At 43.6% G+C, this 144,179-nt stretch overlaps 4 protein-coding genes across 13 annotated transcripts in view; 3 read left to right on the forward strand and 1 right to left on the reverse strand.

The window, feature by feature from the left end:
• The window catches only part of LOC109882321 (sorting nexin-17), an 84,680-nt gene extending 61,253 nt beyond the window's left edge, over positions 1-23,427 (forward strand). For all 3 annotated transcript variants that reach the window (XM_031800451.1, XM_031800450.1, XM_031800452.1), the window contains 5 exons: positions 18,669-18,809; positions 18,923-19,000; positions 19,089-19,163; positions 19,310-19,351; positions 19,584-23,427. In XM_031800451.1, the coding sequence (XP_031656311.1) occupies positions 18,669-18,809; positions 18,923-19,000; positions 19,089-19,163; positions 19,310-19,351; positions 19,584-19,703 (456 nt within the window). In that variant the 3' untranslated portion in view covers positions 19,704-23,427. The remainder of the gene's footprint in view (positions 1-18,668; positions 18,810-18,922; positions 19,001-19,088; positions 19,164-19,309; positions 19,352-19,583) is intronic.
• An 8,547-nt stretch (positions 23,428-31,974) lies between these two features.
• On the reverse strand, positions 31,975-50,844 carry znf513a (zinc finger protein 513a). 3 transcript variants are annotated; one of them, XM_020473542.2, is made up of 6 exons: positions 50,715-50,830; positions 50,275-50,399; positions 49,563-49,699; positions 42,482-42,619; positions 33,281-33,949; positions 32,092-33,121 (listed from the first exon to the last, which is right to left on the reverse strand). In XM_020473542.2, exons 2-6 carry the CDS (start codon positions 50,283-50,285, stop codon positions 32,262-32,264), a joined length of 1,815 nt encoding a protein of 604 aa, XP_020329131.1. In that variant the 5' UTR covers positions 50,286-50,399; positions 50,715-50,830; the 3' UTR covers positions 32,092-32,261. The 3 variants fall into 3 exon arrangements, with proteins under 3 accessions (XP_031656321.1, XP_031656320.1, XP_020329131.1); XM_031800461.1 differs by lacking the exon at positions 50,275-50,399 and having other exon boundaries at positions 31,975-33,121; positions 50,715-50,844; XM_031800460.1 differs by lacking the exon at positions 50,715-50,830 and having other exon boundaries at positions 31,975-33,121; positions 33,281-33,946; positions 50,275-50,494.
• si:ch211-278j3.3 (E3 ubiquitin-protein ligase RNF19A) lies at positions 50,744-107,138 on the forward strand. Of its 6 annotated transcripts, none has more exons than XM_031800456.1 (11): positions 50,744-50,851; positions 56,956-58,165; positions 75,465-76,041; positions 83,147-83,628; positions 84,817-85,022; positions 92,734-92,881; positions 97,072-97,234; positions 98,042-98,156; positions 103,548-103,679; positions 105,022-105,322; positions 105,465-107,138. In XM_031800456.1, exons 3-11 carry the CDS (start codon positions 75,889-75,891, stop codon positions 105,748-105,750), a joined length of 1,986 nt encoding a protein of 661 aa, XP_031656316.1. In that variant the 5' UTR covers positions 50,744-50,851; positions 56,956-58,165; positions 75,465-75,888; the 3' UTR covers positions 105,751-107,138. The 6 variants fall into 6 exon arrangements, with proteins under 6 accessions (XP_031656316.1, XP_031656317.1, XP_031656319.1 ...); XM_031800459.1 differs by lacking the exon at positions 50,744-50,851 and adding an exon at positions 52,757-53,059 and having other exon boundaries at positions 105,043-105,322; XM_031800453.1 differs by lacking the exon at positions 50,744-50,851 and adding an exon at positions 52,759-53,059.
• A 7,882-nt stretch (positions 107,139-115,020) lies between these two features.
• The window catches only part of LOC109880967 (low density lipoprotein receptor adapter protein 1-like), a 113,574-nt gene continuing 84,415 nt past the window's right edge, over positions 115,021-144,179 (forward strand). The window contains exon 1 of the mRNA XM_031800918.1: positions 115,021-115,347. Within this exon, the coding sequence (XP_031656778.1) occupies positions 115,263-115,347 (85 nt within the window). The 5' untranslated portion in view covers positions 115,021-115,262. The remainder of the gene's footprint in view (positions 115,348-144,179) is intronic.

The following is a 144,179-nucleotide window of genomic DNA, read 5'->3' on the forward strand; positions in this document are numbered from 1 at the left end:
CTATAACGACCTCTATAATCTCTGTAACCTGTATAAAGACCTCTGTAACCTCTATAAAGACCTCTATAATCTCTCTAACCTCTATAAAGACCTCTATAATCTCTCTAACCTCTATAAAGACCTCTGTAATCTCTCTAACCTCTATAAAGACCTCTATAATCTCTCTAACCTCTATAAAGACCTCTGTAACCTCTATAACGACCTCTCTAACCTCTATAACGACCTCTATAACCTCTATAAAGACCTCTGTAACCTCTATAAAGACCTCTCTAACCTCTATAAAGACCTCTATAATCTCTATAAAGACCTCTGTAACCTCTATAACGACCTCTGTAACCTCTATAAAGACCTCTGTAACCTCTATAAAGACCTCTGTAACCTCTATAAAGACCTCTGTAACCTCTATAACGACCTCTATAATCTCCATAACCTCTTTAAAGACCTCTATAATCTCTCTAACCTCTATAAAGACCTCTGTAACCTCTATAAAGACCTCTCTAACCTCTATAAAGACCTCTATAATCTCTGTAACCTCTATAAAGACCTCTATAACCTCTATAAAGACCTCTGTAACCTCTATAAAGACCTCTGTAACCTCTATAAAGACCTCTCTAACCTCTATAAAGACCTCTCTAACCTCTATAAAGACCTCTATAATCTCTCTAACCTCTATAAAGACCTCTATAATCTCTCTAACCTCTATAAAGACCTCTATAACCTCTATAAAGACCTATATAACCTCTATAAAGACCTCTGTAATCTCTCTAACCTCTATAAAGACCTATATAATCTCTCTAACCTCTATAAAGACCTCTGTAACCTCTATAAAGACCTCTGTAACCTCTATAAAGACCTCTCTAACCTCTATAAAGACCTCTATAATCTCTATAAAGACCTCTATAATCTCTGTAACCTCTATAAAGACCTCTATAATCTCTATAAAGACCTCTTACATCTCTATAATGACCTCTCTAACCTCTATAAAGACCTCTCTAACCTCTATAAAGACCTCTATAACCTCTATAAAGACCTCTATAATCTCTCTAACCTCTATAAAGACCTCTGTAACCTCTATAAAGACCTCTGTAACCTCTATAAAGACCTCTCTAACCTCTATAAAGACCTCTATAATCTCTATAAAGACCTCTGTAACCTCTATAACGACCTCTGTAACCTCTATAAAGACCTCTGTAACCTCTATAACGACCTCTGTAACCTCTATAACGACCTCTATAATCTCTATAACCTCTTTAAAGACCTCTATAATCTCTCTAACCTCTATAAAGACCTCTATAATCTCTATATACTCAATAAAGACCTCTATAACCTCTATAAAGACCTCTATAATCTCTGTAACCTCTATAAAGACCTCTATAATCTCTCTAACCTCTATAAAGACCTCTGTAACCTCTATAAAGACCCCTGTAACCTCTATAAAGACCTCTGTAATCTCTATAAAGACCTCTGTAACCTCTATAAAGACCTCTGTAACCTCTATAAAGACCTCTCTAACCTCTATAAAGACCTCTATAATCTCTCTAACCTCTATAAAGACCTCTATAATCTCTCTTACCTCTATAAACACCTCTATAAAGACCTCTATAATCTCTCTAACCTCTATAAATACCTCTATAATCTCTGTAACCTCTATAAAGACCTCTATAATCTCTGTAACCTCTATAAAGACCTCTATAATCTCTGTAACCTCTATAAAGACCTCTATAATCTCTGTAACCTCTATAAAGACCTCTACAATCTCTGTAACCTCTATAAAGACCTCTATAATCTCTGTAACCTCTATAAAGACCTCTTTAATCTCTATAAGACCTCTTAAATCTCTATAATGACCTCTCTAACCTCTATAAAGACCTCTATAACCTCTATAAAGACCTCTATAATCTCTGTAACCTCTATAAAGACCTCTATAATCTCTGTAACCTCTATAAAGACCTCTATAATCTCTGTAACCTCTATAAAGACCTCTACAATCTATGTAACCTCTATAAAGACCTCTATAATCTCTGTAACCTCTATAAAGACCTCTATAATCTCTATAAAGACCTCTTAAATCTCTATAATGACCTCTCTAACCTCTATAAAGACCTCTCTAACCTCTATAAAGACCTCTCTAACCTCTATAAAGACCTCTATAACCTCTATAAAGACCTCTATAATCTCTCTAACCTCTATAAAGACCTCTAACCTCTATAAAGACCTCTCTAACCTCTATAACGACCTCTATAATCTCTGTAACTTCTATAAAGACCTCTGTAATCTCTATAAAGACCTCTATAATCTCTCTAACCTCTATAAAGACCTCTATAATCTCTCTAACCTCTATAAAGACCTCTGTAATCTCTCTAACCTCTATAAAGACCTCTGTAATCTCTCTAACCTCTATAAAGACCTCTATAATCTCTATAATCTCTATAAAGACCTCTATAATCTCTATAAGACCTCTTAAATCTCTATAAAGACCTCTCTAACCTCTATAAAGACCTCTCTAACCTCTATAATCTCTCTAACCTCTATAAAAGACCTCTCTAACCTCTATAAAGACCTTTCTAACCTCTATAAAGACCTCTATAAATACCTCTATAATCTCTCAAACCTCTATAAAGACCACTAACCACTATAAAAACCTCTCTAACCTCTATAACGACCTCTATAATCTCTGTAACCTCTATAAAGACCTCTGTAATCTCTATAAAGACCTCTATAATCTCTCTAAACCTCTATAAAGACCTCTATAATCTCTCTAACCTCTATAAAGACCTCTGTAATCTCTAACCTCTATAAAGACCACTATAATCTCTCTAACCTCTATAAAGACCTCTGTAACCTCTATAAAGACCTCTGTAACCTCTATAAAGACCTCTGTAACCTCTATAAAGACCTCTGTAACCTCTATAAAGACCTCTGTAATCTCTATAAAGACCTCTGTAACCTCTATAAAGACCTCTGTAACCTCTATAAAGACCTCTCTAACATCTATAAGACCTCTATAACCTCTATAAAGACCTCTATAATCTCTCTAACCGCTATAAAGACCTCTATAATCTCTCTAACCTCTATAAAGACCTCTATAACCTCTATAAAGACCTCTATAACCTCTATAAAGACCTCTATAATCTCTGTAACCTCTATAAATACCTCTATAATCTCTATAAAGACCTCTCTAACCTCTATAAAAGCCTCTATAATCTCTGTAACCTCTATAAAGACCTCTATAATCTCTGTAACCTCTATAAAGACCTCTATAATCTCTGTAACCTTCTATAAAGACCAATCTATAATCTCTCTAACCTCTATAAAGACCTCTATATCTCTCTAACCTCTATAAAGACCTCTATAATCTCTGTAACCTCTATAAGACCTCTATAACCTCGATAACCTCTATAAGACCTCTAATCCTTAAATAAAGACCTCTGTAACCTCTATAAAGACCTCTGTAACCTCTATAAAGACCTCTGTAATCTCTATAAAGACCTCTGTAACCTCTATAAAGACCTCTGTAACCTCTATAAAGACCTCTCTAACATCTATAAAGACCTCTATAACCTCTATAAAGACCTCTATAATCTCTCTAACCGCTATAAAGACCTCTATAATCTCTCTAACCTCTATAAAGAACCTCTATAACCTCTATAAAGACCTCTATAACCTCTATAAAGACATCTATAATCTCTGTAACCTCTATAAATACCTCTATAATCTCTATAAAGACCTCTCTAACCTCTATAAAGACCTCTATAATCTCTGTAACCTCTATAAAGACCTCTATAATCTCTGTAACCTCTATAAAGACCTCTATAATCTCTGTAACCTCTATAAAGACCTCTATAATCTCTCTAACCTCTATAAAGACCTCTATAATCTCTCTAACCTCTATAAAGACCTCTATAATCTCTGTAACCTCTATAACGACCTCTATAATCTCTCTAACCTCTATAAAGACCTCTATAATCTCTATAATCTCTATAAAGACCTCTATAATCTCTATAAAGACCTCTTAAATCTCTATAAAGACCTCTCTAACCTCTATAAAGACCTCTCTAACCTCTATAATCTCTCTAACCTCTATAAAGACCTCTCTAACCTCTATAAAGACCTTTCTAACCTCTATAAAGACCTCTATAAATACCTCTATAATCTCTCAAACCTCTATAAAGACCACTAACCACTATAAAAACCTCTCTAACCTCTATAACGACCTCTATAATCTCTGTAACCTCTATAAAGACCTCTGTAATCTCTATAAAGACCTCTATAATCTCTCTAACCTCTATAAAGACCTCTATAATCTCTCTAACCTCTATAAAGACCTCTGTAATCTCTAACCTCTATAAAGACCACTATAATCTCTCTAACCTCTATAAAGACCTCTGTAACCTCTATAAAGACCTCTGTAACATCTGTAAAGACCTCTGTAACCTCTATAAAGACCTCTGTAACCTCTATAACGACCTCTATAATCTCTCTAACCTATATAAATACCTCTATAATCTCTCTAACCTCTATAAAGACCTCTGTAACCTCTATAAAGACCTCTGTAATCTCTCTAACCTCTATAAAGACCTCTATAATCTCTCTAACCTCTATAAAGACCTCTGTAACCTCTATAAAGACCTCTCTAACCTCTATAAAGACCTCTATAATCTCTATAAAGACCTCTGTAACCTCTACAACGACCTCTGTAACCTCTATAAAGACCTCTGTAACCTCTATAAAGCCCTCTGTAACCTCTATAAAGACCTCTGTAACCTCTATAAAGACCTCTGTAACCTCTATAAAGACCTCTATAATCTCTCTAACCTCTATAAAGACCTCTGTAACCTCTATAAAGACCTCTCTAACCTCTATAAAGACCTCTATAATCTATGTAACCTCTATAAAGACCTCTATAACCTCTATAAAGACCTCTGTAACCTCTATAAAGACCTCTGTAACCTCTATAAAGACCTCTGTAATCTCTATAAAGACTTCTGTAACCTCTATAAAGACCTCTCTAACCTCTATAAAGACCTCTATAATCTCTCTAACCTCTATAAAGACCTCTATAATCTCTCTAACCTCTATAAAGACCTCTATAATCTCTATAAAGACCTCTATAATCTCTGTAACCTCTATAAAGACCTCTATAATCTCTCTAACCTCTATAAAGACCTCTCTAACCTCTATAACGACCTCTATAATCTCTGTAACCTCTATAAAGACCTCTGTAATCTCTATAAAGACCTCTATAATCTCTCTAACCTCTATAAAGACCTCTATAATCTCTCGAACCTCTATAAAGAACTCTGTAATCTCTCTAACCTCTATAAAGACCTCTATAATCTCTCTAACCTCTATAAAGACCTCTGTAACCTCTATAAAGACCTCTCTAACCTCTATAAAGACCTCTATAATCTCTCTAACCTCTATAAAGACCTCTATAATCTCTCTAACCTCTATAAAGACCTATATAACCTCTATAAAGACCTCTATAACTTCTATAAAGACCTCATGTCTCTGTAACCTCTATAAATACCTCTATAATCTCTATAAAGACCTCTGTAACCTCTATAAAGACCTCTATAATCTCTCTAACCTCTATAAATACCTCTATAATCTCTATAAAGACCTCTGTAACCTCTATAAAGACCTCTCTAACCTCTATAAAGACCTCTATAATCCCTCTAACCTCTATAAAGACCTCTATAATCTCTCTAACCTCTATAAAGACCTCTATAATCTCTCTAACCTCTATAAAGACCTCTGTAACCTCTATAAAGACCTCTCTAACCTCTATAAAGACCTCTATAATCTTTGTAACATCTATAAAGACCTCTATAACCTCTATAAAGACCTCTGTAACCTCTATAAAGACCTCTGTAATCTCTATAAAGACCTCTGTAACCTCTATAAAGACCTCTCTAACCTCTATAAAGACCTCTCTAACCTCTATAAAGACCTCTATAATCTCTCTAACCGCTATAAAGACCTCTATAATCTCTCTAACCTCTATAAAGACCTCTATAACCTCTATAAAGACCTCTATAATCTCTGTAACCTCTATAAATACCTCTATAAAGAACTCTATAATCTCTCTAACCTCTATAAATACCTCTATAATCTCTATAAAGACCTCTATAATCTCTGTAACCTCTATAAAGACCTCTATAATCTCTGTAACCTCTATAAAGACCTCTATAATCTCTGTAACCTCTATAAAGACCTCTATAATCTCTCTAACCTCTATAAAGACCTCTATATGCCAGATTGGAGATGATCTGTCTCATTACACTTTGTTATGCCAGATTGGAGATGATCTCATTATGAAGAAATGCCAGATTGGAGAGATGATCTGTCTCATTTGAAGAAATGCCAGGTTGGAGATGATCTGTCTCATTATGAAGAAATGCCAGATTGGAGATGATCTGTCTCATTATGAAGAATGCCAGATTGGAGATGATCTGTCTCATTATGAAGAAATGCCAGGTTGGAGATGATCTGTCTCATTTATGAAGAAATGCCAGATTGGAGAGGATCTGTCTCATTATGAAGAATGCCAGATTGGAGATGATCTGTCTCATTATGAAGAAATGCAGATTGGAGATGATCTGTCTCATTATGAAGAAATGCCAGATTGGAGATGATCTGTCTCATTATGAAGAAATGCCAGGTGGAGATGATCTGCCTCATTTTATTGAAGAAGCCAGATTGAGATGATGCTGTTCTCATTATGAAGAAATGCCAGGTTGGAGATGATCTGTTCTCTATGAAGAAATGCCAGATGGAGATGATCTGTCTCATTATGAAGAAATGCCAGATTGGAGATGATCTGTCTCATTAGAAGAAATGCCAGGTTGGAGATGATCTGTCTCATTATGAAGAAATGCCAGGTGGAGATGATCTGTCTCATTATGAAGAATGCCAGATTGGAGATGATCTGTCTCATTATGAAGAAATGCCAGATTGGAGATGATCTGTCTCATTATGAAGAATGCCAGGTTTGGAGATGATCTGTCTCATTATGAAGAAATGCCAGATTGGAGATGATCTGTTCTCATTATGAAGAAATGCCAGATTGGAGATGATCTGTCTCTATGAAGAAATGCCAGGTTGGAGATGATCTGTCTCATTATGAAGAATGCAGATTGGAGATGATCTGTCTCATTATGAAGAAATGCCAGATTGGAGATGATTGTCTCATTATGAAGAAATGCCAGATTGGAGATGATCTGTCTCATTATGAAGAAATGCCAGATTGGAGATGATCTGTCTCATTATGAAGAAATGCCAGGTTTGGAGATGATCTGTCTCATTATGAAGAAATGCCAGGTTGGAGATGATCTGTTCTCATTATGAGAAATGCCAGATGGAGATGATCTGTCTCATTATGAAGAAATGCCAGATTGGAGATGATCTGTCTCATTATGAAGAAATGCCAGATTGGAGATGATCTGTCTCATTATGAAGAATGCCAGATTGGAGATGATCTGTCTCATTATGAAGAAATGCCAGGTTGGAGATGATCTGTCTCTTATGAAGAATGCCAGATGGAGATGATCTGTCTCATATGAAGAAATGCCAGATTTGGAGATGATCTCATTATGAAGAAATGCCAGATTGGAGATGATCTCATTATGAAGAATGCCAGTTGGAGATGATCTGTCTCATTATGAAGAAATGCCAGATTGGAGATGATCTGTCTCATTATGAGAAATGCCAGTTGATTGGAGATGATCTGTCTCATTATGAAGAAATGCCAGGTTGGAGATGATCTGTCTCATTATGAAGAAATGCCAGATTGGAGATGATCTGCTCATTATGAAGAAATGCCAGATTGGAGATGATCTGTCTCATTATGAAGAAATGCCAGATTGGAGATGATCTGTCTCATTATGAAGAAATGCCAGGTTGGAGATGATCTGTCTCATTATGAAGAAACCAGGTTGGAGATGATCTGTCTCATTATGAAGAAAATGCCAGTTGGAGATGATCTGTCTCATATGAAGAAATGCCAGTTGGAGATGATCTGTCTCATTATGAAGAAATGCCAGATTGGAGATGATTTGTCTCATTATGAAGAAATGCCAGATTGGGAGATGATCTGTCTCATTATGAAGAAATGCCAGATTGGAGATGATCTGTCTCATTATTGAGAAATGCAGGTTGGAGATGATCTGTCTCATTATGAAGAAATGCCAGGATTGGAGATGATCTGTTCATTATGAAGAAATGCCAGATTGGAGATGATCTGTCTCATTATGAGAAATGCCAGGTTGGAGATGATCTGTCTCATTATGAAGAAATGCCAGGTTGGAGATGATCTGTCTCATTATGAAGAAATGCCAGATGGAGATGATCTGTCTCATTATGAAGAAATGCAGATTGGAGATGATCTGTCTCATTATGAAGAAATGCCAGATTGGAGATGATCTGTCTCATTATGAGAAATGCCAGATGGAGATGATCTGTCTCTTATGAAGAAATGCCAGGTTGAGATGATCTGTCTCATTATGAAGAAATGCCAGATTGGAGATGATCTGTCTCATTATGAAGAAATGCCAGATTGGAGATGATCTGTCTCATTATGAAGAATGCCAGATTGGAGATGATCTGTCTCATTATGAAGAAATGCCAGGTTGGAGATGATCTGTCTCATTATGAAGAATGCCAGTTGGAGATGATCTGTCTCATTATGAAGAAATGCCAGGTTGGAGATGATCTGTCTCATTATGAAGAAATGACAGATTGGAGATGATCTGTCTCATTATGAAGAAATGCCAGTTGGAGATGATCTGTCTCATTATGAAGAAATGCCAGATTGGAGATGATCTGTCTATTATGAAGAAATGCCAGATTGGAGATGATCTGTCTCATTATGAAGAAATGCCAGGTTGGAGATGATCTGTCTCATTATGAAGAAATGCCAGATTGGAGATGATCTGTCTCATTATGAAGAAATGCCAGATTGGAGATGATCTGTCTCATTATGAAGAAATGCCAGTTGGAGATGATCTGTCTCATTATGAAGAAATGCCAGGTTGGAGATGATCTGTCTCATTATGAAGAAATGCCAGATTGGAGATGATCAGTCTCATTATGAAGAAATGCCAGATTGGAGATGATCTGTCTCATTATGAAGAAATGCCAGATTGGAGATGATCTGTCTCATTATGAAGAATGCCAGATGGAGAGATCTGTCTCATTATGAAGAAATGCCAGATTGGAGATGATCTGTCTCATTATGAAGAAATGCCAGGTTGGAGATGGTCTCATTATGAAGAAATGCCAGTTGGAGATGATCAGTCTCATTATGAAGAAATGCCAGGTTGGAGATGATCTGTCTCATTATGAAGAAATGCCAGGTTGGAGATGAATCTGTCTCATTATGAAGAAATGCCAATTGGAGATGATCTGTCTCATTATGAAGAAATGCCAGATTGGAGATGATCTGTCTCATTATGAAGAAATGCCAGGTTGGAGATGATCTGTCTCATTATGAAAATGCCAGATTGGAGATGATCTGTCTCATTATGAAGAAATGCCAGATTGGAGATGATCTGTCTCATTATGAAGAAATGCCAGATTGGAGATGATCTGTCTCATTATGAAGATGCCAGATTGGAGATGATCTGTCTCATTATGAAGAAATGCCAGGTTGGAGATGATCTGTCTCATTATGAAGAAATGCCAGATTGGAGATGATCTGTCTCATTATGAAGAAATGCCAGGTTGATGATCAGTCTCATTATGAAGAAATGCCAGATTGGAGATGATCTGTCTCATTATGAAGAAATGCCAGATTGGAGATGATCTGTCTCATTATGAAGAAATGCCAGATTGGAGATGATCTGTCTCATTATGAAGAAGAAATGCCAGATTGGAGATGATCTGTCTCATTATGAAGAAAATGCCAGATTGGAGATGATCTGTCTCATTATGAAGAAATGCCAGATTGGAGATGATCTGTCTCATTATGAAGAAATGCCAGATTGGAGATGATCTGTCTCATTATGAAGAAATGCAGGTTGGAGATGATCTGTCTCATTATGAAGAAATGCCAGATTGGAGATGATCTGTCTCATTATGAAGAAATGCCAGATTGGAGATGATCTGTCTCATTATGAAGAAATGCCAGGTTGGAGATGATCTGTCATTATGAAGAAATGCCAGATTGGAGATGATCTGTCTCATTATGAAGAAATGCCGTTGGAGATGATCTGTCTCATTATGAAGAAATGCCAGGTTGGAGATTCTCTGTCTCATTATGAAGAAATGCCAGATTGGAGATGATCTGTCTCATTATGAAGAAATGCCAGATTGGAGATGATCTGTCTCATTATGAAGAAATGCCAGATTGGAGATGATCTGTCTCATTATGAAGAAATGCCAGATTGGAGATGATCTGTCTCATTATGAAGAAATGCCAGATTGGAGATGATCTGTCTCATTATGAAGAAATGCCAGATTGGAGATGATCTGTCTCATTATGAAGAAATGCCAGATTGGAGATGATCTGTCTCATTATGAAGAAATGCCAGATTGGATGATCTGTCTCATTATGAAGAAATGCCAGATTGGAGATGATCTGTCTCATTATGAAGAAATGCCAGTTGGAGATGATCTGTCTCATTATGAAGAAATGCCAGATTGGAGATGATCTGTCTCATTATGAAGAAATGCCAGGTTGGAGATGATCTGTCTCATTATGAAGAAATGCCAGATTGGAGATGATCTGTCTCATTATGAAGAAATGCCAGATTGGAGATGATCTGTCTCATTATGAAGAAATGCCAGATTGGAGATGATCTGTCTCATTATGAAGAAATGCCAGGTTGGAGATGATCTGTCTCATTATGAAGAAATGCCAGGTTGGAGATGATCTGTCTCATTATGAAGAAATGCCAGATTGGAGATGATCTGTCTCATTATGAAGAAATGCCAGGTTGGAGATGATCTGTCTCATTATGAAGAAATGCCAGATTGGAGATGATCTGTCTCATTATGAAGAAATGCCAGGTTGGAGGATCAGTCTCATTATGAAGAAATGCCCGTTGGAGAATCAGTCTCATTATGAAGAAATGCCAGGTTGGAGAGATCAGTCTCATTATGAAGAAATGCCAGATTGGAGAGAATCAGCCTTTGAAGAAATGCCAGGTTGGAGATGATCAGTCTCATTATGAAGAAATGCCAGTTGGAGATGATCAGCCTCATTATGAAGAAATGCCAGGTTGGAGATGATCTGTCTCGTTATGAAGAAATGCCAGATTGGAGAGATCAGTCTCATTATGAAGAAATGCCAGGTTGGAGATGATCTGTCTCATTATGAAGAATGCAGTTGGAGAGAATCAGTCTCATTATGAAGAAATGCCAGGTTGGAGATGAATCAGTCTCATATGAAGAAATGCCAGGTTGGAGAGAATCAGTCTCATTATGAAGAAATGCAGGTTGGAGAGAATCAGTCTCATTATGAAGAAATGCCAGGTTGGAGATGATCTCTCTAACCTCAATAAAGACCTCTATAAAGACCTCTATAATCTCTCTAACCTCTATAAAGACCTCTATAACCTCTAATCTCTATAAAGACCTCTATAATCTCTCTAACCTCTATAAAGACCTCTGTAATCTCTCTAACCTCTATAAAGACCTCTATAATCTCTGTAACCTCTATAAAGTCCTCTGTAACCTCTATAAAGACCTCTGTAACCTCTATAAAGACCTCTCTAACCTCTATAAAGACCTCTATAATCTCTCTAACCTCTATAAAAGAACCTCTATATAATCTCTCTAACCTCTATAAAGACCTCTATAACCTCTATAAAGACCTCTATAATCTCTGTAACCTCTATAAATACCTCTATAATCTCTATAAAGACCTCTGTAACCTCTATAAAGACCTCTATAATCTCTCTAACCTCTATAAATACCTCTATAATCTCTATAAAGACCTCTGTAACCTCTATGAAGACCTCTCTAACCTCTATAAAGACCTCTATAATCTCTGTAACCTCTATAAAGACCTCTATAATCTCTGTAACCTCTATAAAGACCTCTATAATCTCTGTAACCTCTATAAAGACCTCTATAATCTCTCTATCCTCTATAAAGACCTCTATAACCTCTATAAAGACCTCTATAATCTCTAACCTCTATAAAGACCTCTATAATCTCTCTAACCTCTATAAAGACCTCTATAATCTCTATAATCTCTATAAAGACCTCTATAATCTCTATAAGACCTCTATAATCTCTATAAAGACCTCTATAACCTCTATAAAGACCTCTCTAACCTCTATAAAGACCTCTCTAACCTCTATAAAGACCTCTCTAACCTCTATAAAGACCTCTATAATCTCTCTAACCTCTATAAAGACCTCTCTAACCTCTATAAAGACCTCTCTAACCTCTATAAAGACCTCTATAACCTCTATAAAGACCTATATAATCTCTCTAACCTCTATAAAGACCTCTAACCTCTATAAAGACCTCTATAATCTCTGTAACCTCTATGAAGACCTCTATAAAGACCTCTATAATCTCTCTAACCTATATAAAGACCTCTATAATCTCTATAACCTCTATAAAGACCTCTATAATCTCTCTAACCTCTATAAAGACCTCTAACCTCTATAAAGACCTCTCTAACCTCTATAACGACCTCTATAAAGACCTCTGTAATCTCTATAAAGACCTATATAATCTCTCTAACCTCTATAAAGACCTCTATAATCTCTCTAACCTCTATAAAGACCTCTGTAATCTCTCTAACCTCTATAAAGACCACTATAATCTCTCTAACCTCTATAAAGACCTCTGTAACCTCTATAAAGACCTCTCTAACCTCTATAAAGACCTCTATAATCTCTCTAACCTCTATAAAGACCTCTATAATCTCTCTAACCTCTATAAAGACCTCTATAACCTCTATAAAGACCTCTATAATCTCTGTAACCTCTATAAATACCTCTATAATCTCTATAAAGACCTCTGTAACTTCTATAAAGACCTCTATAATCTCTCTAACCTCTATAAATACCTCTATAATCTCTATAAAGACCTCTGTAACCTCTATAAAGACCTCTCTAACCTCTATAAAGACCTCTATAATCCCTGTAACCTCTATAAAGACCTATATAATCTCTGTAACCTCTATAAAGACCTCTATAATCTCTGTAACCTCTATAAAGACCTATATAACCTCTCTAACCTCTATAAAGACCTATATAACCTCTATAAAGACCTCTATAATCTCTATAATCTCTATAAAGACCTCTATAATCTCTATAAAGACCTCTCTAACCTCTATAAAGACCTCTCTAACCTCTATAAAGACCTCTATAATCTCTCTAACCTCTATAAAGACCTCTCTAACCTCTATAACGACCTCTATAATCTCTCTAACCTCTATAAAGACCTCTCTAACCTCTATAAATACCTCTATAATCTCTCTAACCTCTATAAAGACCTCTATAATCTCTCTAACCTCTATAAAGACCTCTGTAATCTCTCTAACCTCTATAAAGACCTCTATAATCTCTCTAACCTCTATAAAGACCTCTGTAACCTCTATAAAGACCTCTCTAACCTCTATAAAGACCTCTGTAACCTCTATAAAGACCTCTGTAACCTCTATAAAGACCTCTGTAACCTCTATAAAGACCTCTGTAACCTCTATAAAGACCTCTGTAACCTCTATAAAGACCTCTGTAACCTCTATAAAGACCTCTCTAACCTCTATAAAGACCTCTATAATCTCTCGAACCTCTATAAAGACCTCTATAATCTCTCTAACCTCTATAAAGACCTCTGTAACCTCTATAAAGACCTCTGTAACCTCTATCAAGACCTCTGCAATCTCTATAAAGACCTCTGTAACCTCTATAAAGACCTCTGTAACCTCTATAAAGACCTCTGTAACCTCTATAAAGACCTCTCTAACCTCTATAAAGACCTCTATAATCTCTCGAACCTCTATAAAGACCTCTATAATCTCTCTAACCTCTATAAAGACCTATGTAACCTCTTTAAAGACCTCTCTAACCTCTATAAAGACCTCTATAACCTCTATAAAGACCACTCTACCTCTATAAAGACCTCTATAATCTCTCTAACCTCTATAAAGACCTCTATAAAGACCTCTATAATCTCTCTAACCTCTATAAATACCTCTATAATCTCTATAAAGACCTCTGTAACCTCTATAAAGACCTCTATAATCTCTGTAACCTCTATAAAGACCTCTATAATCTCTGTAACCTCTATAAAGACCTCTATAATCTCTGTAACCTCTATAAAGACCTCTACAATCTCTGTAACCTCTATAAAGACCTCTATAATCTCTGTAACCTCTATAAAGACCTCTATAATCTCTATAAAGACCTCTATAATCTCTCTAACCTCTATAAAGACATCTATAACCTCTATAAAGACCTCTATAATCTCTCTAACCTCTATAAAGACCTCTGTAATCTCTCTAACCTCAATAAAGACCTCTATAAAGACCTCTGTAATCTCTCTAACCTCTATAAAGACCTCTGTAATCTCTCTAACCTCAATAAAGACCTCTATAAAGACCTCTATAATCTCTCTAACCTCTATAATCTCTCTAACCTCTATAAAGACCTCTATAACCTCTAATCTCTATAAAGACCTCTATAATCTCTCTAACCTCTATAAAGACCTCTGTAATCTCTCTAACCTCTATAAAGACCTCTATAATCTCTGTAACCTCTATAAAGTCCTCTGTAACCTCTATAAAGACCTCTGTAACCTCTATAAAGACCTCTCTAACCTCTATAAAGACCTCTATAATCTCTCTAACCTCTATAAAGACCTCTATAATCTCTCTAACCTCTATAAAGACCTCTATAACCTCTATAAAGACCTCTATAATCTCTGTAACCTCTATAATCTCTATAAAGACCTCTGTAACCTCTATAAAGACCTCTATAATCTCTCTAACCTCTATAAATACCTCTATAATCTCTATAAAGACCTCTGTAACCTCTATAAAGACCTCTCTAACCTCTATAAAGACCTCTATAATCTCTGTAACCTCTATAAAGACCTCTATAATCTCTGTAACCTCTATAAAGACCTCTATAATCTCTGTAACCTCTATAAAGACCTCTATAATCTCTCTATCCTCTATAAAGACCTCTATAACCTCTATAAAGACCTCTATAATCTCTGTAACCTCTATAAAGACCTCTATAATCTCTCTAACCTCTATAAAGACCTCTATAATCTCTATAAAGACCTCTATAATCTCTATAAAGACCTCTATAATCTCTATAAAGACCTCTCTAACCTCTATAAAGACCTCTCTAAGCTCTATAAAGACCTCTCTAACCTCTATAAAGACCTCTCTAACCTCTATAAAGACCTCTATAATCTCTCTAACCTCTATAAAGACCTCTCTAACCTCTATAAAGACCTCTCTAACCTCTATAAAGACCTCTATAACCTCTATAAAGACCTATATAATCTCTCTAACCTCTATAAAGACCTCTAACCTCTATAAAGACCTCTATAATCTCTGTAACCTCTATGAAGACCTCTATAAAGACCTCTATAATCTCTCTAACCTATATAAAGACCTCTCTAATCTCTCTAACCTCTATAAAGACCTCTGTAATCTCTCTAACCTCTATAAAGACCTCTATAATCTCTCTAACCTCTATAAAGACCTCTTTAACCTCTATAAAGACCTCTCTAACCTCTATAAAGACCTCTATAATCTCTATAAAGACCTCTGTAACCTCTACAACGACCTCTGTAACCTCTATAAAGACCTCTGTAACCTCTATAAAGCCCTCTGTAACCTCTATAAAGACCTCTGTAACCTCTATAAAGACCTCTGTAACCTCTATAAAGACCTCTCTAACCTCTATAAAGACCTCTCTAACCTCTATAAAGACCTCTATAATCTCTCTAACCTCTATAAAGACCTCTCTAACCTCTATAAAGACCTCTCTAACCTCTATAAAGACCTCTATAACCTCTATAAAGACCTATATAATCTCTCTAACCTCTATAAAGACCTCTAACCTCTATAAAGACCTCTATAATCTCTGTAACCTCTATGAAGACCTCTATAAAGACCTCTATAATCTCTCTAACCTATATAAAGACCTCTCTAATCTCTCTAACCTCTATAAAGACCTCTGTAATCTCTCTAACCTCTATAAAGACCTCTATAATCTCTCTAACCTCTATAAAGACCTCTTTAACCTCTATAAAGACCTCTCTAACCTCTATAAAGACCTCTATAATCTCTATAAAGACCTCTGTAACCTCTACAACGACCTCTGTAACCTCTATAAAGACCTCTGTAACCTCTATAAAGCCCTCTGTAACCTCTATAAAGACCTCTGTAACCTCTATAAAGACCTCTGTAACCTCTATAAAGACCTCTCTAACCTCTATAAAGACCTCTATAATCTCTCTAACCTCTATAAAGACCTCTATAATCTCTCTAACCTCTATAAAGACCTCTGTAACCTCTATAAAGACCTCTCTAACCTCTATAAAGACCTCTATAATCTCTGTAACCTCTATAAAGACCTCTATAACCTCTATAAAGACCTCTGTAACCTCTATAAAGACCTCTGTAACCTCTATAAAGACCTCTGTAATCTCTATAAAGACCTCTGTAACCTCTATAAAGACCTCTCTAACCTATAAAGACCTCTATAATCTCTTTAACCTCTATAAAGACCTCTATAATCTCTCTAACCTCTATAAAGACCTCTATAACCTCTATAAAGACCTCTATAATCTCTGTAACCTCTATAAAGACCTCTATAATCTCTGTAACCTCTATAAAGACCTCTATAATCTCTCTAACCTCTATAAAGACCTCTATAATCTCTGTAACCTCTATAAAGACCTCTATAACCTCTATAATCTCTATAAAGACCTCTATAATCTCTCTAACCTCTATAAAGACCTCTGTAACCTCTATAAAGACTATAATCTCTCTAACCTCTATAAAGACCTCTGTAATCTCTCTAACCTCAATAAAGACCTCTATAATCTCTGTAATCTCTCTAACCTCTATAAAGACCTCTATAATCTCTGTAACCTCTATAAAGACCTCCTTAAGGTTCCAAACTGCTCATCGTTAGATCCATGGGTTTCCATGGCCGAACAGCCGCACACAAGCTTAACATCTTGAAGTGGTGTAAATAGTGATGGAGTGATGAATCACGCTTTTCACCATCTGGCAGCCCGACGGACAAATCTGGGTTTGGCGGATGCCAGGAGAACGCTACCTGGCCCAATGCATAGTGCCAACTGTAAAGTTTAGTGGAGGAGGAATAATGGTCTGGGGCTGTTTCATTGGTTTGGGCCCCTTAGTTCCAGTGAAGGGAAATCTTAATGCTACAGCATACAATGACATTCTAGATGATTCTGTGCTTCCAACTTTGTGGCAACAGTTCGGGGAAGGCCCTTTCCTGTTTCAGCATGACAATGCCCTCTGTGCACAAAGCGAGGTCCATACAGAAATAGTTTGTTGAGATCGGTGTGGAAGAACTTGACTGGCCTGCTCAGAGCCCTGACCTCAACCCCATCGAACACCTTTGGGATGAATTGGAACGCCTAATCATCCAACAACAGTGCCCGGCCTCACTAATGCTCTTGTGGCTGAATGGCATCCAGTTGGTAACAGGGAACTTAGTTCTGTCCCACCCCCCCACTACATGGACCAGTAGTTAACGGTTCTACTAAACTCGCCCTCAGGGATCCTAGTCATATTTAATGAGTGTTCCTCTCCAATCAAACTATTTCCAAACATCCTAATGCATCAGATGTACATTACTAGGAGAAGCATCTGAAAAACACATCTCAACTTAGAATAGAATCTCTTGTTCCATCTCATTACCCAGGGAGCTTGAGGATGAAGTGGAAACAGACTGTTTTTCCAGGAGGAGACTCCTATACACAGTAGGGCTAGTGAGCTAGCACAATGATGAAACGGTGTATATCTGTCCCAAATGACCCACTGCAGAGCCCTTAAGTAAAGACTGTACACTAATGGGAGACGAGTCCCGAGTCCTATGGGAGACGAGTCCCGAGTCCTATGGGAGACGAGTCCCGAGTCCTATGGGAGAAGAGTCCTATGGGAGAAGAGTCCTATGGGAGAAGAGTCCTATGGGAGACGAGTCCTATGGGAGACGAGTCCCGAGTCCTATGGGAGACGAGTCCCGAGTCCTGTGTAGTAGTGCACTACTTTTGACCCGAGTCCTGTGTAGTAGTGCACTACTTTTGACCCGAGTCCTATGTAGTAGTGCACTACTTTTGACCCGAGTCCTATGTAGTAGTGCACTACTTTTGACCCGAGTCCTGTGTAGTAGTGCACTACTTTTGACCCGAGTCCTGTATAGTAGTGCACTACTTTTGACCCGAGTCCTGTGTAGTAGTGCACTACTTTTGACCCGAGTCCTATGTAGTAGTGCACTACTTTTGACCCGAGTCCTATGCTCACAGCATCTGACTGTACCTTCAATCAGGGAAGCTTCACCCTCTGTCATTTAGCTAACATTACATTCTCTGTAGTGTAGGCATTCATTAGCTGCACAGACTGCTTGAGTTGGGATGATGATGATGATGATGATGACGACGATGGTGGTGGTGTCCAACCATAGTGACCCTGTCTCCTTTCCCAACCGCAGCAGGTCCCGGTAGTGAACGGCTCCTCCTCCCCAACCCCGGGCCCCTGCTCCTCAGCCAAGTGTGAGGTGAAGTTGGAGCTGGCCTTCGAGTATCTGATGAGCAAAGATCGTCTCCAGTGGGTCACCATCACCAGCCCACAGGTCAGAGGTTAGGGTTTAGAGGTCAGGTCAATATGGAGTCACCCAAGAGGTAGGAGTTTAACCTCTGCTGCTAATGAATGAAATATCTAGAGTTGGTGTGTGTGTGTTTTCAGGCAATCATGATGAGCATCTGTCTTCAGTCGATGGTTGATGAGCTGATGGTGAAGAAGTCAGGAGGAAGCATCAAGAAGGTGCGTGTTTGGTCTTTGGTGATTGGACAGATCCACCTTACCTTGTCTGCCGTGTTCTGACTTCCTGTATTCATTATGTCTTGTTCAGATGCTAAGGAAACGTCACAATGGCCCCTTGCATCGGTCTGAAAGTCAGCAAGCTGTGAAATCCCCCCCTCTACTGGTGAGAACGGGGACTGCACAGGTCTATGATATATGCCACTGATTACCGTACACCCCCGGAGAGAACACGTTTAGACATTTCTTTTTTTATGGAAAGATCTTCTACTTGATGTTTCACCTTATTTGTGACCTTCCTCTCCCCTGCAGGACTCTCCTGACCCAAACCGAGACCAGATTGTCAAACTCTCAGTGAGTAATGCTTCTGCTTTGATCTCCCAAATGTCAAGTCCACAGAATTACATAGAGAATCACAATTAACAGTAAATCATCTGATCTCTATGGTTGAGTCTCTGTTTTAGGTGGCTGGGGGTCGATATGAGTCTCTGTTTTAGGTGGCTGGGGGTCGATATGGAAATGTGTAAGTGACTGTTGCTCTAACACGATGTCTCTGTTTCTCTCTCTCTCTCTCTCTCTCTCTCAGACTAAGCTGAGCTCTGTGTCTCTCAGAGGGATCAGCGCCTCCAACTCAGCCAATGACATCAGCGGCAACGATTTCCATGGCAACTATGCCTTCGAGGGGATCGGGGATGATGACCTGTAATATTCACCCCTTCCCCACCTCCACCTGTCGAACGCAATCTGCAAAGATTTCCAAGCTGAGCCGAGCGGATTGTCTGATTCTGTAAGATTGTAGCCCTTCCTGGGAGTCTGCTGCCTGCCTTAAGATCAGTCTTGTCGTATCAGCTTCACAAAGACTGCCATCTGTCTTATGTGTTTCAGGTACAGAATGACTGACTACCCACTGCCCTCCTGTTTTACAATCCTATGTTTATTGAATTGTTTTATTTCTGCCTTTTCTATACCAGACATTCAACTTAATAAAATATCAAGAACAAATAGAACTAAAATTACAGTCTGAAGTCTAATCCACGGGGGTCATGCTGTGAAACACTCAATTGACGTTGAAATGACTAAAACCAAGTGGAAGCTGTGTATCAGTGATAATGGACCTACGTCTATAGTCTCTACACTCTGTCCAGCTTGATAAGTCATTTATAGTCTCTTCACTCTGTCCAGCTAGCTGACGGTCATCTATAGTCTCTTCACTCTGTCCAGCTAGCTGACGGTCATCTATAGTCTCTTCACTCTGTCCAGCTAGCTGACAGTCATCTATAGTCTCTTCACTCTGTCCAGCTAGCTGACGGTCATCTATAGTCTCTTCACTCTGTCCAGCTAGCTGACAGTCATCTATAGTCTCTTCACTCTGTCCAGCTAGCTGACAGTCATCTATAGTCTATTCACTCTGTCCAGCTAGCTGACAGTCATCTATAGTCTCTTCACTCTGTCCAGCTAGCTGACAGTCATCTATAGTCTCTTCACTCTGTCCAGCTAGCTGACAGTCATCTATAGTCTCTTCACTCTGTCCAGCTAGATAAGTAATCTATAGTCTCTTCACTCTGTCCAGCTAGCTGACAGTCATAGAAATGAATGCTGGACAGGGATCATAGTAAATTCCAGAAATCCATGCTTGTAACATCAGTAGCTACAGTAGACTATGCTTCAGAGGGAGGGGCAGGTAGCCTACAAACACACTGGCAAAGATGTTCAGCTGGCAGGCACAGACAGACACTGGAATGACTTCCTGAGTGATAAAGTGAGGGCTTTGCATTGGTGCTTTGTTGCGTTTTTTTTTTTTTTGTGGGAATGAAAAATACCCAGAATGTAAAAGAGCGTTATCAACCAGTTCCCATGCTTTTAGAAGAACGGTTCTGTTCTGGAACAGTATTGATCACTTCCATTCTCGGTTCTGGTTCTGTTCCTCCGAAAATGTAGTTATTTTTCTGTTCTGTTCCCTGAACCAGTTCCAACCCCTGGTCTTCATATATGACTTTCTACCATAGAGCGTCCTGACATTCCTTCATTCTACCATAGAGCGTCCTGACATTCCTTCATTCTACCATAGAGCGTCCTGACATTCCTTCATTCTACCATAGTCCTGACATTCCTTCATTCTACCATAGTCCTGACATTCCTTCATTCTACCATAGAGCGTCCTGACATTCCTTCATTCTACCATAGAGCGTCCTGACATTCCTTCATTCTATCCTTAGAGCGTCCTGACATTCCTTCATTCTATCCTTAGAGCGTCCTGACATTCCTTCATTCTACCATAGAGCGTCCTGACATTCCTTCATTCTACCATAGAGCGTCCTGACATTCCTTCATTCTACCATAGAGCATCCTGACATTCCTTCATTCTACCATAGAGCGTCCTGACATTCCTTCATTCTACCATAGAGCGTCCTGACATTCCTTCATTCTACCATAGAGCGTCCTGACATTCCTTCATTCTACCATAGAGCGTCCTGACATTCCTTCATTCTACCATAGAGCGTCCTGACATTCCTTCATTCTACCATAGAGCGTCCTGACATTCCTTCATTCTACCATAGAGCGTCCTGACATTCCTTCATTCTACCATAGAGCGTCCTGACATTCCTTCATTCTACCATAGAGCGTCCTGACATTCCTTCATTCTACCATAGAGCGTCTTGACATTCCTTCATTCTACCATAGAGCGTCCTGACATTCCTTCATTCTACCATAGAGCGTCCTGACATTCCTTCATTCTACCATAGAGCGTCCTGACATTTCTTCATTCTACCATAGAGCGTCCTGACATTCCTTCATTCTACCATAGAGCGTCCTGACATTCCTTCATTCTACCATAGAGCGTCCTGACATTCCTTCATTCTACCATAGAGCGTCCTGACATTCCTTCATTCTACCATAGAGCGTCCTGACATTCCTTCATTCTACCATAGAGCGTCCTGACATTCCTTCATTCTACCATAGAGCGTCCTGACATTCCTTCATTCTAAAAGGGGCCTTGTGTCTTTGTCTTCATCGGTGTCTTTTCTTTTAGCCTGTAATTCTGTCACATCAGAAATCCAAGGTACGTTGTCAATTCTAGCTCTTGAAATGGGTTACTTATCCGTGGAATGTAAGTGTTAATGTTGCCAATATGCCAAAATGTTTTCCCCAATAACTTCCTTTGTAGGGTGTTATTGATCTTCCCCATTTCATAACAGTGCTGTTTTAATGATGATTAGTATGAGTTTTAATGTGAATCTCCAAGTACAAGTTTCAGACTTGTTTAATATTGCCAGAAAGATGATTGGAACATTTCCACTTCTGGTCCACCAACCAAGTGTCAGCCTTAGCTAATGCGACCTCACCAGCTAGAATCTTGCAGGAGGAGATGTGGTTTGATTTGGTCAGCTGAACTGCTTGCACTTCCTGAACCCAGAATTTTGCACAGTATTACAGATGGAGATGGATATTTATTAAGTAATGTGGAGCATGAAAAACAATGGTCTGCTTCCTAAATGGCACCCTATTCCCTATTTAGTACACTACTTTAGACCAGGGCCTATAGGGGTAGTGCACTACTTTAGACCAGGGCCTATAGGGGTAGTGCATTACTTTAGACCAGGGCACATTATATAACCCTATTCCCTATATAGTGCACTACTTTAGACCAGGGTATTATATAACCCTATTCCCTATATAGTGCACTACTTTAGACCAGGGTATTATATAACCCTATTCCCTATATAGTGCACTACTTTAGACCAGGGTATTATATAACCCTATTCCCTATATAGTGCACTACTTTAGACCAGGGTATTATATAACCCTATTCCCTATATAGTGCACTACTTTAGACCAGGGTATTATATAACTCTATTCCCTATATAGTGCACTACTTTAGACCAGGGCACATTATATAACCCTATTCCCTATATAGTGCACTACTTTAGACCAGGGCACATTATATAACCCTATTCCCTATATAGTGCACTACATAGGGAATAGGGTACCATGGAATATTTCCAAAGGGTTCTGAAAATCCATCATTTCTTGTTCTCCCCCCCCCCTCACCAATTTGTTTTGTGGTTCTTCATAAATGCCAAAATTATAGTTTACTAAAGCATTTTGCACAACAAACGTTTATTTTATTGTTTTAAAGCCATGGTATAAAGTGACTGATAGATGTACATGTAAGTCAAATATTCTGAACGTTGTAGTAACATCTGAATAGTCAATAGTTTGTCATCAAAAACAGATCAAATGTAAATCAATTGTTTACAGAATGATTTTTTTTAAATAATTTTTTTAGTTGTAATGAAAAGTGTATTAAAATACCATGTCCGATTTTGATTATTGATTGTGTTAGTTTAGCAAACAAAGTTTTGGGGGTTTGTGTAACATTTTTCTTGAATAAACAATGAGGCAATCATCTCAAGAGTTGCTTAATTTGATAATGGACATGTTTAATCGGTGATCTCATGTTCCAAGGACACAGATGAAAGGCTGTATGGAAAAATTCATTTACACCATTTTGTTAAATTGGATTCCACAGGAGTTTATTCAAAAACATTCCCATTTTGTTAAATTGGATTCCACAGGAGTTTATTCAAAAACATTCCCATTTTGTTAAATTGGATTCCACAGGAGTTTATTCAAAAACATTCCCATTTTGTTAAATTGGATTCCACAGGAGTTTATTCAAAAACATTCCCATTTTGTTAAATTGGATTCCACAGGAGTTTATTCAAAAACATTCCCATTTTGTTAAATTGGATTCCACAGGAGTTTATTCAAAAACATTCCCATTTTGTTAAATTGGATTCCACAGGAGTTTATTCAAAAACATTCCCATTTTGTTAAATTGGATTCCACAGGAGTTTATTCAAAAACATTCCCATTTTGTTAAATTGGATTCCACAGGAGTTTATTCAAAAACATTCCCATTTTGTTAAATTGGATTCCACAGGAGTTTATTCAAAAACATTCCCATTTTGTTAAATTGGATTCCACAGGAGTTTATTCAAAAACATTCCCATTTTGTTAGCATCAATGTAACCTGGATTCCAGGCTTTTTCCTCGTTCATGAACAATACTTAGTCTCGTATTACCATATATTATATACTAATAAAAGTAGACACGGAGAAAGCTATAGGAGGATCGCCTTGGGGTCCAAGAGCCGCTTGTGTTGTCTTGCCTACGGTCATTGTAGTAGCCTGGGTACCAGTCTGTCTTAGTTATTAGCCTTCCACTCACAATCACACAGAATAAAATGAGTGGCATGCTAGCTAAACAGACTAGTACCCAGGCTATGGAAATTGAGCCAAACGGCACAAACAGATCTGGGACCAGGCTATGAGGAGGAAGCAGAATTTTATCTCAACCAGCTGTTCTGATCAAATGTAGCGCCATGGCAAGTCAAGGAAATGCAAACCCGTAGACTGTGCTCTTATGGAATGGATGGATGCTTTCTGTAGAGAATGTTGTTTGCATCGGCCAAAATGGCACCCTACAGTATTCCCTATGTAGTGCACTACTTTTTATTGGGACCCAATGGCACCCCTATGTAGTGCACTACTTTAGACCCCTATGGGAAATAGGGTATTATGATGATTCTGTTTTGGTTTTTCCCATCACCATATAATACTGTTAAATGGATTTAAATAAAATTTTAGGTGCCAAATTATACCAACAATCTTGAGTCTGTATTTGTATTAGCCTTAGATGAACAACAGACTGTAACATTCATTCTACTGGTATAAACTAGTGAAGGGCCTGTGTGTCAGATGAGGGAGAAGTCTCCTTACTTCAGATGGAAGGATTTCTGATGTGCTGCATATCAAACCTAAAGTGATCCGTGTCTCAATCTACCAGCTCTGTCCAGACATCCCCTCAATCTACCAGCTCTGTCCAGACATCACCTCAATCTACCAGCTCTGTCCAGACATCACCTCAATCTACCAGCTCTGTCCAGACATCCCCTCAATCTACCAGCTCTGTCCAGACATCAATTCAATCTACCAGCTCTGTCCAGACATCAATTCAATCTACCAGCTCTGTCCAGACATCAATTCAATCTACCAGCTCTGTCCAAACATCAATTCAATCTACCAGCTCTGTCCAGACATCAATTCAATCTACCAGCTCTGTCCAGACATCCCCTCAATCTACCAGCTCTGTCCAGACATCCCCTCAATCTACCAGCTCTGTCCAGACATCCCCTCAATCTACCAGCTCTGTCCAGACATCACCTCAATCTACCAGCTCTGTCCAGACATCACCTCAATCTACCAGCTCTGTCCAGACATCACTTCAGATGGAAGGATTTCTGATGTGCTGCATATCAAAGAAGGAATGGGATTCCCTTTTTAATGCACTTTTCATAACATGCTCTTCGCCTGCTATTCGTTCTGGGAGATCTAAGAAATGAAGGCGTGTCTACAGATATGTTAGTTCCCTTCAGTTGGTATAGCCTACATTATCATTCAATATACTGTCAGTTCCCTTCAGTTGGTATAGTCTACATTATCATTCCATTTACTGTTCTCTCTTCAGTTGGTATAGACTACATTATCATTCCATTTACTGTTAGTTCCCTTCAGTTGGTATAGTCTACATTATCATTCCATTTACTGTTAGTTCCCTTCAGTTGGTATAGGCTACATTATCACAACATTTATTTACTTCCTCTAAACACTGTCACAGCCATGTGGTTACTTATTATGATGATGAACCAGAATGCAGACCAAGACATAAACGATTGAACCGGACTCATGGCGCTATACTCGGCTGTGTCGTCACACCGTTCCATGGTTCGTGCAGACTATAGATGAGGGTTATATCCTATACTCGGCTGTGTCGTCACACGGTTCCATGGTTCGTGCAGGCTATAGACAAGGGTTATAACCTATACTCGGCTGTGTCGACACACAGTCCCATGGTTCGTGCAGGCAATAGACGAGGGTTATAACCTATACTCGGCTGTCTCGTCACACGGTTCCATGGTTCGTGCAGGCAATAGACGAGGGTTATAACCTATACTCGGCTGTGTCGTCACACAGTACCATGGTTCGTGCAGGCAATAGACGAGGGTATAACCTGCTATTCTCCTTATGATCCACTAACCTTTCAGCATATCATGGGTTGCAGAATTGAATGTGGCAATTTTATAGAAAGAATAAAACCACTTATTTAACGCATAAAGGCTCTTAAAATATGTTTTTAAAACACTTTCCTAACCCTAAATCAAATCTACAAGAGGAGTATTTTTTAAATCTACCAGTTGGTGAAACGGAGACTCATATTTTGACGGTTTTCTTTCATTGATCCCTAATATTCTGAACGGTTCTCTCCGTTATAGTCTGTCGAACAAATTGAAATGGAAGGCTTAAGATAAATGGACTGAAAACTGTATTGAATGACAACGCCACAAGAAAATGTTGGTCAGCAAGTGGTGGGGGGGGGGGTGTCAGTGGTTCAATTATATCTATTCAGCGTGCACAAGGGAACCGCGAACTACTGAGAAGTGCGTAGGAAATTACGCAATTTCCTAAATTGGAATCGTGCCCCCAAAAATCCAGAAACAAAAGAATACAGTCTGATCTCCCACTGAGTGAACACAAAGAGTTTATTTCAAAATACTTCATTAAGGCATTTATAAAACCATCAGAACAAGAGTTACACTTGGACCGTAGATAGGTAGGGCTGGACATAACCTTAAGCACCACACACACACACGTCTGTCTTAAAGCTCACACACACGAGACATCTCACCTTCTACACACAGTGAGAGGGGAAAAAGACATTCAGCCAGGGTTGGGATGAATTCCATTTCAAATTGAAAGAGAAATTCCAATTATCCTTTTGAATCAGTTTACTTCTGAATTGGCTGAAATGGACCCCCAAAACCCAATCACAAGAAATGTGGGGCACTCCAGGCTAGACTAATCAATGCATTTCAGATTATCCATCATTTCGTTACAACCTGATATTTGTTTTACTGTATATAGTAACAAATGGTTCAAGGTAATTTTGTATATTTCTCCCGTATAACACGCTTAATGGCACATCACACATTCAAGATTATGGGGGAAATCATTATAAAAAAATAAAGAAAAGAAAAGCACATCTAATGAGGATAGTCACGTAAACAAAATAAACTATACACACACACATACTTTAGACCAGAACCCTATGGCACCCTATTCCATTAATAGGGCACTACTTTAGACCAGAGCCCTATGGCACCATATTCCATTAATAGGGCACTACTTTAGACCAGAGCCCTATGGCACCCTATTCCATTAATAGGGCACTACTTTAGACCAGAACCCTATGGCACCCTATTCCATTAATAGGGCACTACTTTAGACCAGAACCCTATGGCACCCTATTCCATTAATAGGGCACTACTTTAGACCAGAGCCCTATGGCACCATATTCCATTAATAGGGCACTACTTTAGACCAGAGCCCTATGGCACCATATTCCATTAATAGGGCACTACTTTAGACCAGAGCCCTATGGCACCCTATTCCATTAATAGGGCACTACTTTAGACCAGAACCCTATGGCACCCTATTCCATTAATAGGGCACTACTTTAGACCAGAGCCCTATGGCACCATATTCCATTAATAGGGCACTACTTTAGACCAGAGCCCTATGGCACCATATTCCATTAATAGGGCACTACTTTAGACCAGAACCCTATGGCACCCTATTCCATTAATAGGGCACTACTTTAGACCAGAACCCTATGGCACCATATTCCATTAATAGGGCACTACTTTAGACCAGAGCCCTATGGCACCATATTCCATTAATAGGGCACTACTTTAGACCAGAGCCCTATGGCACCCTATTCCATTAATAGGGCACTACTTTAGACCAGAGCCCTATGGCACCATATTCCATTAATAGGGCACTACTTTAGACCAGAGCCCTATGGCACCCTATTCCATTAATAGGGCACTACTTTAGACCAGAGCCCTATGGCACCATATTCCATTAATAGGGCACTACTTTAGACCAGAGCCCTATGGCACCCTATTCCATTAATAGGGCACTACTTTAGACCAGAGCCCTATGGCACCATATTCCATTAATAGGGCACTACTTTAGACCAGAGCCCTATGGCACCATATTCCATTAATAGGGCACTACTTTAGACCAGAGCCCTATGGCACCATATTCCATTAATAGGGCACTACTTTAGACCAGAGCCCTATGGCACCATATTCCATTAATAGGGCACTACTTTAGACCAGAGCCCTATGGCACCCTATTCCATTAATAGGGCACTACTTTAGACCAGAGCCCTATGGCACCCTATTCCATTAATAGGGCACTACTTTAGACCAGAACCCTATGGCACCCTATTCCATTAATAGGGCACTACTTTAGACCAGAGCCCTATGGCACCATATTCCATTAATAGGGCACTACTTTAGACCAGAGCCCTATGGCACCCTATTCCATTAATAGGGCACTACTTTAGACCAAAGCCCTATGGCACCATATTCCATTAATAGGGCACTACTTTAGACCAGAGCCCTATGGCACCATATTCCATTAATAGGGCACTACTTTAGACCAGAGCCCTATGGCACCATATTCCATTAATAGGGCACTACTTTAGACCAGAGCCCTATGGCACCCTATTCCATTAATAGGGCACTACTTCTGACCATGGCCCTATGGCACCCTATTCCCCATGTAGTGCACTACTTCTGACCAGGGCCCATAGGAAATAGGGTGCATTTGGGGAAGCATACTTGCTTCTTCAAGTAGAAACAGAACAGGAGAACATAACAAATGGGCTTCACAGTTAATATGAACACAGTGAGCGTATCCATAGCAACACACTATACTACCACAACTTTCCTTAAATATTCTGACAATTGTTTTTGTATTTTTGGGGGGAAAGTTCAACTTGAAATGAGAATGGTCTACTCCAACTCAAACCCCAAAATAATTTATATATATATATATATATATACACACACACTGCTCAAAAAAATAAAGGGAACACTAAAATAACATCCTAGATCTGAATGAATGAAATATTCTTATTAAATACTTTTTTCTTTACATAGTTGAATGTGCTGACATCAAAATCACACAAAAATGATCAATGGAAATCAAATGTATCAACCCATGGAGGTCTGGATTTGGAGTCACACTCAAAATTAAAGTGGAAAACCACACTACAGGCTGATCCAACTTTGATGTAATGTCCTTAAAACAAGTCAAAATGAGGCTCAGTAGTGTGTGGCCTCCACGTGCCTGTATGACCTCCCTACAACGCCTGGGCATGCTCCTGATGAGGTGGCGGATGGTCTCCTGAGGGATCTCCTCCCAGACCTGGACTAAAGCATCCGCCAACTCCTGGACAGTCTGTGATGGAGCGAGACATGATGTCCCAGATGTGCTCAATTGGATTCAGGTCTGGGGAACGGGCGGGCCAGTCCATAGCATCAATGCCTTCCTCTTGCAGGAACTGCTGACACACTCCAGCCACATGAGGTCTAGCATGGTCTTGCATTAGGAGGAACCCAGGGCCAACCGCACCAGCATATGGTCTCACAAGGAGTCTGAGGATCTCATCTCGGTACCTAATGGCAGTCAGGCTACCTCTGGCGAGCACATGGAGGGCTGTGCGGCTCCCCAAAGAAATGCCACCCCACACCATGACTGACCCAGCGCCAAACCGGTCATGCTGGAGGATGTTGCAGGTAGCAGAACGTTCTCCACGGCGTCTCCAGACTCTGTCACGTGTGCTCAGTGTGAACCTGCTTTAATCTGTGAAGAGCACAGGGCGCCAGTGGCGAATTTGCCAATCTTGGTGTTCTCTGGCAAATGCCAAACGTCCTGCACAGTGTTGGGCTGTAAGCACAACCCCCACCTGTGGACGTTGGGCCCTCATGGAGTCTGTTTCTGACCATTTGAGCAGACACATGCACATTTGTGGCCTGCTGGAGGTCATTTTGCAGGGCTCTGGCAGTGCTCCTCCTTGCCCAAAGGCGGAGGTAGTGGTCCTGCTGCTGGGTTGTTGCCCTCCTACGGCCTCCTCCACATCTCCTGATGTACTGGCCTGTCTCCTGGTAGCGCCTCCATGCTCTGGACACTACGCTGACAGACACAGCAAACGTTCTTGCCACAACTCGCATTGATGTTCCATCCTGGATGAGCTGCACTACCTGAGCCACTTGTGTGGGTTGTAGACTCCGTCTCATGCTACCACTAGAGTGAAAGCACCGCCAGCATTTCAAAAGTGACCAAAACATCAGCCAGGAAGCATAGGAACTGAGAAGTGGTCTCTGGTCACTACCTGCAGAACCGCTCCTTTATTGGGGGTGTCTTGCTAATTGCCTAGAATTTCCACCTGTTGTCTATTCCATTTACACAACAGCATGTGCAATTTGTCAATCAGTGTTGCTTCCTAAGTGGACAGTTTGATTCCACAGAAGTGTGATTGACTTGGAGTTACATTGTGTTGTTTAAGTGTTCCCTTTATTTTTTTGAGCAGTGTATATATATATATATATATATATATACACACACACACACACACACACACACACAGTATGTGGACACTCCTTCAAATTAGTGGATTCGGCTTTGTCAGCCACAAAAAAATCAAGCACTCAGCCATGCAATCTCCATAGACAAACCGTGGCAGTAGAATGGCCTTACTGAAGAGCTCAGTGACTTTCCACATCGCACCGTCATAAGATGCCACCTTTCCAACAAGTCAGTTCATCAAATTGCTGCCCTGCTGGAGCTGCCCCGGTCAACTGTAAGTGCTGTTATTGTGAAGCGGAAACGTCTAGGAGCAACAACGGCTCAGCCGCAAAGTGGTAGGCCACACAAGCTCACAGAACAGGACCGCCGAGTGCTGAAGCTCTTTAAAAAAATTGTCTGTCCTCGGTTGCAACACTCACTACCAATGGAAGCAAGTCCCCGCAGTAATGTTCCAACATCTAGTGGAAAGCCTTCCCAGAAGAGTGGAGGCTGTTATAGCAGCAATATTCCAACATCTAGTGGAAAGCCTTCCCTGAAGAGTGGAGGCTGTAACAGCAGTAAAGGGGGAGGGGGACCAACTCCATATTAATGCCCATGATTTGGGAATGAGATGTTCGACGAGCAGGTGTCCACATACTTTTGGTCATGTAGTGTATCCAAGTGAATATTTCTGGCTGTTTATCAAAGTTCTCTGGCTAACTCGTTGATTCTACTTTATAGTATACCCCTCTGGTCCCAGATCGGTTTGTGCAGTCTTGCCAACGCCTATGGTCATTGACAGCAGTTGGTCAGCAAGAGATCAGGAACAGATCTGGTATCAGGTCCATACACTCTCCGTCCGAGAGCCTTTCTCAACGAGGCCAGCTTCAGGAGTCAGATGTTTTGGAACGTAGCAGATAGAAATACCCTGAATAGAGCAGACATTAAATTGTTCTACGTAGAAATATGCTATCTGAACATTCCAAAACGCTGTGTCCTGAACACACCCCCAGGTTGTAATGGAGATATAAGGGGTTGAGGAGGAGAGCAGGGAGGAGCTATGGAAGATGAAGTGGACAGTAGAGAGTTTGGAATTGTAGACTAGACTGGTACAGATGTAGGATCTTAATTTGATTACTTTTGTCGCTGACAATTTTCCAAGCAAACTTGTGTACGAGTTTTAAAAAAAAAAAGCTTCTAAAAAGTATAATTTCCACTTTGAAATTTCAGACTTGATTTTGCCCTGAAGAAAGAAAAAAAAAAACCTGCCTCTACAAAAAAATGTCCATGAATTATAATCCACATTTCCTGTTGCAAGCAGGAATATTTTCCTGGTGTTGCAAAACTGGTTCAAATGAAGGTCCTACATCTGTAAGAAGAGGTCAACTAGTGGTTGTAAGCCATAATGTGCAATGATGTTTGGAGGAGCTGTAGGGCACAGTTGGTGTGTGTAAGAAAACAGCATATGGAGGAGAATGCAGCGTTTTGGGATTTAGGGGGAATGTTAAAGTAGTTCATTTGTCTGGCAACAACAACAACAACAACAACAACAACAACAACCTAAATAGCTTCCTCCATCCAACTCTGTGTCCAAAGGCATAAAAAAAACATAAGAATAATCACAATCATTTTATATTTTGCATGATTCTACATAGCAGCCGCAGAAGATCTTTGACAAAATAACAAAAACAATCTAGGATTTATCTTTTATTTACATGTTAAATGTATGTCCCAGCTCTTCTTCTCCTTATCTGAGCAAATACTGCATCACCAACTCTCCTTCTTTACTCTGGCTGTCCCACCTCACTGTCTTCCTCCTCCTCCTCATGGGCACCTGGCCTCTGAACTTTGACCCATCCGTCGGTGGCGAGGCCATGTTTCTTCTGGTGTCGTTTGTAGTTGTCCCAGTGTCCTGTGGTGTAGCCACACTGCTGGCACTTATAAGGCTTCTCTCCCGTGTGTCTCAGCATGTGTCTCTTCAGATTCATACTCTGGTTACAGCTGTAGCTACACACTGCGCACTGGAACGGCTTGGCGCCCGAGTGGACCCGCTGGTGACGTTTTAAGTTAGCCAGGTTCCCACAGGCGTAGTCACACAGGTGGCACTTGTACGGCTTCTCGCCCGTGTGCACGCGGTGATGGCGTTTCAGGTTGTCGAAGTGGGCGGAGGCATAGTCGCACTGAGGGCACTTGTACGGCTTCTCTCCGCTGTGCGTCTTCATGTGTCGCGCCAGGTGGTTGGGGTAGTGGGTGAGGAAGGGACAGGCACTGCAGGTGTAGACCTTGTCCCCACGCTCTCCGGGGCTGTTGGGGCCAGACGAGTCCTTGTTCAGCATGTCCAGGGTGCACTTGGCACAGATCTGGGTGGTGGAGCCGTCCTCGTCCTCCATGGGGATACCACAGAGACGACAGGTGAAGAGGAAGGGGAGAGGAGGGAGCGAATCTCTGTCCTCGGACTTCACTCCCACCACAGCCCCAACCCTACCCCCGGACTCAGCCCCAGGTCCACAGCCAGGCACCTCCAGAAGTCTTGAGGGATGGTGCTCAGGGAGTTCTGGTGGTGGTACCCTCAGTCCATCAGAGCATGGCAGGTAGTCTCTGTTATGGCCCCCTACATGGAGGTTCAGGTCAGGCCTTAGGGCTTCTGGAAAGAGAGCAGACGTGGGAGAAACAAGCAAGTTCAAAAAAATAACAATATACTTGCCTAAAATATATAAAAAACACACATGAACACATCTTAAACTATTCCAGGCCTGAATCTTTAGTTCACGTTTTTTTTTATTAAATGGGAAGCCTTCATTACCTTCAGCTGGCACATTAGGCTCCTCCTCGCGCTGCCTCTTCAGACCAGAGGGACCAATAGGAGGTCCACTAGCAGGTCTGACTGCTTCCTGTCCCACCACATGCATCCTCTGATGCCTTTTCAGGTTGCCTAGGGAACTGCAGGCGAAGGCGCAGGAGTCACAGCTGTAGGGTTTCTCCCCAGTGTGAATCCTCAGGTGTCTCTGCAGGTTGACCAGCTGGGCCGAGGCGTAGGTACACATGGGACAACGGTACGGCTTCTCCCCGTTGTGAGTCTTCATGTGCCTCTTGACGTGATTGGCATAGCGTGAGGAGAACCCACACAACTGGCAGGAGTGGCGCTTGGAGGAAGGACCGTCGTCGCCCATTATGAAGTTATCGTCCGTTCCATCAGCGCCGTCCATCCCGCCTCCGTCCCCTTCCTCGCCATCGTCCGCTTGTGATCGCGAACCGGAGCGAAAGCCTCTGAATTCCCCCCTTTCACCCTTGCAGCAGCGGTGACAGTAGGGTCCCACTAGGTCCAGACCACAGCCCCGGCAGGACAGGTAGGGGGGCTCGTGGTCGGGCTGGGACTCAGGGCCCTGCTCCTGGTCACACTGCCCAGCCATACTGAGACTGCTGAAGGCACAACTCTCCTCATCACCCAGAGGGTACACAGAGATCTCAGCTGCTACAGGGGGAGAAAACAGCAGTATGAGGAACAGACCAAACAATAGGAACACCTTCCTCATATTAGAGTTGCATCCCCCCTCAATTTGTCAGGACATGGACTCTACAAGTTGTGGGAGAGGGAGGGCGGGGTGAAGGGCGGGATGGGGGAAGGATAGGTGGAGCTAGAGATGGGAATTTGGCATTTGACTGTTCGAGCACTCGCCTGAAAAACATTTCTCATTTATCTTAAATGCCAACAGATCGCATTTTATAACCTTTGGAAATAATTTCCCCATATACACACACACACACACACACACACACACACACAATAATATATATATATATATATATATATATAAAAATAGAAAAGCTAGTGCCATTTAACATTAATTTTTTCAGCCCTCCCGAGGTCTAAGGCACTGCAACGCAGCTTAAGGCATTACATGGCTCATCGAGACCGAGGGTGTACAGTCTGAACGCAGTTGAGTGAAAGAGACACGGAGTAGATGGGGAACTTTTGGGAGAAGAACGGTGTGATGTTTGGCTTGGTTGCTTTCTTTCTTTCTTTGTTGTTGTTGTTGTTGTGTCCCCACAAAAAGGAGAACACTAGAGTCAAAGTAAATTAACATCAATCTTCAAGATAATTTTACATGCCCATTCAGGCAACCCACAAAGCACATTCCACCAAATAGTTTTATAGTATTTGAAAAAAAGATTAAGCCTTTGAAATCTATTCCAGTACTCATACTCATGGCCACCCATGAAAGGAGAGAAGGCATCAGTCTAAAACCCAACTAGGTTAACATGAAGCTGATGCAGATAACTCAGGCATAGCCTCAAGCCCTTGACCCCAGTCAGTCTGTTTTGGTAGTCTCTGGCACACCCACAAATGGGTCTGAATTCAGCAGTAACTTTTGGACCTCAATGACATGATGCTATCATGGACCGTGGATCTTAATTTAAAAACAAAAAAAACTACTTTTTGGAAAAGAAAAAAACTGGAAAAGGAAATTCACAGTACCTATGGCTACTCTACCCAGCACACAGTACCTATGGCTACTCTACCCAGCACACAGTACCTATGGCTACTCTACCCAGCACACAGTACCTATGGCTACTCTACCCAGCACACAGTACCTATGGCTACTCTACCCAGCACACAGTACCTATGGCTACTCTACCCAGCACACAGTACCTATGGCTACTCTACCCAGCACACAGTACCTATGGCTACTCTACCCAGCACACAGTACCTATGGCTACTCTACCCAGCACACAGTACCTATGGCTACTCTACCCAGCACACAGTACCTATGGCTACTCTACCCAGCACACAGTACCTATGGCTACTCTACCCAGCACACAGTACCTATGGCTACTCTACCCAGCACACAGTACCTATGGCTACTCTACCCAGCACACAGTACCTATGGCTACTCTACCCAGCACACAGTACCTATGGCTACTCTACCCAGCACACAGTACCTATGGCTACTCTACCCAGCACACAGTACCTATGGCTACTCTACCCAGCACACAGTACCTATGGCTACTCTACCCAGCACACAGTACCTATGGCTACTCTACCCAGCACACAGTACCTATGGCTACTCTACCCAGCACACAGTACCTATGGCTACTCTACCCAGCACACAGTACCTATGGCTACTCTACCCAGCACACAGTACCTATGGCTACTCTACCCAGCACACAGTACCTATGGCTACTCTACCCAGCACACAGTACCTATGGCTACTCTACCCAGCACACAGTACCTATGGCTACTCTACCCAGCACACAGTACCTATGGCTACTCTACCCAGCACACAGTACCTATGGCTACTCTACCCAGCACACAGTACCTATGGCTATTCCACCCAGCACACAGTACCTATGGCTACTCCACCCAGCACACAGTACCTATGGCTACTCTACCCATGCTCTACCCAGCACACAGTACCTATGGCTACTCTACCCAGCACACAGTACCTATGGCTACTCCACCCAGCACACAGTACCTATGGCTATTCCACCCAGCACACAGTACCTATGGCTACTCCACCCAGCACACAGTACCTATGGCTACTCCACCCAGCACACAGTACCTATGGCTACTCTACCCAGCACACAGTACCTATGGCTACTCCACACAGTACCTATGGCTACTCCACCCAGCACACAGTACCTATGGCTACTCCACCCAGCACACAGTACCTATGGCTACTCCACCCAGCACACAGTACCTATGGCTACTCTACCCAGCACACAGTACCTATGGCTACTCTACCCATGCTCTACCCAGCACACAGTACCTATGGCTACTCCACCCAGCACACAGTACCTATGGCTATTCCACCCAGCACACAGTACCTATGGCTACTCCACCCAGCACACAGTACCTATGGCTACTCCACCCAGCACACAGTACCTATGGCTACTCCACCCAGCACACAGCACCTATGGCTACTCCACCCAGCACACAGTACCTATGGCTACTCTACCCAGCACACAGTACCTATGGCTACTCTACCCATGCTCTACCCAGCACAGTACCTATGGCTACTCCACCCAGCACACAGTACCTATGGCTACTCCACCCAGCACACAGTACCTATGGCTACTCCACCCAGCACACAGTACCTATGGCTACTCCACCCAGCACACAGTACCTATGGCTACTCCACCCAGCACACAGCACCTATGGCTACTCCACCCAGCACACAGCACCTATGGCTACTCCACCCAGCACACAGTACCTATGGCTACTCCACCCAGCACACAGTACCTATGGCTACTCCACCCAGCACCTATGGCTACTCCACCCAGCACCTATGGCTACTCCACCCAGCACCTATGGCTACTCCACCCAGCACAGTACCTATGGCTACTCCACCCATGTTCTACCCAGCACACAGTACCTATGGCTACTCCACCCATGCTCTACCCAGCACACAGTACCTATGGCTACTCTACCCAGCACACAGTACCTATGGCTACTCCACCCATGCTCTACCCAGCACACAGTACCTATGGCTACTCCACCCATGCTCTACCCAGCACACAGTACCTATGGCTACTCTACCCAGCACACAGTACCTATGGCTACTCTACCCATGCTCTACCCAGCACACAGTACCTATGGCTACTCTACCCAGCACACAGTACCTATGGCTACTCTACCCAGCACACAGTACCTATGGCTACTCCACCCAGCACACAGTACCTATGGCTACTCCACCCAGCACACAGTACCTATGGCTACTCCACCCAGCACACAGTACCTATGGCTACTCCACCCAGCACACAGTACCTATGGCTACTCCACCCAGCACACAGTACCTATGGCTACTCCACCCAGCACACAGTACCTATGGCTACTCCACCCAGCACACAGTACCTATGGCTACTCCACCCAGCACACAGTACCTATGGCTACTCCACCCAGCACACAGTACCTATGGCTACTCCACCCAGCACACAGTACCTATGGCTACTCCACCCAGCACACAGTACCTATGGCTACTCCACCCAGCACACAGTACCTATGGCTACTCCACCCAGCACACAGTACCTATGGCTACTCCACCCAGCACACAGTACCTATGGCTACTCCACCCAGCACACAGTACCTATGGCTACTCCACCCAGCACACAGTACCTATGGCTACTCCACCCAGCACACAGTACCTATGGCTACTCCACCCAGCACACAGTACCTATGGCTACTCCACCCAGCACACAGTACCTATGGCTACTCCACCCAGCACACAGTACCTATGGCTACTCCACCCAGCACACAGTACCTATGGCTACTCCACCCAGCACACAGTACCTATGGCTACTCCACCCAGCACACAGTACCTATGGCTACTCCACCCAGCACACAGTACCTATGGCTACTCCACCCAGCACACAGTACCTATGGCTACTCCACCCAGCACACAGTACCTATGGCTACTCCACCCAGCACACAGTACCTATGGCTACTCCACCCAGCACACAGTACCTATGGCTACTCCACCCAGCACACAGTACCTATGGCTACTCCACCCAGCACACAGTACCTATGGCTACTCCACCCAGCACACAGTAACTATGGCTACTCCACCCAGCACACAGTACCTATGGCTACTCCACCCAGCACACAGTACCTATGGCTACTCCACCCAGCACACAGTACCTATGGCTACTCCACCCAGCACACAGTACCTATGGCTACTCCACCCAGCACACAGTACCTATGGCTACTCCACCCAGCACACAGTACCTATGGCTACTCCACCCAGCACACAGTACCTATGGCTACTCCACCCAGCACACAGTACCTATGGCTACTCCACCCAGCACACAGTACCTATGGCTACTCCACCCAGCACACAGTACCTATGGCTACTCCACCCAGCACACAGTACCTATGGCTACTCCACCCAGCACACAGTACCTATGGCTACTCCACCCAGCACACAGTACCTATGGCTACTCCACCCAGCACACAGTACCTATGGCTACTCTACCCAGCACACAGTACCTATGGCTACTCCACCCAGCACACAGTACCTATGGTGGCTACTCTACCCAGCACACAGTACTATGGCTACTCCACCCATGCTCTACCCAGCACCTATGGCTACTCCACCCATGCTCTACCCAGCACCTATGGCTACTCCACCCATGCTCTACCCAGCACCTATGGCTACTCCACCCATGCTCTACCCAGCACCTATGGCTACTCCACCCATGCTCTACCCAGCACCTATGGCTACTCCACCCATGCTCTACCCAGCACCTATGGCTACTCCACCCATGCTCTACCCAGCACCTATGGCTACTCCACCCATGCTCTACCCAGCACCTATGGCTACTCCACCCATGCTCTACCCAGCACCTATGGCTACTCCACCCATGCTCTACCAGCACCTATGGCTACTCCACCCATGCTCTACCCAGCACTGCTCCCATGGCTCTACCCAGCACCTACTCACCCATGCTCTACCCAGCACCTATGGCTACTCCACCCATGCTCTACCCAGCACCTATGGCTACTCCACCCATGCTCTACCCAGCACCTATGGCTACTCCACCCATGCTCTACCCAGCACCTATGGCTACTCCACCCATGCTCTACCCAGCACCTATGGCTACTCCACCCATGCTCTACCCAGCACCTATGGCTACTCCACCCATGCTCTACCCAGCACCTATGGCTACTCCACCCATGCTCTACCCAGCACCTATGGCTACTCCACCCATGCTCTACCCAGCACCTATGGCTACTCCACCCATGCTCTACCCAGCACCTATGGCTACTCCACCCATGCTCTACCCAGCACCTATGGCTACTCCACCCATGCTCTACCCAGCACCTATGGCTACTCCACCCATGCTCTACCCAGCACCTATGGCTACTCCACCCATGCTCTACCCAGCACCTATGGCTACTCCACCCATGCTCTACCCAGCACCTATGGCTACTCCACCCATGCTCTACCCAGCACCTATGGCTACTCCACCCATGCTCTACCCAGCACCTATGGCTACTCCACCCATGCTCTACCCAGCACCTATGGCTACTCCACCCATGCTCTACCCAGCACCTATGGCTACTCCACCCATGCTCTACCCAGCAACCTATGGCTACTCCACCCATGCTCTACCCAGCACCTATGGCTACTCCACCCATGCTCTACCAGCACCTATGGCTACTCCACCCATGCTCTACCCAGCACCTATGGCTACTCCACCCATGCTCTACCCAGCACCTATGGCTACTCCACCCATGCTCTACCCAGCACCTATGGCTACTCCACCCATGCTCTACCCAGCACCTATGGCTACTCCACCATGCTCTACCCAGCACCTATGGCTACTCCACCCATGCTCTACCCAGCACCTATGGCTACTCCACCCATGCTCTACCCAGCACCTATGGCTACTCCACCCATGCTCTACCCAGCACCTATGGCTACTCCACCCATGCTCTACCCAGCACCTATGGCTACTCCACCCATGCTCTACCCAGCACCTATGGCTACTCCACCCATGCTCTACCCAGCACCTATGGACTCCACCCCATGCTCTACCCAGCCCTATGGCTACTCACCCAGCACCAGCACCTATGGCTACTCCACCCATGCTCTACCCAGCACCTATGGCTACTCCACCCATGCTCTACCCAGCACCTATGGCTACTCCACCCATGCTCTACCCAGCACCTATGGCTACTCCACCCATGCTCTACCCAGCACCTATGGCTACTCCACCCATGCTCTACCCAGCACCTATGGCCACTCCACCCATGCTCTACCAAGGTTTTCCCAGCACACAGTACCTATGGCTACTCCACCCATGCTCTACCAAGGTTTTCCCAGCACACAGTACCTATGGCTACTCCACCCATGCTCTACCAAGGTTTTCCCAGCACACAGTACCTATGGCTACTCCACCCATGCTCTACCAAGGTTTTCCCAGCACACAGTACCTATGGCTACTCCACCCATGCTCTACCAAGGTTTTCCCAGCACACAGTACCTATGGCTACTCCACCCATGCTCTACCAAGGTTTTCCCAGCACACAGTACCTATGGCTACTCCACCCATGCTCTACCAAGGTTTTCCCAGCACACAGTACCTATGGCTACTCCACCCATGCTCTACCAAGGTTTTCCCAGCACACAGTACCTATGGCTACTCCACCCATGCTCTACCAAGGTTTTCCCAGCACACAGTACCTATGGCTACTCGACCCATGCTCTACCAAGGTTTTCCCAGCACACAGTTTTGATGTACTGCAGTAGCTATGTTGGTCTATTGTACTCCCAACAATGTGTAGGCAGGTTGCTTAGGAGTCAAACCTTCTCACATAGCTGTTTGTCAGCTCCACGTGAGCCAGCTTGACAAATTTCTTAGCTTCTCAAAATGACAGAGTGGTGCCTGAAAGAGAAGTTGTAAACATTTATCGTTGTAAACATTTGTACCGTCTTCCTTGAGAGTTTGGGAGCTGGTCTCTCCACCGCTCTCTCCACTGACTAGTACGCGTTGTCCCAGTCCCTGTCCCTTGAGCTGGTCTCTCCACTGACTAGTACGCGGTGTCACAGTCCCTGTCCCTTGAGCTGGTCTCTCCACTGACTAGTACGCGTCGTCACAATCCCTGTCCCTTGAGCTGGTCTCTCCACTGACTAGTACGCATTGTCACACTCCCTGTCCCTTGAGCTGGTCTCTCCACTGACTAGTACGCGTCGTCACACTCCCTGTCCCTTGAGCTGGTCTCTCCACTGACTAGTACGCATTGTCACACTCCCTGTCCCTTGAGCTGGTCTCTCCACTGACTAGTACGCGTCGTCACACTCCCTGTCCCTTGAGCTGGTCTCTCCACTGACTAGTACGCGTTGTCACACTCCCTGTCCCTTGCAACTCAACGATGCCCAACGAACCCAAAAAGTTTCTTTAAAAAAGAGACACACCTAATTAATGAAAATAAGCACGCACACGAGCACCGTGCGTTTGCGTGCCGGTGTCGGGAAAGGGAGGGTGGTGTCAAATAGTATAAAGGAAAGAGAATGGTCAAAATATCCCCTCCGGTAGGCAAACCCAGGAACTTCAAATCCCAGGTGAGCTACGAACCCTGTTACGGAAAATGGATAATAATGACAATAAGAAAATGTAATTGAGAAGGGAGGGAGCGTACTGAATTGATACATAAGGGTTAGAGAATTTGCTCTCTGGATCTTTTAAAACAGCAACATTCTGGTGTGTGCATGTATTATAAATTAACAGCATGGCAGTATTCCCAGAGCTGGCTATAACAGCAGCCAAGGAGGTTAGCCAACTTTGTGTTTGTGCTCTAATTACACAGATGACTTCAGCCATATGAAAACCTTCCATCATTTTACTTCTCATCCAACTGGCGTTCGCTTGCTAGCTACAGCTGCTAGTGAGCAGTCCGCCAGCGAGCCGCCCGCTAGCGAGCCGGGTTCATATGGCTGGCCTCACAGCGAGCCACTACATTGCACCGGTTTTACAACTCAGATTCTTCTGAAATGCTACAAAGAAAATGTAGCACATTGTTGTTGTTTTTTTTAATTGGGCAGAAATGTGCTGTAAACTGTAAATGTAATCCTAACTGTTTACAAACGTACTCAGTCCAAATGGATTGGGGGGGGGGGGGGAAATAAATAACTGATGACTCTAATGTCAGGAAATCCGGTAGAGTAGTTCTCGGTGGGGTGGCAGGACGGGTCATGACGTGTGCAGTGTACCTCCATTGATTGGTCAATTGTCATCGACTTTGGTGTCAGATAACAGTATGGTGGGTAGGGATATTATTTTTTATTTAACATTGGGAGTTTCAACCAATGCATACCGGTTTGACAGGACTATAAAAGCACCACCATATAAGTGCTAAACTGATTCCAGAAACAGTAGCAAATCTCCTCAGAGACACTTTATAAATTCGGGCCCAGGTCTCCATCCCTCAGAGATTTGACCTAATTGTGACTAAGCTGGTCAAATAAAAACTTTAATAAATAAAATGTTTTAAAAAAGTACCAACCTGAGTACTTGTCGTCCAGGCCTAGGATCTTGTCATGGTCGGCGTCACAAAACTCAAGGTCGTGTCCCAGAACGAAATCTGCCTCCAAGGTGAGGATTCCTGGAGCTACAATGGTCACTACACCATCTTCAGAATCCACTGCAACACAGAGCAACAACTCCATCTAACATACGCTATCGATAAAAAATAAAAAACATTTGAAAAACATGGGAAAAAGTGTTGCTCCCATGTATCATGAGCAGAAATAAAAGAGCAGACATTTTCCACAAAATATATTTCTCATTGTGTGCATAAAATTTGTTTATGGGCATTTAATATTTTGCCAAGATAAATCGATCCACCTGACTGGTGTGGCATATCAAGAAGCTGATTAAAACGGCATGCTCATTACACAGGTGCACCTTGTGCTGGGGACAATAAAAGGCCACTCTAAAATGTGTAGTTGTGTCACAACACAATGTCACAGATGTCTCAAGTTTTAAAGGAGTGTGCAATTGGCATGCTGACTGCAGAAATGTCCACCAGATCTGTTGCCAGATAATTTAAATGTTAATTTCTCTACTATAAGCCACCTCCAACATCATTTTAGAGAATTTAGCAGTACATCCAACTGGCCTCAGAACCAGGTGTATGGTGGGTGAATGCAATAGTTCCTCCATGGTCTGCATCCTCACCAGACATGTCACTCATTGAGCATGTTTGGGATGCTCTGGAACGGAGTGTACGTTTGTGTGTTCCAGCTCCTGCCAATATCCAGCAACTTCACACAGCCTAGGAATAAGAGTGGGGACAACATTCCACAGGCCACAATCAACAGCCTGATCAACTCTATGTGAAGGAGATGTGTCGTGCTGCATGAAGCAAATGGTCACACCAGATACTGACTGGTTTCCTGATCCACACCTGTACCTTTAAGAAACACTATATACACACAAAAGTATGTGAACACCCCTTCAAATGAGTGGATTCAGCCAAATCCGTTACTGACAGGTTTTCCTTCCAGTTCTCTGCTGCCAATGACTAACGAATTGCAAAAGCACTGAAGCTGGAGTCTTCTATCTCCCTCTCTAACTTTAAGCATCAGCCGTCAGAGCAGCTTATTGATCACTGTACACAGCCCATCTGTAAACAGCCCATCTGTCCATGTGTACCTGCACATCTATCACTCCAGTGTTAATGCTAAATTGTAATCATTTTGCCACTAAGGGCTATTTATTGCCTTACATCCCTAATCTTACTACATTTGCACACACTGTATATAGACTTTTCTATTGTGTTATTGACTATGTTTTTGTAACTCTGTTTTTGTCGAACTGCTTTGCTTTATCTTGGCCAGAGGTCGCAGCTGTAAATGACAACTTGTTCTCAACTGGCCTACCTGGTTAAATAGAATAAATAAATAAAAACAGGTCAATAAAATCAAGCACACAAGCCATGCAATCTCAGACAAACACTGGCAGTAGAAATGCCCTTACTGAAGAGCTCGGACTTTCAACGTGGCACCGTCATAGGGTGCCACCTTTCCAACAAGTCAGTTTGTTACATTTCTGCCCTGATACAGCTGCCAGGGTTAACTGCAAGTGCTGTTATTGTGAAGTGGCAACGCCTAAGAGCAACAACGGCTCAAACGCAAAGTGGTAGACGACACAAGCGCCCAGAACGGGACCGGCGAGTGCTGAAGCACGTAAAAATCGTCTGTCCTCGATTGCAAACACTCACTGCCGAGGTCCAAACTGCCTCTGGAAGCAACGTCAGCAAAATAACTATTCGTCGGGAGCTTCATGAAATGGGTTTCCATGGCTGTCGGCTGGAGTGGTGTAAAGCTCGCCACCATTGGACTCTGGAATGGAAACGCGTTCTCTAGAGTGCCAACTAAGGTTTGGTGGAGGAGGAATAATGGTGTGGGGCTGGTTTTCATGGTTCAGGCTCCTTAGTTCCAGTGAAGGGAAATGTTAACGCTACAGCATACAATGACATTCTAGATGATTCTGTGCTTCCAACTTTGTGTCAACAGTTTTGGAAGGACCCTTTCCTGTTTCAGCATGACAATGCCACCGTGCACAAAACGAGGTCCATACAGAAATGGTTAGTCAAAAATCGGTGTGGAAGAACTTGACTGGCCTGCACAGAGCCCTGACCTCAACCCCATTGAACGCCTATGGGATGAATTGGAACGCCGACTGCGAGCCAGGCCTAAATCACCAAACATCAGTGCCGACCTCACTAATGCTCTTGTGCCTGAATGGAAGCAAGTCCCTGGAGCAATGTTCCAACATCTAGTGGAAAGCCTTCCCAGAAGAGTGGAGCAAAAGGGGGGACCAAATCCATACTAATGCCAATGATTTTGCAATAAGATAGTCAACATACTTTTGGTCTGTGACCAACACATGCATATCTGTATTCTCAGTCATATGAAGATATTTAAAATTGTCAAATTTCCTCACATGAACTGTAATGCAGTAAAATCTTTAAAATTGTTGCATGTTACGTTACTATTTTTTTGTCCAGTACAAAATAAATCACAAATAAAGTAAAACTAAAAACAAAGTATCGTCCCACAAATCGGCCACAAAAGGCCTACTACTACCCTTTGACAAAATGTCACCAAAGATGATCATTATATGTAAGAGAATTGTATGCTGTTAAATGCCCTGAAAAGTAACAAAAAAATATCCTAGTAATTACATTTCCTTCTTTATATTAAACCAGGGAATGAAAACACGAATAAGAAGTGAGAGTTTCTTTTGGATGATAGCGGGGTGAACAGACCGAGGCGGTTGATGTCCTTGATGATCTTTTTTGGCCTTCCTGTGATAGTCGGGTGTCCTGGTAGGGCAGGCAGTGTGCATTCGATGATGCGTTGGGCAGACTGCACCACCCTCTGGAGAGCCCTGTGGTTGCGGGCGGTGGAGTTTACGTACCAGGAGGTGATACAGCCCGACAGGACACTCTCAATTGTGCATCTGTAAAAGTTTGAGGGTCTTAGGGGTTAAACCAAATTTCTTTAGCCTCCTGAAGTCTTCACCACACTGTCTGTGTTTGTGGACTATTTCAGATTGTCAGTGTTGTGTACGCCGAGGAACTTGAAGTTCTTGACCCGCTCCCCTGCGGCCCCGTCGTTGTGGATGGGGGGGTGCTCCCTCTGCTGTCTCCTGAAGTCCACGATCAGCTCCTTAATTTTGTTGACGTTATTTTCCTGGCACCTCTCCGCCAGGGCCCTCACCTCCTCCCTGTAGGCTGTCTCGCCATGGTTGGTAATCAGGCCTACTACTGTTGTGTCGTCAATCATCAAGCAAACTTGATGATTGAGTTGGAGGCGTGCGTGGCCACGCAGTCATGGGTGAACAGGAAGTACAGGAGGGGACTGAGCATGCACCCTTGTGGGGCCCCAGTGTTGAGGATCAGCGTAGTGGAGGTGTTGTTTCCTACCTTCACCACCGGGGGCGGGGGGGCCCGTCAGGAAGTCCAGGACCCAGTTGCACGGGGTGGGTTTCAGACCCAGGTTCCCAAGCTTTATGATGAGCTTGGAGGATACTATAGTGTTGAATGCTGAGCTGTAGTCATTGAACAGCATTCTTACATGGGTATTCCTCTTGTCCAGATGGGATAGGGCGGTGTGTAGTGTAATGGCATCGTCTGTGGATCTGTTGGTGCGGTATGCAAAATTGGATGGGGGTCTAAGGTATCAGGCAAGATGGAGGTAAAATGATCCTTAACCTGATGTTAGCCATTTCATATGAATCAAGCCATGTTTGAATCAAGCCTGAAATGGCAGAAATTCAAACTTGTCAAAGTTCATGTAAAAAATGTATTTTTTAAAAACCACCATGGATATACACAGCAATGAATATCCAGCAGTCAATGACACCAGCTGCCTGTAGTTTTCAGTCTGCCGCAGAGACCTTCCGAGTTAACTCTGCTGCCCTCTAGTGGAGAATGTGATGCATGACAGTACATGACTGAACACGTCTGGTTGGTTCTCAAATGGCACCTACTCCCTAGGCAAGTAGATTCAGCTGCGGGACGGTTTTTGTCTGGGCATAATTATAATTTGTACACTACAAATTGACTACAGCTAAACTCCAAAATGAGATTGTTATGGCTTTATTCGTGGGAATACTTAAGTTAACAGATTTCCTACATAAAACACATTTTGTAGCTGAATTCCTTGAGATCCTAATCTGCCCTACGCACAGAGTGTACAAAACATTAAGAACACCTTCCTAATCTTGAGTGGGACCCCGTTATGCCCTCAGAAACAGAATCAATGTGTCAGGGTATGGACTCCACAAGGTGTTCAAAGCATTCCACAGGGACGCTGGCCCATGTTGACTCCAACGCTTCCCACAGTTGTGTCAAATTGGCTGGATGTCGACCCATTCTTTGATACACACGGGAAACTGTTGAATGTGAAAAACCCATCAGCGTTGCATTTCTTGGCACACTCAAACCGGTGCGCCTGGCACTTACTACCCTACCCCGGTCAAAGAAACTTCAATATGTTGTCTTTCCCATTCACCACCTGAATGGCACGCATACACAATGCAATTTAATTTTAATTTAACCCGTCTCCTCCCCTTCATCTACATGGACTGAAGTGATCATTTTGTACATGTATTAAAACTGCAAGTTTGGCCAATTCCTGTCCCCTTTGTTTAGAGGGTCCGGGGACCTCCCTGGGATAGTTGTTATATAGAAGGATCTACATTGTTATTCTACAGTGAAGACATCAAAACTATGAAATAACAAATATGTATTCATGTACTGTAGTAACCAAGAAACTGTTAAACAAATTAAATATATTTTATATTTGAGATGCTTCAAATAGCCACTCTTTGCCTTGATGACAGCTTCGCACACTCTTGGCATTATCTCAACCAGCTTCACCTGGAATGCTTTTCCAACAGGCTTGAAGGAATTCCCATATATTCTGAGCACTTGTTGGCTGCATTTCCTTCACTCTGCGGTCCAACTCATCCCAAACCATCTCAATTGGGTTGAGGTCAGGTGATTGTGGAGGCCAGGTCATCTGATGCAGCACTCAAGCACTCTCCTTCTATGTCAAATATCCCTTGCACAGCCTGGAGGTGTGATGGGTCATTGTCCTGTTGAAAAACACATGATAGTGGGACTAAGGCCAAATCAGATTGGAAGTCGTATCGCTGCAGAATGCTGTGGTAGCCATGCTGGTTAAGTGTGCCTTGAATTCTAAAACGATCCCTGACAATGTCACCAAGAAAGCATCCCCACACCGTCACACCTCCTCCTCCATGCTTCACGGTGGGAACAACACATGCAGAGAACATCCGTTCACCTACTCTGTCTCAAAGACACAGCAGTTGGAACCAAAAATAGCACATTTGGACTCCAGACCAAAAGGACAGATTTCCACCGGTCTAATGTCCATTGCTCGTGTTTCTTGGCCTAAACAAGTCTCTTATTGATTTCCTTTAGTAGTGGTTTCTTTGCAGCAATTAGACCATGTATCCTGATTCACTCAGTCTCCTCTGAACAGTTGATGTGTCTGTTACTTGAACTCTGAAGCATGTATTTTTGCTGTAATCGGAGGTGCTGGTAACGCTAATGAACTTATCCTCTGCAGCAGAGGTAACTCTGGGTCATCCTTTCCTGGGGAGGTCCTCACGAGAGCCAGTTTCAGCACTTGAAGAAACTTTCAAAGTTGTTGACATTTTCCAGATTGACTGACCTTCATGTCTTAAAGTAATGGTGGACTGTCGTTTCTCTTTACTTATTTGAGCTGTTCTTGCCATAATATGGACTTAACCCTATTTGGTAAAAGACCATCTTCTGTATTCCTTGTCACAACACAACTGATTGGCTCAAACACATTAAGAAAGAAAGAAATTCCACAAATGAACTTTTAACAAGGCACACCAGTTAATTGGAATGCATTCCAGGTGACTACCTCATGAAGCTGGTTGAGAGAATGCCAAGAGTGTGTAAAGCTGTCATCAAGGCAAAGGGTGGCTACTTGGAAGAATCTAAAACACATTTTGATTTGTTTAACACTTTTTTGGTTACTACATGATTCCATATGTGTTATTTAATCATTGATGTCTTCACTATTATTCTAAAATGTAAAAAAATAGTAAAAGTAACAAAAAAATGTTTGAATGAGAAGGTGTGTCCAAACATTTGACTGGTACTGCATGTCAGACATGCTTTTAAGTTATGTACCCAGTAGGTCTCCTGGCACTAGCCTTAACTATCCCAAAGCCTAGGACCAAGAGGCATGGAGAGGCAGTCTTTAGTTACTATGCTCCCTGCCTCTGAAATAGCCTGCCAGAGAACCTGAGGGAGGCTGAAACTGTTTGACATATTGAAAAGAGATCTTAAAAACTCACATTTTAGCTTTGCTTTTCCTCAGGAGGCTTTTTGTGTCATTCAGTATTTATTGTTATGCTTTTTTTATTTATCCTCTTATGTTTGTGTAGTAACTATTTCAGCCTTTATTTTCATATATTTGATTAGTTTTCCCCTTTGAATAACATTCAGTTGCATTCCATGTATGAAATGTGCTGTAAAAATGAAGCTTAACCTGATGACATAGCTTTCCCATAGGCTATCTGATAACATGCAAGTCATTTCCTGTCGGCTATTAGCTTCATCTAACTATGGTTCCTTATCATTATTGGAGTAGGATGGTTTTCATCCCAAAGTATGTCCGTTTCAACCATGTTGGATAACATTAACAAATCAGCTTACACCTTACAAAACATTCCAGTAAAACGAATTATGTTGTGAATGAATGCTGTTGTTCCTGTATTTCAAAATGTGACTATCAGGTAGTCGGTGTACACAGACAGGACGCAATGTGAAACAACATTAACAATGGCAATATAATGCTGGTTTCCGCATACAGAATGGGAGCGAGCGTCCTTGTTCTATACAGGGACAATTCATATAACAGTTGGCCTGATATCCAGACCTGTTTTTTTTCCCTCTCCTAACATTTTTTTTGTATTCTTAGGTAATGTTTGGCATATGACAATGTTTAGAATGATACATAGCCTGGGTACCAGTCTGTTTGTGCTATAAGAATGAAAGTTTGATCCCTTACACTTGACAGATTGAGGATTCTGTTGTTTTCTTCTTGGCATCTTCCGGGCAGCCTCTCTCTTTTGAAACCTCTTCTGGAACACCTCAGGCACTATCAGCTCATGCTGCTTTCCAGGAAACTGTGCTTCTCCAGTAGTTCTAGACACAGATAAAAAATTTAAAAACATTTTTAAAAGATTGATAAATATCAATCAGATATGCCAAAGCATTTAAGCAATTCAGGCACAATTGAACCTAGCTACATCTCTACATAGCTCTGGTAAAGGCACAGCTAACTAGCTAGCAACTGCGTGACACAGACCTAGGTAACAGCTGTACATCCATGATTAAAATGCCTTGTTAACATTAGAGATAACCATAGCAAGCCATTTGGCTGAGTAAAGGGATGCGGTCAGATCAAATTGCTCTGTCCGGTGGATGTTGTTGCAGCTTGCTCACTTGCTCAAGGCCCTTAATGATCCTTTGTAGACAGCTAACTATCTAATTATGTTAACTATCTAGCTAATAAATGTTAGCATCAATGACTACACGTAACGTTACCAGGCTAATTTGACTGAAAGGCTACTGTTTCAAATTGAAGTAGAGATTGTTATAAAAAAAATAAAAAGTATACTTGCTAGTTAATGACAAGATGTAGACAACGATTAAGATCCGTAACCTTAGCTATGGAAAAAAAAAAAGTATGACTAACGTTAGTTATCAAGCTAACTTACCTAAATATCATAAATAAACCTCTCGTCTGTAGCCGTTTTCATCCAGTAACTCAACGCTCCACGTAAACGTTCATAAACGAGATCTAAATGACTGTGTCGAGATATCCGCCATTTTTTATGTGCAGCTGCGACAAAAGAAAGACAATTAATGGTGTTTTTCATAACTTAATTGATTTTTGGATTTCCATTGTATACATTCTCTTCCGCTGGGACACGTGTTTCCGCATCCGAAATACATTTCCGGTCGATTGTTTCGTGGTACATGTAGTTTTATTTTATTTTATTGCCTTTCTGTTAAAAAATAATTTCAGACATTTGCAGCCTATTTAAAGGGACATTTCAGGGACATTTTATTAATTATGTCCATAAAATGTAATGTGTGTTGTAAAAAGTTACTCGTTTCCTCACTACGAGAAAATATAAGTATTTGTGTGCCTCACCTGAGTCTTTCTTTTTCCCAACGCAGTTAAGCCAAAACTACAGCTATTATTCAGAGGGGCGTTCTACTACTCTCCCATTGACTAGCTAACGTTGTCTCACTCACAGGCGATCAGCGCAAAGACAGTAGCCTTCCAAGGTAAGTATGGCAAGTGTAATTTATCAATTAACTGCCTCCCGTAATGCAGGCCTATTATTATCATGTTTGGTAACATGTGCCCATGTGTTTATTTTTAGAGTTTCAATTAGTTGTAAAAATGTCTCAGAGCTACCGGGGTAAAGACCGTTTCAAGTTGGATATTCGCACTTTCAAACCACTTGAGCCACAGACTCCAAATAAGTGTCATGATGTTGGAAAAATTGCACACAACATTGCACATGTCTTATTTTTTTTTATGATTCGGACATTCATTCGCTTTCCAAAGCTAATAAACATGTGGAAATGTGAGCAGCATTTTGTATTCATAGATTAATTAGTTAGGGAGTGTAAACAAAGTAAAAACTTTTTTTACATTCGAATTTCGATAGCTCCTTGGTCATGGGACCTTCTTGACTCAAACAAGATTCAGAATGTCTGGAGTTCCCATTGACTAATCACCATGGAGACCAATCAGGAGAGATGGAGTTCCCATTGACTAATCACCATGGAGACCAATCAGGAGAGATGGAGTTCCCATTGACTAATCACCATGGAGACCAATCAGGAGAGATGGAGTTCCCATTGACTAATCACCACGGAGACCAATCAGGAGAGATGGAGTTCCCATTGACTAATCACCATGGAGACCAATCAGGAGAGATGGAGTTCCCATTGACTAATCACCATGGAGACCAATCAGGAGAGATGGAGTTCCCATTGACTAATCACCAAGGAGACCAATCAGGAGAGATGGAGTTCCCATTGACTAATCACCACGGAGACCAATCAGGAGAGATGGAGTTCCCATTGACTAAGCACCACGGAGACCAATCAGGAGAGATGGAGTTCCCATTGACTAAGCACCACGGAGACCAATCAGGAGAGATGGAGTTCCCATTGACTAAGCACCACGGAGACCAATCAGGAGAGATGGAGTTCCCATTGACTAAGCACCACGGAGACCAATCAGGAGAGATGGAGTTCCCATTGACTAAGCACCATGGAGACCAATCAGGAGAGATGGAGTTCCCATTGACTAAGCACCATGGAGACCAATCAGGAGAGATGGAGTTCCCATTGACTAAGCACCACGGAGACCAATCAGGAGAGATGGAGTTCCCATTGACTAAGCACCACGGAGACCAATCAGGAGAGATGGAGTTCCCATTGACTAAGCACCAAGGAGATCAATCAGGAGAGACTACATGCAGGTCAACGGTGCCAATTGAAAGTCAAGGGGTGTGTCTGTGCCTTTTGGATTACTCTCTCTTTATAGAGAACCCTTGTGGTTCAAGTCAGGAGCTACCCTTCCCCTTTCAGTCTGCTCTGCACATGTCTGAAAGTGACAGAGCCAGCAGCCAAGAGTTTTTCCACATTGTCCTAAAAAATTATTACACTTGTGAATATATGTAAAATACTAATAGGTATTAGATTCAGTACATTGGAGTAACTATAGTAGTCAGTGGACATTCTGAATCTTGTGAATCTTGATTACACATGACCAAGGAGCTATTGAAATTAGAATGTTTGAAAAACGCATGTAAAATCATGTGAGATGAAAATGGACAAACTAAAGGGTGTGCAATGTGTGTCTATGCCATCGGGTTAGCTACAAGCAGGTTTGAACATTTTAGGAGTAATGGTTAAAGAGCTATTGAAATGTGAAAATGTAATTTGTCACTATGTCACCAAATACAGTTGGTGGACGTAAGGAAAACTACAGGTGAATATTCGTTGAATATCCTACCTGAAACTGGCTTTACGTCCTATGCGTCCTATGCTTCTCAAATATTTATTGGCTAATCATTCAATCGAAATACGCTATGCTACAGCCATTGAATCTGTCTTTGAGCGTTAAGAGACGTTAATGGCTAGTTCTGCCCACGACATTATGTTATTATATTTTTCAATCTTGAAATACAAGGGTAAATGGTATTAATCAGTGACCGAAAGTCACTTCCGGACTTGGAGAACGCTCAAAGCGTTGTAGAAAGCCTCTGAATAACGGGGCGTGGTTTTGGCTTAACTGCGTTGGGGAAAAAAGAAGGCGCATCTCGCGTCACCTGTAGAAACGTACCATCTACATTTCCTGGTTGTAAGCAAACCACAATATCCAGAATTAACAGCGATTTCAAGACGTAGTACCGCCAGTCGATTGGAACCACGTAAGAATAAAAACAATTCAGCCTCGACCACGCACACAAATTGGTGAATACCATTTTTTTCTTCATATTGACCTCCATTGTAAAATAGGAAACTAAAACAGAAATAACATGCATGTAGCCAAGTCAATTTACATGTAGCCAAGTCAATTTACATGTAGCCAAGTCAAATTACATGTAGCCAAGTCAAATTACATGTAGCCAAGTCAAATTACATGTAGCCAAGTCAATTTACATGTAGCCAAGTCAAATTACATGTAGCCAAGTCAAATTACATGTAGCCAAGTCAAATTACATGTAGCCAAGTCAAATCAGCTAAGACATTTTCCCAGCACATATCAAAGCTGCAGGCTAAAGATAATCTAGACTTGGTTTCCTCTATCGTAATCGCTCCTCTTTCACCCCAGCCGCCAAACTAACCCTGATTCAGATCACCATTCTACCCATGATAGATCAGGGTAACGTAATTTTTAGATCGGCAGGTAAGGGTGCTCTCGAGCGGCTAGAGGTTATTTACCATTCGGCCATCAGATTTGCCACCAATGCTCCTTATAGGACACATCACTGCACTCTATACTCCTCTGTAAACTGGTCATCTCTCTATACCCGTCGCAAGACCAATTTGTTGATGCTTATTTATAAAAACCCTCTTAGGCCTCACACCCCCTTATCTGAGATACATACTGCAGCCCTCATCCTCCACATACAACACCCGTTCTGCCAGTCACATTCTGTTAAAGGTCCCCAAAGCACACACATCCCTGGGTCGCTCGTCTTTTCAGTTTGCTACAGCTAGCGACTGGAACGATCTGCAACAAACACTCAGACTAGACAGTTCAAAGACTCCATCATGGACTCTTACTGACAGTTGTGGCTGCTTTGTGTGATGTATTGTCTCTACCGTCTTGCCCTTTGCACTGTTATCTGTGCGCAATAATGTGTGTACCCGTTTTATGCTGCTACCATGTTGTCACGCTGTGCTGTTTTAGGTCTCTCCTTATGTAGTGTTGCCTCGCTTGTCGTGATGTGTTTTGTCCTATATTTGTATTGTTATTTTTAATCCCATCACCCGTCCCCACATGAAGCCTTTTGGTAAACTGTCATTGTAAATAAGAATTTGTTCATAACTGACTTGCCTAGTTAAATATATAGATATAGATATTTAAAACTTGTTTTTAGTACAGTCCGTTTAATTTCACTAACTACTTGTAGCTGTATAGTCCGTTTCTTTCTGTTGTTCCTCTTGGCTAGTTTTAAATGTTCCCGTCGGTAGCTTGCTAGTACCCATGAGGGAAGCCCTACACTATTATATTTTCCTAAGTAGTGAGAACACTAGGGAGCAGGCAATGTTGACAAGTAATCTGTAGACATGTTGTAGTTTTATAATTGTCTAAAACAAGCAGACAACAATAACGTTTTGCATTTGAAAATGGTATAGTTTTTTGCTGTGAGTTAATGGGGAAACCTAAATTAACCACACGTTGATACCGACTAGGTTTTTGGGAATTAACAGGTAGCTAACATTACTCACTGGACCAGTCAGTTGTTCATAGAACATCAGTTTATGAATAACTATTTATTTGTATTATTGTGTCGACAACAACTGTAAAGTTTAGTCACGGTGTGGTTGGGCAAACAACAGGCATGCACAGACTGGTGGGGTAGCATTTCATTAGATACTTAGAAGTCAAGCTAACTAAAACTACATTTTATTAATCTAAACCAAAATCGATCTAGTTAGCGTTCATAAAACGTCATTCTAAAGCAAATACATGTAATTATCGAACTGCTATCTGTCGATGTGATTTTGTAACGTTAGCTTCACCCCCTCTAGCAAGCTACAGTAAATAACTAACTACTGCAAAAAATTTACTTATGTGTTTATATTTACTGAGTCCGATCCAGTGTTGCCAATTTATTTTCAGGGTAAGTTGCTAAGAGGCAGGTTGATTTGTTGCTAAAAGTTGCTTAATGACGTTGTGATGTCATTGCGTGATAATGTAAAACTGCGTCATTACGTAGAATACACAATAACGTTACTCAAATTGAACTGTACATCTCGGCAAAAAAAATAGGATTTGACATTTGTTCGGGTACAGACTCCCACTTTTTTCTGTACTTCTGGCAGTACACTTTTGATTGAGACATGTTGATTGATGTTGTAAGTTCTGTTCAAGATCAAACATTCGTGACCAACTATATTCGTTGGGTTTGGCTCGTCAAACCCGTACTACTACTGCTGCTGCAGTCAGCCAACAATGATTTGCAATTGGCTGAAATTGCTGCTGGCCTGCTGCTCACTTCACTCACAACGCACTATTGCAGCAGTGTTGTGACTGAGTTGTGTGACAGAGAACATCGTTTTTGTTTCATTTAGAGGGGGAAAAAAAGTTGCTAAACGTTCTAAACACATTTTTTGAAAGTAGCTCAATTTGTTGCTAGGTGATGTTTGAAAGAAACGTTGCCAGGGTAGTCTGAAAAGTTCCTAAATATAGCAACAAAATGGCTAAGTTGGCATCACTGAACGTGACTGGTGTAAGTGTTCAATCATATGCAGTGGCACCAACTTGTGACAAATAAATATATTGGAGCTATAGGTATTAACATTGTTTGTGTCTTGTTGTCACAGTTGGTGTGTTTTATAAATCGGCTACCACTTCTACTGTATTTGTCTCTATATTGTGGAGCCTTAGTTGGTTGTTTATGCATAAAGTCTAAATTTGTAGAAACTGATTTATTAGGGACGGTTAGGAATGTTCGGTTAGGTTAGGAATGTAGGGGAGGGTTGTTAGTTTATATTTATTTTTTGCTTTGGGGAGTAAAAAAAAAAAAAAGATTGCGTACAGAGGAGGGTAGGTCATTTCCCCCCCCATTCTTGATACACACAGGAAACTGTTGAGTGTGAAAAACCCAGTAGTGTTGCAGTTCTTGACATCCTCAAACCGGTGTGCCTGGCACCTACTATCATACCCCATTCAAAAGCACTTAAATCTTGTCTTGCCCATTCACCCTCTGAATGGCACCTACACAATCCATGTCTCAAGGCTTAAAAATACTTCTTTAACCTGTCTCCTCCATTTCATCTATACTAATTGAAGTGTATTTAACAAGTGAAAACAATAAGGGATCATAGCTTTCACCTGGTCAATCTATGTCATGGAAAGAGCAGGTGTTCTTAATGTTTTGTCCACTCAGTGTATAATTTCTTCCATCCTAGACACAATTCTGCATCTACTGTAATGAAGCAGAGAATGGAATAGATCATTTAACATTTGCCAAAATGCAATTAGCTGGAAACCCCTGTTCTAAAAGACGGAAAATTAAAATATACAACAACTAGGATGAGTTGTTTTTAATATGACTAGGATGGTGCCTTTTGGCTTCTGGACAACGAAAGAAAGTTGAAATGAAAATTAGTAGAACAGGAGCGAAAGACTGTGAAAATATGTTTTGGTTGCTAAGCCGCTCCTCTCTCTCCCACTGCTCCATGCATCCTCAGTCTGCGAGTTGCCTAGCAACTAGGCTCCGCTCTGGTTTGCCAGTTGCCCACTGACTAGAGACAGCCATTCGTTGAGGTATCAACGCTACTTTATAACTCTATAAACTTACAGTATATTATCATTTCCTTTTTTTTTTTTTTCGTTTGGGAGGGGGGGGGTGCTTTTTTTTTTTTATAAACTTGAGTTGGACCACCCCTCTTCCTCAGTAAATGTCTGTCCCTTAGTATTGAGGGGATGGTATGGGTGATTGACTGGTATCTGTTGGGGTTTGGTATTGTGTGTGTGTGTGTGTGTGGGGGGGGGCGTTGTGAAGGTTAGTATGCATGATCAATTGATGTGAAGGGACTGGGTGGATATAGTACCTTTTTGTTTGAGTGTTTTATTGATTGGGACAAAGTAGTAAAATGTTGGCAAATCACTGACTAGTGTGTGTCCTATACAGACTAATCCTGCTGCTGACCTTGACACCCGTTTTAGTAGTACAGATCCCAGAGGCCCATTGGATGAAAACTATCAGCCGGGAACAAGCTCAACATCATCTGGTTTGGATGAGGAAAAAGGACTTCATGAGGCTGGCAAGAGACAAAGTGTTCAGTCTGAGTCCAAGGTCATACAGCTCATGAAGGTTCTGCCAGACCAGCTGCCATTGGCCCAACCAACACAAGACGATGCACACCAGCTGAAGAACATTCCGGACCCTGTCTGGAACATTCAGCCAACAAAACATCTATATTGTTGTACTGATGTTGTAGTATAATGTAGAATACCTAGTATACCCACAACTGTAATGTTGATTTGAGTAGCAGCAGAAACCAATAGTGTTGACTTCCAAATTCTGGATTAATTCATTGTGATATTTAAGAAATGTATTCAGAAGTAACTTGCTACAATCTTACTGATGAAAAAAAAAAAATGATACAGAGAGACCAACCATTGACGTCATGGTTTGAACACACCCAGCACACAAAAAAAATCCAAAATACCTCTCATCACTCATAATTATTTAGGGAGACTGGGAAAACACTCCAAATAGTGTCTAGCTGTGAAGGTTACCTTTAAAATGTCTGTGCTGGGAAATGTATCAAGATCACCCATGTTGCACAAGCCTTAAACTTACATAAATATGTAAATATTAATAATAACTTAATAATAATAATGACTGACTTCCCTAGTTAAACAACATGTAAGCCTATAGCCTGTCAGGTTGATTGCAGAATGTTACCCTACATTTCTGAAATGGTTGATTATTTCATCTCAAAATTTTAACCCATTTGAAACTGAATGAATGAGACTGGCGCTGTAATATTTGATGAGGCTGAGATATTTACGAATCGGAGAGGGACTCTTTTCTGCGTTATCCCATTGGTCAATGTCACTGCAGTGTGCCTCCTGCTGGCAGGCGGATCGTTGCACCCCTCCCTCCCCAACACGCCTGCTGCTACTGGAATAACCGGGAAGCGCGCTCTTACAACGGGGATCTCCTCCGCAACGTCATTCGCTAAAACCATTTCTCGAACGGTGGGATCTTGCGACGTAATTGTAACTAAGCTTTGATGGCCAGATATGTTGTAGAACAGTGCGAGGGTTGGTGCTGTTCGAGGGGAGGAGCTAGTTTTTAATTCTGGACTTCAAATACAACATGCCGGAGAGAGGTACGGTGCCGCTATAATCAATATAAATATAATAGTGATGTGCGTAATGTCAATGTCACTTATTTTGAATCAGAAACCGCTATGATGTAGAACGGGATGAATGTAACGTATTTCTTTGTTTATTATGAATTAGGTGGAATACGTAGTAACCTTGCCACTCCCTGCAGTGATGGTGCGCTGGTCAGACCCCTTATTAATAATGGATAGGCGGTGTGATGATACGGTGTTTATAAAACCGAATGGTGCAATATTGTAGGCCTATCATTCGATGCGCCTCAAAGGGGTTCTAAATAAAGTTTTCACGTTTCTCCCCCAAAATATGCCAAAAACCCCCAACATAATTGGCATATAATCTGACATTAAATAATATACGATCATTTCTAGGCTACGAATGATTCTAGCCTATCAAAAAATGGACCACGACATTTGATTAGACTGGGAATCAGTGATTAATGTCTGCTTGGAGAAAGTGGAGCCGTGGTTTGCGCGGGGGCATGGGACGTGTGTCGCGGCTCGCAGGCGATCCTGTGGACATGTCATCAAAACCCGCATTGCTGATGTGCACTGTCCCGTGGATGGATAATTATGTGCACTATTTAATAGCTAGGGTGTCATAGTCTGCTCCCCAGGGCAGATGCCTACGTTGTGTTGAAAACTGACCTTCGGGTTAGCCAGTGATTGCATAGCAACAGCTTTCAGTAGCCTATTCGGTTAACAAGTGTCACAACAGTCTTACTTTGTAGCCTACCTACCTGAGCTGTTGCTTGCTCCGGGAGAGCAAACTATTGTATCCATCTATAGTCTATAACTCCCTATCCCTAAGCGTTGAGAAAGGCACGAAAAACAGCCTATGCTATTTTACCAACATCAACAGTTAAAGGGGCAAACATATTTTGACCCAACTCTCCTATCTATCTCTCTATCTATATCTATCTCTATATCTATCTATCTCTAAAGCGTTGATAAAATAGCAGAGTTGGAATCATTTTAACAACAGGCTATGCCTTAGCCGACCTCAACAGTTTTTGTCGTGCCGTTAAAAAAAAAAAAGGAGCAAACAGATTCTGGACTGTTGGTCTTGTTACGTAATAACCCATCTGTCATTCTGTCACTTTACTGTAGAGCATCATGGAAGCTAGTGCACAACCGGTATAGGTCTACTATAGCCACATAACAAAAAATGTAAATGGAGATTGGAATGATTCACTCAAGTCAGAATAACAATATTGATTATCAAAAATGGATTATAGTTATTGATTTAGTTTAATACATGTTCTATTATATTAATCAGTTAGTGAGTTTGTAATTGCAAACCATGTATGTTTAATATTATCACTGTAGCTCTGTCTGGTTAATAATGTAGATCGACTAACAGTCTACTGTATCATATTTCTGTCTGCACTGTGCCACAGTGGTTTGCTTTATTACATAACTGCAGTATACTGTAAGATCTTCCCTGGGGTGATATCACTGGACACCTTTTCAGCTGGAGGTCAAATGTCACGCTGTAGTATCATCACACGCAGCCACGTTCAAGATGTGTTCATGTTGGCCTTATAAACAAAACAACCTCCCATGTTATACAGTAGGCATGTATAGAGGCAGGACACACCTAACTTTTAAGTGTAATTTGAAATAAAAAATAATGTGAGTCTTAAAAGCATTTTAACAAGAGAGACTTAAATGGCTGTGCCCATGGCTTATAGAGCAACAAGACAGCTAATGACTTATGCTTATTCGAGTCTGTAAATGGCCTGTCCTCAGCAACAGCATTGTTTTTTAAATAGCTAATTTCTATTTAACCCGTCGAGGCGACTGGAGTCAGTGTCTGTGTGTGTTTGTATTTATTATGGAACCCCATTAGCTGCTGCTTCCTGGGGTCCAGCAAAATTAAGGCAGTTTTATACCATTTTAAAAACATTACAATACATTAACAGATTTTACAACATTACTGTGTGCCCTCAGGCCCCTACTCCAGCACCACCACATATTGACAGTACAAAATCTAAGTGTGTGTATAGTGCGTATGTTATCGTGTGTGTATGTATGTGTCTGTGCCTATGTTTGTGTTGCTTCACAGTTCCCACTGGTACATGTGGTGTAATCTTATCTGTTTTTTTAAAAACAAATTTGACTGCTTGCATCAGTTACTTGATGTGGAATAGAGTTCCATGTAGTCATGGCTCTATATAGTACTATTCACCTCCCATAGTTCTGTTCTGGACTTGGGGACTGTGAAGAGACCTCTGGTGGCATGTCTTGTGTGGTATGCATGGGTGTCTGAGCTGTGCTCCAGTAGTTCAAACAGACAGCTTGGTGTATTCAACATGTCAATACTTCTCGTAAATACAAGTAGTGATGAAGTCAATCTCTCCCACTTTGAGCCAGGAGAGATTGACATGCATATTATTAATATTAGCTCTCTGTGTACATCCAAGAGCCAGCCGTGCTGCCCTGTTTTGAGCCAATTGCACTTTTCCTAAGGCCTTTTTTGTGGCACATGACCACACGACTGAACAGCAGTCCAGGTGGGACAAAACTAGGGCCTGTAGAACTTGCCTTGTTGATAGTGTTGTTATGGTAGAGCAGTGCTTTATTATAGACAGACTTCTCCCCATCTTAGATACTGTTGTGTCATATGTATCATATGTTTTGACCAAGACAGTTTACAATCCAGGGTTACTCCAAGCAGTTTAGTCACCTCAACTTGCTCAATTTTCAAATGTTTTATTACAAGATTTGGTTGCGGTTTAGCGTTTAGTGAATGATCTGTCCTAAATACAATGCTTTTAGTTTTAGAAATATTTAGGACTAAATTATTCCTTGCCACCCACTCTGAAACTAACTGCAACTCTTTGTTATGTGTTGTAGTCTTTTCAGTCACTGTAGTAGCTGATATGTATAGTGTTGAGTCATCCGCATACATAGACACTCTGGTTTTACTCAAAGCCAATGGCATGTCATTAGTAAAGATTTCAAAAGTAATGGGCCTAGACAGCTGCCCTGGGGAATTCCTGATTCTACCTGGATTATATTGGAGAGGTTTCCATTAAAGAACACCCTCTGTGTTCTGTTAGACAGTTAACTCTTTATCCACAATATAGCAGGGGGTGTAAAGTAGAGGTCGACCGATTAATCGGCATGGCCGATTACTTAGGGCTGATTTTCAAGTTCCCCTAACGATCGGTAATCTGCATTTTTGGGCGCCGATTACATTGCACTCCACGGGGAGACTGCGTGGCAGGCTGACCACCTGTTATGCGCGTGCAGCAAGGAGCCACGGTAAGTTGCTAGCTAGCATTAAACTTATCCTATAAAAAACAATCAATCTTAACATAATCACTAGTTAACTACACATGGTTGATGATATTACTAGTTTAACTAGCTTGTCCTGCGTTGCAAATAATCAATGCGGTGCCTGTTAATTTATGATCGAATCACAGCCTACTTTGCCAAACGGGTGATGATTTAAAAAGCGCATTCGCGAAGAAAGCACTGTCGTTGCACCAATGTACCTAACCATAAACATCAATGCCTTTCTTAAAATCAATACACAAGTATATTTTTTAAAACCTGTATATTTAGTAAATAAACTAAAGTGAAAAAAATACTAAAATCAAATCAAAAAGTAATACAAGAAAATGACATAACAATATCGAGGCTATATACAGAGTCAATGTGCGGGGGGTACAGGTTAGTCAAGGTAATTTGTAAAGTGACTATGCATAGATAATAAACAGCGAGTAGCAGCAGTGTAAAAACAATGGGGGGGGGGGGGCTGTCAATGTAAATAGTCCGGGTGGCCATTTGATTAATTGTTCAACATGGCTTGGGGGTAGAAGCTGTTAAGGAGCCTTTTGGTCCTGGACTTCCGGTACCGCTTTCCGTGCAGGTAGCAGAGAGAACAGTCTATGCTACCAGTCAGGATGCTCTCGATGGTGCAGCTGTATAACTTTTTGAGGATCTGGGGACCCATGCCAAAGGTTTTCAGTCTCCTGACGGCGAAAAGGTGTTGTTGTGCCCTCTTCACAACTGTCTTGGTGTGTTTGGACCATGATAGTTTGGTGATGTGGACACCAAGGAACTTTAAACTCTCGACCTGCTCCACTACTGCCCCGTTGATGTTAATGGGGGGCCTGTTGGGCCCTCCTTTTCCTGTAGTCCACGATCAGTTCCTTTGTATTGCTCACATTGAGGGAGAGATTGTTGTCCTGGCACCACACTGCCAGGTCTCTGACCTCCTCCCTTATTGTCTGTCTCATAGTTGTCGGTGATCAGGCCTACCACTGTTGTGTCATCAGCGAACTTAATGATGGTGTTGGAGTCATGCTTGGCCATGCAGTCGTGGGTGAGCAGGGAGTACAGGAGGGGAGTAAGCACGCACCCCTGAGGGGCCCCAGTGTTAAGGATTAGGGAGGGTTTCCGGCATGATGGTGTTGATGTGAGCCATGACCAGACTTTCAAAGCACTTCATGACTTCATACAATGCTTGTCTTTCATAATTTGGTCAGATATACTTTGATGTGTAGTGTCAGTGTTTGTTGTTGAGATCATGCCTAAATTTGCTAATCTTGCCAATGAAAAAAACATTAAAGTAGTTGGCAATATCAGTTAGTTCTGTGATGAATGAGCCATCTGATTCAATGAATGATGGAGTTGAGATTGCATTTTTGCCCAAAATGTAGTTTAAGGTGCTCCAAAGCTTTCTTTGTCATTTATCTTTGTGTCATAGTGTAAGTTTTTCTTTTTATTCAGTTTAGTCACATGATTTCTTAATTTGCAATACGTTTGCCAATCGGTTGTGCAGCCACACTTATTTGCCATTCCTTTTGCCTCATCCCTCTGAACCATACCATTTTTTAATTCCTCATCAATCTACGGGGATTTAAAAAAAATTGTATTAGTAACTGGAATAATCAATTTCATAAATGTGTCAAGTACAGTGTTTGCTCCTCATTACACACTACGGACCAACACATATTCTTTACATCAACAACATAGGAATCAATACAAAACTTATTGTTATTGATTGATTATTGTATGACCTCTTATACATTATATTAGGCCCCGCCTTTGGAACTGTTTTCCTAGATATGGCTACTATATTGGGATCACTACATCCAATGGATCTGGATACGGCTTTAAAGCTAATTTCTGCTGCATTAGTAAAGATGTGATCAAAGGGGGGTTAGGGTTAAGGTTAGAATTAGGGTTAAGGTTAGGAGCTAGGGTTCGTTTCAGGGTTAGGAGCCGGGGTTAAGGTTAGAATTAGGGTTAAGGTTAGGAGCTAGGGTTCGTTTCAGGGTGAGGAGCCGGGGTTAGGGTTAAGGTTAGGAGCTAGGGTTCGTTTCAGGGTGAGGAGCCGGGGTTAGGGTTAGGTTTTTGGGTTAAGGTTAGGGGAAAATATGATTTTGAAATGGACTGGGGTTCCCATGTTGTGTTCTGTAATATCCTGCACATTCTTCACTTTTTGCTGCACCATAACGAGATGATGGTGTCCTGGTGAGGGATGGCTTTCCACTTCTTCTCATCAGCTCTGCTCTCATGTGTCCCAAATGGAGCCCTATTCCCTACATAGTGCACTACTGTTGTCCCTACATACAGTCTTCAAGAACAAAAATCTATCTAGAAGCTAAAAGGGTTCTTCGGCTGTCCCCATAGGGGGTACCCTTTGAAGAACCTTTCCGGTTCCATGTAGAACCCTTTTGGGTTCCTTTCCACATAGGGTTCTACACGGAACCCTACAATATATATATATATATATAATATAATATAATATAATATAATATACCTGGAACCGTAAAGGGTTCAACCTGGAAGTGAGTGAGTAGAGTGGTTTACTTTAGCAGGGGCCATGTCAAAGGTAAGAAAACAGCACTCCGGCCAAAGACCTCACTGATTACGTAATGGAGGCTGGCAGGAATGCTGCTGACTCTCTGGTTTTACTGCCAAGACAAATAGTTCCCTCCCAAATTGTTCCCTATATAGTGCACTACTTTTGACTAGGGCCCTAATGCAGGATAAAGTGATTAGGGAGCCATATGGGATTCATCCAAACTTTGTTGATCTCTCCATGGGAGTTAAACGCTGCAGAGGGTTCTGGAGGATCTGTTCCTTATTGGCACAGGGGATATCCTCAATATGAATAGAGACTGGCAGTGCCTGGATTTGAGATCAGTTTGTTAAAATTACTGAAATGTTACAGTTTTTATTATGGATTTAAATAGTTTATAGTCATAGGGTGGGTTGCAACCAACATGGTTTAAATACATCTAGGATTAGAATCCAATCTAGTTTTTGTAGATCTAGGTTTATAAATAATCAGATGTGTTGCACCATTTCATTTTTTAAATCTAGATCAGAAAATCTATGATTAACGGTTTTAAACTATGATTGGTAACACATGATTAGTTACACCAATACATGAGGTATTTCGTGAGTTGAAATGCAAGTAGCTAAGCCTACTTGACAAATGAGGCCACAAAGTTGCTTTTCCTAAAATAATAATATTTATAATAATATAATAATTTTCCTAAATAATAATTACAATGTAACTCCATGGGTTGGCTGATTTTGAAATACAATCTGTTATTTACCAGTACTAGACAGAAAACGAACTAGCTAACTAGCTAACTTCTGTAGTTAGCTAGTTAATAAACCAAGCTAGCTAGCGTACAATATTATTTACTATTGTGATTACTTAACGTTATTTTGCCATTTTATTATTTTGTCCGCTTAGCCACCCTGGTCATGGCACGTCAATGATGTCAAATCTCCACGAATTCAAATAAATAAATAAATTGTCGGAGCTGATGGAGGAATTTAGTAACGTACTGGAGGATTTAAAAAGGAATCATAAAAGACATAACTGTCAAAAAGAAGGACGACACCTGTACCGTTTTCTTGCGATTTAAAATATATTGAATCGACACGTATTAATGAGAAAAGGGACCCAAATCGGATGAAAGCAGGGGATATATCAGACCGGAGCCAGAGAGGGGGGCCTCCGTTCAAGGGAATTGATCCTATCACCCAGACGATATGCGAGATGATTCCCCAGCAGTTCTCCATAACCTCTATGATGACAACTGACAATTTTACCCACCAATATTTAGCATAAACAAACTGGTAAATAGCAATGTCTATAATGCACGTTAAAACTAACGTAAATGCTATTTCACTACAACGTTACCATTATCAGGCCCATTACAGCATGTTACCGTTATCAGGCCCATTACAGTGTGTTACCGTTATCAGGCCCGTTACAGTGTGTTACCGTTATCAGGCCCGTTACAGTGTGTTACCGTTATCAGGCCCGTTACAGCGTGTTACCGTTATCAGGCCCGTTACAGTGTGTTACCGTTATCAGGCCCGTTACAGCATGTTACCGTTATCAGGCCCGTTACAGCATGTTACCGTTATCAGACCCGTTACAGCATGTTACAGCGTGTTACCGTTATCAGGCCCGTTACAGCATGTTACCGTTAATCAGGCCCGTTACAGCATGTTACCATTATCAGGCCCGTTACAGCATGCTACCGTTATCAGGCCCGTTACAGTGTGTTACCATTATCAGGCCCGTTACAGCATGTTACCGTTATCAGGCCCGTTACAGCGCGTTACCGTTATCAGGCCCGTTACAGCTTGTCACTGTTGTCAGGCCCGTTACAGCGCGGTACCGTTATCAGGCCCGTTACATCGCGGTACCGTTATCAGGCCCGTTACATCGCGGTACCGTTATCAGACCCGTTACAGCGCGTTACCGTTATCAGGCCCGTTACAGCGTGTTACCGTTGTCAGGCCCATTACAGCGTGTTACAGCATGTTACCGTTATCAGGCCCATTACAGCGTGTTACAGCGTGTTACCGTTATCAGGCCCGTTGTCAGGCCCGTTACAGCGTGTTACAGCATGTTACCGTTATCAGGCCCGTTACAGCATGTTGCATAGCATCATCATTCATATCAAGGCTGGGCATATCATAAACCCCAATTCAATTGTTGTACAAAATGGGAACGTAAATAGCCTACAAATAATGAGTTAGTTATCATAAAACTCAACAGGATTCAACCGGTTTCTAATTATTCTCTGAGGAACTCATGCTGGTCTCTCTACAGTAGATAGGCTGCCTATTTTATCAGTTAAACCACCTCAAGTGGCAGTTTAGAATTAATCTCCAATCTAAATTTATATATATATAAAAAGCCCCATACACTACCCACCATTGCGACCTTTACGCTCTCGTTAGTTGGCCCTCGCTTCATACTCGTCGCCAAACCCACTACAAGTCTCTGCTAGGTAAAGCCCCGCCCTATCTCAGCTCACTGGTCACCATAGCAGCACCCACTCGTAGCACGCGTTCCAGCAGGTATGTCTCACTGGTCACCACCAAAGCCAATTCCTCCTTTGGTTGTCTTTCCTTCCAGTTCTCTGCTGCCCATGAACGAATTGCAAAAATCTCTGAAGCTGGAGACTCACATCTCCCTCACTAGCTTTAAGCACCAGCTGTCAGAGCAGTTTACAGATCACTGCACCTGTACTTAGCCTGTCTGTAAACAGCCCATCTATCTACCTACCTCATCCCTATACTGTATTTATTTATTTATTTTGCTCCTTTGCACCCCAGTATCTCAACCTGCACATTCATCTTCTGCCGATCTACCATTCCAGTGTTTAATTGCTATATTGTAATTACTTCGCCACCATGGTCTATTTATTGTCTTAACTCCCTTATTTGACCTCATTTGCTCTCACTGTATATAGACTTTTTGTTTTCTTTTGGTCAACTGTATTATTGACTGTGTTTTGTTTATTCCAGGTGTAACTCTGTGTTGTTGTCTGTTCACACTGCAATGCTTTATCTTGGCCAGGTCACAGTTGCAAATGGGAACTTGTTCTCAACTAGCCTACCTGGTTAAATAAAGGTGTTCTCAACTAGCCTACCTGGTTAAATAAAGGTGTTCTCAACTAGCCTACCTGGTTAAATAAAGGTGTTCTCAACTAGCCTACCTGGTTAAATAAAGGTGAAATATTAAATATTTTTTTAATAAAATAAAAAATTCATTGAGCAACAGGCTTACATTTAATCTAGATTTTAAATGGAAAACTTAGATTAGAGGAAGAATTTCATTTAACTATGATTCATTTAAAACTAGGTTTAAAATTTTAGTGCAACAAGATTAATAGATCAACTGGATTAAATCAAGGTTTAAGAGTTAATCCATGTTGGTGCAACCCATCCGTCGTTTACTGTATTAGTTTCAGTTTATTTTTGGAGAGAAAAGACACAGAGAGAGAGAGAGTGTCAACAGAGAGGAAGGACTGACTAACCGTGTAAATATGCCCACTAAATTCCTCTCTCTTTCCCTACGACACCAGGTTCTTTACGAATCCCCAGGACACAAACAACATAAAGCATCCCAAAAATCATACGGAATTTTATTACATCACAATTCATGTAAAAGAATTGATCCTGCATGTGAACATACATGATGGTACAGGGCAATGCGCTACTGAGAAACTGGCAGGACCCAGTTTGAGCAAGCTGAGTGGAATACCGGCTGGCAGAATTGTACACGGACGGGACGGGCAGTGTAACATACACACAGAGCCTGCTACAACCTCCCTCTCCACTACTGTAACCATAATTCACAGCAAAACATTGTTTTTCTGTCAAGGAGAATAGTACACACAAAACAGCTGTTAGATTACTCAATGTATGGTAATACCTGGTGCTATAACACACCTCCCATACCATCCACTCTGTATGATTGTCCAGCTTCATATTACCATCCTGTTCCTCTCTAATCTCTATGATTGCATGGTTCCTGGCTAGCTCCCAGTACAGTGCCTTCAGAACGTTTTCATACCCCTTGACTTTTTCCACATTTAGTTGTGTTAGTCTGAATTTAAAATGGATTAAATTTAGATTAAAAAAAAATAAAAAAATATCACTGGCCTACACACAATTACCCCCCTAATTTCATTAGTGGAATCTTGTTTTTAGAAATGTTTACAAATTAATCAAAAATGAAAAGCTTAAATGTTTTGAGTCAATAAGTATTCAACACCTTTGTTTTCGGCAAGCCTACATTTTTTGAATGACTACCTCAACTCTGTACCCCACACATACAATTATCTGTTAGGTCCCTCAGTCTAGCAGTGAATTTCAAACAGATTCAACCACAAAGACCAGGGATGTTTTCCAAAGCCTCGTAAAGAAGAGCACCTATTGGTCGATGGGTGAGAAAAAAAAATCAGACACTGAATATCCCTTTGAGCATGGTGAAGTTATTAATTACACTTTGGATGGTGTATCAATACACCCAGTCACCACAAAGATACAGGCATCCTTCCTAACTCAGTTGCCGGAGAGGAAGGAAACCACTCAGGGATTTCACCATGAGGTCAATGGTGACTTTAAAACAGTTAGAGTTTAATGGCTGTGATAGGAGAAAACTGAGGATGGATCAACTACACTGTAGTCACTCCACAACACTAACCTAAATGACAGAGTGAAAAGATGGCAGCCTGTACACAATAACAAATATTCCAAAACAGGCCCCATGTTTGTTAAAAAGGCCGTAAAGTAATTCTGCCAAAAAATGCGGCAAAGAAAATGACATTTTTGTCCTGAATACAAACTGTTCTGTTTGGGGCAAATCCAATACAACACATTACTGAGTACCACTCTCCATGTTTTCAAACATAGTGGTGGCTGCATCATGTTATGGGTATGCTTGTCATCATTAAGGACTGATGAGTTTTTCAGGTAAAAAAAAAAAAAATGAATGGAGCTAAGCACAGTCAAAATCCTAGAGGAAAACCTGGTTCAGTTTGCTTTTCACCAGACACAGAAAGATGAATTCACCTTACAGCAGCCAAATATACACTGGAGTTGCTTACTGAAACGGCTTTCTTCTTCCTCTTCTGAGGAGTAGTAGTGGAGGATCGGAGGACCAAAATGCAGCGTTGTATGTATCCATAATGTAATTTAATGAGAATGACTACAAAATACAAAAAGAACAAGAGAAACCAAATGAAAACCGAAACAGTCCCGAATGGTGCAAACACTGAAACGGAAAAATAATCACCCACGAAACACAGGTGGGAAAAGGCTACCTAAGTATGATTCTCAATCAGATACAACTAACGACACCTGCCTCTGATTGAGAACCATACCAGGCCAAACACAAAAACCACAACATAGAAAAAAGAACATAGACAACCCCCCCCCAACTCATGCGCTGACCAACCTAAAACAAAGACATAACAAAAGAACTAAGGTCAGAACGTGACAGTACCCCCCCCCCCCCCCCCCCCCCCAAAGGAGCGGACTCCGGCCGCAAAACCTGAACCTATAGGGGAGGGTCTGGGTGGGTGTCTGTCCGCGGTGGCGGCTCTGGCTCGGGACGTGGACCCCACTCCACCATAGTCTTAGCCCGCTTCTTTCCCCGCCTCCGTGGCGCCTTTAAAGCGGCGACCCTCGCCGCCAACCTCGTACTGGGGACCCTTGCCGCGGGTCCCGACTGGACGGGAGATTCCGGCAGTACCGGACAGGTGGGAGACTCCGGAGTGAAGGGCGACTCTGGCAGCTCCTGACTGACGGACGGCTCTGGCAGCTCCTGACTGACGGACGGCTCTGGCAGCTCCTGACTGACGGGCGGCTCTGGCAGCTCCTGACTGACGGGCGGCTCTGGCAGCTCCTGACTGACGGGCGGCTCTGGCAGCTCCTGACTGACGGGCGGCTCTGGCAGCTCCTGACTGACGGGCGGCTCTGGCAGCTCCTGACTGACGGGCGGCTCTGGCAGCTCCTGACTGACGGGCGGCTCTGGCAGCTCCTGACTGACGGGCGGCTCTGGCAGCTCCTGACTGACGGGCGGCTCTGGCAGCTCCTGACTGACGGGCGGCTCTGGCAGCTCCTGACTGACGGGCGGCTCTGGCAGCTCCTGACTGACGGGCGGCTCTGGCAGCTCCTGACTGACGGGCGGCTCTGGCAGCTCCTGACTGACGGGCGGCTCTGGCAGCTCCTGACTGACGGGCGGCTCTGGCAGCTCCTGACTAACTGGAGCACCTGTAGGAAGGAGACGGAGAGACAGCCTGGTGCGGGGGGCTGCCACCGAAGGGCTGGTGCGTGGAGGAGGCACCGGATTAACCGGACCGTGGATGCGCACTGGAGGTCTCGAGCACCAAGCCTGCACAACCTGTCCTGGCTGGATACTCACTGTAGCCCGGCAAGTGCGGCAGGGTGGAACATACACTGGGCTGTGCTGGCGCACCGGCGACACCGTGCGTAGAGCAGGTGCCATATACCCCGGGCCGAGGAGACACACTGACGACCAGATGCGCTGAGCAGGCTTCATAGCACCTGGCTCGATGCCCACTCTAGCCCAGCCGATACGAGGAGCTGCAATGTACTGGGGACATTGCGCGCCTCATGGCATAACACGGTGCCTGCCTGGTCCACCAGTTGGCTCAGGTCTCCTACCTGACTTAGCCACACTCGCCGTGTGCCACCCCCCAATACATTTTCGGGCCTGCCTCTCGTCCCAACCGCGCTGCCGTGCTGCCTCATCATACCACCGCCTCTCAGCTTTCGCTGCTTCCAGCTCTGCTTTGGGGCGGCGATATTCCCCAGCCTGTGCCCAGAGTCCTTCACCGTCCAGAATCTCCTCCCATGTCCACGAGTCCAGCGATTTCTGCCGCTGCCCGATACCACGCTGCTTGGTCCTTGGTTGGTGGGTGATTCTGTAACGGCTTTCTTCTTCCTCTTCTGAGGAGGAGTAGTAGGAAGGATCGGAGGACCAAAATGCAGCGTTGTATGTATCCATAATGTAAATTAATGAGAATGACTACAAAATACAAAAAGAACAAGAGAAACCAAATGAAAACCGAAACAGTCCCGAATGGTGCAAACACTGAAACGGAAAAATAATCACCCACGAAACACAGGTGGGAAAAGGCAACCTAAGTATGATTCTCAATCAGAGACAACGAACGACACCTGCCTCTGATTGAGAACCATACCATGCCAAACACAACATAGAAAAATAGAACATAGACTACCCACCCCAACTCACACCCTGACCAACCTAAAACAAAGACCAAACAAAATAACTAAGGTCAGAACGTGACACTTACCAAGAAGACAGTGAATGTTCCTGAGTTGCTGAGTTACAGTTTTAACTGAAATAATCTTGAAAATATATGGCAAGACTTGAAAATGGCTATCTAGCAATGATCAACAACCAACTTGACAGAGCTTGAAGAATTTTGAAAAGAATAGTGTGCAAATATTTTATAATCCAGGTGTGCAAAGCTCTTAAGAGACTTACCCAGAAAGACTCATGGCTGTAATCACTGCCAAAGGTGATTCGGACATGTATTGACTCAGGAGTGTGAATACTTATTTAAATGAGATTTCTGTATTGCATTTTCAATACATTTGCAAAAATTTCAAAAAACACGTTTTCACTTTGTCGTTATGGGGTATTGTGATGTCATTATGGGGTATTGTGATGTCATTATGGGGTATTGTGATGTCGTTATGGGGTATTGTGATGTCATTATGGGGTATTGTGATGTCATTATGGGGTATTGTGATGTCATTATGGGGTATTGTGATGTCATTATGGGGTATTGTGATGTCATTATGGGGTATTGTGATGTCATTATGGGGTATTGTGATGTCATTATGGGGTATTGTGTGTAGATGGGCGAGAGGGGGGGATCAATTGAACCCATTTTGAATTCAAAATGTGGAGTAAGTCAAGGGGTATGAATAGTTTCTGAAGGCCCTGTAATAGACAGCATTCACAATGACCTTTATCAATGGGAGGTCAATAGTAAGATGACTGACAATACAGTTTCCCCTACCTAGCATTACATAGGCGTGGCCCTTCATCCCGGCTCTGTTATGCCCCTAGCTATACTAAAAAAAGATTTTCCGGGAATTCAAAATCTATTTTGTTTTCCTCAGGACATTATGACCCTCAACCCTCGAAAACAACACAATATTTTCTCTAACAGAGAAAAGTGCTTCACATTTATCCACTGTAATAAATAAATAATAATACTGTAAATTCTACGGTAATTACACGGTAATAACCCAACAATAACTTCTTTGTTTCTTTTGGGGATTTATTAACTCAGTTGTAATTTATCAGTAAGTAACCCAGCAGAATATTAGGGTCAGTATGTTCAGCATTTTGTCTCCATCTGAGACAACAGGACCAACCATATAAATCATGTTGGCTCGTGTGTGTGTGTGTGTGTTTGTGTGTGTGTGTGTGTGTGTGTGTGTGTGTGGTATCCTATTAGGTTAGTCTGTACTGTTGCTCTGTTTGTTCAGGTCAAACGGACTTATTGAATAACTTTTCAAGACAGATTATTTTACCCATGATTCCCTGTAATCCTGTGAGGGTGTTTTATGAAAGTCAGATAAACAATTTATGTAATGGTTCAAAACAAGAAAGAGTCTACTGTATTTCCTGGAAATAAAAAGAGGAAATAAAACCAAGATGGAACTTCTTCTTCTGTATTAATATGAGGTCAAATGTTTAATGCGATACTCTGTGTTCTAATTTGTCCTGTGAGGATGATTGGACAGTATACTTCCCCCCTCTTCTCAGAAAACAGAGGAGCCATTAGGCTGTAAACTGAAGATGTGTGTTTTCCCTTCTCTCGCTCGCCCTCTCTCTATTCCCACCCCCCCCCCCTCTCTCCATCCCCCCCTCTCTCTACTGTTTCTCCCTGGAGCCCCCCCCCCCCCCCGACTCACGCTCTGCTTCCTCCACTCCCTCATCCCTCCCTCCCTCCATCCCATTTAAAGGTGGAAAATATACCGGACTGTCAAACGTAGACCCCCGGATGTTAGCAGACAAACAACATCTTCCCAACCAAAAGCTTTCCGCCATTTTGTGAGAGAGAGAGAGAGACACAGACAGGCAGACAGACAGGCAGACAGACAGATGTTTTGATGGGTGGATGATCTGATTGGAGATAACAGTGCCCTAACGATGCACTGAGGGTTTGCGGACAGAAACGCAGTCTGCATCCCAAATATCACCCTATTCCCTATGGACCCTGCACTATGTAGAGAACAGGGTGCTGTTTGGGATGCTGGAAGACATTCAGGGATGGGCAGATCAGATGGCTAAGGGAAGGCTACCAGTAAGTGGAGTGAAACAACAGGGTTATGGATCACGTGACATTGACAATTTGATTTCATGTTGAAAATATCAAAACAGAAGTGTAAACAAATCTAGGAAAATGTGTTTTCTCTGAAGCCATTGCGTACCTGTGACTAGCCGGAGTTACTAGCCCCCAGGTAGGCTACTTTTATTTAAATCCTAATGAATTGGAAAAACAATTTGTTCAGGTCCAAAGTGTTTGTGTACATTTCTAATATTGTGTTGTTGAGCCAAAGCAGTGACTCTTCCAGTAAGGAGATGATAGGCCCAGAAATGTGACCATGTGGTGAGAGAGTAAAGCCCAAAATCAAACAAAGTGTTTTTTTGTTTTTTAAACGCGTGTATAAGCTGGAATTAGAATGCATGGCAGAGAGAAACCAGTCACCATGAACGCCTTCATGCACTTCAAATTAGAAAGAGAGTCTATTTTTCTCTTATTTTTGTCTTGCGTTTTCACAAAGCAAAGTTGGTAAAGTGAGTGGATAGTTTGCCAGAAAATAGACTGTTTGTGCATTGTTAGGTCTGGAATTGTGACACGAAGAGTTTAAGTTGTCTATTTAATGTTGATACATTTTAGCTACCAGTGCCAATAATAACCTCACCCCATTCCATTCCTCTGTCATAATGCTACCAGGATACAAACTCCCCAATCACAAACCTCTGTCATAATGCGCCCCTGCCCAGTCATGTGAAATCCATAGATTAATTTCAATTGACTGAGTTCCTTATATGAACTGTAACTCAGTAAAATCGTTGAAATTGTTGCATGTTGCGTTTTTTATTCAGTATAAATATACGTTATTTCCGTGACATAGACTGACCAGGTGAATCCAGGTAAAAGCTATGATCCCTTATTGATGTCACTTTTAAATCCACGTCAGCCAGATGAAGGGGAGGAGACAGGTTAAAGAAGGATATTTAAGCCTTGAGATCATTGAGACATGGTACAGTGTACAGTACCAGTCAACAGTTTGGACACATCTACTCATTCAAGGGTTTTTCTTTATTTTTTTACTATTTTCTACATTGTAGAACAATAGTGAAGACATCAAAACTATGAAATAACACATATGGAATCATGTAGTAACCAAAAAAGTGTTAAACAAATGAAAATATATTCAATTTTTTTATTTCTTCAAAGTAGCCTCCCTTTGCCTTGATGATAGCTTTGCACACTCTTTGCATTCTCTCAACCAGCTTCATGAGATAGTCACCTGGAATGCATTTCAATTAACAGGTGTGCATTGTTAAAAGTTATGACTGTGTGAGTCCCAAATGGCACCCTATTCGCACTACTGTTGACCAGAGCCCTATTCCCTATATAGTGCACTACTTTAGACCAGAGCCCTATTCCCTATATAGAACACTACTGTTGACCAGAGCCCTATTCCCTATATAGAGCACTACTTTAGACCAGAGCCCTATTCCCTATATAGAACACTACTGTTGACCAGAGCCCTATTCCCTATATAGAGCACTACTTTAGACCAGAGCCCTATTCCCTATATAGAACACTACTTTAGACCAGAGCCCTATTCCCTATATAGTGCACTACTTTAGACCAGAGCCCTATTCCCTACATAGTGCACTACTTTAGACCAGAGCCCTATTCCCTATATAGTGCACTACTTTAGACCAGAGCCCTATTCCCTATATAGTGCACTACTTTAGACCAGAGCCCTATTCCCTATATAGTGCACTACTTTAGACCAGAGCCCTATTCCCTATATAGTGCACTACTTTAGACCAGAGCCCTATTCCCTATATAGTGCACTACTTTAGACCAGAGCCCTATTCCCTATATAGTGCACTACTTTAGACCAGAGCCCTATTCCCTATATAGTGCACTACTTTAGACCAGAGCCCTATTCCCTATATAGTGCACAACTTTAGACCAGAGCCCTATTCCCTATATAGTGCACAACTTTAGACCAGAACCCTATTCCCTATATAGTGCACTACTTTAGACCAGGGCCCTATTCCCTATATAGTGCACTACTTTAGACCAGGGCCCTGCATTGTGTAATGAATAGGGTGCCATTTAAGTCGTTGCCTGTGAGTGAGCGTTAGTTTGCAATATTGTAGCTAATCTCTTTTCTTTTCCCGCAGGGCGAGGGGCCGCTCGTTCCCCTTGGTATAGAGAAGGATGAATGCCACTCTGTTCCAGCCTAACTGAGAACGAGGGAGCAACAGAGGAAGAGAAGGAAGAGGAAGAGGTGGAAAGAGGAGAGGAACAAGTGAAGAAGAAGATATTGAGATCCGTACTCTCGACAGGGATCCTCTTCACATCCGGACAATTATTTCTCTCTGTTCGTCTCTCTCTCTTTTCCTCCATAGTCGACATCGTTCACTGCAGTGGCGCTACCTCTCCTAGACTTTGAGCCGTGAAGGGGCTCTAACACACACACACACACACACACACACACACACACACACACACACACACACACACGTTTGGTCTGTGTCCTGTTGATCTGCTAATGCTGTTTAAGCCTGGCTGCCTGCCTGCTCGCTCCATCCCAATCTCCAGATCATGAAGAGGCCCAAGCAACAGACTCATCCCCTCAGCTTCCTCTCCTTCTTCAGCCGGAAGCCTAAATCCGATCCCAGGCTTGAGAGGCCTGCTGGGGCCCACAACAAGGAGGAGGTCTCCATCACTCTCACACCCAGCGAACATGCAGACCAGGTGAGATGGACTTATTCCCTTTATAGTGCACTACTTTTGACCAGAGCCCTATGGGGAAAAGGCACCCTATTCCCTTTATAGTGCACTACTTTTGACCAGAGCCCTATGGGGAAAAGGCACCCTATTCCCTAAGTAACACACTTGCATTTGTATTTTTTAACCTGTAAAAGGAATAGGGGGACATTTGGGATGCATCCAGGGTCTCTCCTATTCCCTATATAGTGGTTCCAGGTCCCTATGTAACAGATGTGAAGCGGCTAGCTTAGTTAGCGGTGCGCGCTAAATAGCGTTTCAATCAGTGACGTCACTTGCTCTGAGACCTTGAAGTAGTGGTTCCCCTTGCTCTGCAAGGGCCGCGGCTTTTGTGGAGCGATCGGTAACGATGCTTCGAGGGTGACTGTTGTTGATGTGTGCAGAGGGTCCCTGGTTCGTGCCCGGGTATGGGCGAGGGGACGGTCTAAAGTTATACTGTTACACCTATATAGTGGTTCCGGGTCAAACGCAGTACACTACAGTACTTAGGGATTAAGATGCTGTCAGTTCATAGCCTCAGTATGTTTCCATTCCCCCCCCCCCCCCCTAACCCCCTGCTGCCCTGCCGACTGTTTGTTCAATTAGCCAGTTGTCAAGTGTCTCCTGCATTCTGTGACGGTTGGTGTTTCTCGTCGTGAATCTCGCTCTGGAGGCTGCAGAGTGGTCACTAGCTGGCTCGGCCACAAAGTCATAAAATCCTATTTTAAACCTAACCTTAACCACACTGCTATCTCTAACTTTAAATGAAGACCGAAAAGCAAAGATTTCATGCATATTTACGATACACGCCAATTTTGACTTTGCAGCTGGCCCATCTAGCGGAAATCGCTCAGTGCTGCCTCAAGGGCAAGACTCATCCCAATAAACATCAACCTGTGCATTTTGTTGCCAAGAAACAGAGTAGCTCACATCAGAGCTCTACCCGTCATCTACACATGCTTGCTTCCACACGCCACAGTGCGCACACACACGCCACTGTCTCTCTCTGTCTCTCTCTCTGTCTCTCTGTCTCTCTCTGTCTCTCTCTCTCTTTGTCTCTCTCTCACTCACTCACTCACTCACTCACTCACTCACTCACTCACACTCTCACTCACTCACTCACACTCTCACTCACTCACTCACACTCTCTCTCTCTCACTCACTCACTCACACTCTCACTCACTCACTCACTCACTCACTCACACTCTCTCTCACTCACTCACTCACACTCTCACTCACTCACTCACTCACTCACTCACTCACTCACTCACTCACTCACTCACACTCTCACTCACTCACTCACACTCTCACTCTCTGCGGCCCCGCCTCCAACTGACAGAGCAGCTGTTGCATTTTTTCTAATGTTTTCCTCAGGTGAAGGAAAATAACAGCTGTCAGCTCCAACAATAATCTTTCTCATGGTTAATTACATTTTATATCGATTATATAATCATGTTTTTTCACCTGGCGGGTGACCGAGAAAAAAGATATTTTCTTCAACTGCCTGCAAGCAAGAGTGTTTACAGAGTTAGCTAATATCTTTTAACTTGCCACAACAACATGCATTGAGACTGACCTAGGTAAGAATTATTTTGGATAATAAAGATCTGAGATAATGTCACTTTTTTTTTGTGTTTTGATATAATTTATACAGAACAAAAAAATATAAACACAACAATTTCAATGATTTTACTTACAATGATGTTACAATTTATAAAGGAAATCAGTCAATTGAAATATATTATATATTTCGGACCTCCTGAGGTCACAAAGGGAAACGATACATTTGAGTCTTAATTTGTGGTGTGTGCCTTTTTTTCTTGTGCATATATATCACCATATATTATGAACTATGAAGTACTCATATATATTTAAGCAATAAGGCCTGAGAGGGTGTGGTAAATGGCCAATATACCACGGCTAAGGGCTGATCTTACGCACGACACAGACCTTAGCCGTGGTATATTGGCCATATACCACAAACCCCCAAGGTGCATTATTGCTATTATAAACTGCTTACCAACACAATTAGAGCAGTGAAAATTAATGTTTCGTTATACCCATGGTATACTGTCTGATATACCACGGATTTCAGCCAATCAGCATTCAAGGCTCGAACCACCCAGTTTATAATTACAAATAGATATACTATTCATATACGAATATATTGATCATAAATATTTTAAACAAAAACATTTTAATATATGAATAGCACATGACTGTAAAACACCTACTCATTAAAAGGTTTTTATTTTCTTTTTACTATTTTCTACATAGTTTCTACTATTTTCTACATTGTAGAATAATAGTGAAGACATCAAAACTATGAAATATGAAATAACACATTTTATATTTGAGATTCTTCAAATAGTCACCCTTTGCCTTGATGACAGCTTTGCACACTTGGCATTCGAGAGCATTCTGCCCGGTTGCATCACCACCTGGTATGGAAATTGCTCAGCATCTGACCGTAAGGCGCGACACTGGGGCCAAGCTTCCTGCCATCCAGGACCTATACACTAAGCAGTGTCAGAGGATGGCCCCAAAAATTGTCAAAGACTCCAGTCACCCAAGTCAGACTGTTTTCTTGGCTACCGCACAACAAGCGGTACCGGAGCGCCAAGTCGAGGTCCAAAATGCTCCTTAACAGCTTCTACCCCCAAGCCATAAGACTGCTGAACAATTAATCAAATGGCCACCCGGACTATTTACAATGACCCCCCCCCCCCACACATCTTGTTTTTACACTGGTGCTACTCGTTGTTTGTTGTCTATAGTTAGTCACTTTACCCCTACCTTCCTACATGTACAAATTACCTCGACTAACCTGTACCCCACACATACAAGTATCTGTAAGGCCTCAGTCTAGCAGTACATTTCAAGCACAGATTCAACCACAAAAACCAGGGAGGTTTTTCAATGCTTCGTAAAGAAGGGCACCTATTGGTAGATGGGTAAAAAATAAATAAAAAAGCAGACATTGAATATCCCTTTGAGCACGGTGAAGTTATTAATAAATTACATTGGATTGTGTATCAATACACCCAGTCACTACAAATATACAGGCGTCCTTTCTAACTCAGTTGCCAGAGAGGAAGGAAACTGTTCAGGGATTTCACCATGAGGTCAATGGTGATTTTAAAACAGTTACAGAGTTTAATGGCTGTGATAGGAGAAAACTGAGGATGCATCAACAATATTATAGTTACTCCTCAATACTAACCTAAATGACAGAGTGAGAAGAAGGAAGCCTGTACAGAATGTAAGGCACTAAAGTAAAACTGCCAAAAACACAGTGTAATTTTTGGGGCAAATCCAATACAACAAATCACTGATTATCACTCTTCATATTTTTCAAGCACGATGGTGGCTGCATCATGTTATGGTTATGCTTGTCATCGGCAACGACTAAGGATTTATTTTTAGGATAAAAAACAGGCATACTCCTAGAGGAAAACTTTATTTTTTTTACAGGGAAGTCAAACTGAGACTAGGGTCTATTTTACAGATGAGCCCTGCATAAATACAGTGCATTTAGAAAGTATTCAGAACCCTTGACTTTTTCCACATTTTGTTTCATTACAGCCTTGTTCTAAAATGGATTAAATCGTTTCTCCCCCTCATCAATCTACACACAAAACCCCATAATGACGAAGATCTGTTAACTTTGCCATTATAGGGTATTGTGTGTAGATTGATCCATTTTAGAATAAGGCCGTAACATAACAAAATGTGAAAAATGTCAAGGGGTCTGAATACTTTCCGAACGCACTGTACATCAAACATATACACAATTACAAAACATATTAGGAAAAACAGAGACATTTATCAACACAGAGGTCTCAGATCATCACTCTGAACTGGCCAAGAGGGACCAGAACATCTCATTTCAGAGAGCTTCCAGTGTTATCCAAGCCTAAGACCAGGGCCCGGATTCACAAAACCTACTTAAGAAGAAATGTATTCTTAACTGCCATTTTTTTCCCCTTAACTATAATAGACTTATGAGGAAAGTTAAGCAAAGTTGCTATTCCTCAATAAAGTTACTGTAAATAACGTTTTCCTCTAGGAGTATGCCTGTTTTTATCCCAAAAAAACTCCTTAGTCGTTGCCAATGAAATGTTATTTACGCTTCTTCTTATGTTTCTCCTTAAGCAAAAAGTTAAGAAGAAATTAGATGATTGAAAATCAAGTTATTGGATGTGTTCTTAGTTCCAACATAGCTAAAACCCTTGTCTTAAACTCGAGTCACAGTGAGAAAATAAGCTCATGAAAGCAATTAAAACATGTTTAATTCACTCAAACTTCAAATGGAATTTTCAGTATAGATTATTTTAAACCCAAGAACTTGTTTTAGAACAGTCATCTCAGTAGGAAATATGCTAACATGATTGCCATTGCTAGCTAAATCGGTTGTCTAGCAACAAACATCTTAAGAAGATTCGCTAGACGATAGTTGATTTAAATCTTAATCTATTGTTGAGTAATTGCTCTTGTTCTTTTTTTCTGAAGTTTTTGCATAAGAAGTGTTTTGTGAATCTGGGCCCAGTCTAAATTGAATTTATGATGATATATACATAGGAAGTGTCTACATAAACACAAGAGAATATAATTTGCAAAAACACCACTAGCCAAATACTAATGGGGATGGTTCGTCAGGATACGGTCAATCAACGAGGAGTTTGCAAGTTTTTTTTTTTACAGTAATCAGCGCTGCCTTGTAGTGTTTGGACAGGATTTATTCTTTTATTTTATTTCACCTTTATTTAACCAGGTAGGCCAGTTGAGAACACCTTTATTTAACCAGGTAGGCCAGTTGAGAACACCTTTATTTAACCAGGTAGGCCAGTTGAGAACAAATTCTCATTTACAACTGCAACCTCTGGTCAAGATAAAGCAAAGCAGTTCGACACAAACAACGACACACGAGTTACACATGGAGTAAACAAAACGTACAGTCAATAACACAATAGGAAAAAAAGTCTATATACAGTGTTTGCAAATGAGGTGAGATAAGGGAGGTAAAGGCAATAAATAGGCCATGGTGGCAAAATAAATACAATTTAGCAATTAAACACTGGAGTGATAGATGTGCAGAAGATGAATGTGCACGTAGAGATACTGGTGTGCAAAGGAGCATAACATTATGGGGATGAGGTAGTTGGATGGGCTATGTACAGGTGCAGTTTTGAAAAAAAATATTCTTCAACTTTGACATTACATTGTATTTGGTGTAGATCGTTGACAAAAACAGGACACATTCATTTTTATCCAACTTTGTAACACAACAAAAAGTTTAATGTCAAGTGGAGGAAATCCTCTCTGAAAGCACTGCATATGTCAAGGTTTTAGACTTCGGTATGGGTTCCTCTCTGAAAGCACTGCATATGTCAAGGTTTTAGACTTCGGTATGGGTTCCTCTCTGAAAGCACTGCATATGTCAAGGTTTTAGACTTCGGTATGGGTTCCTCTCTGAAAGCACTGCATATGTCAAGGTTTTAGACTTCGGTATGGGTTCCTCTCTGAAAGCACTGCATATGTCAAGGTTTTAGACTTCGGTATGGGTTCCTCTCTGAAAGCACTGCATATGTCAAGGTTTTAGACTTCGGTTCCTCTCTGAAAGCACTGCATATGTCAAGGTTTTAGACTTCGGTATGGGTTCCTCTCTGAAAGCACTGCATATGTCAAGGTTTTAGACTTCGGTATGGGTTCCTCTCTGACTCCTCTCATGGTATGGGTTCCTCTCTGATTTCTCTCATTGTATGGGTTCCTCTCTGACTTCTCTCATGGAATGGGTTCCTCTCTGATTTCTCTCATGGTATGGGTTCCTCTCTGACTTCTCTCATGGTATGGGTTCCTCTCTGATTTCTCTCATTGTATGGGTTCCTCTCTGACTTCTCTCATGGAATGGGTTCCTCTCTGATTTCTCTCATTGTATGGGTTCCTCTCTGATTTCTCTCATTGTATGGGTTCCTCTCTGACTTCTCTCATGGTATGGGTTCCTCTCTGATTTCTCTCATGGTATGGGTTCCTCTCTGATTTCTCTCATGGTATGGGTTCCTCTCTGATTTCTCTCATGGTATGGGTTCCTCTCTGATTTCTCTCATGGTATGGGTTCCTCTCTGACTTCTCTCATGGTATGGGTTCCTCTCTGATTTCTCTCATGGTATGGGTTCCTCTCTGATTTCTCTCATGGTATGGGTTCCTCTCTGACTTCTCTCATGGAATGGGTTCCTCTCTGATTTCTCTCATTGTATGGGTTCCTCTCTGACTTCTCTCATGGAATGGGTTCCTCTCTGATTTCTCTCATTGTATGGGTTCCTCTCTGACTTCTCTCATGGTATGGGTTCCTCTCTGATTTCTCTCATTGTATGGGTTCCTCTCTGACTTCTCTCATGGAATGGGTTCCTCTCTGATTTCTCTCATTGTATGGGTTCCTCTCTGACTTCTCTCATGGAATGGGTTCCTCTCTGATTTCTCTCATTGTATGGGTTCCTCTCTGACTTCTCTCATGGAATGGGTTCCTCTCTGATTTCTCTCATTGTATGGGTTCCTCTCTGACTTCTCTCATGGAATGGGTTCCTCTCTGATTTCTCTCATTGTATGGGTTCCTCTCTGACTTCTCTCATGGAATGGGTTCCTCTCTGATTTCTCTCATGGAATGGGTTCCTCTCTGATTTCTCTCATTGTATGGGTTCCTCTCTGACTTCTCTCATGGAATGGGTTCCTCTCTGACTTCTCTCATGGTATGGGTTCCTCTCTGACTTCTCTCATGGAATGGGTTCCTCTCTGATTTCTCTCATTGTATGGGTTCCTCTCTGACTTCTCTCATGGTATGGGTTCCTCTCTGATTTCTCTCATGGAATGGGTTCCTCTCTGATTTCTCGAGAACATTGTTTCCAAGCTCATGAGCTACATGAAGATGTAGAGAGACATTTAGCTCAATGATGGTTGTTAGTACAGAAAACATCTGATATATTTTTTGTGTGAGTTTTATCAAGTGAAAAGTGAAAACACATACGGTACTTTGGGGACTAAGCAGCTCTGGACACTAATGCTACTTTTCTAACCTTTCTGTCTGTCCATCTGGCAGGACCAGAACATCACAGCCGAAGAGGGCGTGATCGAGCAAGGCGACTTGGAGGCGGCATCATCAGGGGTGACGGGTGACGACCCTGGCGCTGCGGTGGAGGTGGAATGCTGCGGCGGCGGAGCCAACAGTTCGTCCACAGGAGTCCTATCCCTCTCGTCTTCCAGCCAGGACCAGCTATTGGACGATCACCACTTGGAGGAGTGTCCTTTATGCCTCCTCAGCCAACCACGATGCCGGTTCCCTCGCCTCTCTTCCTGTTCCCACCGGGCCTGCTATGACTGCCTGAGACAGTACCTGAAGATTGAAATCTCAGAGAGCAGGGTGGGCATCGCCTGTCCGCAGTGCCCCGAGGCGTTTGCGCCGCAAGATGTGCGCACCATCCTGGATGACTTGACGCTGCTGGAGAGATTCGAAGAGTACCAGCTGAGACGGTTTCTGGCAGCCGACCCGGACACGCGCTGGTGTCCAGCACCCGACTGCAGGTAGAGACACAGAGTCATTTAGTTCATTCTACTGATTCAGATTTGTTCATAGAGTCAGAAGCATCATATTTCAGGGAGTCAATAGTACCAGCTCAGGAGGTGCCCTGCGCCTGACTGCCTGGCTGATTGCCTGACTGCAGATAGAGCCATTGGAACAAGTACACCATCTGATAATTACGTTCCTAAAAAATATTTGAGTCAGTCAGCACTATCCAGGGAGTAAACAGGAGTAAAGTAGTGTTCTCAGCGAAGTGACTTTCATATTATGACGAGCAGGATACACAGACTTCTCACACAGTCTCACGACAGTATCTGCTCATGTGCTCGAGTGTCCCTTCACGCAGTTACAACGTGGTAGATATGGGACCACGGAAATTGGAAACTACATTTTAGTTTAAGTTCCCCAAAAGGCCGGCTCTGACTGCATGTGGGGGTGTGGATGTGGGTACGCACTGTGATGAATTTCCTATTGTGCCCCCAACCCCCATCAGCTGGACGTTCTATATCAGACAATGTTGATTTTACAGACAAGACACAATGGGCCTCCAGTGTTTATTTAACGAGGTATTACTGGGGCCAGGAAGTGAGCAGGAAGTGAGCTGGAAGTCTTTCAAGTATCCAGCAATTGCATAAGCCTTGAATTCGTAGCTGTGACTCATATTCCTAATAGACACACATTCCACAAGGTCTTAGACTTCTTAGAAGCTTAATACTAGAGCCTATTCAGTTTTTCAATGTGTGTGTTATTTTGTGTGTGAGACTGACTGAGTGTGTGTGTGTGTGTTTTCACTGTGTGTGACAAAATGGGTTTTAGTGACATTTTGAGTTAAATTTCTACAGAAATTCAGTGTGTGTGAGAATATGTGTGTGAGACTGTGTGTGTGTGAGACTGACTGAGTGTGTGTGTGTGTGAGACTAAGTGTGTGTGTCTGTTTTCACTGTGTGTGACAAAATGAGTTGTAGTGACATTTTGAGTTAAATTTCTACAGAATTCTGTGTGTCTGTCTGACAGGTCCATGCTTCCATCTTATGTTTTGGGTACAATAGGATGACCGTTTCTCGTTAAAAAAAATTGACAAAGTTTTCTTGTCTATTTGGTATACGTTCTATTCTCTCTGTGTCTCCTCAGCAAGGCAGTGGTAACATACTGTCTTAAATGATCTGTTCTGTTCTCCTCTCTGTCTCCAGCTTTGCAGTGATAGCGTATGGCTGTGCTGAGTGTCCTAAGCTAAGCTGCGGGCGTGAGGGCTGCGACACAGAGTTCTGCTACCACTGTCGGCAGCTGTGGCACCCCGACCAGACGTGTGACCAGGCTCGACGCCAGCGAGCACGCCACACTTCCGGGGGAAATGATGCCTCCACACTATACGTCTTCAACGAGGAGCCTGGAGGAGGTTGGGGAGACACAGGGACACAGACTGTATATTTACATGTACTAAGTCCTATACATACACTACATGGCCAAAAGTATGTGGACACCTGCTCGTCAAATATCTCATTCCACGGGCATTAATATGGAGTTGGTCCCCCTCCCCCTTTGATGCTATAACAGCCTCCACTCTTCTGGGAAGGCTTTCCACTAGATGTTGAGGACATAGCTGCTATAACAGCCTCCACTCTTCTGGGAAGGCTTTCCACTAGATGTTGAGGACATAGCTGCTATAACAGCCTCCACTCTTCTGGGAAGGCTTTCCACTAGATGTTGGAACATTGCTGCTATAACAGCCTCCTCTCTTCTGGAAAGGCTTTCCACTAGATGTTGGAACATTGCTGCGGGGACTTGCTTCCGTTCTGCCACGAGCATTAGTGAGATCAGGCACTGATTTTGGGCGATTAAGCCTGGCTCGCAGTCCGCGTTCCAATTCTTTCCAAAGGTTTTCGAAGGGGTTGAGGTTAGGGCTCTGTGCAGGCCAGTCAAGTTCTACCACACTGATCTCGACAAACCATTTCTGTATGGACCTCGCTTTGTGCATGGGGGCATTGTCATGCTGAAACAGGAATGGGACTTCCCCAAACTGTTGCCACAGAGTTGGAAGCACAGAATCGTCTACAATGTAATTGTATGCTGTCGTGTTAAGATTTCCTTTCAATGGAACTAAGGGGACTAGCCTCATCCACCAAACTTTACAGTGACACATATATATATATATATATATATTTATATTTTTATTTCACCTTTATTTAACCAGGTAGACTAGTTGAGAACACCTTTATTTAACCAGGTAGGCTAGTTGAGAACACCTTTATTTAACCAGGTAGGCTAGTTGAGAACACCTTTATTTAACCAGGTAGGCTAGTTGAGAACACCTTTATTTAACCAGGTAGACTAGTTGAGAACACCTTTATTTAACCAGGTAGGCTAGTTGAGAACACCTTTATTTAACCAGGTAGGCTAGTTGAGAACACCTTTATTTAACCAGGTAGGCTAGTTGAGAACACCTTTATTTAACCAGGTAGGCTAGTTGAGAACACCTTTATTTAACCAGGTAGGCTAGTTGAGAACACCTTTATTTAACCAGGTAGGCTAGTTGAGAACACCTTTATTTAACCAGGTAGGCTAGTTGAGAACACCTTTATTTAACCAGGTAGGCTAGTTGAGAACACCTTTATTTAACCAGGTAGGCTAGTTGAGAACACCTTTATTTAACCAGGTAGGCTAGTTGAGAACACCTTTATTTAACCAGGTAGGCTAGTTTAGAACACCTTTATTTAACCAGGTAGGCTAGTTGAGAACACCTTTATTTAACCAGGTAGGCTAGTTGAGAACACCTTTATTTAACCAGGTAGGCTAGTTGAGAACACCTTTATTAACCAGGTAGGCTAGTTGAGAACACCTTTATTTAACCAGGTAGGCTAGTTGAGAACACCTTTATTTAACCAGGTAGGCTAGTTGAGAACACCTTTATTTAACCAGGTAGGCTAGTTGAGAACACCTTTATTTAACCAGGTAGGCTAGTTGAGAACACCTTTATTTAACCAGGTAGGCTAGTTGAGAACACCTTTATTTAACCAGGTAGGCTAGTTGAGAACACCTTTATTTAACCAGGTAGGCTAGTTGAGAACACCTTTATTTAACCAGGTAGGCTAGTTGAGAACACCTTTATTTAACCAGGTAGGCTAGTTGAGAACACCTTTATTTAACCAGGTAGGCTAGTTGAGAACACCTTTATTTAACCAGGTAGGCTAGTTGAGAACACCTTTATTTAACCAGGTAGGCTAGTTGAGAACACCTTTATTTAACCAGGTAGGCTAGTTGAGAACACCTTTATTTAACCAGGTAGGCTAGTTGAGAACACCTTTATTTAACCAGGTAGGCTAGTTGAGAACACCTTTATTAACCAGGTAGGCTAGTTGAGAACACCTTTATTTAACCAGGTAGGCTAGTTGAGAACACCTTTATTTAACCAGGTAGGCTAGTTGAGAACACCTTTATTTAACCAGGTAGGCTAGTTGAGAACACCTTTATTTAACCAGGTAGGCTAGTTGAGAACACCTTTATTTAACCAGGTAGGCTAGTTGAGAACACCTTTATTTAACCAGGTAGGCTAGTTGAGAACACCTTTATTTAACCAGGTAGGCTAGTTGAGAACACCTTTATTTAACCAGGTAGGCTAGTTGAGAACACCTTTATTTAACCAGGTAGGCTAGTTGAGAACACCTTTATTTAACCAGGTAGGCTAGTTGAGAACACCTTTATTTAACCAGGTAGGCTAGTTGAGAACACCTTTATTTAACCAGGTAGGCTAGTTGAGAACACCTTTATTTAACCAGGTAGGCTAGTTGAGAACACCTTTATTTAACCAGGTAGGCTAGTTGAGAACACCTTTATTTAACCAGGTAGGCTAGTTGAGAACACCTTTATTTAACCAGGTAGGCTAGTTGAGAACACCTTTATTTAACCAGGTAGGCTAGTTGAGAACACCTTTATTTAACCAGGTAGGCTAGTTGAGAACACCTTTATTTAACCAGGTAGGCTAGTTGAGAACACCTTTATTTAACCAGGTAGGCTAGTTGAGAACACCTTTATTTAACCAGGTAGGCTAGTTGAGAACACCTTTATTTAACCAGGTAGACTAGTTGAGAACACCTTTATTTAACCAGGTAGGCTAGTTGAGAACACCTTTATTTAACCAGGTAGGCTAGTTGAGAACACCTTTATTTAACCAGGTAGGCTAGTTGAGAACACCTTTATTTAACCAGGTAGACTAGTTGAGAACACCTTTATTTAACCAGGTAGGCCAGTTGAGAACACCTTTATTTAACCAGGTAGGCTAGTTGAGAACACCTTTATTTAACCAGGTAGGCTAGTTGAGAACACCTTTATTTAACCAGGTAGGCTAGTTGAGAACACCTTTATTTAACCAGGTAGGCTGGTTGAGAACACCTTTATTTAACCAGGTAGGCCAGTTGAGAACAAGTTCTCAGTTACAACTGCGACCTGGCCAAGATAAAGCATAGCAGTGCAACAAAAAACAACAACAACAGAGTTACACATAAACAAACGTACAGTCAATAACACAATATAAAATAAAAATATACAAATCTATGTACAGTGTGTGCAAATGTAGAAGAGTAGGGAGGTAGGCAATAAATAGTCCCAAGAGGCAAAAATAATTACAATTTTGCATTCATCCTGGAGTGATAGATGTGCAGATGATTATGTGCAAGTAGAGACACTGGGGTGCAAAAGAGCAAGAGGGTAAGTAATAACATGGGGATGAGGTAGTCAGGTGTGCTATTTACAGATTGGCTGTGTACAGGTAAAGTGATCGGTAAGCTGCTCTGACAGTTGATGCTTAAAATTAGAGGGCGATATGAGTCTCTAGCATCAGAGATTTTTGCAATTCGTTCCAGTCATTGGCAGCGGAGACCTGGAAGGAAAGGTGGCCAAAGTAAGTGTTGGCTTTGGGGATGACCCGTGCAGTATACCTGCTGGAGCGTGTGCTACGGGTGGGTGTTGCTATGGTGACCAGTGAGCTGAGAAAAGGCAGGGCTTTACTTATAGATGACCTGGAGCCAGTTGGTTTGGCGACGGATATGTAGCGAGGGCCAGCCAACGAGAGCATACAAGTCGCAGTGGTGGGTAGTATATGGGGCTTTGGTGATAAACGGATGGCACTGTGATAGACTACATCCAGTTTGCTGAGTAGAGGGTTGAGGGCTAATTTGTAGATGACATCGCCAAAGTCAAGGATCGGTAGGATAGTCAGTGTTACGAGGGTATGTTTGGCGGCATGAGGCTTTCTTGAGAAATAGGAAGCCGATTCTAGATTTAATTTTGGATTGGAGATGCTTAATGTGAGTCTGGAAGGAGAGTTTTTACAGTCTAACCAAACACCTAGGTATTTGTAGTTGTCCACGTATTCTAGGTCAGAACCGTCCAGAGTAGTGATGCTAGTCGGGCGGGATAGTGCGGGCAGCAATCGGTTGAAGAGCATGCACTTATTTTACTTCATTTAAAAACTAGTAAGCATTTTGTTAGCACAGTGCCCAAAGAAGGGCCAGATGTATACAGAATGGTGTCGTCTGCGTAGAGGTGGATCAGAGAATCACCAGCAGCAAGAGCGACATCATTGATATATACAGAGAAAGGAGTCGGCCCGAGAATTGAACCCTGTGGCACCCCCATAGAGACTGCCAGAGGTCCGGACAACAGACCATCCAATTTGACATACTGAACTCTATCTGAGAAGTAGTTGGTGAACCAGGCGAGGCAGTCATTCGAGAAACCAAGGCTGTTGAGTCTGCTGATAAGAATAAGGTGATTGACAGAGTCGAAAGCCTTGGCCAGGTTGATGAAGACGGCTTAGAATACGCGGACAACTACAAATACCTCTTATCGATGGTGGTTATGATATCATTTAGGACCTTGAGCGTGGCTGAGGTGCACCCACAACCAGCTCGGAAACCAGATTGCATAGTGGAGAAGGTACGGTGGGATTCGAAATGGCCGATGATCTGTTTTTTAACTTGACTTTCGAAGATTTTAGAAAGGCAGGGCAGGATGGATATAGGTCTATAATAGTTTGGGTCTAGAGTGTCTCCCCCTTTTGAAGAGGGGGATGACCGCGGCAGCTTTCCAATCTTTGGGAATCTCAGACGATAAAAAAGAGAGGTTGAATAGGCTTGTAATAGGGGTTGCAACAATTTCTGCTATTATTTTAGAAAGAGAGGGTCCAGATTGTCTAGTCCAGCATTGGGGCAGGTAGCGTTCTCCTGGCATCCGCCAAACCCAGATTTGTCCGTCGGACTGCCAAATGGGGAAGAGTGATTCAAAACTCCAGAGAACACGTTTCCACTGCTCCAGAGTCCAATACACCACTCCTGCCGACGCTTGGCATTGCGCATGGTGATCTTAGGCTTGTTTGCGGCTGCTCGGCCATGGAAACCCATTTCATGGAGTTCCTGACGAAGTACTGAGGTTGCTTCCAGAGGCATTTTGGAACTCGGTAGTGAGTGTTGCAACCGAGGACAGACGATTTTTACGCGCTGCTCGCTTCAGCACACACTGGTCCCTTTCTGTGAGCTTGTGTGGCTTACCACTTCACTGCTGAGCCATTGTTTCTCCTAGACGTTTCCACTTCACAATAACAGCACTTACAGTTGATCGGGCCAGCTCTAGCAGGGCAGCAATTTGCCGAACTGACTTGTTGGAAAGATGGCATCCTATGGCAGTGCCACATTGAAAGTCACTGAGCTCTTCAGTTAGGCCATTCTACTGCCAATGTTTGTCTATGGAGATTGCATGGCTGTGTTTTATACACCTGTCAGCAATGGGTTTGTCAAATTGCAGAATCCACAAATTTGAAGTGCGTCCACATACTTTTGTACATAGAGGGTAGTACATACTGCTCACGTACTAGTCATGATACAGCACATTGTACGGAGAAGGTAGTCTGACAGGGATACACCTATAATGTTGAGACTGTTCAGACGCTTCCTACTGTTCCTACTGTTCCTGCTGTTCCTTCTGTTCAGACTGTTGTTACTGTTCAGATGGTTTGTTCTGCTTAGACTGTTCCGACTGTTCCTACTGCTGTTACTGTTTAGAATGTTTGTTCTGCTTAGACTGTTCCTACTGTTCAGACTGTTCCTACTGTTCAGACTGCTCCTACTGCTGAGACTGTTCACTGTTCAGACTGTTCCTACTGTTCCTACTGCTTAGACTGTTTAGATTGTTTGTTCTGCTTAGACTGTTCCTACTGTTCAGACTGCTCCTACTGCTGTTACTGTTCAGACTGTTCCTACTGTTTAGACTGTTCACTGTTCAGACTGCTCCTACTGCTGTTACTGTTCAGATTGTTCAGACTGTTCCTACTGTTCACTGTTCAGACTGTTCCTACTGCTGTTACTGTTCAGATTGTTCAGACTGTTCCTACTGCTGTTACTGTTCAGATTGTTCAGACTGTTCCTACTGCTGTTACTGTTCCGACTGTTCAGACTGCTCCTACTGCTGTTACTGTTCAGATTGTTCAGACTGTTCCTACTGTTCCTACTGTTCAGACTGTTCCTACTGTTCAGACTGTTCCTACTGTTTAGACTGTTCCTACTGTTCCTACTGTTTAGACTGTTCCTACTGTTTAGACTGTTCCTACTGTTCCGACGGTTCCTACTAATTCCTGCTGTTCAGGCTGTTCCTACACTTCAGCCTTTTCCTACTGTTCAGACGACTGTTCCTACTGTTCAGACTGTTCCTGCTGTTTTGACTGTTCAGATGTCCCTATTTGTCCCACTGTTCAGACTGTTCCTGCTGTTCCTGCTGTTCAGCCTTTTCCTACTGTTCAGACGACTGTTCCTACTGTTCAGACTGTTCCTACTGTTGTTACTGTTCAGATTGTTCAGAGTATTCTACTGTTCAGACTGTTCCTACTGCTGTTACTGTTCAGATCGTTCGTTCTGCTTAGACTGTTCCTACTGTTCCGACTGTTCCTGCTGTTCAGGCTGTTCAGGCTGTTCTTGCTGTTCTTGCCTTTCCTGCTGTTTAGACTGTTTAGACTGTTTAGACTGTTCTTACACTTCAGCCATGTTTCTACTGTTCAGACTGTCCCTACTGTTCAGACTGTTTTTTATTTTATATTTACCTTTATTTAACCAGGCAAGTCAGTTAAGAACACATTCTTATTTTCAATGACGGCCTGGGAACAGTGGGTTAACTGCCTGTTCAGTGGCAGAACGACAGATTTGTACCATGTCAGCTCGGGGATTTGAACTCGCAACCTTCCGGTTACTAGTCCAACGCTCTAACCACTAGGCTACGCTGCTGTTCCTACTATTCCTACTGTTTGGGCTGTTCAGATGTCCCTATTTTTCCTACTGTTCCGACTGTTCCCACTGTTCAGACAATTCATACTATCCAGGCTGTTCCTACTCTTCCTACTGTTCAGACTGTTCAGACTGTTCCTGCTGTTCCTACACTTCAGACTGTTCCTACTGCTCAGACTGTTCCTACTGCTCAGACTGTTCAGATGTCCCTATTTTTCCTACTGTTCAGACTGTTCCTACGGTTCAGACGAATGTTCCTACTGCTCAGACTGTTCCCACTGTTCAGACTGTTCAGATGTCCCTATTTTTCCTACTGTTCAGACTGTTCCTACCGTTCAGACAATTCATACTATCCAGACTGTTCCTACTTTTCCTATTTTGAATACATTTCCTATTGTTCATACTGTTCCTGCAGTTCAGATTGTTCCTATAGGTTATACTGTTCCTATAGGTTACACTGTTTCCTTAGGTTAATCTTTTCAGACTGTTCCGATATTTCAGACTGTTCCCACTGTTCATATTGTTGATACTGTATAGACTGCTCAGATTTGTTCTACTGTTGAGGCTGTTCCTGCTGTTCAGACTGTTCAGGCTGTTCCTGCTGTTCAGACTGTTCCTGCCGTTCAGACTGTTCAGATTTGTTCTACTGTTGAGGCTGTTCAGACTGTTCCTACTGTTCAGACATACAGTATGTAGTCAGTCATAGTACCTTACACACACATGGTAGTCAGACATTCTGTATGTAGCTAGTCATAGTACATACATAGTCTTCTTCTTTACGTACTGCCATAGTAGTCTGTCCTTCCATGTCTCTCTGTCTCACACCTGTGTGTCTCCTTCCAGAGTCGGAGGAGATCAAGGCGTGTCCTCGTTGTGGGGCCTACATCATGAAGACCAACGATGGCAGCTGCAACCGGATGAACTGTACCGTGTGCGCCTGTCAGTTCTGCTGGCTGTGTATGCAAGAGATCACCGACGTGCACTACCTCAGGTAGCTATAGCCACTGTTACTAACGGTGACCTCTACCTCATGTAGCTTAGTCACTGTTACTAATGGTGACCACTACCTCATGTAGCTTAGTCACTGTTACTAACGGTGACCACTACCTCATGTAGCTTAGCCACTGTTACTAACAGTGACCACTACCTCATGTAGCTTAGCCACTGTTACTAACGGTGACCACTACCTCATGTAGCTTAGCCACTGTTACTAACAGTGACCACTACCTCATGTAGCTTAGCCACTGTTACTAACGGTGACCACTACCTCATGTAGCTTAGTCACTGTTACTAACGGTGACCACTACCTCATATGTAGCTTAGCCACTGTTACTAACGGTGACCACTACCTCATGTAGCTTAGTCACTGTTACCACTACCTCATGTAGCTTAGTCACTGTTACTAACTGTTACCACTACCTCATGTAGCTTAGTCACTGTTACTAACTGTTACCACTACCTCATGTAGCTTAGTCACTGTTACTAACGGTGACCACTACCTCATGTAGCTTAGTCACTGTTACTAACGGTGACCACTAGGGCTGTGGCAGTCATTCATTTTGTCAGACGGTTATTGTCATGCAAAAGACTGATGGTCTCAATGATGTGTTCCGTTAATGGGACATTCATGCTTATAGCCTACTACCACGTGCGCATTGCCACCTCTTACAGTTTATCAACATTATAAGCTAAACGTTCTGATTTGATGCTAGTGGTTGTATTAATTTGGGATCTATCGCATCCCACAACTGTCCCAGACTATGTTTGTAATATTTATTTCTCGCACAGAATGGAATAGGTCGACTTTTTGTACTATGGGGGATAGTAGATTGACATAGGCTAGGGCTTTTGCTTTTCGTTAGTCCTACTCATCTTATTGGCTGACAAAGTAAATGTGGACAGTCCCTTCCAATATCTTCAATATGCACCTCGGAATTGGATAAGAACGCACGGAGTGGCATCCCTGATGTGTCTGTCTTCACTTGTAGCCTGCGAGAAAGACCCGATCACGTGATTGACGGAGAGACACTTCAGATTGCGCAGCAGGGCACAACGCAGCACTCCGGGATGCAAAGGGGAATGTTTATTTTTTATTTTTTAGGTGCATTACGGCCACAAAGAGGATGCCGCCGTGAAATTCGAGGCATTTATTAAGTGCTTGTCAAATTGTGAATAATAGAGTAGTGGAGTGTGTACAGTCTGCGAAAAAAACAAAGCAGAGCTCAATGCCTTTTCAAGCTACTTAAAAAATTTAAAAAATCATTATTAGAGTCGCATCCTACAGCCTTACAATGTATTAAAAATCAAAACATATAGACCAGCGTTTGTAGAACAACTAAAGATACATTAATAACTCTAAATTAAGCATCTATGAGGAGTACATACAGTTGAAGTTTGCAAGTTTGCAAAAACCTTAGCCATATACATTTAAACTCAGTTTTTCACAATTCACAACATTTAATCATAGTAAAAATTCCCTGTTTTAGGTCAGTTAGGATCAACACCACATTTTAAGAATGTGAAATGTCAGAATAATAGTAGAGATAATTATTTATTTCAGGTTTTATTTCTTTCATCACATTCCCAGTGGGTCAGAAGTTTACATTCACTCAGTTAGTATTTGGTGGCATTGCCTTTAAATTGTTTAACTTGGGTCAAACGTTTCAGGTAGCCTTCCACAAGCCTCCCACAATAAGTTGAGTGAATTTTGGCCCATTCCTCCTGACAGAGCTGGTGTAACTGAGTCAGGTTTGTAGGCTTCCTTGCTCACACACACTTTTTCAGTTCTGCCCACATTTTCTATGGGATTGAGGTCAGGGCTTTGTGATGGCCACTCCAATACCTTGACTTTGTTGTCCTTATGCCATTTTGCCACAACTTTGGAAGTATGCTTGGGGTCACTGTCCATTTGGAAGACCCATTTGCGACCAAGCTTTAAATTCCTGACTGATGTCTAGAGATGTTGCTTCAATATATCCACATCATTTTCCTTCCTCATGAAGTCATATGTTTTGTGAAATGCACCAGTCCCTCCTGCAGCAAAGCACCCCCAAAACATGATGCTGCCACCCCCGTGCTTCACGGTTGGGATGGTGTTCTTTGGCTTGCAAGCCCCCCCCTTTTTCCTCCAAACGTAACGATGGTCATTATGGCTAAAGAGTCATAGTTTTGTTTCATCAGACCAGAGGACATTTCTACAAAAAGTATGATCTTTGTCCCCATGTGCAGTTGCAAACTGTAGTCTGGCTTTTTTATGGTGGTTTTGGAGCAGAGGCTTCTTCCTTGCTGAGCGGCCTTTCAGGTTATGTCGATATAGCACTCGTTTTACTGTGGATATAGATACTTTTGTTCCAGTTTCCTCCAGCATCTTCACAAGATCCTTTGCTGTTCTGGGATTGATTTTCACTTTTCGCACCAAAGTACGTTCATCTCTAGGAGACAGAACGTGTCTCCTTCCTGAGCGATATGACAGCTGCGTTGTCCCATGGTGTTTATACTTGCGTACTATTGTTTGTACAGATGAACGAGGTACCTTCAGGCGTTTGGAAATTGCTCCCAAGGATGAACCAGACTTGTGGAGGTCTACAATAATTTTTCTGAGGTCTTGCCTGATTTCTGTTGAGTTTCCAATGATGTCAAGCAAAGAGGCACTGAGTTTGAAGGTAGGCTTTGAAATACATCCACAGGAACACATCCAATTGACTCAAATGATGTCAATTAGCCTATCAGAAGCTTCTAAAGTCATCAATTTCTGTAATTTTGTAAGCTGTTTAAAGGCACAGTCAACTTAGTGTTTGTAAACTTCTGACCCACTGGAATTGTCATACAGTGAATTATAAGTGAAATAATCTCTCTGTAAACAATTGTAGGAAAAAATTACTTGTGTCGTGCACAAAGTAGATGTCCTAACCGACTTGCCAAAACTCTAGTTTTAATGACTCCAACGTAACTGTATGTGTGGCCACCAGCTGCATTTAAACTTCCCACTTCAACTGTATTTCTTTATTTACCGATCAACACAGAATAGCCACATGTGAGCCCTCCTTCAAATCGTTTGGAGAAAATATTTATATTTTTTTGCTTTGATCAATTGTTTTCTTCAAATATAAAATAATATAAAATAATGCCACGGAATTATAAGCCAATCTCGTCTGCTAAAGGAACTAGTGTAGCCCACAGCCATATGGCATAGCCAGATCAGGGCCTAACATAAGGACAACTCAGAGTATGTTATTCTGTTCTTCTGAAATAGACTACATTTTCTTCCTATCACAGCTTCTTTAGACCTGTCTAAAATAAATCATGGATTTATTGTGAAGATTTTTTTTAAATAGCGTGTAGACTGTGTGTGGAAGCCAGGAGTTACTAAATGTGTTTATGTTAATTAACGGTCAATTGCCATGAGACGGACAGTTATTTGTTTGACAATCACCGGCTGACGAAATTTTGTGACCTCCACAGCCCTAGTCATGACTCATGACTGCTGGTGTGGCGGTAATACGGTCACCGCAACAGCCCTAGTTACCACTACCTCAGGTAGCTATAGACACTGTTACTAACGGTTACCACTACCTCAGGTAGCTATAGACACTGTTACTAACGGTTACCACTACCTCAGGTAGCTATAGACACTGTTACTAACGGTTACCACTACCTCAGGTAGCTATAGACACTGTTACTAACGGTTACCACTACCTCAGGTAGCTATAGACACTGTTACTAACGGTTACCAGCTGTTGTATATAGATTCCCTTTTTACTATGGACCCTATTCTATCACATGGGACACAGGCAGACAGGGGACACAGATACATAAAGAGAAATGTAACCAAAGAGACAGACTTAACAGGCTCTACTCGAAGGTACTATCATGTCCATTTAGGTCAGACTGACAAAGCTTATGGGATTTTAAAGACTAATTTGTCAAATTTTGGAAAACCATAATTCCACTTTGACATTATGGGGTATTGTGTGTAGCCCAGTGACACAACATCTACAATTAATCCATTTTAAATTCAGGCTGTAAACAACAACAAAATGTGGAAACAGTTGAAGGGTGTGAATACTTTCTGAAGGTACTGTATATGGAACATACTCTCACGAATGCATTGCAGTCCCTCGGGTTGTACGTTCTGGTCCGTCCTCTAAGCTCCTCTTCCTGTCTCTCGTCCTCTTCCTGCAGTCCCTCAGGTTGTACGTTCTGGGGGAAGAAACCGTGGTCTCAGACCCGGAAGGTGCTGTGGCAGGTGGGCATGCTGCTCGGCGCCCCAGTAATCATCTCTCTCATCGCTGGCATCGCCATCCCCGTCATCATAGTGGGCATTCCCATCTACATGGGCCGCAAGGTACGAGGACACGTTGACCCCTAACCTTAACCCATCTACATGGGCCGCAAGGTACGAGGGCACGTTGACCCCTAACCTTAACCCATCTACATGGGCCGCAAGGTACGAGGACACGTTGACCCCTAACCTTAACTCATCTACATGGGCCGCAAGGTACGAGGGCACGTTGACCCCTAACCTTAACCCATCTACATGGGCCGCAAGGTACGAGGACACGTTGACCCCTAACCTTAACCCATCTACATGGGCCGCAAGGTACGAGGGCACGTTGACCCCTAACCTTAACCCATCTACATGGGCCGCAAGGTACGAGGGCACGTTGACCCCTAACCTTAACCCATCTACATGGGCTGCAAGGTACGAGGACACGTTGACCCCTAACCTTAACCCATCTACATGGGCCGCAAGGTACGAGGACACGTTGACCCCTAACCTTAACTCATCTACATGGGCCGCAAGGTACGAGGGCATGTTGACCCCTAACCTTAACCCGTCTACATGGGCCGAAAGGTACGAGGACACGTTGACCCCTAACCTTAACCCATCTACATGGGCCGCAAGGTAGGAGGACATATTGACCCTTAACCCTAGAGAGAAAGAATATCTGCTCACTGTAAAGTCTCATGTCTACTTGTTTTCTGCTCTCAAGTGATATTTTAATAAAGCTATCGGTGACACAAATACAACAATTCAACCATTTATTCTGAATTGAAATTGTAAAAAAAAAAAAAAATACTAATGATGCCATATGCCATATATGATCATGTCGGCCATTTTGACATCATAAGTTCTTCTCCCCCCCCCCAGGTCCACGGACGCTGTAAGAAGAACAATATCTCAGGTAGTAAACATTACCTAACGGTGGCCAGCGGCGTCATGATGTCCGTGTTCGTGTCGCCCGTCATAGCTGCTGTCACTGTGGGTAAGGACAGCGACAAACAACAAGACAAGAACACAAACAACAAGAACACAAACAACAAGAACACAAACAAAAAGAACACAAACAAAAAGAACACAAACAACAAGAACACAAACAACAAGAACACAAACAACAAGAACACAAACAACAAGAACACAAACAACAAGAACACAAACAACAAGAACACAAACAACAAGAACACAAACAAAAAGAACACAAACAACAAGAACACAAACAACAAGAACACCTCTCCATCTTGTCCACTAAAACGTAAGAGTTAGGCCGGAATTTACAGGGCGACTTGCACTTCCTGATTTGGCCTTGTTTTTCATGAATACTCATTAAGAAATGCTAGCGGACACGACTGAAGGCAAATGACAGTTGTCTTGAGGTTGTGGTTTGAAGTGGGTGTTTCTTGGCTTTATATTTGCCATTCAATCACAACAAACAGTCCCAGTAGTGAGTACAGCAAGGTAATTTAAGCTAGCTGTGGTATGGAGAGAACAAAGTTTTGAAGTCCTGACAGACTTGCCATCTCAAGATTGTCAGCTAATTCGATACTATGTTGGCTTAACCTTGTGCTGACCTTGTGTTTTGCCAAGCTGACAACAGCTAGCTAGCATAGCTTTGTGATAGCTGCAGCTGGCTAGCCTATCAAATCAAAATCAAATACGATTTTATTGGTCACATACACATGGTTTGCAGATGTTATTGCGAGAGTAGCAAAATTATTGTGCTTCTAGTTCCGCCAGTGCAGCAATACCTTACAAGTAATCTAACAATTCCACAGCAACTAACAAATCTAAGTAAAGGAATGGAATAAGAAAATATATATATAAATATATGGATGAGCGATGGACGAGGGGCATAGGCAAGATGCAATAGATGGTATAGAATACAGTATATACACATGAGATCAGTAATGCAAGATATGTAAACATTATTAAAGTGGCATTATTAATGTGACTAGTGATCAATTTATTAAAGTGGCCAATGATTTCACGATATGTAGCTGACAGCAGCTAGCGTAGCTTGGTGATATCTGCAGCTAGCTGTCCTATCTAGCTGACAGCAGCTAGCTAGCGTAGCTTGGTGATATCTGCAGCTAGCTGTCCTATCTAGCTGACAGCAGCTAGCTAGCGTAGCTTGGTATTATCTGCAGCTAGCTGTCCGATCTAGCTGACAGCAGCTAGCTAGCGTAGCTTGGTGATAGCTGGAGCTTTTTCAGGCAAATCAGTTATGGCAAGAAATCAAGAGCCAGTGTCTGGACTGTGTTTCACAAGACACTCGTTCTACAACGCTTTGCTTCGAAAGTAGCTTGCAACTTCGTTTCAATGTTTCATCACGTCGTGTACTATATTCCGGGGCAGCAGATAGCCTAGTGGTTAGAGTGTAGAGGCGGCGGGGTAGCCTAGTGGTTAGAGTGTAGAGGCGGCAGGGTAGCCTAGTGGTTAGAGTGTAGAGGCGGCAGGGTAGCCTAGTGGTTAGAGTGTAGAGGCGGCAGGGTAGCCTAGTGGTTAGAGTGTAGAGGCGGCAGGGTAGCCTAGTGGTTAGAGTGTAGAGGCGGCAGGGTAGCCTAGTGGTTAGAGTGTAGAGGCGGCAGGGTAGCCTAGTGGTTAGAGTGTAGAGGCGGCAGGGTAGCCTAGTGGTTAGAGTGTAGAGGCGGCAGGGTAGCCTAGTGGTTAGAGTGTAGAGGCGGCAGGGTAGCCTAGTGGTTAGAGTGTAGAGGCGGCAGGGTAGCCTAGAGGTTAGAGTGTAGAGGCGGCAGGGTAGCCTAGTGGTTAGAGTGTAGGGACGGCGGGTAGCCTAGTGATTAGGGCGTTGGACTTGTAACCGGAAGGGTGAAGATTGAATCCCTGAGCTGACAAGGTAAAAATCTGTCGATCTGCCCGTGAACAAGCCATTGTTCCTAGGCCGTCATTGAAAATAAGAAATTGTTCTGAACTGACTTTCTTAGTTAAATAAAGGTTCAAAAAAATTAAAATTAATAATAATAATATTTGCAGTTTAAAGTCAATCATCTGTTTAATAGTGTTACTCATCACACTGTGTTGTTATAATGGTACATGCAGTCCTTTGGCACATGCAGTCCTTTGGTACATGCAGTCCTTTGGTACATGCAGTCCTTTGGTACATGCAGTCCTTTGGTAAAACTACTTCCTGGACAGTGGAACAGCAATAAAGCAGTAATCGAAGTAATCCCAAATGGCACCCTATTCCATATGAGCCCTGGTCAAAAGTAGTGCACTACATAGGGAATAGGGTGCCATTTGGGACTCAGAGGACATTGATGTCTTACTGGGTCAGAGATGGATGAAGATAGAATATGTCTTACTGTGAGAGAGAGAGAGTTTATTTCACTTTTGTATATTATCAACATTACTTGCTTTGGCAATGTTAACATATGTTTTCCATGCCAATAAAGCCCCTTGATTTGAATTGACATGGTTCCTGGTCCAAAGCCATAAGTTTGACTCTACCAGAGAGAGGCCTGAGCACACACACACACACACACACACACACACACACACACACTCCATTGGTCAACTGGCTTTGTCCTCATATGGTTCTCCTCTCAATCTGAGAAAAGAGCTGATGAGCACAAGAAATACACACACACACAGAATAGCCCTGGAATTTCCTTTAGAATAGCTTTGGAGTAGACCTGGAATAGCCTTGGAGTAGACCTGGAATAGCCTTGAAGTAGACCTGGAATAGCCCTGGAATAGACCTGGAATAGCCTTGGAATAGACCTGGAATAGCCTTGGAGTAGACCTGGAATAGCCCTGGAATAGACCTGGAATAGCCTTGGAGTAGACCTGGAATAGTCCTGGAATAGCCTTGGAGTAAACCTGGAATAGCCTTGGAGTAGACCTGGAATAGACCTGGAATAGCCTTGGAGTAAACCTGGAATAGCCTTGGAGTAGACCTGGAATAGACCTGGAATAGCCTTGGAGTAGACCTGGAGTAGCCTTGGAATAAACCTGGAATAGCCTTGGCGTAGACCTGGAATAGCCTTGGAATAGTCTTGGAATAGTCTTGGAACATACCTGGAATAGTCTTGGAGTAGACTTGGAATAGACCTGGAATAGACCTGGAATAGACCTGGAATAGACCTGGAATAGACCTGGAATAGCCTTGGAATAGACCTGGAATAGTCTTGGAATAGACCTGGAGTAGACCTGGAATAGACCTTACTCCTTATTCTCTTTGATGACTTGTCATTTCATAACAAGTCTGTCTCTGGCAGAAGCCTGGGTTCAAATAGTATTAGGTTTCTTTCAAATCCTTAACCTGTGCCTGGTGAATCTTTGACATGCAATAGTCCCAAAAGTGGAAACCCCACCCATCTGGCACTACAGGCATGCTCAATCAAATGAATTGCAAATACTATTTGAACCCAGGTCTTTCTCTGGCAGAAGCCTGGGGCATGTGAGCTTACTGCAGCCTCCCTGGTTTGTGTATGTGTGCCCTGCCTGACCCTGCCGCCTCTGAAGTGTCACTACCATCACCACACTGTTGAACTGAAGGCTGGGACTCAGCACATTAGCCTCTCCCTCTTCCTACACACACACCCCCCTCTCCATCCATTAATCTCTCCATCCCTCTCTCTCTCCATCTGAAAGGACTTGTCTGTTCTTGTGGGCTTCAGCTCTGACCCCTCTTTTTTTATATCCCTCTTTCTCCTTGTCTCTCTTCCTCTTTCTCCTTCTCTCGGTCTCCCCCGTCCCTCTTTCTCTCTATCTTTCCCTGTTTCTCCTCCTTGTCTCTCTCTCTCTCACTCCTTCTCTCGGTCTCCCTGTTCCCTCTTTCTATCTTTCTCCTCGTCTCTCTCTCTCCCTCTCTGTCTCCCCATCCCTCTTTCTCTCTCTTTCCCTCTTTCTCTCCCCCTCCCTTTCTCTTTCTTTCTTTCCCTCTTTCTCCTCCTTGTCTCTCTCTCTCCCCCTCTCTTTCTTTCTTTCTTTCTTTCTTTCTTTCTTCTTTCTTTCTTTCTTTCTTTCTTTCTTTTCTTTCTTTCTTTCTTTCTTTCTTTCTTTCTTTCTTTCTCTTCTTTCCCTCTTTCTCCTCCTTGTCTCTCTCCCCTCTTTCTCTTTCTTTCTTTCCCTCTTTCCCCTCCTTGTCTCTCTATTTCCCTCTTCTCCTCCTTGTCTCTCTCTCCCCCTCTCATTCTCTCTTTCTTTCTTTCCCTCTTTCTCCTCATTGTCTCTCTCTCTCCCCCCTCTCTTTCTCTCTTTCTTTCTTTCCTCTTTCTCCTCCTTGTCTCCCCATCCCTCTTGCTCTCTCTTTCCCTCTTTCTCCTCGTCTCTCTCTCCTTCTCTCTGTCTCCCCATCCCTCTTTCTCTCTCTTTCCCTCTTTCTCCTCATTGTCTCTCTCTATCTCCCCCCTCTCTTTCTCCCTTTCTTTCTTTTCCTCTTTCTCCTCGTCTCCCCATCCCTCTTGCTCTCTTTCCTTCTTTCTCCTCGTCTCTCTCTCCTTCTCTGTCTCCCCATCCCTCTTTCTCTCTCTTTCCCTCTTTCTCCTCCTTGTCTCCCCCCCCCTCTCTTTCTCTCTTTCCCTCTTTCTCCTCGTCTCTCTCTATCTCTCTCTCCCCCCTCTCTTTCTCTCTTTCTTTCTTTCCCTCTTTCTCCTCCTTGTGTGTCTCTCTCTCTCTCTCTCTCTCTCTCTCTCGCTCTCTCTCTTTTCCTCTTTCTCCTCCTTGTCTCTCTCTCTCCCCCGTCCCTCTTTCTCTCTCTTTTCGTCTTTCTCCTCCTTGTCTCCCTGACATTTCTGACTGGGTTTCATGTTTTACAGTGAAGCCTTTTTTTTACATCAGGTTAAAGTTGATACTAGGTTAGATGTACTGGGAGGAGGAAGAGAAAGGCTAGCTTGCAATGTCAGTCCTGTTTCCATTTTTGTTACGTTAACCCAGTCATCTGTGGGAGAGAGAGATGGGTGAAGATAGATGTCTTGGGGCGTCAGGTAGCATAGTGGTTAGAGGTTGCTAGATCGAATCCCCGAGCTGACAAGGTAACAATCTGTCGTTCTGTCCCTGAACAAGGTAGTTTAACCCACTGTTCCCCAGTAGGCCGTCATTGTAAATAAGAATTTGTTCTTAACTGTCTTGCCTAGTTAAATAAAGGTTCAATAAATAAATACAAATCTCTGCGTACTCTTAGTTGTTCTCATGTATTGTTAATCATACTATGGTATTTCATTTATTTAACCTTTTATTTTGACAGGAAGTCCTGTTGAGACCAAGGTGTCTGTTATCAATGTCATACCAGGAATCACTCTTCTAGCATTCATTCATATGTTAAAATGTGCCGGGAGATTTTCCTCAAGGTAACATTTATTGACCAGGAAATACAGGTACCTCAGTCACTCTCATCCTGTCTCTTCCTGTCCTCTTGTAGGGGTGGGCGTCCCGTTGATGTTGACGTATGTCTATGGGGTCGTCCCCATGTCGCTCTGTCGGAATGGATGGTGCCAGCCGCAGAACGACCCCCCAGAAACACATAAGATACAACTGGAAGACCTAGCCAGCTGTAAGGGGCTTTAGTATAGTATATTAAATATTGTATCTAATGCTTACCTATGTTTGTAATTTGTCTTTTGTTTTAAGAACTATGTACATTATATTATGAGTAAAAAGATTCCTTAATGCTTTTACCAAAGTAACTCAGCTTATCCCATCTTGAATTGTTCAGCAGTGAGTAGTTCAAAGTAACTCAGCTCATCTCCCATCTTGAATTGTTCAGCAGTGTGTAGTTCAAAGTAACTCAGCTTATCCCATCTTGAATTGTTCAGCAGTGAGTAGTTCAAAGTAACTCAGCTTATCCCATCTTGAATTGTTCAGCAGTGAGTAGTTCAAAGTAACTCAGCTTATCCCATCTTGAATTGTTCAGCAGTGAGTAGTTCAAAGTAACTCAGCTTATCCCATCTTGAATTGTTCAGCAGTGAGTAGTTCAAAGTAACTCAGCTTATCCCATCTTGAATTGTTCAGCAGTGAGTAGTTCAAAGTAACTCAGCTTAGCTTATCCCATCTTGAATTGTTCAGCAGTGAGTAGTTCAAAGTAAACTCAAATAAACCAGTCCGATAGACCAGTCCAATAGACCAGTCCAATAGACCAGTCCGATAGACCAGTCCGATAGACCAGTCCAATAGATCACAATAGACCAGTCCAATAGATCACAATAGACCATTCCAATAGATCACAATAGACCAGTCCAATAGATCACAATAGACCAGTCCAATAGATCCATACGATAGACCAGTCCAATAGATCACAATAAATCAATCCAATAGACCAGTCCAATAGATCACAATAGACCAGTCCAATAGATCACAATAAATCAATCCAATAGACCAGTCCAATAAATCAGTCCAATAGATCACTAATAGATCAGTCCAAAAGAGTACTAATAGATATGTTCAATAGATTACTAATAGATCAGTCCAATAGATGACTAATAGATCCGTCCAATAGATCCGTCCAATAGATTACTAATAGATCAGTCCAATAGATTACTAATAGATCAGTCCAATAGATTACTAATAGATCAGTCCAATAGATGACTAATAGATCAGTCCAATAGATGACTAATAGATCAGTCCAATAGATGACTAATAGATCAGTCCAATAGATGACTAATAGATCAGTCCAATAGATGACTAATAGATCAGTCCAATAGATGACTAATAGATCACTCCAATAGATCACTAATAGATCAGTCCAATAGGTTACTAATAGATCAGTCCAATAGATTACTAATAGATCAGTCCAATAGATCACTAATAGATCAGTCCAATAGATGTTGACACTACTGTATGATTGTATGGTTGTTTCCTAGTTTTAATCTGATGTTGTTTCTGAACTTCTCTTGAAGATCTTCTATTCTCTCACGTAGTCAGCGACCACTGGCCGGGACCGGGGACAAGAGGCCAGACCAACCCCGCCCTCAGCGACACCAGCGTCCAGGAAGTCCTACAAGATGTTAGGGTCAGCGTACAGGAAGTTGGCCTGCTCCCCAGCACCAGCAGTGCTGCCACGCCCCCGGAACCAGATGCATGCGCAGGATTGGACAAGCATCAGATGCGTCATGTTTATATGCAGCAGGACAGCCAATCAGACTGCGAAGGAGCTGGGGGTGCTGGGATGCTGGATAAGACACAGACATTCTCCTTGCGGTCAGTGTCTCTTGTCGTATAGTTTTTGATTGATTGATTGATTGATTGATTGAGCCCAAAGTATTTCTCTAGCTCATAAAACATGGCTGAAATATTATGTAACAGGCCTATCCTTGATGCTGTTCATGTTCTCATGTTGCAGGGAGGGAACAAACATTGAAGTGCGTGTAGAGATCGAGGCCCATCCACGAGGCGCACGTCAGTCCAGCCTCAGTAGCATCCTGTCCAGTCGTAGCCTATCAGCTGAGTCCCTGGGTCGAGCACACACAGTAGGCCGCGCCCACTCGCAAGATCCCCTGGGCCACGCCCACTCCCAGGAACATCTGTATGCCTCTGAACATGAAGAAGAGAGTGGAGAAAAGGAAAGTGGAGGAAGAGAGGGAGAATGCAGGGACCACCTGCATGTTTTTGAGACTGACAATGTCTGAGCTCCGCCTACTATTTAGGCCACACCCCGCTTCCACTACAGGCTCCTACCACCAACTGTCTTCCTGGTCCACCGTCTAAGAGTCGGGGACATGGAGAGAGAAAGGGAGAGCGAGAGCGAGAGCGACAGTGAGGAGGGAGAGATGGAAAAAGTGTGTTTGTGAAAAATAGACTAAATAAACAGGGCCGCTTGCCAACACGGATGCATCAAAACGAACCAGAAATGACTGAAAGCATGTTGATCGACTAGTTTGGTGGGTGCTAGCCTCACTTTACTGTGTTCTTTCAGAAGAGACCCCCCTCCCCCTTCCAATCTAACACTGGTCTATTTAAATAATTATTTAAATACAAATTATTACCAAGCCCCTTCTCTACCTACACCCGCGTACTTATACTGATCTAGAGCCGTTTGTATCAAGCATCTCAGAGTTGGAGTGCTGATCTCGGATCAGTTTTGCCCTTTTTCGATCACAATAAACATGATTATTATAGACAGAAAATACCTGATCCTAGATCAGCACTCCTACACAGAGATACGTACAACGCCTAATTTCCCCCCTTTCCATCTAAGATACATTTTAAGAGATCTAAAAGCATGTTTTGTTCTGTAGGGGTTAGCCACATGTAACATGCTGCTTCAACTCTCTTCCTGTCCGTCCCGTGTTGATGATGACATGCCATGGAACGTTGAGAGGCTACTGTGTAAAAGGGTCTAATGAAGGGGGGGGGGTTTCAGCATTGTCAGATACCGTGTAAACCTTACTTTGTGCAACGCGTTTTAACAGAGGAGATTTGCTGGTCCAACTGGTCCAACTTGCTGGTCCAACTGGTCCAACTTGCTGGTCCAACTGGTCCAACTTGCTGGTCCAACTTGCTGGTCCAACTTGCTGGTCCAACTGGTCCAATGCTGATCCAACTGGTCCAACTTACTGGTCCAACTTGCTGGTCCAACTGGTCCAACTTGCTGGTTCAACTGGTCCAACTTGCTGGTCCAATGCTGGTCCAACTTGCTGGTCCAACTGGTCCAACTTGCTGGTCCAACTGGTCCAATGCTGGTCCAACTTTATGGGACTTGTTGAAATGCAGTCGCCCTCAACTATGACTCGTTGGGGATCTCAGTGAATTTCATAGTAGACCACTTTGACCAAACTGGTTATCAAGCTGATGTCCCCTTGTATCACAACCTTTCATTGGCGGTGGGTGCTGCTGCTGCTATCTGTTTTGGTCAAGGCATACATTATTTCTCTGCTGTGAATCTAAGCAATATTCAGGGACCAGCCTCTGTGAAGTTATGGGGCGGCAGGGTAGCCTATGCGTTGGACTAGTAACCGGAAGGTTGTGAGTTCAAACCCCCGAGCTGACAAGGTACAAATCTGTCGTTCTGCCCCTGAACAGGCAGTTAACCCACTGTTCCTAGGCCGTCATTGAAAATAAGAATGTGTTCTTAACTGACTTGCCTAGTTAAATGAAGGTCAAATAAATTTAAAAAATAAAGTTCAGTTATCCTACGGACTCTGGCTGCCTGCATCCCAAATGGCACCCTATTCCCTACCCACTGACCACAGACGTCAGTTCAACGTCGAGTTTTGATTTACATTTGGTTGAGTTTGTCAACTACCGTGAATTCAATGTGAAATTAGCAACAACAACAACAACAACAAAAATGTCACTGTTGTCATTGGGTTTCAGATTAAAAGGTTGGTGGGAAAAAATGTCAGTTCTCCACATTGATTCAACGTCATCAAATTGCATTTTTGGGTTGAACTTTGATCCAACACTTTTTTTTGTCCACTGGGATCATAATTCACTACTTCTGACCAGGGCCCATAGGGATCTGGTTCAAAGTAGTGCACTATATTAGGGAATAGGGTGCCATTTGACCAGGGCCCATAGGGATCTGGTTCAAAGTAGTGCACTATATTAGGGAATAGGGTGCCATTTGACCAGGGCCCATAGGGTTCTGGTTCAAAGTAGTGCACTATATTAGGGAATAGGGTGTCATTTGGGAACGTACTCTCTTAACAGAGATCCATAATACAGTATTTCACAGCAGTAGCAGCACAGCCCTCTAGCTAGAGCTTCGAACAGGGCTGGGTCACACTTATATTCTGGCATGTCTGTCAAACCAGCATCTGATTTAGACCTGGGAAACCAGGTGTGTGTGTGTGTGTGTGTGTGTGTGTGTGTGTGTGTGTGTGTGTGTGTGTGTGTGATTAAGTGTCAGATAGGAGATAGAACAGCAGGCAACCAAGTTCCTGAGGAATAGAAATCTTGACCTTCCCTGGCTAAGAACATCTGTCTTAAAGCTGCATGGTCCTGCTCCTCACTCACTGGCTGTCCATGAGTTAGCCACAACACACACACACACAGTCGGTATTGAACTGCAGTGGTGATGTTGTCGAAAAAACAGGAGACACAGGAACTACCACCAGACCCTCTTAGTCGATCACAGCACCCAGACCCCTCCTCTGTCGATCACAGCACCCCGCCCCCCTCAGTCGATCACAGAACCCAGACCCCCTCAGTCGATCACAGCACCCAGACCCCCTCAGTCGATCACAGCACCCAGACCCCTCCTCTGTCGATCACAGCACCCCGCCCCCCTCAGTCGATCACAGAACCCAGACCCCCTCAGTCGATCACAGCACCCAGACCCCCTCAGTCGATCACAGCACCCAGACCCCGTCAGTCGATCACAGCACCCAGACCCCCTCAGTCGATCACAGCACCCAGACCCCCTCAGTCGATCACAGCACCCAGACCCCCTCAGTCGTTCACAGCACCCAGACCCCCTCAATCGATCACAGCACCCAGACCCTCTCAGTCGATCACAGCACCCAGACCCTCTCAGTCGATCACAGCACCCAGACCCCCTCAGTCGATCACAGCACCCAGACCCTCTCAGTCGATCCCAGAGCAGCGGTGTTCTACAAGCAGCATGCTAACTCAGGCTATATCCATTCTAGATGATTATGATGATGAGAAAATATGAACTGAAAAATGAACAGAAAGATTCCTGAGTGTGAAATCCCTTGTGAAGAGGACCTCTGAGAGACAGACAGCCATGGGACTGGACATGGTATGCATTCAGAACCATGGGGATTGATACAGATGTGGTATGCATTCAGAACCATGGGGATTGATACAGACGTGTTATGCATTCAGAACCATGGGGATTGATACAGATGTGGTATGCATTCAGAACCATGGGGATTGATACAGATGTGGTATGCATTCAGAACCATGGGGATTGATACAGATGTGGTATGCATTCAGAACCATGGGGATTGATACAGACGTGGTATGCATTCAGAACCATGGGGATTGATACAGACGTGGTATGCATTCAGAACCATGGGGATTGATACAGATGTGGTATGCATTCAGAACCATGGGGATTGATACAGACGTGGTATGCATTCAGAACCATGGGGATTGATACAGACGGGGTATGCATTCAGAACCATGGGGATTGATACAGACGTGGTATGCATTCAGAACCATGGGGATTGATACAGACGTGGTATGCATTCAGAACCATGGGGATTGATACAGATGTGGTATGCATTCAGAACCATGGGGATTGATACAGATGTGGTATGCATTCAGAACCATGGGGATTGATACAGATGTGGTATGCATTCAGAACCATGGGGATTGATACAGATGTGGTATGCATTCAGAACCATGGGGATTGATACAGACGTGGTATGCATTCAGAACCATGGGGATTGATACAGACGTGGTATGCATTCAGAACCATGGGGATTGATACAGATGTGGTATGCATTCAGAACCATGGGGATTGATACAGATGTGGTATGCATTCAGAACCATGGGGATTGATACAGACGTGGTATGCATTCAGAACCATGGGGATTGATACAGACGTGTTATGCATTCAGAACCATGGGGATTGATACAGACGTGGTATGCATTCAGAACCATGGGGATTGATACAGATGTGGTATGCATTCAGAACCATGGGGATTGATACAGATGTGGTATGCATTCAGAACCATGGGGATTGATACAGACGTGGTATGCATTCAGAACCATGGGGATTGATACAGACGTGGTATGCATTCAGAACCATGGGGATTGATACAGACGTGGTATGCATTCAGAACCATGGGGATTGATACAGACGTGGTATGCATTCAGAACCATGGGGATTGATACAGACGTGGTATGCATTCAGAACCATGGGGATTGATACAGATGTGGTATGCATTCAGAACCATGGGGATTGATACAGATGTGGTATGCATTCAGAACCATGGGGATTGATACAGACGTGGTATGCATTCAGAACCATGGGGATTGATACAGATGTGGTATGCATTCAGAACCATGGGGATTGATACAGATGTGGTATGCATTGTAAATCTGATGAGGAATAAAACTTGAATAAATGTTTCACCATGAAGGACACAACTGAATGTCATCTCGTGTCTGTCCAATTTTAAAAATGATCATCAGCCTTGCATATGGCACCCTATTCCCTATGGGCCCTCGTCAAATGGCACCCTATTCCCTATGGGCCCTGGTTAAATGGCACCCTATTCCCTATGGGTCCTGGTCAAATGGCACCCTATTCCCTATCGGCCCTGGTCAAATGGCACCCTATTCCCTATGGGCCCTGGTCAAATGTAGTGCACTACATAGAGAATAGGGTGCCATTTGGGACACATCCCTTTACTACATAGTGAGGTGGGGAGATGAACAGGAGAAGTCAGGTTTTTGCACCTTTTAACATTTGCCTGCGGACCGTCATTGAATGGAGTCTGTAGAGATGATGTAATGACTGCTCATATTCAACAGAGGGCGCTGGAACATAGGTGATATTGATCCTCAGAGCAGTGCTAGGCTACAGATTGAGGAATTGCATTATCTGCAGCTAAGGACAAATGTTGATTGGCTCCAGAAAACAATTTATTTCTATGTTATACGGGCTGTTTCCACAGTTTTTATGTCTTACTTTTCATTAGATATAATTTGATACAGATTCAAAAGTTGCAAAATGTTGTGTCCTGCTCAAGGTGTCCTGCTCAGGGGGCGGATTTAGTGATTTGTCAAATCAACAAATCACTTCAAAAAAGTAGGTTACCTTCTCACGTTCATCCCAAAATAATTCCAGCATCCTAACAGTGCACTGTGCACCCGCCAACTTTCCTTCAATTGCAAGTGGATGAAACGATCTCACCGGAGAAAGCGTCCAAGTGAGCGAAACAGCGCCCCTCTGTCTTACTATGTGTAGCGCATGTATCTGATGCAGTCTGGACAAAAATAGTATGACATGCTGTACTATTTTTAGCCAGACAGCATCAGATACATGCGTTACACAAGACATGTTGTTTGCCTCCACGACGATGGCAGTATTGTCAGCAGAAAATTTATTTTTACGAAATAAATGCGTTAACTAAATATTTGTTATTTCTTTTTCTTTTCTCTGTCCCACTCTGAAAGCACCTCATTGCCGCAGCTGTCCCACTCTCAAAGCACCTCATTGCCACAGCTGTCCCACTCTGAAAGCACCTCATTGCCGCAGCTGTCCCACTCTCAAAGCACCTCATTGCCGCAGCTGTCCCACTCTGAAAGCACCTCATTGCCGCAGCTGTCCCACTCTGAAAGCACCTCATTGCCGCAGCTGTCCCACTCTGAAAGCACCTCATTGCCGCAGCTGTCCCACTCTGAAAGCACCTCATTGCCGCAGCTGTCCCACTCTGAAAGCACCTCATTGCCGCAGCTGTCCCACTCTGAAAGCACCTCATTGCCGCAGCTGTCCCACTCTGAAAGCACCTCATTGCCACAGCTGTCCCACTCTGAAAGCACCTCATTGCCACAGCTGTCCCACTCTGAAAGCACCTCATTGCCACAGCTGTCCCACTCTGAAAGCACCTCATTGCCACAGCTGTCCCACTCTGAAAGCACCTCATTGCCACAGCTGTCCCACTCTGAAAGCACCTCATTGCCACAGCTGTCCCACTCTGAAAGCACCTCATTGCCACAGCTGTCCCACTCTGAAAGCACCTCATTGCCACAGCTGTCCCACTCTGAAAGCACCTCATTGCCACAGCTGTCCCACTCTGAAAGCACCTCATTGCCACAGCTGTCCCACTCTGAAAGCACCTCATTGCCACAGCTGTCCCACTCTGAAAGCACCTCATTGCCACAGCTGTCCCACTCTGAAAGCACCTCATTGCCACAGCTGTCCCACTCTGAAAGCACCTCATTGCCACAGCTGTCCCACTCTGAAAGCACCTCATTGCCACAGCTGTCCCACTCTGAAAGCACCTCATTGCCGCAGCTGTCCCACTCTGAAAGCACCTCATTGCCACAGCTGTCCCACTCTGAAAGCACCTCATTGCCGCAGCTGTCCCACTCTGAAAGCACCTCATTGCCACAGCTGTCCCACTCTGAAAGCACCTCATTGCCGCAGCTGTCCCACTCTGAAAGCACCTCATTGCCACAGCTGTCCCACTCTGAAAGCACCTCATTGCCGCAGCTGTCCCACTCTGAAAGCACCTCATTGCCACAGCTGTCCCACTCTGAAAGCACCTCATTGCCGCAGCTGTCCCACTCTGAAAGCACCTCATTGCCACAGCTGTCCCACTCTGAAAGCACCTCATTGCCACAGCTGTCCCACTCTGAAAGCACCTCATTGCCACAGCTGTCCCACTCTGAAAGCACCTCATTGCCACAGCTGTCCCACTCTGAAAGCACCTCATTGCCGCAGCTGTCCCACTCTGAAAGCACCTCATTGCTTCAGATAAATTTCACGAAAGTCGTATTTGCAATCATACGGTGCGAAACAATTCACTGGAACTCTGTCAGGGTGGAATAGTCCATTATTATGGGTAATTGATGACACTTGTTTCTACTATTATGAGAAAAACGTGGAATATTGATATGAAATATGTGTATGGAAAGAAATGATTGATCTATTTTGAATCATTATTTGGCTGTATGGATTCATTAACTTTTTTGGAGTCCTTTTTTGTCAACAATGTGGCCTTATTAACCTGGGCACTGTAGCCAGGGGGAAAAAAAACTCCCTCCCCATTTAGCTGATTTAGCTGCTATTGGACCAACCTGCTGGACCAACCTGCTGGACCAACTGGATCAACCTGCTGGACCAACCTGCTGGACCAACCTGCTGGACCAACCTGTTGAACCAACCTGTTGAACCAACCTGCTGGACCAACCTGCTGGACCAACTGGACCAACCTGCTGGACCAACCTGCTGGACCAACCTGCTGGACCAACCTGCTGGACCAACTGGACCAACCTGCTGGACCAACCTGCTGGACCAACCTGCTGGACCAACCTGTTGAACCAACCTGCTGGACCAACCTGCTGGACCAACTGGATCAACCTGCTGGATCAACCTGCTGGACCAACCTGCTGGACCAACCTGTTGAACCAACCTGTTGAACCAAGCTGCTGGACCAACCTGCTGGACCAACTGGACCAACCTGTTGAACCAACCTGCTGGACCAACCTGCTGAAGCAAGACAGAATGAGAGTGATGAGCTGACAATGGTGGGACTCAAGTGGTGGAATTATAAAAATTATAAAAAATGTAAAAAAAAAAAAAAATACTAGTAAAAAATCTATATGCCCAGCTCACGAGGCCCCTTGATGAAGTGTGGCCTGATGCAATTGCCTCTTCTGCCTAATGGTAAGTCTGTCACTGGTCCTGCTGCCCCCCCCCCCCCCGGTCACCTTATTAGTTGGTTATGTGAGTGATGTGATTTCCAGTAGAGGGATGACTGTTTCGTTCCCATGTCCTGATCTAGCCTACCTGCTAGCCTACTTACTAGCCTACCTGCTAGCCCACTTACTAGCCTACCTGCTAGCCTACCTGTTAGCCTACTTACTAGCCTACCTGCTAGCCTACCTACTAGCCTACCTGCTAGCCCACTTACTAGCCTACCTGCTAGCCTACCTACTAGCCTACCTGCTAGCCTACTTACTAGCCTACTTACTAGCCTACCTGCTAGCCTACTTACTAGCCTACCTGCTAGCCTACCTACTAGCCTACTTACTAGCCTACCTGCTAGCCTACCTGCTAGCCTACCTGCTAGCCTACTTACTAGCCTACCTACTAGCCTACCTACTAGCCTACTTACTAGCCTACCTACTAGCCTACCTGCTAGCCTACCTACTAGCCTACTTACTAGCCTACCTGCTAGCCTACTTACTAGCCTACCTGCTAGCCTACCTGCTAGCCTATCATGCAGTTCCCCTTGCTTTTATTCATCCACAATAGTTAGCAGTTCATTTATTAATTTAATTCCATCTAAAAATGTATTTCCATCAACATACACATAATTGTAAACGGGTTTAGGCTACATTTGAAATGCACTAGAGAGAATACAAAACGTATAGAATTCATCTGCAAATGTACCACATTCAATAGAGTACCACAGTATGAGTCATAAGACCCATAAAACCTAGCGGTCAAACAGGGAAACGGTTCCAATAGTTTTTCAACAGTTCATTTTTCCCATAGGGGATTTGAGAAATACTTTAAATAATGTCTGTTTCGTGTGGGCTTACCCCGGTGTGTTTTAATAACCGTGTACATCTCTCTGGGACAAGGTGACCGTTATCAATATATTCTCCTGTCTTTACCCCCCCCCCTGTCTTACATGCTAATTAGCTGCTAATGTAGCTATCATAAAGAACTACAAAATGCCATGATGATCTGGACAAGACTGTTGAATCGAGGCAATTAACTATCTAGTGCTAGGTAAATGTAGAAATGCATAAATTGGCTACATTTCTTTAAATGCACTATTCTGTGAACTGTCTTGTGTAAGTTTTATATTGACACAATACCTGTTAGCAAAGGTGTCAGTTAGAGATGACGTGCAGGAGCTTGCAGGGATTTGTAGTTTTGCATGATGTCTACTTTGATGCTAATTAGCATTTTTTTTAATTCTGAGATTCAAATCAAATAGAGCCAAATATATTGATAAAAGTCACCTTGTCCCAGAGAGATTTAAAAGGTTATTAAAACGTCATGTCCGAGTGAGCCTACACAGCCCTGATTTGAAGTGCCTCTAAAATTCTCTATGGGAAAAATGAATGGTAGAAAAACGTTTGGAACCATTTCCCTGTTTGAACACTAGGTTTTATTGGTATTATGACACCTCCTCTGTGGGGCTCTATGCAAGACTCCTCCAAAAATGGGTGTGGCGGAGGGCTAGACACACCTTAACTTCGTGCCCGCCCCTATGTTCGATTCGCCCCCAACCCAGGCAGCACCGGAGAGCAACGGGTTAAAGGAGGCTGCGCTGCCCAGCATTTCATCAGACCGAGACTCTTGTTTCAGGGAACGAGAGTTTGAACTTGGTCCTATCGTCTGCCTGTTCGCTCGCTGCACCGCGCATCACTAGTAGTCGACTGTTGTAGCGTACGTAGGCTGGCTACTATCGTTTCTCTTTCTGAGCCAAAGCAAGCGGAGAGGGAAGGTATCCACCCTACCACTGAGACACATCTAAGCATGGATGCTCTGAAATCAGCTGGAAGAGCGATTATCAAGAGTCCCGGAGTTCCGCGGCACACATGGGGCACCTCCAAGCACGAAAGTAAGTCTATCATCAAATTCACACCGGTAAAGGCCATATATCGATGCAAAGAAACAGAAAAATTAGGCGATGGCACAATGCAACGAGACTAGCTGTCACAAGCAAAGGAAAGCACTGACAATAGGCTGTCTATCTTGTTCTATTGTCACCACTCTTGTTGGTATAGAAACTAAAGAACAGTAGATTCTGAGGTGGTGACATTTGTGTGTGATAGAAAACAATTGGTCGCAGTGTACCTTTTCTGAATTGCAATAGTGTAACGTTGTTTTTAATACCCGTTATCTATCAATAAAATATAGCCTTTTATTTCTCCCAATATGCATTTATTTTTCCCAGGTCCAAATGCTACTCCTATTATCTGGTTATGTAAGTCTGCACACTCATGTGAGGAATCAATTATTTAAGCAGGTCAGCCTTTTCTAACTATGGTAAGTATCTTAATAACTAGACAATATATGTTGCTGTCTGAATTCATAAATATCAATAGACAAACTTCTATTTTTAGGATATCATTGACTCCTTGGTTTCATATCCTATAAGGCCTATAGCTATTCTTTGTTATGTGAAATTGACAAGTGTTCACTGTCAAGTTAAATCCCAGTGGAACAATGCATTTCTCTTCCACTTTACAATTCCCAGTGGGGTTAAAACTGTCAACTCGGTCCAGTCTGTAGAATACAGCAGGTTATAGAATGTACAATATCCTCTCTTGATGAGAAGAGAAAGGTCAGAGAGACAGGCCAGTAGGGGAAGAGAGAGAGAGCGAGAGAGACAGGCCAGTAGGGAAGAGAGAGAGAGAGACAGGCCAGTAGGGGAAGAGAGAGAGAGAGAGAGAGAGACAGGCCAGTAGGGGAAGAGAGAGAGAGAGAGAGAGAGACAGGCCAGTAGGGGAAGAGAGAGAGAGAGAGAGAGACAGGCCAGTAGGGGAAGAGAGAGAGAGAGAGAGAGACAGGCCAGTAGGGGAAGAGAGAGAGAGAGAGAGAGACAGGCCAGTAGGGGAAGAGAGAGAGAGAGAGAGAGACAGGCCAGTAGGGGAAGAGAGAGAGAGAGAGAGAGAGAGACAGGCCAGTAGGGGAGAGAGAGAGAGAGAGAGACAGGCCAGTAGGGGGAAAGAGAGAGAGGAGAGAGACAGGCCAGTAGGGAAGAGAGAGAGAGCGCCAGTAGGGGAAGAGAGAGAGAGAGAGACAGGCCAGTAGGGGAGAGAGAGAGAGAGAGAGAGAGAGAGCAGCCAGTAGGGGAAGAGAGAGAGAGAGAGAGAGAGAGACAGGCCAGTAGGAAGAGAGAAGAGAGAGAGAGAGAGAGAGACGCCAGTAGGGGAAGAGAGAGAGAGAGAAGATGAGAGGAGACAGGCCATTAGGGGAAAGAGAGAGAGAGAGAGAGAGAGAGAGACAGGCCAGTAGGGGAAGAGAGAGAGAGAGAGAGAGAGAGAGACAGGCCAGTAGGGGAAGAGAGAGAGAGAGAGAGACAGGCCAGTAGGGGAAGAGAGAGAGAGAGAGAGAGACAGGCCAGTAGGGGAAGAGAGAGAGGAGAGAGAGACAGGCCAGTAGGGGAAGAGAGAGAGAGAGAGAGAGACAGGCCAGTAGGGGAAGAGAGAGAGAGAGAGAGAGACAGGCCAGTAGGGGAAGAGAGATAGAGAGAGAGACAGGCCAGTAGGGGAAGAGAGAGAGAGAGAGAGAGAGAGGACAGGCCAGTAGGGGAAGAGAGAGAGAGAGAGAGAGAGAGAGAGAGAGAGACAGGCCAGTAGGGGAGAGAGAGAGAGGGAGGGGGGACAGGCCAGTAGGGGAAGAGAGAGAGACAGGGAGGGAGAAACAGACATTATCTACCTCACTTGCTTTCGCAATGTTAACACATGTTTCCCATGCCAATAAAGCCCCTTGAATTGAATTGAATTGAGAGAGAGACAGACCGAGCCATAGAGAGAGAGACAGACCGAGACAGAGACAGAGCCATAGAGAGAGACTGAGACAGACCGAGCCATAGAGAGAAAGAGAGAGAAAAAGAGGCTGTGACTGACAGTTGGTCTCTGGCTCATGGCAATGCTTGCTGCTGTGCGCTGTCACTCTGAAGTGTGAAGTGTTAGGTTGAAGAGTCTCTCCCTGGGCGAGAACACTTCTTCCTCAAGCCTCCACAAAAGCTCAGGGGAAGACAAAAACATACAGTACCAGTCAAACGTCTGGACACACCGAATCCTTCAAGGTTTATTATTATATTTTTTACTATTTTCTACGTGGTAGAATAATAGTTAACACATATGGAATCATGTAGTAACCAAAAAAAAGCGTTATTATTAATATAAATATTTTATATTTGGGATTCTTCAAAGTAGCCACCCATTGCCTTGATGACAGCTTTGCACACTCTTGGCATTCTCTCAACCAGCTTCATGACGTAGTCACCTGGAATGCATTTCAATTAACAGGTGTGTCTTTTTAAAAGTTAATTTGTGGAATTTATTTTCTTTTTAATTAGTTTGAGCCAATCAGTTGTGTTGTGACATGGTAGGGGGGGGGGGGGGGGGGGGGGGGGGGGTCTACAAAAGATAGCCCTATTTGGTAAAAGACCAAGTCCATATTATGGCAAGAACAGTTCAAATAAGCAAAGAGAAACGACAGTCCATCATTACTTTAAGACATGAAGGTCAGTCAATCCGGAAAATTTCAGGAACTTTAAAAGTTTCTTCAAGTGCAGTCACAAAAAAACATCAAGCGCTATGATGAAACTGGCAATCATGAGGACCGCCACAGGAAAGGAAGTGGAGCTACCTCTGCTTTAGAGGATAAATTCATTAGAGTTAACTGCACCTCAGATTGCAGCCCAAATTAATGCTTCACAGAGGTAAAGTAACAACATCTCAACTAGATGTCGACCGATTTAATCAGGGTCTATTTCAAGTTTTCATAGCAATCGGTAATCGGCATTTTTTGGGACTCCTATTATGGCCGATTACATTGCATTCAATGAGGAAACTGTGTGGTAGGCTGATCACCTGTTACGCGAGTGCAGCAAGGAGCCCAGCTAAGTTGCTAGCTAGCATTAAATCTTATAAAAAATAATCACATAATCACTAGTTAGCTACACATGGTTGATGATATTTCAATGCCTCATCCAGTCACAGTACTCATCCAGTCACATCCCTCATCCAGTCACAATACTCACAGCCCTCATCCTCATCCAGTCACAACCCTCATCCAGTCACAATGCTCACAGCCCTCATCCAGTCACAGCCCTCATCCAGTCACAATGCTCACAGCCCTCATCCAGTCACAGCCCTCATCCAGTCACAATACTCACAGCCCTCATCCTCATCCAGTCACAATACCTCATCCAGTCACAATGCCCACAGCCCTCATCCAGTCACAGCCTTCATCCAGTCACAATTCCTCATCCAGTCAAAATACTCACAGCCCTCATCCAGTCACAGTACTCACAGCCCTCATCCAGTCACAATACTCACAGCCCTCATCCTCATCCAGTCACAACCCTCATCCAGCCACACATTAACTACACATGGTTGATGATATTTATAGGTTAACTAGCTTGTCCTGCATATAATATGAAGAAAAATCCTTGAATGAGTAGGTGTTCTAAACCTTTTGACTGGTGCTGTAAACTCAGGCTGCATCCCACTTGTCAACCCTATGCCCTATATTAAAATATAAGTGTTCATTCAGTATTGTTGTAGTTGTCATTGGGGCGGCAGCGTAGCCTAGTGGTTAGAGCGTTGGACTAGTAACCGAAAGGTTACAAGATCGAATCCCTGAGATGACAAGTTAAAAATCTGTCGTTCTGCCCCCTGAACAAGGCAGTTTAACCCACTGTTCCTAGGCCGTCATTGAAAATAAGAATTTGTTCTTAACTGACTTGCCTGGTTAAATAAATATAGTGCGTAACCTTTGGGAATAGGGTGAAATTTGAGATGTAGACTTAAAAAAAACTATATATATTTTTATTTCACCTTTATTTAACCAGGTAGGCTAGTTGAGAACACCTTTATTTAACCAGGTAGGCTAGTTGAGAACACCTTTATTTAACCAGGTAGGCTAGTTGAGAACACCTTTATTTAACCAGGTAGGCCAGTTGAGAACACCTTTATTTAACCAGGTAGGCTAGTTGAGAACACCTTTATTTAACCAGGTAGGCTAGTTGAGAACACCTTTATTTAACCAGGTAGGCTAGTTGAGAACACCTTTATTTAACCAGGTAGGCTAGTTGAGAACACGTTCTCATTTACAACTGCGACCTGGCCAAGATAAAGCATAGCAGTGTGAACAGACAACACAGAGTTACACATGGAGTAAACAATTAACAAGTCAATAACACAGTAGAAAGAAAAAGAGAGTCTATATACAATGTGTGCAAAAGGCATGAGGATGTAGGGCGAATAATTACAATTTTGCAGATTAACACCGGAGTGATAAATGATCAGATGGTCATGTGCAGGTAGAGATACAGGTGTGCAAAAGAGCAGAAAAGTAAATAAATATAAACAGTATGGGGATGAGGTAGGTAAATTGGGTGGGCTATTTACCGATGGACTGTGTACAGCTGCAGAGTACGGTACAGCTGCAGAGTACGGTACAGCTGCAGAGTACGGTACAGCTGCAGAGTACGGTACAGCTGCAGAGTACGGTACAGCTGCAGAGTACGGTACAGCTGCAGAGTACGGTACAGCTGCAGAGTACGGTACAGCGCCAGTCTAGTTAATGGATTAACAATCATAAATCAAACATGATTTACTGCTATGAGAATAATATTTTTAAAACTTTAACCCCGGAAGCCCGGTTTCAGATTTTGATTGAATATTGCACCTAGACAATTGCAAATCCTTGGCAGACTGAGCTGACTGAGCTGACTGTGCTGACTGAGCAGACTGACTGACTGACTGACTGAGCAGACTGACTGACTGACTGACTGACTGAGCAGACTGACTGACTGACTGGGCAGACTGACTGACTGACTGGGCAGACTGACTGACTGACTGGGCAGACTGACTGACTGACTGGGCAGACTGACTGACTGACTGGGCAGACTGACTGACTGACTGACTGGGCAGACTGACTGACTGACTGGGCAGACTGACTGACTGACTGACTGGGCAGACTGACTGACTGACTGGGCAGACTGACTGACTGACTGGGCAGACTGACTGACTGACTGGGCAGACTGACTGACTGACTGGGAAGACTGACTGACTGACTGACTGGGCAGACTGACTGACTGACTGGGCAGACTGACTGACTGAGCAGACTGACTGGGAAGACTGACTGACTGACTGACTGACTGGGAAGACTGACTGACTGACTGACTGGGAAGACTGACTGACTGACTGGGAAGACTGACTGACTGACTGACTGACTGACTGACTGAGCAGACTGACTGACTGACTGGGCAGACTGACTGACTGACTGGGCAGACTGACTGACTGACTGGGCAGACTGACTGACTGACTGGGCAGACTGACTGACTGACTGGGCAGACTGACTGACTGACTGGGCAGACTGACTGACTGACTGGGCAGACTGACTGACTGACTGGGCAGACTGACTGACTGACTGGGCAGACTGACTGACTGACTGGGCAGACTGACTGACTGACTGGGCAGACTGACTGACTGACTGACTGGGCAGACTGACTGACTGACTGACTGGGCAGACTGACTGACTGACTGACTGGGCAGACTGACTGACTGACTGACTGGGCAGACTGACTGACTGACTGACTGGGCAGACTGACTGACTGACTGACTGGGCAGACTGACTGACTGACTGACTGGGCAGACTGACTGACTGACTGACTGGGCAGACTGACTGACTGACTGACTGGGCAGACTGACTGACTGACTGACTGGGCAGACTGACTGACTGACTGACTGACTGGGCAGACTGACTGACTGACTGAGCAGACTGACTGACTGACCGACTGCCTGAGCAGACTGACTGACTGACTGACTGACTGGGCAGACTGACTGACTGAGCTGACTGAGCAGACTGAGCTGACTGAGAAGACTGACTGACTGAGGTGACTGAGCAGACTGACTAATTTCACAGTTAGAGACAGAGGCTGTGTCCCAAATGGCACCCTATTCCCTACATAGTGCACTACTTTAGACCAGAGATTTATTGGCCCTGGTCAAAAGTAGTGCACTACCGAATGGCACTTGGGTGCTATTCGGTATGCCAACAGAGATGTGCTGGACAGCCAGAGTGTCTTTGAAACCAACGCAGTATAAATGAATTCTTACATTTAAATGTGAGCCTGAGGGGTTTGGATATGCTCCTATTGGATTAATATTTTAATGATTCCCTAGTGTGTGTGTGTGTGTGTGTGTGTGTGTGTGTGTGTTAATGCATTATGTCCATAAATTAGGACACTAGCTGCCATAGTGACTAGTTAGTCATCTGGTAGTTAGGGGCCTACAGGCTGGTAGTTAGGGGCCTACAGGCTGGTAGTTAGGGACCTACCGGCTGGTAGTTAGGGACCTACAGGCTAGTAGTTAGGGACCTACAGGCTGGTAGTTAGGGACCTACAGGCTGGTAGTTAGGGACCTACCGGCTGGTAGTTAGGGACCTACAGGCTAGTAGTTAGGGGCCTACAGGCTGGTAGTTAGGGACCTACCGGCTGGTAATTAAGGACCTACAGGCTGATAGTTAGGGGCCTACAGGCTGGTAGTTAGGGACCTACAGGCTGGTGACTGCGTTGGGCCTTGAGGACCGTTAGAGCATCTAGATGTCTAAATCAATCATGTATTTGTGCCAACAGGGTGTAATTGGTGGCTTCAAAAACTGGCACCATGCTTGGTTTATATAACCTATGTCTGCATTACGAAGATTAGTTAGTTAGATTAGATTAGTTAGTGATTAGATTAGTTAGATTAGATTAGTTAGTGATTAGATTAGTTAGTTAGATTAGTTAGTGATTAGATTAGTTAGTTAGATTAGATTAGTTAGTGATTAAGTAATACGAGAATATATTATCCACACACCATCATTATTATCATCACCGTCAACATCATTGTCATCATTCAGTAGAATTATGAAACAGGGATTTGATCTTGCAACCTTTCGGTTACTAGTCCAAAGCTCTAACCACTAGGCTACGCTGCCGCCCCAATGACAACTACAACAATACTGAATGAACACTTATATTTTAATATAGGGCATAGGGTTGACAAGTGGGATGCAGCCTGAGTTTACAGCACCAGTCAAAAGGTTTAGAACACCTACTCATTCAAGGATTTTTCTTCATATTATATGCAGGACAAGCTAGTTAACCTAGAAATATCATCAACCATGTGTAGTTAATGTGTGGCTGGATGAGGGTTGTGACTGGATGAGGATGAGGGCTGTGAGTATTGTGACTGGATGAGGGCTGTGACTGGATGAGGGCTGTGAGTACTGTGACTGGATGAGGGCTGTGAGTATTTTGACTGGATGAGGAATTGTGACTGGATGAAGGCTGTGACTGGATGAGGGCTGTGGGCATTGTGACTGGATGAGGTATTGTGACTGGATGAGGTATTGTGACTGGATGAGGGATGTGACTGGATGAGGGATGTGACTGGATGAGGGCTGTGAGTATTTTGACTGGATGAGGCATTGTGACTGGATGAAGGCTGTGACTGGATGAGGGCTGTGAGCATTGTGACTGGATGAGGCATTGTGACTGGATGAGGGCTGTGACTGGATGAGGGCTGTGAGCATTGTGACTGGATGAGAGCTGTGACTGGATGAGGGCTGTGAGCATTGTGACCGGATGAGGCATTGTGACCGGATGAGGCATTGTGACCGGATGAGGGCTGTGACTGGATGAGGCATTGTGACTGGATGGGGGCTGTGACTGGATGAGGGCTGTGACTGGATCAGGCTTTGTGACTGGATGAGGCTTTGTGACTGGATGAGGCATTGTGACTGGATGAGGGCTGTGACTGGATGAGGGTTGTGACTGGATGAGGGCTGTGAGCATTGTGACTGGATGAGGGCTGTGACTGGATGAGGCATTGTGACTGGATGAGGGCTGTGGGCATTGTGACTGGATGAGAGTTGTGACTGGATGAGGGCTGTGACTGGATGAGGCATTGTGACTGGATGAGGCATTGTGACTGGATGAGGGCTGTGGGCATTGTGACTGGATGAGAGTTGTGACTGGATGAGGGCTGTGACTGGATGAGGGCTGTGAGCATTGTGACTGGATGAGGGCTGTGAGCATTGTGTCTGGATGAGGCATTGTGACTGGATGAGGCATTGTGACTGGATGAGGGCTGTGAGTATTGTGACTGGATGAGGGCTGTGAGCAGTGTGACTGGATGAGGCATTGTGCCTGGATGAGGCATTGTGACTGGATGAGGGCTGTGAGCATTGTGACTGGATGAGGCATTGTGACTGGATGAGGCATTGTGACTGGACGAGGGCTGTGACTGGATGAGGCATTGTGACTGGATGAGGCATTGTGACTGGATGAGGGCTGTGAGCATTGTGACTGGATGAGGGCTGTGAGCATTGTGACTGGAAGAGGGCTGTGAGCATTGTGACTGGATGAGGCATTGTGACTGGATGAGGCATTGTGACTGGATGAGGGCTGTGACTGGATGAGGGCTGTGAGCATTGTGTCTGGATTAGTCATTGTGACTGGATTAGGGCTGTGAGCATTGTGACTGGATGAGGCATTGTGACTGGATGAGGGCTGTGACTGGATGAGGCATTGTGACTGGATGAGGGCTGTGACTGGATGAGGCATTGTGACTGGATGAGGGCTGTGAGCATTGTGACTGGATGAGGCATTGTGACTGGATGAGGGCTGTGAGCATAGTTTTTTTTTTATTTGACCTTTATTTGACTAGGCAAGTCAGTTAAGAACACATTCTTATTTTCAATGACGGCCTAGGAACAGTGGGTTAACTGCCTGTTCAGGGGCAGAACGACAGATTTATACCTTGTCAGCTCGGGGGTTTGAACTCGCAACCTTCCGGTTACTAGTCCAACGCTCTAACCACTAGGCTACGCTGCCGGACTGGATGAGGGCTGTGACTGGATGAGGGCTGTGACTGGATGAGGCATTGTGACTGGATGAGGGCTGTGAGCATTGTGACTGGATGAGGCATTGTGACTGGATGAGTCATTGTGACTGGATGAGGCATTGTGACGGGATGAGGCATTGTGACTGGATGAGGGCTGTGAGCATTGTGACTGGATGAGGCATTGTGACTGGATGAGGCATTGTGACTGGATGAGGGCTGTGACTGGATGAGGGTTGTGACTGGAAGAGGGCTGTGAGCATTGTGACTGGATGAGGGCTGTGACTGGATGAGGGTTGTGACTGGAAGAGGGCTGTGAGCATTGTGACTGGATGAGGCATTGTGACTGGATGAGGCATTGTGACTGGATGAGGGCTGTGAGCATTGTGACTGGATGAGGCATTGTGACTGGATGAGGGCTGTGACTGGATGAGGGCTGTGACTGGATGAGGCATTATTAGAGTGAATGTAGCTGGGTTCTGGCACATAGAGAAGGAGAGCTTTAGGTCTGCATTATTTAGCAGAACCAGGGTGGAGGAGAGACAGACACACACACACACAGAGACACACACACACACACACACACACACACAGAGACACACACAGAGACACACATGCACACAGAGACACACATACACACACACACACACACACACACACACAGAGACACACACACACACACACACAGAGACACACACACACACACACACACACACACACACACACACACACACACAGAGAGACACACTCACAAAGTGACAGCTAATGTCCAGAAGCTACTTAACTCTTGTGGGTTTGGAAGGAGGACTGTCTTTCTGTGCCAGTGTGTGTGTGTCTCTGTGTGTGTGTGTGTGTGTGTTTCTGGTGAGTGTGTGGGCCAGTGATGTGTCAGAGGTGTCTGTTGGAACCATAACAAGGTTTAGCATGGCTGCTAGCTACAGAATGTGCCAAAACAGACAGTCTGTTGGTGTGATTTGATGTAAAGTAAATCACATGTTTATCTCTCTGTAGGGCTATACCTCACTATATGTACTGTCCAGCGTTTTTAGAGATGATTTTTTTCCCCACAGACAAACATGTCCTACTAACCTTGTGCATATATAGGGCCTGGTAACACTGTACAACGAAGTGGGACTTGAAAAGGGGTAGAGGTGTAAAATTGAGGCGGGAGGAAGAGAGAGACTGCTACGGCTGCAAGAGATGGGACTTTGAAAAAATGCAGAAAATCAAATAAATATGTCCTTTCACAGCGACCATATTATTTATGGAGTGCCCGGTTGGAGGGCCCGGTTGAAGGGCCCGGTTGGAAGACCCAGTTGGAAGACCCAGTTGGAGGGCCCGGTTGAAGGGCCCGGTTGGAAGACCCAGTTGGAAGACCCAGTTGGAGGGCCCAGTTGATTCTAAGTTAAGGCATATACTGTAAAGTCTATATGTGAAAACTATGTCTCAGATGCAGACTTTCCCATTTCCCAAACTCACTTGTTTGGCCTTTAAACTTGCACTGCTTGAGCTTTGAAATCCACAAAGAAAGGAAAGAGGGAGGGGAGGGGGGGGGGGGGTAGCTAGTCGGTTGTAAAACTGAATGCCTTCAACTGAAATGTGTCTTCCTCATTTAACCCAACCCCTCTGAATCAGAGAGGTGCTGTGGGGAGGGGCTGCCTTAATCGACGTCCACATCTTCGGCGCCCCGGGAGGAACAGTGGGTTAACTGCCTTGCTTAAGGGGGCCAGAACGGGATTCGATCCAGCAACCTTTCGGTTACTGGCCCAACACTCTATGTCCATTGGTATAGAGAGAGACTAGGGGAAATGTTATTTAGATAGGGAGAGAGTGGCACTAATCATTCTGCTGCCTGTGAGTCTGATGAATGACAGTACAGGAAGTGGGTGACGCCAGACTGCTGTTCTCAGTCTCAGAGAGTAATCGTGAGGGGATACGTTCCAAATGGAACCCTATTCCCTATGTAGTGCACTACTTTTGACCAAGGCCCATAGGAAATAGGGTGCCCATTGGGACACGTGAATAGTGAGGTAGTGCATCTCCTGATGAATGCTGACAGGAGTTTGGTTCCCTCCCAGCTGACCTCTGTTAAAACAGTCTTACACTAGCTATCATTGTATTATTCCTCCACTGTAATGACAGCAGGTCAGAGGTTAAGTATCCTGTTGAGGTATTTCATTATTTAAGTAGTCTGAGCTTTACTGTCATGGTTATATGTCCTATGACCTGTAATGTCATGGTGGTTATAACTACTATAATCTGACATGTAATGTCATGGTGGTTATAACTACTATAGTCTGATCTGTAATGTCATGGTGGTTATAACTACTATAGTCTGACCTGTAATGTCATGGTGGTTATAACTCCTATAGTCTGACATGTAATGTCATGGTGGTTATAACTCCTATAGTCTGACATGTAATGTCATGGTGGTTATAACTACTATAATCTGACATGTAATGTCATGGTGGTTATAACTCCTATAATCTGACCTGTAATGTCATGGTGGTTATAACTACTATAGTCTGATCTGTAATGTCATGGTGGTTATAACTACTATAATCTGACATGTAATGTCATGGTGGTTATAACTCCTATAATCTGACCTGTAATGTCATGGTGGTTATAACTCCTATAATCTGACCTGTAATGTCATGGTGGTTATAACTCCTATAGTCTGACCTGTAATGTCATGGTGGTTATAACTCCTATAGTCTGACCTGTAATGTCATGGTGGTTATAACTCCTATAGTCTGACCTGTAATGTCATGGTGGTTATAACTACTATAATCTGACATGTAATGTCATGGTGGTTATAACTCCTATAATCTGACCTGTAATGTCATGGTGGTTATAACTCCTATAGTCTGACCTGTAATGTCATGGTGGTTATAACTCCTATAGTCTGACCTGTAATGTCATGGTGGTTATAACTACTATAGTCTGATCTGTAATGTCATGGTGGTTATAACTACTATAATCTGACCTGTAATGTCATGGTGGTTATAACTCCTATAGTCTGACCTGTAATGTCATGGTGGTTATAACTCCTATAGTCTGACCTGTAATGTCATGGTGGTTATAACTCCTATAGTCTGACCTGTAATGTCATGGTGGTTATAACTACTATAGTCTGATCTGTAATGTCATGGTGGTTATAACTACTATAATCTGACCTGTAATGTCATGGTGGTTATAACTCCTATAGTCTGACCTGTAATGTCATGGTGGTTATAACTCCTATAGTCTGACCTGTAATGTCATGGTGGTTATAACTCCTACTACCTGTTTCACTATGCTTAATTTGAGCCAGGTCCTGGCACCTCTCAGATTTGACTTAGTTTCGTCTGGCACCTATTTGGCCAGATCCAGTACCTCTCGCGGCAATATTTATTCATTGTTTCACAGTTCGCACTGTAAACATTCTAATAAAAGAGATTAAGTCCCCCCCCCCGCCCCCCCCAGAAAGACCATCATGTAAGCGCTGTGATTCTTCTGTGTAATCATCCTGTCCTGACACACTGATTCCAGACCTGCTCTCTTATTTAAACTAGGCAAGTCCGTTAAGAACAAATTCTTATTTTACAAAAGACGGCCTACCCCTGGCCAAACCCCGGACGACGCTGGGTCAATTGTGCGCCCCCCTATGGGACTCCCAATCACTGCCGGTTGTGATTCAGCCTGGATTCAAACCAGGGACTGTAGTGACGCCTCTTTCACTGAGATGCAGTGTAAGGGAGAGAAAAGGCTCAGTTTTAATGTCAGCCCTTCGGGCCAAGAAGAGAAAGCACAAAGCTCTTTCTGAAGACTGTTGAGGTCACGATGATAGTCTGTGATTGGCTATGGGCAGGAGAGGACCACAGCACGTGGTCAGGAGAACAGTCCATCCCCTTGGATGTCAGGGAGAATAGGAGCAAGGCGACCGTTAGAAGTTCCCAAAAGGTCAAACCTCACCAACTGCCACGGGGGACAGAGAGGACACTTCTTCTGGGGCTGCTCATCGCCATCTACAGGAGACACAGCCTTCAGCACAGCTCCAGAAGGAAGATAGAACAGACATGTACAGTATATGGCTATAGGCAAAGAGTAGGCCTATGAACTGAGCAGATTGTCTTCTTTTATTTAGTCACATTTTTGAGCCCAGCAGCCGCAGCTCAATTCTATCCCAGTTACTTCCAATCTTTATTACTGCACCATCGTCTCGACCAATACGAGGAGAGGAGAGATCTGATCTGAAATAATATTTGGACTCCGACATCATTAACCGTCATTAGATCAGAATAGAGGGAACTGGGAGTATATGAAGTAGCAAGCTGCTATTGGATCAGAATAGAGGGGAACTGGGAGTATAGGAAGTAGCAAGCTGCTATTAGATCAGAATAGAGGGAACTGGGAGTATAGGAAGTAGCAAGCTGCTATTAGATCAGAATAGAGGGAACTGGGAGTACAGGAAGTAGCAAGCTGCTATTAGATCAGAATAGAGGGAACTGGGAGTACAGGAAGTAGCACGCTGCTATTAGATCAGAATAGAGGGAACTGGGAGTACAGGAAGTAGCACGCTGCTATTAGATCAGAATAGAGGGAACTGGGAGTACAGGAAGTAGCAAGCTGCTATTAGATCAGAATAGAGGGAACTGGGAGTACAGGAAGTAGCAAGCTGCTATTAGATCAGAATAGAGGGAACTGGGAGTACAGGAAGTAGCACGCTGCTATTAGATCAGAATAGAGGGAACTGGGAGTACAGGAAGTAGCAAGCTGCTATTGGATCAGAATAGAGGGAACTGGGAGTATTATAGTGACAGGGAGATGAGTTAGTAATTAGAGAGACTGTTTCAGTCTGAAAGCTCTGTCTCTCCTCGGCTTCTACCCTCTTCTGCTCCAAGACCAATTATCCCCCCCACGCCTCGTTAAGAGACAGGAAGCCATGACTCAGGGAAATGTCACGACGAGAAAGAGGAGACATTCTGGTGGATGGATGGAGCAAGGGATGATGTGGGTATAATGAGGAGGGGAGAGAGACAGAGAGAGACAGGGAGAGGAGAGAGACAGGGAGAGGAGAGAGACGGGGAGAGGAGAGAGACGGGGAGAGGAGAGAGACGGGGAGAGGAGAGAGACGGGGAGAGGAGAGAGACGGGGAGAGGAGAGAGACGGGGAGAGGAGAGAGACGGGGAGAGGAGAGGGAGACGGGGAGAAGAGAGGAGACGGGGAGAGGAGAGGAGACGGGGAGAGGAGAGAGACGGGGAGAGGAGAGAGACGGGGAGAGGAGAGAGACTGGGAGAGGAGAGAGACTGGGAGAGGAGAGAGACGGGGAGAGGAGAGAGACGGGGAGAGGAGAGAGACGGGGAGAGGAGAGAGACGGGGAGAGGAGAGAGACGGGGAGAGGAGAGGGAGACGGGGAGAAGAGAGGAGACGGGGAGAGGAGAGGGAGACGGGGAGAGGAGAGGGAGACGGGGAGAGGAGAGGGAGACGGGGAGAGGAGAGGGACAGAGAGAGGAGAGGAGAGAAGAGAGAGAGGAGAGAGACACAAAGAGAGGGAGAGGTGGGGAGGGGAGGGGAGGGGAGAGGAGAGGAGAGGAGAGGATAGCGTGATGAGAGCTGCAAACGAACTACAGGCCATTGCAGTAGAATATGATGAACATTGATACGACAGGAATAGTGAATATAGTATTGCTTCAGAAGCACTGTAATGTACATTGGAAACAACCACATGAACTAGTTATTTGAGGGGAATAAGGGATGTGAACTTTCCCTACTCATCTGGCAATGGCTTGATATTGAATGGTTCATCTGAATGTAGAAGTGATGTAGGTTTGTTTTAACCTGTCCAGTAACACCAGTAACTACAGCAGGATGGTAGTCTGTTTAACCTGTCCAGTAACTACAACAGGATGATAGTCTGTTTAACCTGTCCAGTAACACCAGTAACTACAACAGGATGGTAGTATGTGTAACCTGTCCAGTAACTACAACAGGATGATAGTCTGTTTAACCTGTCCAGTAACTACAACAGGATGATAGTCTGTTTAACCTGTCCAGTAACTACAGCAGGATGGTAGTCTGTTTAACCTGTCCAGTAACTACAGCAGGATGGTAGTCTGTTTAACCTGTCCAGTAACTACAACAGGACTGTAGTCTGTTTAACCTGTCCAGTAACACTAGTAACTACAGCAGGATGGTAGTCTGTTTAACCTGTCCAGTAACACCAGTAACTACAACAGGATGGTAGTATGTGTAACCTGTCCAGTAACTACAACAGGATGATAGTCTGTTTAACCTGTCCAGTAACTACAACAGGACTGTAGTCTGTTTAACCTGTCCAGTAACTACAACAGGATGGTAGTCTGTTTAACCTGTCCAGTAACTACAACAGGATGGTAGTCTGTTTAACCTGTCCAGTAACTACAACAGGATGGTAGTCTGTTTAACCTGTCCAGTAACTACAACAGGATGGTAGTCTGTTTAACCTGTCCAGTAACTACAACAGGAGGGTAGTCTGTTTAACCTGTCCACACAAAGCGTAGCTTACCTCCATATATTGTGTTCATGCTACACACACACACACACAATTCCCTGCAATATAGATTGACAAACACAACCTGTATACATTGCAAGAGAGAAAGTGAGGGAGAAAAATAGAGAGACAGAAATATAGGAAATAGATAGTAAATGGATATATGCAGATCTATGCTGTGTATTGCCAGACCCCAGTCTGACGTGCTACTGATGTACGTCTATAGTTACCCATTTATCTGATTGGTTATGACATACATTCACAGTATTGCACTGGCCATGTTCTGTTATAATCTCTACCCGGCACAGCCAGAAGAGGACTGGCCATGTTCTGTTATAATCTCTACCCGGCACAGCCAGAAGAGGACTGGCCATGTTCTGTTATAATCTCCACCCGGCACAGCCAGAAGAGGACTGGCCATGTTCTGTTATAATCTCCACCCGGCACAGCCAGAAGAGGACTGGCCACCCCACATAGCCTGGTTCCTCTCTAGGTTTATAATCTCCACCCGGCACAGCCAGAAGAGGACTGGCCATGTTCTGTTATAATCTCCACCCGGCACAGCCAGAAGAGGACTGGCCATGTTCTGTTATAATCTCTACCCGGCACAGCCAGAAGAGGACTGGCCATGTTCTGTTATAATCTCTACCCGGCACAGCCAGAAGAGGACTGGCCATGTTCTGTTATAATCTCTACCCGGCACAGCCAGAAGAGGACTGGCCATGTTCTGTTATAATCTCCACCCGGCACAGCCAGAAGAGGACTGGCCATGTTCTGTTATAATCTCCACCCGGCACAGCCAGAAGAGGACTGGCCATGTTCTGTTATAATCTCTACCCGGCACAGCCAGAAGAGGACTGGCCATGTTCTGTTATAATCTCCACCCGGCACAGCCAGAAGAGGACTGGCCATGTTCTGTTATAATCTCCACCCGGCACAGCCAGAAGAGGACTGGCCACCCCACATAGCCTGGTTCCTCTCTAGGTTTCTTCCTAGGTTTTGGCCTTTCTAGGGAGTTTTTCCTAGCCACCGTGCTTCTACACCTGCATTGCTTGCTGTTTGGGGTTTTAGGCTGGGTTTCTGTACAGCACTTTTAGATATCAGCTGATGTACGAAGGGCTTTATAAATACATTGGATTTGATTTGACTGTCCTCCTATGGAACCACACATCACTGATTGAAACCAGGTTGGGACTCTGGCGATGTTTGCCAAATGAGATCCTATTCTCTATTATAGTGCACTACTTTGACCCTATGTTCCCTGTGTTAAAGTAGGGAATAGGGTACCATTTGGTACCCACTCCGGGACTCTGTGCTTTTTTTTTTTTTTCAATTACAGCTTTTATATAGACTCTACTTTGTCGGCAGAGGAGATAGGAGTTGAGGTATCAAAAACAGGATTTTTTTTGGGGGGGGGGGGAATTTGTGATTTTGTTTGATTTAGCGTCAATAGGAACAGAGGATCACTGTAACAGCTTAATTTGGAGGACCCGTCTTAACTTGGACATGAATAAATATCGTCTTCCATATTCCGTTGACAGACGGGAATCGTTTTGAGGAAAGTTCCAGTATCGTGTACTATTTGCCTGGAGTCAGGATTCAGCCCTATAATAAGCCTATGATGTGTACTTGACTAGGGAAAACATCAAACAACATACCAATGCTCTGTGTGAAACCTCTCGCCAAGGATAGTAGTAATGAACTCCTATAGATTTATGTTTCCACTCAAAATTCAATAGTTGTCCAGCTTCAGACACCTGTCCCCAAATAGCGCCCTATTACAGTGGGGCAAAAACGTATTTAGTCAGCCACCAATTGTGCAAGTTCTCCCACTTAAAAAGATGAGAGAGGCCTGTAATTTTCATCATAGGTACACTTCAACTATGACAGACAAAATGAGAGAAAAAAATCCAGAAAATCACATTGTAGGATTTTTTATGAATTTATTTGCAAATTATGGTGGAAAATAAGTACTTGGTCAATAACAAACGTTTCTCAATACTTTGTTATATACTGGTTTACCTGGTTATGGGTTCACTGTGTCTACTGTACCCTGGCCTGGTTGGCTGTGTCTACTGTACCCTGGCCTGGTTGGCTGTGTCTACTGTACCCTGGCCTGGTTGGCTGTGTCTACTGTACCCTGGCCTGGTTGGCTGTGTCTACTGTACCCTGGCCTGGTTGGCTGTGTCTACTGTACCCTGGCCTGGTTGGCTGTGTCTACTGTACCCTGGCCTGGTTGGCTGTATCTACTGTACCCTGGCCTGGTTGGCTGTGTCTACTGTACCCTGGCCTGGTTGGCTGTGTCTGCTGTACCCTGGCCTGGTTGGCTGTGTCTGCTGTACCCTGGCCTGGTTGGCTGTGTCTGCTGTACCCTGGCCTGGTTGGCTGTGTCTACTGTACCCTGGCCTGGTTGGCTGTGTCTACTGTACCCTGGCCTGGTTGGCTGTGTCTACTGTACCCTGGCCTGGTTGGCTGTGTCTACTGTACCCTGGCCTGGTTGGCTGTGTCTACTGTACCCTGGCCTGGTTGGCTGTGTCTACTGTTGGCCTGGAACCTTGCAGTGCATCTGAACTCAATGACCAGGATGTTATCCCCTGGGTTGTAATCTTTTCCAATCAATCAATCCAATCACTCAATCAATGACCTAGACATGTGGTCCAAGCGGAGTTCGTGGTTCGATACAGACAGTGACTCTTTCTCAAATGATCGATTCCTTGCATCCTCTTGTTGCCTCCTTCTCTAAACCCATTGGAGAAGAATGGGCCTTCTCCTCTAATACAGTTGAGAAGGAAGCGAGGAGATAGGATGTGAGGAAAGACAGTATCTCCTTTTAGTATCATTAAAATGACCAGAATATTAAAGCTGAACTCTGCAGCTCTTCTTGTTTATTTATTCGTTCAATTTAAACACTTGTCTCATCTCATAACTGTTTTGCAATATTGAACTTCTAATTTCCTCTTGACTTCTCCTGTGAGTGTTATTCTGTGAGTGTTATTCTGTGAGTGTTATTCTGTGAGTGTTATTCTGTGAGTGTTATTCTGTGGGTGTTATTCTGTGGGTGTTCTTCTGTGGGTGTTCTTCTGTGGGTGTTCTTCTGTGGGTGTTCTCCTGTGAGTGTTCTCCTGTGAGTGTTCTCCTGTGAGTGTTTTCCTGTGAGTGTTTTCCTGTGAGTGTTTTCCTGTGAGTGTTTTCCTGTGAGTGTTTTCCTGTGAGTGTTCTTCTGTGAGTGTTATTCTGTGAGTGTTATTCTGTGAGTGTCCTCCTGTGAGTGTTCTCCTGTGAGTGTTCTCCTGTGAGTGTTTTCCTGTGAGTGTTTTCCTGTGAGTGTTCTCCTGTGAGTGTTCTCCTGTGAGTGTTCTCCTGTGAGTGTTCTCCTGTGAGTGTTCTCCTGTGAGTGTTCTCCTGTGAGTGTTCTCCTGTGAGTGTTCTTCTGTGAGTGTTCTTCTGTGAGTGTTATTCTGTGAGTGTTATTCTGTGAGTGTTATTCTGTGAGTGTTATTCTGTGAGTGTTCTCCTGTGAGTGTTCTCCTGTGAGTGTTCTCCTGTGAGTGTTCTCCTGTGAGTGTTCTCCTGTGGGTGTTCTCCTGTGAGTGTTCTTCTGTGGGTGTTCTTCTGTGGGTGTTCTTCTGTGGGTGTTTTTCTGTGGGTGTTCTTCTGTGGGTGTTCTTCTGTGGGTGTTCTTCTGTGGGTGTTCTTCTGTGGGTGTTCTTCTGTGGGTGTTCTTCTGTGGGTGTTTTTCTGTGAGTGTTCTTCTGTGGGTGTTCTCCCGTGAGTGTTATTCTGTGGGTGTTATTCTGTGGGTGTTTTTCTGTGAGTGTTCTTCTGTGAGTGTTTTCCTGTGAGTGTTCTCCTGTGAGTGTTCTCCTGTGAGTGTTCTCCTGTGAGTGTTCTTCTGTGAGTGTTCTTCTGTGAGTGTTCTTCTGTGAGTGTTCTTCTGTGTGTGTTCTTCTGTGAGTGTTCTTCTGTGAGTGTTCTTCTGTGTGTGTTCTCCTGTGAGTGTTCTTCTGTGTGTGTTATTCTGTGAGTGTTCTCCTGTGAGTGTTCTTCTGTGTGTGTTCCCCTGTGAGTGTTCCTCTCTCTTGTAATCAGTCCTGTGCGGTGCCAGGCTCTTCTTCTCTGAATGGGTTTTCTGCTCTGTGTGTGTGTGTGTGTGTGTGTGTGTGTGCGCACAAATATGGATTTTAAAGCTCCCCTAGGCCTATAGGCTTATTAAAAAGTGCTTCACTTCATATTCTATTACGCCAGCCAGTCAGTCAGCCCTCACTTCATATTTTATTACCTGAGTCAGCCAGCCAGTCAGTCAGCCCTCACTTCATATTCTTTTACCTTAGTCAGCTAGCCAGTCAGTCAGCCCTCACTTCATATTCTTTTACCTTAGTCAGCTAGCCAGTCAGTCAGCCCTCACTTCATATTCTATTACCTTAGTCAGTTAGCCAGCCAGCCAGTCAGTCAGCCCTCACTTCATATTCTTTTACCTTAGCCAGCCAGCCAGTCAGTCAGTCAGAGTTCACTTCATATTCTATTTCCTTAGTCAGTCAGTCAGTCAGAGCTCACTTCATATTATATTTCCTTAGTCAGTCAGTCAGTCAGTCAGCCAGTCAGTCAGCCGGTCAGTCAGTCAGTGCTCACTTCATATTCTATTACCTTAGCCAGCCAGCCAGCCAGTCAGCTAGTCAGTCAGTCAGTCAGCCGGTCAGTCAGTGCTCACTTCATATTCTATTACCATAGCCAGCCAGTCAGTAAGCCAGTCAGCCAGCCAATCAGTGTGCAGCAGAGTGTCTCTCCGCCACCATGTCTCCCAGGCCTGAGCTGTAGAGTGAATTATGCAGCAAGAGGAGAGACGCCCTGAATGGGGAAAGACACACACACACACACACACACAGAGACACACACACACACAGAGACACACACACACACAGAGACACACACACACACAGAGACACACACACACACAGAGACACACACACACACACACACACACACACACACACAGAGACACACACACACACACACACACAGACACACACACACACACACACAGAGACACACACACACACACAGAGACACACACACACACACACACACAGAGACACACACACACAGAAAGAGTTTCCCCAGGTGTCCTGACATCACCCTCTTCTCTGTCTGATATCCATGACAGCTGCCTTTGTAATGTGATATGCTGTCGCTCTGCTGCTACACTGCCTTTGATGCTGTTCCTATTGTTATTCTGTGTGTGTATGTGGATGGGAGATTGTGAACGGGAGACAAGAAACGGTAGATGGGAGACGTGAAATGATAGACGGTAAACAGTAGAGCCTCAGAGCGAGAGAGAGAGTCAGAGCGAGAGAAAGTCAGAGCGAGAGAGAGAGTCAGAGCGAGAGAGTCAGAGCGAGAGAGTCAGAGCGAGAGAGTCAGAGCGAGAGAGTCAGAGCGAGAGAGTCAGAGCGAGAGAGTCAGAGCGAGAGAGAGTCAGAGCGAGAGAGAGTCAGAGCGAGAGAGAGTCAGAGCGAGAGAGAGTCAGAGCGAGAGAGAGTCAGAGCGAGAGAGTCAGAGCGAGAGAGTCAGAGCGAGAGAGTCAGAGCGAGAGAGAGAGTCAGAGCGAGAGAGAGAGTCAGAGCGAGAGAGTCAGAGCGAGAGAGTCAGAGCGAGAGAGAGTCAGAGCGAGAGAGAGTCAGAGCGAGAGAGTCAGAGCGAGAGAGTCAGAGCGAGAGAGTCAGAGCGAGAGAGTCAGAGCGAGAGAGAGAGTGAGAGAGTCAGAGCGAGAGAGAGAGTGAGAGAGTCAGAGCGAGAGAGTGAGAGCGTCAGAGCGAGAGAGTGAGAGCGTCAGAGTGAGAGAGAGTCAGAGCGTCAGAGCGAGAGAGAGAGTCAGAGCGAGAGAGAGTCAGAGCGAGAGAGAGTCAGAGCGAGAGAGAGTCAGAGCGAGAGAGAGAGAGTCAGAGCGTCATAGCGAGAGAGAGTCAGAGCATCAGAGCGTCAGAGCGAGAGAGAGAGTCAGAGCGTCAGAGCGAGAGAGAGAGTCAGAGCGAGAGAGAGAGAGCGTCAGAGCGAGAGAGAGAGAGAGTCAGAGCGAGAGAGAGAGAGCGTCAGAGCGAGAGAGAGAGCGTCAGAGCGAGAGAGAGAGCGTCAGAGCGAGAGAGAGAGCATCAGAGCGAGAGAGAGAGCGTCAGAGCGAGAGAGACAGAAAGAGAGAGTCATAAACAAAAAGAGAGAGACAGAAACTGAGGACATACACAAGGCACCGATTGTACTCCTTATGGACTCAAACGGGAAATATATACAACAACAACAACAAACTTTTCCCCAAACACAGAGTTTCTAAACTCTGGTGTCCAAACACCCAGGGAGTCCGTCTGTCTGAGGACCAACTAGGGTCAAACGGCCTGAGAGCACAGCAGGGAAGGGTGTCCACAGCACTCAAGGGAGTGATTTGAAAAAGCTTCTTCTAATTACCCCAACGCAAGTGGTCATCTCCCTGCTTCCACGAAAATACTTCCACCCTGCTGCCATACAGCGGGTAAACGCAAGTATTTCCCGTGACTTTGCATCAAAACCAAATGTTTACCTGACCCACCACTCCAACCTGGACTTGAACAGCCTTTACAACCAGGTCCACCTATACAAGGCAGCAGAGCACACCTTCACCCGGACCCTGAAGGACATCGCTCTCAACCCCAACACTTCACACAGGAGCAACAGATCAATAGACACCCCGCCCAGACCAGTGAGACACTCTCCCAGACCTGCGGGACCCCCCCCCCCCCCCCCCCCCCCCAGACCTACACATAGAGGACCCATGCCGATAGTACCTACATCCAGACCACAACACCACCAGCCACATCCACACACCCAACCCAACCAATCAACACCCCCACTCGTACACTACCCCAAGCCAAGGGACTGTACCAGATGCTCAGCAGGCTCTGCTCACACTTACTGGGCTGAGGGCAAACCACACGACCAACAACATTGGACACTTTATGGAACACAAAGCTTTAACTATCTCATCCTGGAATATACAAGGTCAGAGGTCATCTGCCTTTGGCCTAAAGAGCAGGAACCTGGACATTTTACATTTGTCTAGAAATTCAAGAGGAAATGATCCTAACAGAGAGAAACGTCCTTCTGTTTGCTACCTATATCCCCCCACTAGAATCCCCGTACTTTAATGAAGACCGCTTCTCCATCCTGGAGGGGGAAATCAATCATTTCCAGGCCCAGGGACATGTACTAGTCTGTGGCGACCTAATTGCCAGAACCCGGACAAGAACCTGACACCCTCAGCACGCAGGGGGACAAGCACATGCCTGGAGGTGACAGCATTCCCTCCACATATGCCCCCCTAGACACAACTATGACAACATAACCAACAAAAACAGATCACAACTCCTGCAGCTCTGTCGCACGCTGGGTATGTACATAGTCAATAGGCTTCGAGGGGACTCCTACGGTAGGTACACCTATAGCTCATCTCTTGGCAGTAGTACTGTAGACTACATTATCACTGACCTCAACCTCTGAGCGTTCACAGTCAGCCCACTGACAACCCTATAAGATCACAGCAAAATCACAGTCTACTTGAACAGAGCAATACTCAATCATGAGTAATGTTAAGAAATGCTATAGATGGAAGGAATATAGTGTGGAAACCTACCAAAAAACTATTATTCAACAACCAATTCAATACCTTTTAGACAACTTCCTGGACAAAACGTTCCACTCTAATAGGGAAGGTGTAAACTTGGCAGTAGAAAATCTTAACCGTATATTTGACCTCAGCTTCCCTATCAAATCTAAACATTTCAAACAGAAAACCTGAAGAAAATGAACAACAATGACAAATGGTTTGATGAAGAATGCAAAAACATAAGAAAGAAACTGAGAAACCTTTCCAACCAAAAACACAGAGACCCGGAAAACCTGAGTCTACGCCTTCACTATGGTGAATCACTAAAACAATACAGAAATACACTACGGAAAAAGAAGGAACAGCACGTCAGAAATCAGCTCAATGTAATTGAAGAATCCATAGACTCTAACCACTTCTGGGAAAATTGGAAAACACTTAACAAACAACAACACTAATAATGATCTATCCAAAATGGAGATGTCTGGGTAAACAACTCTATAACAAAGAATAAAGAGCAAAAACAGGATCAAATACAAATCTTAGAATCAACTATTAAAGACGACCAGAACCCACTGGATACCAGAACCCACTGGATTACAGAACCCACTGGATTACAGAACCCACTGGATTCCAGAACCCACTGGATACCAGAACCCACTGGATACCAGAACCCACTGGATACCAGAACCCACTGGATTCCAGAACCCACTGGATTCTCCAATTACCTTGAATGAGCAACAGGACAAAATAAAAACCCTCCAACCCAAAAAGGCCTGTGGTGTTGATGGTATCCTTAATGAAATGATAAAATTTACAGACAACAAATTCCAATTGGCTATACTAAAACTCTTTAACATCATCCTTAGCTCTGGCAACTTCCCCAATATTTGGAACCAAGGACCGATCACCCCAATCCACAAAAGTGGAGACAAATTTTACCCCAATAACTACCTTGGGATATGCGTCAACAGCAACCTTGGGAAAATCCTCTGCATTATCATTAACAGCAGACTCATACGTTTCCTCAGTGAAAACAATGTACTGAGCAAATGTCAAATTGGCTTTTTACCAAATTATTGTACGACAGATCACGTATTCACCCTGCACACCCCTAATTCACAAACAAACCAAAACAACGGCAAATTGATGGAAAGTGGTGTTGGGGGAAAAACATACGACATTATAAAATCCATGAACACAAACAACAAGTGTGAGGTTAAAATTGGCAAGAAACACACATTTCTTCACACAGGGTTGTGGGGTGAGACAGGGATGCGGCTTAAGACAAGGCAAGAAGGGCCTTCTATGTCATCAAAAGGAACATAACATTTGACGTACCAATTAGGTTCTGGCTAAAAATACTTAGTTCTAGATAATTAATTAATAATTGCCCTTTATGGTTGTAAGGTCTGGGGTCCGCTCACCAAACAAGATTTCACAAAATGGGACAAACACCAAATTGAGACTCTGCATGCAGAATTCTGCAAAAATAATCCTTGTGTACAACGTAAAACACCAAATAATGCATGCAGAGCAGAATTAGGCCGATACCCACTAATTATCAAAATCCAGAAAAAGAGCCGTTAAATTCCACAACACAAAAAGGAAGCGATTCCCAAACCTTCCATAACAAAGCCATCACTTACAGAGAGATGAACCTGGAGAAGAGTCCCCTAAGCAAGCTGGTCCTGGGGCTCTGTTCACTAACATACCCCACAGAGTCCCAGGACAGCAACACAATTTAGACCCAACCAAGTTATGAGAGAGCATCAGAGAGAGAGAGAGAGAGAGAGAGAGAGAGAATATATATTTTTTAACCTTCATTCAACTAGGCAAGTCATTTTAGGAACAAATTCTTATTTACAATGACGACCTACCCCGGCCAAACCCAGACTATGCAGGGCCAATTGATTGGATCCCCCGAGCTGACAAGGTGAAAATCTGTCGTTCTGCCCCTGAACGAGGCAGTTAACCCACCGTTCCTAGGCCTTCACTGAAAATAAGAATGTGTTCTTTAACTGACTTGCCTAGTTAAATAAAGATGAAATAAAGGTGTAAAAAATATTTACAAATCGGCAAAATCGGTGTCCAAAAATACAGATTTTCCGATTGTTATGAAAACTTGAAATCGGCCCTAATTAATCGGCCTTTCCGATTAATCGGTCGACCTCTAGAAAATATTGAATGTCACCTCAGAGATCCTACCTAATATCCTACCCAGTCACCTCAGAGATCCTACAGTTGAGGTCGTAAGTTTACATACACCTTAGCCAAATACATTTCAACTCAGTTTTTCACAATTCCTGACATTTAATCCAAGTAACAATTACCTGTATTAGGTCAGTTAGGATCACCACTTTATTTTAAGAATGTGAAATGTCAGAATAATAGCAGACAAAATGATTTATTTCAGCTTTTATTTCTTTCATCACATTCCCAGTTGGTCAGAAGTTTATATATACTCAATTAGTATTTGGTAGCATTGCCTTTAAATTGTTTAACTCAAACGTTTTGGGTAGCTTTTCACAAGCTTCCCACAATAAGTTGGGTGAATTTTGGCCCATTCCTCCTGACAGAACTGGTGTAAATGAGTCGGGTTTGTAGGCCTCCTTGCTTGCACACACTTTTTCAGTTCTGCCCACAAATTTTCTATAGGATTGAGGTCAGGGCTTTGTGATGGCCACACCAATACCTTGACTTTGTTGTCCTAAAACCATTTAGCCACAACTTTGGAAGTATGCTTGGGGTCATTGTCCATTTGGAAGACCCATTTGCGACCAAGCTTTAACTTCCTGACTGATGTCTTGAGATGTTGCTTCAATATATCAACATAATTTTCCTGCCTCATGATGCCATCTGTTTTGTGAAGTGCACCAGTCCCTCCTGCAGCAAAGCACCCCTACAACATGATGCTACCACCCCCGTGCTTCACGGTTGCGATGGTAATCTTCGGCTTGCAAGCCTCTCCCTTTTTCCTCCAAACATAACGATGGTCATTATGGCCAAAGAGTTCTATTTTTGTTTCATCAGACCAGAGGACATTTCACCAAAAAGTACAATCTTTGTCCCCATGTGCAGTTGCAAACTGTAGTCTGGCTTTTTTATGGCGGTTTTGGAGCAGTGGCTTCTTCCTTGCTGAGCGGCCTTTCAGGTTATGTCGATATAGGACTCGATTTACTGTGGATATAGATACTTTTGTACTTGTTCCCTCCAGCATCTTCACAAGGTCCTTTGCTGTTGTTCTGGGATTGACTTGCACTTTTCACACCAAAGTAAGTTCATCTCTAGGAGACAGAACGTGTCTCCTTCCTGAGCTGTATGACAGCTGCGCTGTCCCATGGTGTTTATACTTGTATACTATTGTTTGTACAGATGAACGTGGCACCTTCAGGCGTTTTGGAAATTGCTCCCACGGATGAACCAGACTTGTGGAGGTCTACAATTTATTTTCTGAGGTTTTGGCTGATTTCTTTTGAGTTTCCCATGTTGTCAAGCAAAGAGGCACTGAGATTGAAGGTAGGCCTTGAAATATATCCACAAGTCCACCTCCAATTGACTCAAATGATGTCAATTAGCCTATCAGAAGCTTCTAAAGCTATGAAATAATTTTCTGTCATTTTCCAAGCTGTTTAAAAGCACAGTCAATTTAGCGTATGTAAACTTCTGACCCACTGGAATTGTGATATAGTAAATTATAAGTGCAATAATCTGTCTGTAAACAATTGTTGGAAAAATGACTTGCGTCATGCACAAAGTAGAAAACTATAGTTTGTTAATCAACAAGAAACTTGTGGAGTGGTTGAAAAACGAGTTTTAATGACTCCAAACTTAGTGTATGTAAACTTCCGACAGTACACATCCCATCTTTTTCCCACACCACCTAGGGGTGGTGGTGGGCGGCCACCCGAGAGTTACACAATATACATCATGGACATATGGTTCGTGCTCTGGGCTGACAGAATAACCATTTCATAATTCATGAAGCCCATTTTCATGGAACATTTAGTTTGAGTGGAATCTCCATAGTTAATGTGCTTCAGCATTTAATATGCGCCAATAACCCATCCCTCAATAACCCTCAAGACCCTGAGACAAGCCCTGAGACAAGCCCTGAGACAAGCCCTGAGACAAGCCCTGAGACAAGCCCTGAGACAAGCCCTGAGACAAGCCCTGAGACAAGCCCTGAGCTGAGACAAGCCCTGAGACAAGCCCTGAGACAAGCCCTGAGACAAGCCCTGAGACAAGCCCTGAGACAAGCCCTGAGACAAGCCCTGAGACAAGCCCTGAGACAAGCCCTGAGACAAGCCCTGAGACAAGCCCTGAGACAAGCCCTGAGACGAGCCCCTGAGACGAGCCCTGAGACGAGCCCTGAGACGAGCCCTGAGACGAGCCCTGAGACGAGCCCTGAGACGAGCCCTGAGACAAGCCCTGAGACAAGCCCTGAGACAAGCCCTGAGACAAGCCCTGAGACAAGCCCTGAGACAAGCCCTGAGACAAGATGGATGTTTGTTTTATATTATAGGAAAGAGAGAAGGAGAGAGAGAACCAATTTGCAGGCGCGCATGTTCGCTATATTATGACTTTTGGCAAATTAATATTCAAAAAATATTTACTGATTAATTGGTCTGATATATCCTACCCAATTGAAAAAAAAGAGTGCACCATTAAGGGTTGGATATAGAGTTGAAGTCAGAAGTTTACCAAGTTTGCCAAGTACATCTAAACTCAGTTTTTCACAACATTTAATCCTAGTAATAATTCCCGTGTTTTAGGTATGTAATGTATTTTTGTAAACAGCAGCTGGTGCACGATGTCTAAGGAAGTCTCGAGCTACTGCTCGCCTGAGGTAGAGTTTCTCATGATAAGCTGCAGACCACATTACCTACCGAGAGAGTTTTGAAATATATTCTTTGTAGCTGTTTACATACCACCACAGTCAGAGGCACTAAGACAGCATTGAATGAGCTGTATTCCGCCATAAGCAAACAAGAAAAGGCTCACCCAGAGGCGGTGCTCCTGGTAGCCGGGGACTTTAATGCAGGGAAACTTAAATCAGTTTTACCTCATTTCTATCAACATGTTAAATTTGCTACCAGAGGGAAAATAACTCTAGACCACCTACAGTATACTCCACACATAGAGATGCATACAAAGCTCTCCCTCACCCTCCATTTGGCAAATCTGACCATAATTCATTCCTCCTGATTTCTGCTTACAAGCAAAAAAGTAAACCAATGACTACATTTTTTAAAAAGTGGTCAGATGAAGCAGATGCTAAACTACAAGACTGTTTTGCTAGAACAGACTGAAATATGTTCCGGGATTCCTCCGATGGCATTGAGGAGTACACCACGTCTGTCATTGGCTTAATCAATAAGTGCATCGATGAAGTCATCCCCATAGTGACCATATGTACATACCCCAACCAGAAGCCCTGAATTACAGGCAGCATCCACACTGAGCTAAAGGCTAGAGCTGCCACTTTCAAGGAGCGGGACTCTAACCCGGAAGCTTATAAGAAATCCCGCTATGCCCTCCGATGAACCATCAAACAGGCAAAGCGTCAGTACAGGACTAAGATCGAGTCGTACTACACCGGCTCTGACGCTCGGCGGATGTGGCAGTGCTTGCAAACCATTACAGACTACAAAGGGAAGCACAGCCGACAGCTGCCCAGTGAC

The sequence above is a fragment of the Oncorhynchus kisutch genome, linkage group LG21, assembly GCF_002021735.2.
Source record: "Oncorhynchus kisutch isolate 150728-3 linkage group LG21, Okis_V2, whole genome shotgun sequence".
Lineage (NCBI taxonomy): Eukaryota > Metazoa > Chordata > Actinopteri > Salmoniformes > Salmonidae > Oncorhynchus > Oncorhynchus kisutch.

Coding starts and splice junctions, on each gene's coding strand:
- znf513a (XM_020473542.2), bottom strand. Junction 42,620..49,562: donor GAATCCTCAATCTGTCAAGT/GTAAGGGATCAA, acceptor TCTGTGTTGCAG/TGGATTCTGAAGATGGTGTA. Junction 33,122..33,280: donor GCCTAATGTGCCAGCTGAAG/GTAATGAAGGCT, acceptor CTCTCTTTCCAG/AAGCCCTAAGGCCTGACCTG.
- si:ch211-278j3.3 (XM_031800456.1), top strand. CDS start 75,889: ATGAAGAGGCCCAAGCAACAGACTCATCCCCTCAGCTTCCTCTCCTTC. Junction 97,235..98,041: donor CCATCTACATGGGCCGCAAG/GTACGAGGACAC, acceptor CCCCCCCCCCAG/GTCCACGGACGCTGTAAGAA. Junction 98,157..103,547: donor CATAGCTGCTGTCACTGTGG/GTAAGGACAGCG, acceptor GTCCTCTTGTAG/GGGTGGGCGTCCCGTTGATG.